Source organism: Vidua macroura, chromosome 24, assembly GCF_024509145.1.
Source record: "Vidua macroura isolate BioBank_ID:100142 chromosome 24, ASM2450914v1, whole genome shotgun sequence".
In the NCBI taxonomy this organism is placed as follows: Eukaryota; Metazoa; Chordata; class Aves; order Passeriformes; family Viduidae; genus Vidua; species Vidua macroura.
Genome location: NC_071594.1, coordinates 7922412 through 8066192, shown reverse-complemented (window position 1 = coordinate 8066192; position 143781 = coordinate 7922412). Strand labels below are relative to the sequence as shown.

General features: G+C 48.9%; 1 protein-coding gene and 1 long non-coding RNA gene across 3 annotated transcripts; both read right to left on the bottom strand.

Moving 5' to 3' along the window:
* Positions 1 to 73599: 73599 nt before the first annotated feature.
* Positions 73600 to 133607, bottom strand: MAGI3 (membrane associated guanylate kinase, WW and PDZ domain containing 3). Of its 2 annotated transcripts, XM_053998240.1 has the most exons (22): positions 133284 to 133607; positions 104682 to 104798; positions 103131 to 103250; positions 101477 to 101686; positions 100017 to 100191; positions 99139 to 99218; positions 97716 to 97773; positions 96576 to 96670; positions 95783 to 95971; positions 93822 to 94421; positions 92332 to 92363; positions 90453 to 90606; positions 89865 to 89956; positions 87995 to 88187; positions 87102 to 87287; positions 85174 to 85359; positions 81651 to 81744; positions 81441 to 81561; positions 80759 to 80902; positions 78476 to 78614; positions 77056 to 77145; positions 76553 to 76640 (listed from the first exon to the last, which is right to left on the bottom strand). In XM_053998240.1, exons 1-21 carry the CDS (start codon positions 133603 to 133605, stop codon positions 77096 to 77098), a joined length of 3357 nt encoding a protein of 1118 aa, XP_053854215.1. In that variant the 5' UTR covers positions 133606 to 133607; the 3' UTR covers positions 76553 to 76640; positions 77056 to 77095. The 2 variants fall into 2 exon arrangements, with proteins under 2 accessions (XP_053854214.1, XP_053854215.1); XM_053998239.1 differs by lacking the exon at positions 77056 to 77145 and having other exon boundaries at positions 73600 to 76640.
* On the bottom strand, positions 118711 to 122834 carry LOC128818691 (uncharacterized). Its single transcript, XR_008440534.1, has 3 exons — positions 122704 to 122834; positions 122374 to 122461; positions 118711 to 118890 (listed from the first exon to the last, which is right to left on the bottom strand). It is a non-coding gene; the product is annotated as an uncharacterized LOC128818691 (long non-coding RNA).
* Positions 133608 to 143781: the final 10174 nt, after the last annotated feature.

The following is a 143781-nucleotide window of genomic DNA, read 5'->3' as shown; positions in this document are numbered from 1 at the left end:
GGTTGCTGTGTGGTGCTGCTGCTGGCAGGGCTGAAAAGGGAAAAGGCTCTTGTTAGGGGGGCTGCTTAGGCTGAGGTTAGGGCTGGGGGGAGAGGTGGTGCTCCTGTACCCTAACTTGCCTCCTAAGCTGTACCCTGTAGCCCTGATCTCCACTGCACTGTCCAGCCCTCAAGCCCTCGCCCTTTACCCCTCAACCTCTCCCTCTGCCCCCCAGCCCTCAGGCTCTGTGTGTCACCCTCGAGCCCCCCCTTTGCCCCTCAAGCCCCCTCTCAGCTGCCCCTCAGCTCCTGTGCGTCACCCTTAATCCCTCTCCTTTGCCCCTCAGCCCCCAGCTTCTCTGTGTCATGCTCCAGCTGCCCCTGCCCCCCTCAGCATCTCTCTGTCACCCACTGTCCCCTTTCCCCGTGCCTCCCTCAGCTCCCAGCCTCTGTCACCCTCAAGCCCCCACAGTGCCCCTCAGCCTCTATGTGCTGTGCCATGAAAAAACATAAAAGTTCCCTAAAAACCCCTCATCTTCAAAATGTTCTAAAAGCCCCACAAAAACATAAAAATAGCCTCAGAATACCCTTAAAATACAAGAAAAATACCCTACTTTTAAAAAAACCCTAAAACACACCTAAATATCCCTAAAAAACCTTTAAGAAATCCCTCAATATTCCTAAAAGAGCTCTAAAAATACCCCAAAATACTTAAAATGCCCTGATAAGACCCTAAAAAAACCTAAAAGTTCCCTCAAAAGACCTAAAAATACCCTAGTCCTAAGAGTCCTCCACATACCCTCAATAGACCTAAAAAAGCCCCAAGAACACCCCAAAAAAACCCCATAAACATTCTAATTAGTAGTAAGAAAGCCATGAAAATACCCTAAAAAAAATCTTTTAAAAGCCCTAAAAAAGCCCTAAAAGTATCCTAAATAGTCACAGAAAATTCCTAAAAAGCTCCTGTGAAAGAAACCCTAAAATATCTTTTTAAAGCCCTAAAAAACCCCTAAAAAAGTGCTCAGTCCCCAACCTCTACCAGTCACTCTCTAGCCAGCAAACATCATCCCTACCTTTTCATTAGGGTCACTGCCTGCAGCTGCTGGGAGGGTTCTGGGGCTGTCCCAGCAGTAGGGTTGCTGCCTGCAGCTGCTGTTGAGGAACACTGGTGTTCTAGGGGTGTGTTTAGGGTGAGCTTAGGGTTGGGGTGAGGGCTGCTGCTGTACCCTAACCCTTCCTGGTACCCCGTGCCCTGTCCTTTGTACCCCTAACCCTCAGGGTCAGCTCTCCACCTGTCAAGTCCCCCCCTTTTTGCCCCTCAGCCCGCAATGTCTGTGTGTCACCCCAAGCCCCCCGACACTGTCCTGTGGCCCCCTAACCTCCACCGTGCACTTTCCACCCTTGTAGGGGTGGTTTTAAGGGTGAGGTTAAGGGTGCTGTGAGAGCTGGTTCACCTGTCACCCTCAGGCACCCCCCCACTTTGTCCCTCAGGACAGCCCCTGCCTCTCAGCCTCCTTGTGTCACCCTCAGGTTCCCACCGCAGCCTCTCAGCGTCTCTCTGCCACCCTGGAGCCCCCCTTTTTGACTCCTAAAGACCCCTTCTGCCTCTCAGCTGCCCCCATGTTCTGTGTCACCCTCCAGCCCCCTCCCCTCAGCCCCAGCTGCCTTTGTGACACCGCGCGGCCCACAGATGCCATCCCTGCCTGTTTTCTTTGGGTGTTGTCCTGCTGTGAGGGCCGCACTATCCCCACGAGTCCGGGCTCCCATGTCCTGCTGCAGGGAGTCACACCTGGGGCATGGGAGGAGTGAGGGATGGGGCAGGGGCGGGATGGGGAGGGGTGAAGGGTGGAGAGAGACTGGGGAAGGGGTGGGCTGGAAGGACAAGTAGGGGTGAGGGGTGGAGACGGGGACAGAGCAGAACAGGGCAGAGGGAAGAGGGACATTTGGAGGGGGCACTCCACATATCCCAGACCAAAGCTGCAGCAAAATACAATTTTAGTGGACAGGGCAAAGCCAAAAACCACCTGCAAACTGACACCAGGAACCAGGGCTGGCCACATTTCTTTCCCAGGAAAAAGGGCATGTCAGGGCCACAGACCCCTGGAGGCAAAGATCAGCCTTTTTCCTTGAGAAAGAAAAGTGGCCAGCCCAGGTTCCTGATGTCAGTTTGTAGGGTTCCCTTGGGACTGTCAGGGCAGCACAGGTTTGAGGTGGGGGCAGCTTGGGTCTGCGACACATCTTCGATCGTTTGGATTTTTGGAGGTGTCCGGCCACTCAGGGCCACAGGACCCTGGAGACAAAGATCAGCTTTTTTCCTTTGGAAAGAAAAGTGGTCAGCCCAGGTTCTTAATGTCAGTTTGTAGGGTTCCCTTGGGACTGTCAGGGCAGCACAGGTTTGAGGTGGGGGCAGCTTGGGTCTGCGACACATCCTCGATCGTTAGGATTTTTGGAGGTGTCCAGCCACTCAGGGCCACAGGACCCTGGAGACAAAGACCGGCCCTTTTCCCTGGGAAAGAAAAGTGGCCAGCCCAGGTTCTTAATGTCAGTTTGTAGGGTTCCCTTGGGACTGTCAGGGCAGCACAGGTGTGAGGTGGGGGCAGCTTGGGTCTGTGACACATCCTCGATCGTTTGGATTTTTGGACGTAGCCGGCCACTGAGGACCACAGGCCCATGGAAACCAAGTTCAGCCTTTTTCCTTGGAAAGAAAAGTGGTCAGCCCTGGTTCCTGATGTCAGTTTGTAGGGGTCCCTTGGGACTGTCAGGGCAGCACAGGTTTGAGGTGGGAGCAGCTTGGGTCTGCAACACATGCTCGATCGTTCGGAATTTTTGGACGTAGCCCGCCACTGAGAGCCACAGGCCCCTGGAGACAAAGATCAGCTTTTTTCCTTTGGAAAGAAAAGTGGTCAGCCCAGGTTCTTAATGTCAGTTTGTAGGGTTCCCTTGGGACTGTCAGGGCAGCACAGGTTTGAGGTGAGGGCAGCTTGGGTCTGCGACACATCCTCGATCGTTTGGATTTTTGGAGGTGTCCAGCCACTCAGGGCCACAGGCCCCTGGAGACAAAGACCGGCCCTTTTCCCTGGGAAAGAAAAGTGGCCAGCCCAGGTTCCTGATGTCAGTTTGTAGGGTTCCCTTGGGACTGTCAGGGCAGCACAGGGTTGAGGTGGGGGCAGCTTAGGTCTGCGACACATCCTCGATCGTTCGGATTTTTGGACGCAGCCGGCCACTGAGGGCCTAACCCTAAACCCTAAACCCAAACCCTAACCCCTAACCCTACAAGATGGTGGCACCCCTGTGGTCACATGATGGGGAGTAAAATGGCAGCACCTGTGTGGTCATGTGACAGGGAGCAAGATGGTGGCGCCCATAGGGTCACGTGATGGGGAGCAAGGTGGCGGTGTCTACATGGTGGGGGTGATGTGGGTAGTGGGTATTGTAATGTGCCAGGTGGAGCACTAATTAGGGGTTGTATAGGTATATATAAAAAAGAAGAAAAACTATATGTCCGGTGCAGCAGTAGAAAGTTTCAGGCTCCCGGGGCGTAAATTCTTTTTTTTTTTTAATAATTATTTAAAGTTTGTTTTTTATTTTACTCCCAGGGAGCCTGAAACTTTCTACTGCTGCTTTTTGAAAGCTAGAAAGGGAAACAAAGTTAGAAATGAAAAGATGGAAAGAAAGAAAAAGACAGACTTAAGAGAGCACTTAAGAGAGGACTTAAGAGAGGACTTAAGAGAGCACTTAAGAGAGGACTTAAGAGAGGACTTAAGAGAGCACTTAAGAGAGGACTTAAGAGAGGACTTAAGAGAGGACTTAAGAGACCACTTAAGAGATGACTTAAGAGAGGACTTAAGAGAGCACTTAAGAGAGGACTTAAGAGAGCACTTAAGAGAGGACTTAAGAGAGCACTTAAGAGAGCACTTAAGAGAGGACTTAAGAGAGGACTTAAGAGAGCACTTAAGAGAGGACTTAAGAGAGGACTTAAGAGAGGACTTAAGAGAGCACTTAAGAGAGGACTTAAGAGAGCACTTAAGAGAGCACTTAAGAGAGGACTTAAGCGAGCACTTAAGAGAGGACTTAAGAGACGACTTAAGAGACTACTTAAGAGACGAAAAGAAATAGGAAGAGAATGGCAAAGAGTAAAAAAATGAGAAGGGTTACAGTGAAAAAGAAAGAGGGTGAGAGTGAAAAAGAGGACAAAAGAATAGAGAAAAAAAAGAAGCTGGAGAGAAAAAGAAATAAAGAGTAAAAGCATCAACTAGAGAGACAAATAAATAGTTAGAAATAGTGAAACAGAGAAACAAAAGAAAAGACATACAGGGAAATAGAGAAGCAGAGAGAGAGAGAGTTAGAAACAGTGAGAAACAGAAACAAAGTTAGGGACGGACAGAAATGACATGACAGAAAGAAAACTAAGAGAAGAAGCAAAGGAAGAAATACAGTGGGGAAAAAAAAAATGACTAAACCACACCAAAAAAACACAGGAGCCAAAGGGGGAAGGGGAGGGAGCGGGGGGCATCATTATTAGGGTTGATTCAAATTTATTGAATATTTTTTTTTATTTACACTCCAGCAAAACACATGGAAATGATGTATAAAAATGGGAACCCTACAAACTGACATCAGGAACCTGGGCTAGCCACTTTTCTTTCCCAGGGAAAAAGGACAAGTCTTTGTCTCCAGGGGCCTGTGGCATTGAGTGGCCCGACACCTCCAAAAATCCAAACGATCGAAGATGTGTCGCAGACCCAAGCTACCCCCAGCTCAAACCTGTGCTGCCCTGACAGTCCCAAGGCAACCCTACAAACTGACATCAGAAACCTGGGCTGGCCACTTTTCTTTCCCAAGGAAAAAGTCTGATCTTTGCCTCCAGGGGCCTGTGGCCCTGAAGTGGCCGGACACCTCTAAAAATCCAAACAATCGAAGATGTGTCGCAGACCCAAGCTGCCCCCACCTCAAACCTGTGCTGCCCTGACAGTCCCAAAGGAACCCTACAAACTGACATCAGGAACCTGGGCTGGCCACTTTTCTTTCCCAGGAAAAAAGGCTGATCTTTGCCTCGAGGGGCCTGTGGCCCTGAAGTGGCCGGACACCTCCAAAAATCCAAACGATCGAGGATGTGTCGCAGACCCAAGCTGCCCCCACCTCAAACCTGTGCTGCCCTGACAGTCCCAAGGGAACCCTACAAACTGACATCAGGAACCTGGGCTGGCCACTTTTCTTTCCCAGGGAAAAGGACCAGTCTTTGTCTCCAGGGGCCTGTGGCCCTGAAGTGGCCGGACACCTCCAAAAATCCAAACGATCGAAGATGTGTCGCAGACCCAAGCTGCCCCCACCTCAAACCTGTGCTGCCCTGACAGTCCCAAGGGAACCCTACAAACTGACATCAGGAACCTGGGCTGGCCACTTTTCTTTCCCAAGGAAAAAGGACCGGTCTTTGTCTCCCGGGGCCTGTGACATTGAGTGGCCCGACACCTCCAAAAACCCAAACGATCGAAGATGTGTCGCAGACCCAAGCTGCCCCCACCTCAAACCTGTGCTGCCCTGACAGTCCCAAGGGAACCCTACAAACTGACATCAGGAACCTGGGCTGGCCACTTTTCTTTCCCAAGGAAAAAGGCTGATCTTTGTCTCCAGGGGCCTGTGGCCCTGAGTGGCCGGACACCTCCAAAAATCCAAACGATCGAAGATGTGTCACAGACCCAAGCTGCCCCCACCTCAAACCTGTGCTGCCCTGACAGTCCCAAGGGAACCCTACAAACTGACATCAGGAACCTGGGCTGGCCACTTTTCTTTCTCAAGGAAAAAGGCTGAACTTTGCGTCCAGGGGCCTGTGGCCCTGAGTGGCCGGACACCTCCAAAAATCCAAACGATCGAAGATGTGTCGCAGACCCAAGCTGCCCCCACCTCAAACCAGTGCTGCCCTGACAGTCCCAAGGGAACCCTAGAAACTGACATCAGGAACCTGGGCTGGCCACTTTTCTTTCCCAAGGAAAAAGGATGATCTTTGCCTCCAGGGGCCTGTGGCCCTGAAGTGGCCGGACACCTCCAAAAACCCAAACAATCGAAGATGTGTCGCAGACCCAAGCTGCCCCCACCTCAAACCTGTGCTGCCCTGACAGTCCCAAAGGAACCCTACAAACTGACATCAGGAACCTGGGCTGGCCACTTTTCTTTCCCAGGGAAAAAGGCTGATCTTTGCTTCCAGGGGCCTGTGGCCCTGAAGTGGCCGGACACCTCCAAAAATCCAAACGATCGAAGATGTGTCGCAGACCCAAGCTGCCCCACCTCAAACCTGTGCTGCCCTGACAGTCCCAAGGGACCCCTACAAACTGACATCAGGAACCTGGGCTGGCCACTTTTCTTTCCCAGGGAAAAGGACCAGTCTTTGTCTCCAGGGGCCTGTGGCCCTGAAGTGGCCGGAGACCTCCAAAAATCCAAACGATCGAAGATGTGTCGCAGACCCAAGCTGCCCCCAGCTCAAACCTGTGCTGCCCTGACAGTCCCAAGGGAACCCTACAAACTGACATCAGGAACCTGGGCTGGCCACTTTTCTTTCCCAGGGAAAAGGACCAGTCTTTGTTTCCAGGGGCCTGTGGCCCTGAGTGGCCAGACACCTCCAAAAATCCAAACGATCGAGGATGTGTCGCAGACCCAAGCTGCCCCCAGCTCAAACCTGTGCTGCCCTGACAGTCCCAAGGGAACCCTACAAACTGACATCAGGAACCTGGGCTGGCCACTTTTCTTTCCCAAGGAAAAAGGCTGATCTTTGCCTCCAGGGGCCTGTGGCCCTGAAGTGGCCGGACACCTCCAAAAATCCAAACGATCGAAGATGTGTCGCAGACCCAAGCTGCCCCCACCTCAAACCTGTGCTGCCCTGACAGTCCCAAGGGAACCCTACAAACTGACATCAGGAACCTGGGCTGGCCACTTTTCTTTCTCAAGGAAAAAGGCTGATCTTTGCCTCCAGGGGCCTGTGGCCCTGAGTGGCCGGACACCTCCAAAAATCCAAACGATCGAAGATGTGTCGCAGACCCAAGCTGCCCCCACCTCAAACCAGTGCTGCCCTGACAGTCCCAAGGGAACCCTAGAAACTGACATCAGGAACCTGGGCTACCCACTTTTCTTTCCCAAGGAAAAAGGATGATCTTTGCCTCCAGGGGCCTGTGGCCCTGAAGTGGCCGGACACCTCCAAAAACCCAAACAATCGAAGATGTGTCGCAGACCCAAGCTGCCCCCACCTCAAACCTGTGCTGCCCTGACAGTCCCAAAGGAACCCTACAAACTGACATCAGGAACCTGGGCTGGCCACTTTTCTTTCCCAGGGAAAAAGGCTGATCTTTGCTTCCAGGGGCCTGTGGCCCTGAAGTGGCCGGACACCTCCAAAAATCCAAACGATCGAAGATGTGTCGCAGACCCAAGCTGCCCCACCTCAAACCTGTGCTGCCCTGACAGTCCCAAGGGACCCCTACAAACTGACATCAGGAACCTGGGCTGGCCACTTTTCTTTCCCAGGGAAAAGGACCAGTCTTTGTCTCCAGGGGCCTGTGGCCCTGAAGTGGCCGGAGACCTCCAAAAATCCAAACGATCGAAGATGTGTCGCAGACCCAAGCTGCCCCCAGCTCAAACCTGTGCTGCCCTGACAGTCCCAAGGGAACCCTACAAACTGACATCAGGAACCTGGGCTGGCCACTTTTCTTTCCCAGGGAAAAGGACCAGTCTTTGTTTCCAGGGGCCTGTGGCCCTGAGTGGCCAGACACCTCCAAAAATCCAAACGATCGAGGATGTGTCGCAGACCCAAGCTGCCCCCAGCTCAAACCTGTGCTGCCCTGACAGTCCCAAGGGAACCCTACAAACTGACATCAGGAACCTGGGCTGGCCACTTTTCTTTCCCAAGGAAAAAGGCTGATCTTTGCCTCCAGGGGCCTGTGGCCCTGAAGTGGCCGGACACCTCCAAAAATCCAAACGATCGAAGATGTGTCGCAGACCCAAGCTGCCCCCACCTCAAACCTGTGCTGCCCTGACAGTCCCAAAGGAACCCTACAAACTGACATCAGGAACCTGGGCTGGCCACTTTTCTTTCCCAGGGAAAAAGGCTGATCTTTGCCTCCAGGGGCCTGTGGCCCTGAAGTGGCCGGACACCTCCAAAAATCCAAACGATCGAAGATGTGTCGCAGACCCAAGCTGCCCCCACCTCAAACCTGTGCTGCCCTGACAGTCCCAAGGGAACCCTACAAACTGACATCAGGAACCTGGGCTGGCCACTTTTCTTTCCCAGGGAAAAGCACTAGTGTTTGTCTCCAGGGGCCTGTGGCCCTGAAGTGGCCAGACACCTCAAAAAATCCAAACGATCGAAGATGTGTCACAGACCCAAGCTGCCCCCAGCTCAAACCTGTGCTGCCCTGACAGTCCCAAGGGAACCCTACAAACTGACATCAGGAACCTGGGCTGGCCACTTTTCTTTCCCAAGGAAAAAGGACCGGTCTTTGTCTCCAGGGGCCTGTGGCCCTGAAGTGGCCGGACACCTCCAAAAATCCAAACGATCGAAGATGTGTTGCAGACCCAAGCTGCCCCCACCTTAAACCTGTGCTGCCCTGACAGTCCCAAGGGAACCCTACAAACTGACATCAGGAACCTGGGCTGGCCACTTTTCTTTCCCAGGGAAAAGGACCAGTCTTTGTCTCCAGGGGCCTGTGGCCCTGAAGTGGCCAGACACCTCCAAAAATCCAAACGATCGAAGATGTGTCGCAGACCCAAGCTGCCCCCACCTCAAACCTGTGCTGCCCTGACAGTCCCAAGGGAACCCTACAAACTGACATCAGGAACCTGGGCTGGCCACTTTTCTTTCCCAGGGAAAAGGACCAGTCTTTGTCTCCAGGGGCCTGTGGCCCTGAAGTGGCCGGACACCTCCAAAAATCCAAACGATCGAAGATGTGTCGCAGACCCAAGCTGCCCCCAGCTCAAACCTGTGCTGCCCTGACAGTCCCAAGGGAACCCTACAAACTGACATCAGGAACCTGGGCTGACCACTTTTCTTTCCCAGGGAAAACGACCAGTCTTTGTCTCCAGGGGCCTGTGGCCCTGACTGGCCGGACACCTCCAAAAATCCAAACGATCGAAGATATGTCGCAGACCCAAGCTGCCCCCACCTCAAACCTGTGCTGCCCTGACAGTCCCAAAGGAACCCTACAAACTGACATCAGGAACCTGGGCTGGCCACTTTTCTTTCCCAAGGAAAAAGGCTGATCTTTGCCTCCAGGGGCCTGTGGCCCTGAAGTGGCCGGACACCTCTAAAAATCCAAACGATCGAAGATGTGTCGCAGACCCAAGCTGCCCCCACCTCAAACCTGTGCTGCCCTGACAGTCCCAAGGGAACCCTACAAACTGACATCAGGAACCTGGGCTGGCCACTTTTCTTTCCCAGGGAAAAGGACCGGTCTTTGTCTCCAGGGGGCTGTGGCCCTGACTGGCCGGACACCTCCAAAAATCCAAACGATCGAGGATGTGTCGCACACCCAAGCTGCCCCCACCTCAAACCTGTGCTGCCCTGACAGTCCCAAGGGAACCCTACAAACTGACATCAGGAACCTGGGCTGGCCACTTTTCTTTCCCAGGGAAAAGGACCAGTCTTTGTCTCCAGGGGCCTGTGGCCCTGAAGTGGCCGGACACCTCCAAAAATCCAAACGGTCGAAGATGTGTCGCAGATCCAAGCTGCCCCCACCTCAAACCTGTGCTGCCCTGACAGTCCCAAGGGAACCCTACAAACTGACATCAGGAACCTGGGCTGGCCACTTTTCTTTCCCAGGGAAAAGGACCAGTCTTTGTCTCCAGGGGCCTGTGGCCCTGAGTGGCCAGACACCTCCAAAAATCCAAACGATCGAAGATGTGTCGCAGACCCAAGCTGCCCCCACCTCAAACCTGTGCTGCCCTGACAGTCCCAAGGGAACCCTACAAACTGACATCAGGAACCTGGGCTGACCTCTTTTCTTTCCAAAGGAAAAAGGTTGATCTTTGCCTCCAGGGGCCTGTGGCCCTGAAGTGGCCGGACACCTCCAAAAATCCAAACGATCGAAGATGTGTCGCAGACCCAAGCTGCCCCCACCTCAAACCTGTGCTGCCCTGACAGTCCCAAGGGAACCCTACAAACTGACATCAGGAACCTGGGCTGGCCACTTTTCTTTCCCAGGGAAAAGAACTGGTGTTTGTCTCCAGGGGCCTGTGGCCCTGAAGTGGCCAGACACCTCAAAAAATCCAAACGATCGAAGATGTGTCGCAGACCCAAGCTGCCCCCAGCTCAAACCTGAGCGGCCCTGACAGTCCTAAGGGAACCCTACAAACTGACATCAGGAACCTGGGCTGGCCACTTTTCTTTCCTAGGGAAAAGGACCAGTCTTTGTCTCCAGGGGCCTGTGGCCCTGAAGTGGCCAGACACCTCCAAAAATCCAAACGATCGAAGATGTGTCGCAGACCCAAGCTGCCCCCACCTCAAACCTGTGCTGCCCTGACAGTCCCAAAGGAACCCTACAAACTGACATCAGGAACCTGGGCTGGCCACTTTTCTTTCCCAGGGAAAAAGGCTGATCCTTACCTCCAGGGGCCTGTGGCCCTGAAGTGGCCGGACACCTCCAAAAATCCAAACGATCAAGGATGTCTCACAGACCCACGCTGGCCCAGCTCAAACCTGTGCTGCCCTGACAGTCCCAAGGGAACCCTACAAACTGACATCAGGAACCTGGGCTGGCCACTTTTCTTTCCCAAGGAAAAAGGCTGATCTTTGCCTCCAGGGGCCTGTGGCCCTGAAGTGGCCGGACACCTCCAAAAATCCAAACGATCGAAGATGTGTCGCAGACCCAAGCTGCCCCCACCTCAAACCTGTGCTGCCCTGACAGTCCCAAGGGAACCCTACAAACTGACATCAGGAACCTGGGCTGGCCACTTTTCTCTCCCAAGGAAAAAGGCTGATCTTTGCCTCCAGGGGCCTGTGGCCCTGAAGTGGCCGGACACCTCCAAAAATCCAAACGATCGAAGATGTGTCGCAGACCCAAGCTGCCCCCACCTCAAACCTGTGCTGCCCTGACAGTCCCAAAGGAACCCTACAAACTGACATCAGGAACCTGGGCTGGCCACTTTTCTTTCCCAAGGAAAAAGGCTGATCTTTGCCTCCAGGGGCCTGTGGCCCTGAAGTGGCCGGACACCTCCAAAAATCGAAACGATCGAAGATGTGTCGCAGACCCAAGCTGCCCCCACCTCAAACCTGTGCTGCCCTGACAGTCCCAAGGGAACCCTACAAACTGACATCAGGAACCTGGGCTGGCCACTTTTCTTTCCCAGGGAAAAGGACCAGTCTTTGTCTCCAGGGGCCTGTGGCCCTGAAGTGGCCAGACACCTCCAAAAATCCAAACGATCGAGGATGTGTCGCAGACCCAAGCTGCCCCCAGCTCAAACCTGTGCTGCCCTGACAGTCCCAAGGGAACCCTACAAACTGACATCAGGAACCTGGGCTGGCCACTTTTCTTTCCCAAGGAAAAAGGCTGATCTTTGCCTCCAGGGGCCTGTGGCCCTGAAGTGGCCGGACACCTCCAAAAATCCAAACGATCGAAGATGTGTCGCAGACCCAAGCTGCCCCCAGCTCAAACCTGTGCTGCCCTGACAGTCCCAAGGGAACCCTACAAACTGACATCAGGAACCTGGGCTGGCCACTTTTCTTTCCCAAGTAAAAAGGCTGATCTTTGCCTCCAGGGGCCTGTGGCCCTGAGTGGCTGGACACCTCCAAAAATCCAAACGATCGAAGATGTGTCGCAGACCCAAGCTGCCCCCACCTCAAACCTGTGCTGCCCTGACAGTCCCAAGGGAACCCTACAAACTGACATCAGGAACCTGGGCTGGCCACTTTTCTTTCCCAGGGAAAAGGACCAGTCATTGTCTCCAGGGGCCTGTGGCCCTGAAGTGGCCGGACACCTCCAAAAATCCAAATGATCGAAGATGTGTCGCAGACCCAAGCTGCCCCCACCTCAAACCTGTGCTGCCCTGACAGTCCCAAGGGAACCCTACAAACTGACATCAGGAACCTGGGCTGGCCACTTTTCTTTCCCAAGGAAAAAGGCTGATCTTTGCCTCCAGGGGCCTGTGGCCCTGACTGGCCGGACACCTCCAAAAATCCAAACGATCGAAGATGTGTCGCAGACCCAAGCTGCCCCCACCTCAAACCTGTGCTGCCCTGACAGTCCCAAAGGAACCCTACAAACTGACATCAGGAACCTGGGCTGGCCACTTTTCTTTCCCAGGGAAAAGGATCGGTCTTTGTCTCCAGGGGCCTGTGGCCCTGAGTGGTCGGACACCTCCAAAAATCCAAACGATCGAGGATGTGTCGCAGACCCAAGCTGCCCCCACCTCAAACCTGTGCTGCCCTGACAGTCCCAAGGGAACCCTACAAACTGACATCAGGAACCTGGGCTGGCCACTTTTCTTTCCCAGGGAAAAGGACCAGTCTTTGTCTCCAGGGGCCTGTGGCCCTGAAGTGGCCAGACACATCCAAAAATCCAAACGATCGAAGATGTGTCGCAGACCCAAGCTGCCCCCACCTCAAACCTGTGCTGCCCTGACAGTCCCAAGGGAACCCTACAAACTGACATCAGGAACCTGGGCTGACGTCTTTTCTTTCCAAAGGAAAAATCTGATCTTTGCCTCCAGGGGCCTGTGGCCCTGAGTGGCCGGACACCTCCAAAAATCCAAACGATCGAAGATGTGTCGCAGACCCAAGCTGCCCCCAGCTCAAACCTGTGCTGCCCTGACAGTCCCAAGGGAACCCTACAAACTGACATCAGGAACCTGGGCTGGCCACTTTTCTTTCCCAGGGAAAAAGGCTAATCTTTGCCTCCAGGGGCCTGTGGCCCTGAAGTGGCCGGACACCTCCAAAAATCCAAACGATCGAAGATGTGTCGCAGACCCAAGCTGCCCCCACCTCAAACCTGTGCTGCCCTGACAGTCCCAAGGGAACCCTACAAACTGACATCAGGAACCTGGGCTGGCCACTTTTCTTTCCCAGGTAAAAGAACTGGTCTTTGTCTCCAGGGACCTGTGGCCCTGAAGTGGCCAGACACCTCCAAAAATCCAAACGATCGAAGATGTGTCGCAGACCCAAGCTGCCCCCAGCTCAAACCTGAGCTGCCCTGACAGTCCTAAGGGAACCCTACAAACTGACATCAGGAACCTGGGCTGGCCACTTTTCTTTCCCAGGGAAAAGAACTGGTCTTTGTCTCCAGAGGCCTGTGGCCCTGGAGCGGCCAGACACCTCCAAAAATCCAAACGATCGAAGATGTGTCGCAGACCTAAGCTGCCCCCAGCTCAAACCTGAGCTGCCCTGACAGTCCTAAGGGAACCCTACAAACTGACATCAGGAACCTGGGCTGGCCACTTTTCTTTCCCAGGGAAAAGGACCAGTGTTTGTTTCCAGGGGCCTTTGGCCCTGAGTGGCCGGACACCTCCAAAAATCCAAACGATCGAAGATGTGTCGCAGACCCAAGCTGCCCCCACCTCAAACCTGTGCTGCCCTGACAGTCCCAAAGGAACCCTACAAACTGACATCAGGAACCTGGGCTGGCCACTTTTCTTTCCCAGGGAAAAGGACCGGTCTTTGTCTCCAGGGGCCTGTGGCCCTGAGTGGTCGGACACCTCCAAAAATCCAAACGATCGAGGATGTGTCACAGACCCAAGCTGCCCCCAGCTCAAACCTGTGCTGCCCTGACAGTCCCAAGGGAACCCTACAAACTGACATCAGGAACCTGGGCTGGCCACTTTTCTTTCCCAGGGAAAAGGACCAGTCTTTGTCTCCAGGGGCCTGTGGCCCTGAAGTGGCCAGACACATCCAAAAATCCAAACGATCGAAGATGTGTCGCAGACCCAAGCTGCCCCCACCTCAAACCTGTGCTGCCCTGACAGTCCCAAGGGAACCCTACAAACTGACATCAGGAACCTGGGCTGACGTCTTTTCTTTCCAAAGGAAAAATCTGATCTTTGCCTCCAGGGGCCTGTGGCCCTGAGTGGCCGGACACCTCCAAAAATCCAAACGATCGAAGATGTGTCGCAGACCCAAGCTGCCCCCAGCTCAAACCTGTGCTGCCCTGACAGTCCCAAGGGAACCCTACAAACTGACATCAGGAACCTGGGCTGGCCACTTTTCTTTCCCAGGGAAAAAGGCTAATCTTTGCCTCCAGGGGCCTGTGGCCCTGAAGTGGCCGGACACCTCCAAAAATCCAAATGATCGAAGATGTGTCGCAGACCCAAGCTGCCCCCACCTCAAACCTGTGCTGCCCTGACAGTCCCAAGGGAACCCTACAAACTGACATCAGGAACCTGGGCTGGCCACTTTTCTTTCCCAGGTAAAAGAACTGGTCTTTGTCTCCAGGGACCTGTGGCCCTGAAGTGGCCAGACACCTCCAAAAATCCAAACGATCGAAGATGTGTCGCAGACCCAAGCTGCCCCCAGCTCAAACCTGAGCTGCCCTGACAGTCCTAAGGGAACCCTACAAACTGACATCAGGAACCTGGGCTGGCCACTTTTCTTTCCCAGGGAAAAGAACTGGTCTTTGTCTCCAGAGGCCTGTGGCCCTGGAGCGGCCAGACACCTCCAAAAATCCAAACGATCGAAGATGTGTCGCAGACCTAAGCTGCCCCCAGCTCAAACCTGAGCTGCCCTGACAGTCCTAAGGGAACCCTACAAACTGACATCAGGAACCTGGGCTGGCCACTTTTCTTTCCCAGGGAAAAGCACCAGTCTTTGTCTCCAGGGGCCTGTGGCCCTGAAGTGGCCAGACACATCCAAAAATCCAAACGATCGAAGATGTGTCGCAGACCCAAGCTGCCCCCACCTCAAACCTGTGCTGCCCTGACAGTCCCAAGGGAACCCTACAAACTGACATCAGGAACCTGGGCTGGCCACTTTTCTTTCCCAGGGAAAAAGGCTGATCCTTACCTCCAGGGGCCTGTGGCCCTGAAGTGGCCGGACACCTCCAAAAATCCAAACGATCGAGGATGTGTCACAGACCCAAGCTGCCCCCACCTCAAACCTGTGCTGCCCTGACAGTCCCAAGGGAACCCTACAAACTGACATCAGGAACCTGGGCTGGCCACTTTTCTTTCCCAGGGAAAAAGGCTGATCTTTGCCTCCAGGGGCCTGTGGCCCTGAGTGGCCGGACACCTCCAAAAATCCAAACGATCGAAGATGTGTCGCAGACCCAAGCTGCCCCCAGCTCAAACCTGTGCTGCCCTGACAGTCCCAAGGGAACCCTACAAACTGACATCAGGAACCTGGGCTGGCCACTTTTCTTTCCCAGGGAAAAAGGCTGATCCTTACCTCCAGGGGCCTGTGGCCCTGAAGTGGCCGGACACCTCCAAAAATCCAAACGATCGAGGATGTGTCACAGACCCACGCTGGCCCAGCTCAAACCTGTGCTGCCCTGACAGTCCCAAGGGAACCCTACAAACTGACATCAGGAACCTGGGCTGGCCACTTTTCTTTCCCAAGGAAAAAGGATGATCTTTGCCTCCAGGGGCCTGCGGCCCTGAGTGGCCGGACACCTCCAAAAATCCAAACGATCGAAGATGTGTCGCAGACCCAAGCTGCCCCCAGCTCAAACCTGTGCTGCCCTGACAGTCCCAAGGGAACCCTACAAACTGACATCAGGAACCTGGGCTGGCCACTTTTCTTTCCCAAGGAAAAAGGACCGGTCTTTGTCTCCAGGGGTCTGTGACATTGAGTGGCCCGACACCTCCAAAAATCCAAACGATCGAAGATGTGTCGCAGACCCAAGCTGCCCCCACCTCAAACCTGTGCTGCCCTGACAGTCCCAAGGGAACCCTACAAACTGACATCAAGAACCTGGGCTGGCCACTTTTCTTTCCCAAGGAAAAAGGCTGATCTTTGCCTCCAGGGGCCTGTGGCCCTGAAGTGGCCGGACACCTCCAAAAATCCAAACGATCGAAGATGTGTCGCAGACCCAAGCTGCCCCCACCTCAAACCTGTGCTGCCCTGACAGTCCCAAGGGAACCCTAGAAACTGACATCAGGAACCTGGGCTGGCCACTTTTCTTTCCCAAGGAAAAAGGCTGATCTTTGCCTCCAGGGGCCTGTGGCCCTGAGTGGCCGGACACCTCCAAAAATCCAAACGATCGAAGATGTGTCGCAGACCCAAGCTGCCCCCACCTCAAACCTGTGCTGCCCTGACAGTCCCAAAGGAACCCTACAAACTGACATCAGGAACCTGGGCTGGCCACTTTTCTTTCCCAAGGAAAAAGGCTGATCTTTGCCTCCAGGGGCCTGTGGCCCTGAAGTGGCCGGACACCTCCAAAAATCCAAACGATCGAAGATGTGTCGCAGACCCAAGCTGCCCCCAGCTCAAACCTGTGCTGCCCTGACAGTCCCAAGGGAACCCTACAAACTGACATCAGGAACCTGGGCTGGCCACTTTTCTTTCCCAGGGAAAAGGACCAGTCTTTGTCTCCAGGGGCCTGTGGCCCTGAAGTGGCCAGACACCTCCAAAAATCCAAACGATCGAGGATGTGTCGCAGACCCAAGCTGCCCCCAGCTCAAACCTGTGCTGCCCTGACAGTCCCAAGGGAACCCTACAAACTGACATCAGGAACCTGGGCTGGCCACTTTTCTTTCCCAAGGAAAAAGGCTGATCTTTGCCTCCAGGGGCCTGCGGCCCTGAAGTGGCTGGACACCTCCAAAAATCCAAACGATCGAAGATGTGTCGCAGGCCCAAGCTGCCCCCACCTCAAACCTGTGCTGCCCTGACAGTCCCAAGGGAACCCTACAAACTGACATCAGGAACCTGGGCTGGCCACTTTTCTTTCCCAGGGAAAAAGGCTGATCTTTGCCTCCAGGGGCCTGTGGCCCTGAAGTGGCCGGACACCTCCAAAAATCCAAACGATCGAAGATGTGTTGCAGACCCAAGCTGCCCCCACCTCAAACCTGTGCTGCCCTGACAGTCCCAAGGGAACCCTAGAAACTGACATCAGGAACCTGGGCTGGCCACTTTTCTCTCCCAAGGAAAAAGGCTGATCTTTGCCTCCAGGGGCCTGTGGCCCTGAGTGGCCGGACACCTCCAAAAATCAAAACGATCGAAGATGTGTCGCAGACCCAAGCTGCCCCCACCTCAAACCTGTGCTGCCCTGACAGTCCCAAAGGAACCCCACAAACTGACATCAGGAACCTGGGCTGGCCACTTTTCTTTCCCAAGGAAAAAGGCTGATCTTTGCCTCCAGGGGCCTGTGGCCCTGAGTGGCCGGACACCTCCAAAAATCCAAACGATCGAAGATGTGTCGCAGACCCAAGCTGCCCCCACCTCAAACCTGTGCTGCCCTGACAGTCCCAAGGGAACCCTACAAACTGACATCAGGAACCTGGGCTGGCCACTTTTCTTTCCCAAGGAAAAAGGCTGATCTTTGCCTCCAGGGGCCTGTGGCCCTGAAGTGGCCGGACACCTCCAAAAATCCAAACGATCGAAGATGTGTCGCAGACCCAAGCTGCCCCCACCTCAAAACTGTGCTGCCCTGACAGTCCCAAGGGAACCCTACAAACTGACATCAGGAACCTGGGCTGGCCACTTTTCTCTCCCAAGGAAAAAGGCTGATCTTTGCCTCCAGGGGCCTGTGGCCCTGACTGGCCGGACACCTCCAAAAATCCAAACGATCGAGGATGTGTCGCAGACCCAAGCTGCCCCCACCTCAAACCTGTGCTGCCCTGACAGTCCCAAAGGAACCCTACAAACTGACATCAGGAACCTGGGCTGGCCACTTTTCTTTCCCAAGGAAAAAGGCTGATCTTTGCCTCCAGGGGCCTGTGGCCCTGAAGTGGCCGGACACCTCCAAAAATCCAAACGATCGAGGATGTGTCGCAGACCCAAGCTGCCCCCAGCTCAAACCTGTGCTGCCCTGACAGTCCCAAGGGAACCCTACAAACTGACATCAGGAACCTGGGCTGGCCACTTTTCTTTCCCAGGGAAAAGGACCAGTCTTTGTTTCCAGGGGCCTGTGGCCCTGAGTGGCCGGACACCTCCAAAAATCCAAACGATCGAAGATGTGTCGCAGACCCAAGCTGCCCCCACCTCAAACCTGTGCTGCCCTGACAGTCCCAAGGGAACCCTACAAACTGACATCAGGAACCTGGGCTGGCCACTTTTCTTTCCCAGGGAAAAAGGCTGATCTTTGCCTCCAGGGGCCTGTGGCGCTGAGTGGCTGGACACCTCCAAAAATCCAAACGATCGAAGATGTGTCGCAGACCCAAGCTGCCCCCACCTCAAACCTGTGCTGCCCTGACAGTCCCAAGGGAACCCTACAAACTGACATCAGGAACCTGGGCTGGCCACTTTTCTTTCCCAGGGAAAAGGACCAGTCTTTGTCTCCAGGGGCCTGTGGCCCTGAAGTGGCCGGACACCTCCAAAAATCCAAATGATCGAAGATGTGTCGCAGACCCAAGCTGCCCCCACCTCAAACCTGTGCTGCCCTGAGAGTCCCAAGGGAACCCTACAAACTGACATCAGGAACCTGGGCTGGCCACTTTTCTTTCCCAAGGAAAAAGGCTGATCTTTGCCTCCAGGGGCCTGTGGCCCTGACTGGCCGGACACCTCCAAAAATCCAAACGATCGAAGATGTGTCGCAGACCCAAGCTGCCCCCACCTCAAACCTGTGCTGCCCTGACAGTCCCAAGGGAACCCTACAAACTGACATCAGGAACCTGGGCTGGCCACTTTTCTTTCCCAGGGAAAAAGGCTGATCCTTACCTCCAGGGGCCTGTGGCCCTGAAGTGGCCGGACACCTCCAAAAATCCAAACGATCGAGGATGTGTCACAGACCCACCGTGGCCCAGCTCAAACCTGTGCTGCCCTGACAGTCCCAAGGGAACCCTACAAACTGACATCAGGAACCTGGGCTGGCCACTTTTCTTTCCCAAGGAAAAAGGCTGATCTTTGCCTCCAGGGGCCTGCGGCCCTGAGTGGCCGGACACCTCCAAAAATCCAAACGATCGAAGATGTGTCGCAGACCCAAGCTGCCCCCACCTCAAACCTGTGCTGCCCTGACAGTCCCAAGGGAACCCTACAAACTGACATCAGGAACCTGGGCTGGCCACTTTTCTTTCCCAAGGAAAAAGGCTGATCTTTGCCTCCAGGGGCCTGTGGCCCTGAAGTGGCCGGACACCTCCAAAAATCCAAACGATCGAAGATGTGTCGCAGACCCAAGCTGCCCCCACCTCAAACCTGTGCTGCCCTGACAGTCCCAAGGGAACCCTAGAAACTGACATCAGGAACCTGGGCTGGCCACTTTTCTCTCCCAAGGAAAAAGGCTGATCTTTGCCTCCAGGGGCCTGTGGCCCTGAGTGGCCGGACACCTCCAAAAATCCAAACGATCGAAGATGTGTCGCAGACCCAAGCTGCCCCCACCTCAAACCTCTGCTGCCCTGACAGTCCCAAAGGAACCCTACAAACTGACATCAGGAACCTGGGCTGGCCACTTTTCTTTCCCAAGGAAAAAGGCTGATCTTTGCCTCCAGGGGCCTGTGGCCCTGAAGTGGCCGGACACCTCCAAAAATCCAAACGATCGAAGATGTGTCGCAGACCCAAGCTGCCCCCACCTCAAACCTGTGCTGCCCTGACAGTCCCAAGGGAACCCTAGAAACTGACATCAGGAACCTGGGCTGGCCACTTTTCTTTCCCAAGGAAAAAGGCTGATCTTTGCCTCCAGGGGCCTGTGGCCCTGAGTGGCCGGACACCTCCAAAAATCCAAACGATCGAAGATGTGTCGCAGACCCAAGCTGCCCCCACCTCAAACCTGTGCTGCCCTGACAGTCCCAAAGGAACCCTACAAACTGACATCAGGAACCTGGGCTGGCCACTTTTCTTTCCCAAGGAAAAAGGCTGATCTTTGCCTCCAGGGGCCTGTGGCCCTGAAGTGGCCGGACACCTCCAAAAATCCAAACGATCAAAGATGTGTCGCAGACCCAAGCTGCCCCCACCTCAAACCTGTGCTGCCCTGACAGTCCCAAGGGAACCCTACAAACTGACATCAGGAACCTGGGCTGGCCACTTTTCTTTCCCAGGGAAAAGGACCAGTCTTTGTCTCCAGGGGCCTGTGGCCCTGAAGTGGCCAGACACCTCCAAAAATCCAAACGATCGAGGATATGTCGCAGACCCAAGCTGCCCCCAGCTCAAACCTGTGCTGCCCTGACAGTCCCAAGGGAACCCTACAAACTGACATCAGGAACCTGGGCTGGCCACTTTTCTTTCCCAAGGATAAAGGCTGATCTTTGCCTCCAGGGGCCTGTGGCCCTGAAGTGGCCGGACACCTCCAAAAATCCAAACGATCGAAGATGTGTCGCAGACCCAAGCTGCCCCCACCTCAAACCTGTGCTGCCCTGACAGTCCCAAGGGAACCCTACAAACTGACATCAGGAACCTGGGCTGGCCACTTTTCTCTCCCAAGGAAAAAGGCTGATCTTTGCCTCCAGGGGCCTGTGGCCCTGAGTGGCCGGACACCTCCAAAAATCCAAACGATCGAGGATGTGTCGCAGACCCAAGCTGCCCCCAGCTCAAACCTGTGCTGCCCTGACAGTCCCAAGGGAACCCTACAAACTGACATCAGGAACCTGGGCTGGCCACTTTTCTTTCCCAAGTAAAAAGGCTGATCTTTGCCTCCAGGGGCCTGTGGCCCTGAGTGGCTGGACACCTCCAAAAATCCAAACGATCGAAGATGTGTCGCAGACCCAAGCTGCCCCCACCTCAAACCTGTGCTGCCCTGATAGTCCCAAAGGAACCCTACAAACTGACATCAGGAACCTGGGCTGGCCACTTTTCTTTCCCAGGGAAAAGGACCGGTCTTTGTCTCCAGGGGCCTGTGGCCCTGACTGGCCGGACACCTCCAAAAATCCAAACGATCGAGGATGTGTCGCAGACCCAAGCTGCCCCAGCTCAAACCTGTGCTGCCCTGACAGTCCCAAGGGAACCCTACAAACTGACATCAGGAACCTGGGCTGGCCACTTTTCTTTCCCAGGGAAAAGGACCAGTCTTTGTCTCCAGGGGCCTGTGGCCCTGAAGTGGCTGGACACCTCCAAAAATCCAAACGATCGAAGATGTGTCGCAGACCCAAGCTGCCCCCACCTCAAACCTGTGCTGCCCTGACAGTCCCAAGGGAACCCTACAAACTGACATCAGGAACCTGGGCTGACGTCTTTTCTTTCCAAAGGAAAAATCTGATCTTTGCCTCCAGGGGCCTGTGGCCCTGAGTGGCCGGACACCTCCAAAAATCCAAACGATCGAAGATGTGTCGCAGACCCAAGCTGCCCCCAGCTCAAACCTGTGCTGCCCTGACAGTCCCAAGGGAACCCTACAAACTGACATCAGGAACCTGGGCTGGCCACTTTTCTTTCCCAGGGAAAAAGGCTAATCTTTGCCTCCAGGGGCCTGTGGCCCTGAAGTGGCCGGACACCTCCAAAAATCCAAACGATCGAAGATGTGTCGCAGACCCAAGCTGCCCCCACCTCAAACCTGTGCTGCCCTGACAGTCCCAAGGGAACCCTACAAACTGACATCAGGAACCTGGGCTGGCCACTTTTCTTTCCCAGGGAAAAGAACTGGTCTTTGTCTCCAGGGGCCTGTGGCCCTGAAGTGGCCGGACACCTCCAAAAATCCAAACGATCGAAGATGTGTCGCAGACCCAAGCTGCCCCCACCTCAAACCTGTGCTGCCCTGACAGTCCCAAGGGAACCCTACAAACTGACATCAGGAACCTGGGCTGGCCACTTTTCTTTCCCAGGGAAAAGGACCAGTGTTTGTTTCCAGGGGCCTTTGGCCCTGACTGGCCGGACACCTCCAAAAATCCAAACGATCGAAGATGTGTCGCAGACCCAAGCTGCCCCCAGCTCAAACCTGTGCTGCCCTGACAGTCCCAAAGGAACCCTACAAACTGACATCAGGAACCTGGGCTGGCCACTTTTCTTTCCCAGGGAAAAAGGCTGATCCTTACCTCCAGGGGCCTGTGGCCCTGAAGTGGCCGGACACCTCCAAAAATCCAAACGATCGAGGATGTGTCACAGACCCAAGCTGCCCCCACCTCAAACCTGTGCTGCCCTGACAGTCCCAAGGGAACCCTACAAACTGACATCAGGAACCTGGGCTGGCCACTTTTCTTTCCCAAGGAAAAAGGCTGATCTTTGCCTCCAGGGGCCTGTGGCCCTGAGTGGCCGGACACCTCCAAAAATCCAAACGATCGAAGATGTGTCGCAGACCCAAGCTGCCCCCACCTCAAACCTGTGCTGCCCTGACAGTCCCAAGGGAACCCTACAAACTGACATCAGGAACCTGGGCTGGCCACTTTTCTTTCCCAAGGAAAAAGGACCGGTCTTTGTCTCCAGGGGCCTGTGACATTGAGTGGCCCGACACCTCCAAAAATCCAAACGATCGAAGATGTGTCGCAGACCCAAGCTGCCCCCACCTCAAACCTGTGCTGCCCTGACAGTCCCAAGGGAACCCTACAAACTGACATCAGGAACCTGGGCTGGCCACTTTTCTTTCCCAAGGAAAAAGGCTGATCTTTGCCTCCAGGGGCCTGTGGCCCTGAAGTGGCCGGACACCTCCAAAAATCCAAACGATCGAAGATGTGTCGCAGACCCAAGCTGCCCCCACCTCAAACCTGTGCTGCCCTGACAGTCCCAAGGGAACCCTAGAAACTGACATCAGGAACCTGGGCTGGCCACTTTTCTCTCCCAAGGAAAAAGGCTGATCTTTGCCTCCAGGGGCCTGTGGCCCTGAGTGGCCGGACACCTCCAAAAATCCAAACGATCGAAGATGTGTCGCAGACCCAAGCTGCCCCCACCTCAAACCTGTGCTGCCCTGACAGTCCCAAAGGAACCCTACAAACTGACATCAGGAACCTGGGCTGGCCACTTTTCTTTCCCAAGGAAAAAGGCTGATCTTTGCCTCCAGGGGCCTGTGGCCCTGAAGTGGCCGGACACCTCCAAAAATCCAAACGATCGAAGATGTGTCGCAGACCCAAGCTGCCCCCACCTCAAACCTGTGCTGCCCTGACAGTCCCAAGGGAACCCTACAAACTGATATCAGGAACCTGGGCTGGCCACTTTTCTTTCCCAGGGAAAAGGACCAGTCTTTGTCTCCAGGGGCCTGTGGCCCTGAAGTGGCCAGACACCTCCAAAAATCCAAACGATCGAGGATGTGTCGCAGACCCAAGCTGCCCCCAGCTCAAACCTGTGCTGCCCTGACAGTCCCAAGGGAACCCTACAAACTGACATCAGGAACCTGGGCTGGCCACTTTTCTTTCCCAAGGAAAAAGGCTGATCTTTGCCTCCAGGGGCCTGTGGCCCTGAAGTGGCCGGACACCTCCAAAAATCCAAACGATCGAAGATGTGTCGCAGACCCAAGCTGCCCCCACCTCAAACCTGTGCTGCCCTGACAGTCCCAAGGGAACCCTACAAACTGACATCAGGAACCTGGGCTGGCCACTTTTCTCTCCCAAGGAAAAAGGCTGATCTTTGCCTCCAGGGGCCTGTGGCCCTGAGTGGCCGGACACCTCCAAAAATCCAAACGATCGAAGATGTGTCGCAGACCCAAGCTGCCCCCACCTCAAACCTGTGCTGCCCTGACAGTCCCAAAGGAACCCTACAAACTGACATCAGGAACCTGGGCTGGCCACTTTTCTTTCCCAAGGAAAAAGGCTGATCTTTGCCTCCAGGGGCCTGTGGCCCTGAAGTGGCCGGACACATCCAAAAATCCAAACGATCGAAGATGTGTCGCAGACCCAAGCTGCCCCCTGCTCAAACCTGTGCTGCCCTGACAGTCCCAAGGGAACCCTACAAACTGACATCAGGAACCTGGGCTGGCCACTTTTCTTTCCCAGGGAAAAGGACTGGTCTTTGTCTCCAGGGGCCTGTGGCCCTGAAGTGGCCGGACACCTCCAAAAATCCAAATGATCGAAGATGTGTCGCAGACCCAAGCTGCCCCCAGCTCAAACCTGTGCTGCCCTGACAGTCCCAAGGGAACCCTACAAACTGACATCAGGAACCTGGGCTGGCCACTTTTCTTTCCCAAGGAAAAAGGCTGATCTTTGCCTCCAGGGGCCTGTGGCCCTGACTGGCCGGACACCTCCAAAAATCCAAACGATCGAAGATGTGTCGCAGACCCAAGCTGCCCCCACCTCAAACCTGTGCTGCCCTGACAGTCCCAAGGGAACCCTACAAACTGACATCAGGAACCTGGGCTGGCCACTTTTCTTTCCCAGGGAAAAGGACCGGTCTTTGTCTCCAGGGGCCTGTGGCCCTGAAGTGGCCGGACACCTCCAAAAATCCAAACGATCGAGGATGTGTCGCAGACCCAAGCTGCCCCCACCTCAAACCTGTGCTGCCCTGACAGTCCCAAGGGAACCCTACAAACTGACATCAGGAACCTGGGCTGGCCACTTTTCTTTCCCAGGGAAAAGGACCAGTCTTTGTCTCCAGGGGCCTGTGGCCCTGAAGTGGCCGGACACCTCCAAAAATCCAAACGATCGAAGATGTGTCGCAGACCCAAGCTGCCCCCACCTCAAACCTGTGCTGCCCTGACAGTCCCAAGGGAACCCTACAAACTGACATCAGGAACCTGGGCTCGCCACTTTTCTTTCCCAGGGAAAAGGACCGGTCTTTGTCTCCAGGGGCCTGTGGCCCTGACTGGCCGGACACCTCCAAAAATCCAAACGATCGAAGATGTGTCGCAGACCCAAGCTGCCCCCACCTCAAACCTGTGCTGCCCTGACAGTCCCAAGGGAACCCTACAAACTGACATCAGGAACCTGGGCTGGCCACTTTTCTTTCCCAAGGAAAAAGGACCGGTCTTTGTCTCCAGGGGCCTGTGACATTGAGTGGCCCGACACCTCCAAAAATCCAAAAGATCGAAGATGTGTCGCAGACCCAAGCTGTCCCCACCTCAAACCTGTGCTGCCCTGACAGTCCCAAGGGAACCCTACAAACTGACATCAGGAACCTGGGCTGGCCACTTTTCTTTCCCAAGGAAAAAGGCTGATCTTTGCCTCCAGGGGCCTGTGGCCCTGAGTGGCCGGACACCTCCAAAAAATCCCAACAATTCAGGATGTGCCCTCCACTGGCACCTTTCCAAAGCATTGCGCTAGAATCCAGTAATACTCTGCATTTCCAGTGGTTCAGCCTGTCTGACCCTCATCCTGACCCTTAAAATGCACTAAGGAATTCTAAAACAGCCCTTAGGAAGGTGTAACAATGCCCTCAAAGACACCAGACGAGTCCTAAGAAGCCTTCCAAAAGCCCCTAAATATTCCTAATAGTCCTGCAAAAACACTCAAGGAAACCTGCTCAGCCTCCAAAGCCTTCCTGGTGCTCTCTAGCCCACAGATGTCATCCCTACTTTTCTCCAGGGGGTCCTGTTGTCCTCTGAGGGTTCTGTCGTTGTCCTGGTGTGAGGGTCACTGCCTTGTCCTAGCGGGAGCGTTCCGGTGTGCTCTCGCTGTTAGGGTTGCTGTGTGGTGCTGCTGCTGGCAGGGCTGAAAAGGGAAAAGGCTCTTGTTAGGGGGGCTGCTTAGGCTGAGGTTAGGGCTGGGGGGAGAGGTGGTGCTCCTGTACCCTAACTTGCCTCCTAAGCTGTACCCTGTAGCCCTGATCTCCACTGCACTGTCCAGCCCTCAAGCCCTCGCCCTTTACCCCTCAACCTCTCCCTCTGCCCCCCAGCCCTCAGGCTCTGTGTGTCACCCTCGAGCCCCCCCTTTGCCCCTCAAGCCCCCTCTCAGCTGCCCCTCAGCTCCTGTGCGTCACCCTTAATCCCTCTCCTTTGCCCCTCAGCCCCCAGCTTCTCTGTGTCATGCTCCAGCTGCCCCTGCCCCCCTCAGCATCTCTCTGTCACCCACTGTCCCCTTTCCCCGTGCCTCCCTCAGCTCCCAGCCTCTGTCACCCTCAAGCCCCCACAGTGCCCCTCAGCCTCTATGTGCTGTGCCATGAAAAAACATAAAAGTTCCCTAAAAACCCCTCATCTTCAAAATGTTCTAAAAGCCCCACAAAAACATAAAAATAGCCTCAGAATACCCTTAAAATACAAGAAAAATACCCTACTTTTAAAAAAACCCTAAAACACACCTAAATATCCCTAAAAAACCTTTAAGAAATCCCTCAATATTCCTAAAAGAGCTCTAAAAATACCCCAAAATACTTAAAATGCCCTGATAAGACCCTAAAAAAACCTAAAAGTTCCCTCAAAAGACCTAAAAATACCCTAGTCCTAAGAGTCCTCCACATACCCTCAATAGACCTAAAAAAGCCCCAAGAACACCCCAAAAAAACCCCATAAACATTCTAATTAGTAGTAAGAAAGCCATGAAAATACCCTAAAAAAAATCTTTTAAAAGCCCTAAAAAAGCCCTAAAAGTATCCTAAATAGTCACAGAAAATTCCTAAAAAGCTCCTGTGAAAGAAACCCTAAAATATCTTTTTAAAGCCCTAAAAAACCCCTAAAAAAGTGCTCAGTCCCCAACCTCTACCAGTCACTCTCTAGCCAGCAAACATCATCCCTACCTTTTCATTAGGGTCACTGCCTGCAGCTGCTGGGAGGGTTCTGGGGCTGTCCCAGCAGTAGGGTTGCTGCCTGCAGCTGCTGTTGAGGAACACTGGTGTTCTAGGGGTGTGTTTAGGGTGAGCTTAGGGTTGGGGTGAGGGCTGCTGCTGTACCCTAACCCTTCCTGGTACCCCGTGCCCTGTCCTTTGTACCCCTAACCCTCAGGGTCAGCTCTCCACCTGTCAAGTCCCCCCCTTTTTGCCCCTCAGCCCGCAATGTCTGTGTGTCACCCCAAGCCCCCCGACACTGTCCTGTGGCCCCCTAACCTCCACCGTGCACTTTCCACCCTTGTAGGGGTGGTTTTAAGGGTGAGGTTAAGGGTGCTGTGAGAGCTGGTTCACCTGTCACCCTCAGGCACCCCCCCACTTTGTCCCTCAGGACAGCCCCTGCCTCTCAGCCTCCTTGTGTCACCCTCAGGTTCCCACCGCAGCCTCTCAGCGTCTCTCTGCCACCCTGGAGCCCCCCTTTTTGACTCCTAAAGACCCCTTCTGCCTCTCAGCTGCCCCCATGTTCTGTGTCACCCTCCAGCCCCCTCCCCTCAGCCCCAGCTGCCTTTGTGACACCGCGCGGCCCACAGATGCCATCCCTGCCTGTTTTCTTTGGGTGTTGTCCTGCTGTGAGGGCCGCACTATCCCCACGAGTCCGGGCTCCCATGTCCTGCTGCAGGGAGTCACACCTGGGGCATGGGAGGAGTGAGGGATGGGGCAGGGGCGGGATGGGGAGGGGTGAAGGGTGGAGAGAGACTGGGGAAGGGGTGGGCTGGAAGGACAAGTAGGGGTGAGGGGTGGAGACGGGGACAGAGCAGAACAGGGCAGAGGGAAGAGGGACATTTGGAGGGGGCACTCCACATATCCCAGACCAAAGCTGCAGCAAAATACAATTTTAGTGGACAGGGCAAAGCCAAAAACCACCTGCAAACTGACACCAGGAACCAGGGCTGGCCACATTTCTTTCCCAGGAAAAAGGGCATGTCAGGGCCACAGACCCCTGGAGGCAAAGATCAGCCTTTTTCCTTGAGAAAGAAAAGTGGCCAGCCCAGGTTCCTGATGTCAGTTTGTAGGGTTCCCTTGGGACTGTCAGGGCAGCACAGGTTTGAGGTGGGGGCAGCTTGGGTCTGCGACACATCTTCGATCGTTTGGATTTTTGGAGGTGTCCGGCCACTCAGGGCCACAGGACCCTGGAGACAAAGATCAGCTTTTTTCCTTTGGAAAGAAAAGTGGTCAGCCCAGGTTCTTAATGTCAGTTTGTAGGGTTCCCTTGGGACTGTCAGGGCAGCACAGGTTTGAGGTGGGGGCAGCTTGGGTCTGCGACACATCCTCGATCGTTAGGATTTTTGGAGGTGTCCAGCCACTCAGGGCCACAGGACCCTGGAGACAAAGACCGGCCCTTTTCCCTGGGAAAGAAAAGTGGCCAGCCCAGGTTCTTAATGTCAGTTTGTAGGGTTCCCTTGGGACTGTCAGGGCAGCACAGGTGTGAGGTGGGGGCAGCTTGGGTCTGTGACACATCCTCGATCGTTTGGATTTTTGGACGTAGCCGGCCACTGAGGACCACAGGCCCATGGAAACCAAGTTCAGCCTTTTTCCTTGGAAAGAAAAGTGGTCAGCCCTGGTTCCTGATGTCAGTTTGTAGGGGTCCCTTGGGACTGTCAGGGCAGCACAGGTTTGAGGTGGGAGCAGCTTGGGTCTGCAACACATGCTCGATCGTTCGGAATTTTTGGACGTAGCCCGCCACTGAGAGCCACAGGCCCCTGGAGACAAAGATCAGCTTTTTTCCTTTGGAAAGAAAAGTGGTCAGCCCAGGTTCTTAATGTCAGTTTGTAGGGTTCCCTTGGGACTGTCAGGGCAGCACAGGTTTGAGGTGAGGGCAGCTTGGGTCTGCGACACATCCTCGATCGTTTGGATTTTTGGAGGTGTCCAGCCACTCAGGGCCACAGGCCCCTGGAGACAAAGACCGGCCCTTTTCCCTGGGAAAGAAAAGTGGCCAGCCCAGGTTCCTGATGTCAGTTTGTAGGGTTCCCTTGGGACTGTCAGGGCAGCACAGGGTTGAGGTGGGGGCAGCTTAGGTCTGCGACACATCCTCGATCGTTCGGATTTTTGGACGCAGCCGGCCACTGAGGGCCTAACCCTAAACCCTAAACCCAAACCCTAACCCCTAACCCTACAAGATGGTGGCACCCCTGTGGTCACATGATGGGGAGTAAAATGGCAGCACCTGTGTGGTCATGTGACAGGGAGCAAGATGGTGGCGCCCATAGGGTCACGTGATGGGGAGCAAGGTGGCGGTGTCTACATGGTGGGGGTGATGTGGGTAGTGGGTATTGTAATGTGCCAGGTGGAGCACTAATTAGGGGTTGTATAGGTATATATAAAAAAGAAGAAAAACTATATGTCCGGTGCAGCAGTAGAAAGTTTCAGGCTCCCGGGGCGTAAATTCTTTTTTTTTTTTAATAATTATTTAAAGTTTGTTTTTTATTTTACTCCCAGGGAGCCTGAAACTTTCTACTGCTGCTTTTTGAAAGCTAGAAAGGGAAACAAAGTTAGAAATGAAAAGATGGAAAGAAAGAAAAAGACAGACTTAAGAGAGGACTTAAGAGAGGACTTAAGAGAGGACTTAAGAGAGGACTTAAGAGAGGACTTAAGAGAGCACTTAAGAGAGGACTTAAGAGAGGACTTAAGAGAGGACTTAAGAGAGCACTTAAGAGATGACTTAAGAGAGGACTTAAGAGAGCACTTAAGAGAGGACTTAAGAGAGGACTTAAGAGAGGACTTAAGAGAAGACTTAAGAGAGCACTTAAGAGAGGACTTAAGAGAGCACTTAAGAGAGGACTTAAGAGAGGACTTAAGAGAGCACTTAAGAGAGCACTTAAGAGAGGACTTAAGAGAGCACTTAAGAGAGCACTTAAGAGAGGACTTAAGAGAGCACTTAAGAGAGGACTTAAGAGAGGACTTAAGAGAGGACTTAAGAGAGCACTTAAGAGAGGACTTAAGAGAGGACTTAAGAGAGCACTTAAGAGAGGACTTAAGAGACGACTTAAGAGACTACTTAAGAGACGAAAAGAAATAGGAAGAGAATGGCAAAGAGTAAAAAAATGAGAAGGGTTACAGTGAAAAAGAAAGAGGGTGAGAGTGAAAAAGAGGACAAAAGAATAGAGAAAAAAAAGAAGCTGGAGAGAAAAAGAAATAAAGAGTAAAAGCATCAACTAGAGAGACAAATAAATAGTTAGAAATAGTGAAACAGAGAAACAAAAGAAAAGACATACAGGGAAATAGAGAAGCAGAGAGAGAGAGAGTTAGAAACAGTGAGAAACAGAAACAAAGTTACGGACGGACAGAAATGACATGACAGAAAGAAAACTAAGAGAAGAAGCAAAGGAAGAAATACAGTGGGGAAAAAAAAAATGACTAAACCACACCAAAAAAACACAGGAGCCAAAGGGGGAAGGGGAGGGAGCGGGGGGCATCATTATTAGGGTTGATTCAAATTTATTGAATATTTTTTTTTATTTACACTCCAGCAAAACACATGGAAATGATGTATAAAAATGGGAACCCTACAAACTGACATCAGGAACCTGGGCTAGCCACTTTTCTTTCCCAGGGAAAAAGGACAAGTCTTTGTCTCCAGGGGCCTGTGGCATTGAGTGGCCCGACACCTCCAAAAATCCAAACGATCGAAGATGTGTCGCAGACCCAAGCTACCCCCAGCTCAAACCTGTGCTGCCCTGACAGTCCCAAGGCAACCCTACAAACTGACATCAGAAACCTGGGCTGGCCACTTTTCTTTCCCAAGGAAAAAGTCTGATCTTTGCCTCCAGGGGCCTGTGGCCCTGAAGTGGCCGGACACCTCTAAAAATCCAAACAATCGAAGATGTGTCGCAGACCCAAGCTGCCCCCACCTCAAACCTGTGCTGCCCTGACAGTCCCAAAGGAACCCTACAAACTGACATCAGGAACCTGGGCTGGCCACTTTTCTTTCCCAGGGAAAAAGGCTGATCTTTGCCTCGAGGGGCCTGTGGCCCTGAAGTGGCCGGACACCTCCAAAAATCCAAACGATCGAGGATGTGTCGCAGACCCAAGCTGCCCCCACCTCAAACCTGTGCTGCCCTGACAGTCCCAAGGGAACCCTACAAACTGACATCAGGAACCTGGGCTGGCCACTTTTCTTTCCCAGGGAAAAGGACCAGTCTTTGTCTCCAGGGGCCTGTGGCCCTGAAGTGGCCGGACACCTCCAAAAATCCAAACGATCGAAGATGTGTCGCAGACCCAAGCTGCCCCCACCTCAAACCTGTGCTGCCCTGACAGTCCCAAGGGAACCCTACAAACTGACATCAGGAACCTGGGCTGGCCACTTTTCTTTCCCAAGGAAAAAGACCGGTCTTTGTCTCCAGGGGCCTGTGGCCCTGAGTGGCCGGACACCTCCAAAAATCCAAACGATCGAAGATGCGTCGCAGACCCAAGCTGCCCCCACCTCAAACCTGTGCTGCCCTGACAGTCCCAAGGGAACCCTACAAACTGACATCAGGAACCTGGGCTGGCCACTTTTCTTTCTCAAGGAAAAAGCCTGATATTTGCCTCCAGGGGCCTGTGGCCCTGAAGTGGCCGGACACCTCCAAAAATCCAAACGATCGAAGATGTGTCGCAGACCCAAGCTGCCCCCACCTCAAACCTGTGCTGCCCTGACAGTCCCAAAGGAACCCTACAAACTGACATCAGGAACCTGGGCTGGCCACTTTTCTTTCTCAAGGAAAAAGCCTGATATTTGCCTCCAGGGGCCTGTGGCCCTGAGTGGCCGGACACCTCCAAAAATCCAAACGATCGAAGATGTGTCGCAGACCCAAGCTGCCCCCACCTCAAACCTGTGCTGCCCTGACAGTCCCAAGGGAACCCTACAAACTGACATCAGGAACCTGGGCTGGCCACTTTTCTTTCCCAAGGAAAAAGGACCGGTCTTTGTGTCCAGGGGCCTGTGACATTGAGTGGCCCGACACCTCCAAAAATCCAAACGATCGAAGATGTGTCGCAGACCCAAGCTGCCCCCACCTCAAACCTGTGCTGCCCTGACAGTCCCAAGGGAACCCTACAAACTGACATCAGGAACCTGGGCTGGCCACTTTTCTGTCCCAGGGAAAAGGACCAGTCTTTGTCTCCAGGGGCCTGTGGCCCTGAAGTGGCCGGACACCTCCAAAAATCCAAACGATCGAAGATGTGTCGCAGACCCAAGCTGCCCCCACCTCAAACCTGTGCTGCCCTGACAGTCCCAAGGGACCCCTACAAACTGACATCAGGAACCTGGGCTGGCCACTTTTCTTTCCCAGGGAAAAGGACTGGTCTTTGTCTCCAGGGGCCTGTGGCCCTGAAGTGGCCAGACACCTCCAAAAATCCAAACGATCGAAGATGTGTCGCAGACCCAAGCTGCCCCCACCTCAAACCTGTGCTGCCCTGACAGTCCCAAAGGAACCCTACAAACTGACATCAGGAACCTGGGCTGGCCACTTTTCTTTCCCAGGGAAAAGGACCGGTCTTTGTCTCCAGGGGCCTGTGGCCCTGAAGTGGCCGGACACCTCCAAAAATCCAAACGATCGAAGATGTGTCGCAGACCCAAGCTGCCCCCACCTCAAACCTGTGCTGCCCTGACAGTCCCAAGGGAACCCTACAAACTGACATCAGGAACCTGGGCTGGCCACTTTTCTTTCCCAAGGAAAAAGGCTGATCTTTGCCTCCAGGGGCCTGTGGCCCTGAAGTGGCCGGACACCTCCAAAAATCCAATCGAAGATGTGTCGCAGACCCAAGCTGCCCCCACCTCAAACCTGTGCTGCCCTGACAGTCCCAAGGGAACCCTACAAACTGACATCAGGAACCTGGGCTGGCCACTTTTCTTTCCCAAGGAAAAAGGCTGATCTTTGCCTCCAGGGGCCTGTGGCCCTGACTGGCCGGACACCTCCAAAAATCCAAACGATCGAAGATGTGTCGCAGACCCAAGCTGCCCCCACCTCAAACCTGTGCTGCCCTGACAGTCCCAAAGGAACCCTACAAACTGACATCAGGAACCTGGGCTGGCCACTTTTCTTTCCCAGGGAAAAAGGCTGATCTTTGCCTCGAGGGGCCTGTGGCCCTGAAGTGGCCGGACACCTCCAAAAATCCAAACGATCGAAGATGTGTCGCAGACCCAAGCTGCCCCCAGCTCAAACCTGTGCTGCCCTGACAGTCCCAAGGGAACCCTACAAACTGACATCAGGAACCTGGGCTGGCCACTTTTCTTTCCCAGGGAAAAGGACTGGTCTTTGTCTCCAGGGGCCTGTGGCCCTGAAGTGGCCAGACACCTCCAAAAATCCAAACGATCGAAGATGTGTCGCAGACCCAAGCTGCCCCCACCTCAAACCTGTGCTGCCCTGACAGTCCCAAGGGAACCCTACAAACTGACATCAGGAACCTGGGCTGGCCACTTTTCTTTCCCAAGGAAAAAGACCGGTCTTTGTCTCCAGGGGCCTGTGGCCCTGAGTGGCCGGACACCTCCAAAAATCCAAACGATCGAGGATGTGTCGCAGACCCAAGCTGCCCCCACCTCAAACCTGTGCTGCCCTGACAGTCCCAAGGGAACCCTACAAACTGACATCAGGAACCTGGGCTGGCCACTTTTCTTTCCCAAGGAAAAAGGCTGATCTTTGCCTCCAGGGGCCTGTGGCCCTGAAGTGGCCAGACACCTCCAAAAATCCAAACGATCGAAGATGTGTCGCAGACCCAAGCTGCCCCCAGCTCAAACCTGTGCTGCCCTGACAGTCCCAAGGGAACCCTACAAACTGACATCAGGAACCTGGGCTGGCCACTTTTCTTTCCCAAGGAAAAAGGCTGATCTTTGCCTCCAGGGGCCTGTGGCCCTGAGTGGCCGGACACCTACAAAAATCCAAACGATCGAAGATGTGTCGCAGACCCAAGCTGCCCCCACCTCAAACCTGTGCTGCCCTGACAGTCCCAAGGGAACCCTACAAACTGACATCAGGAACCTGGGCTGGCCACTTTTCTTTGCCAAGGAAAAAGGCTGATCTTTGCCTCCAGGGGCCTGTGGCCCTGACTGGCCGGACACCTCCAAAAATCCAAACGATCGAAGATGTGTCGCAGACCCAAGCTGCCCCCACCTCAAACCTGTGCTGCCCTGACAGTCCCAAAGGAACCCTACAAACTGACATCAGGAACCTGGGCTGGCCACTTTTCTTTCCCAGGGAAAAAGGCTGATCTTTGCCTCCAGGGGCCTGTGGCCCTGAAGTGGCCGGACACCTCCAAAAATCCAAACGATCGAAGATGTGTCGCAGACCCAAGCTGCCCCCACCTCAAACCTGTGCTGCCCTGACAGTCCCAAGGGAACCCTACAAACTGACATCAGGAACCGGGGCTGGCCACTTTTCTTTCCCAGGGAAAAGGACCGGTCTTTGTCTCCAGGGGCCTGTGGCCCTGAGTGGCCAGACACCTCCAAAAATCCAAACGATCGAAGATGTGTCGCAGACCCAAGCTGCCCCCACCTCAAACCTGTGCTGCCCTGACAGTCCCAAGGGAACCCTACAAACTGACATCAGGAACCTGGGCTGGCCACTTTTCTTTCCCAGGGAAAAGGACCGGTCTTTGTCTCCAGGGTCCTGTGGCCCTGAAGTGGCCGGACACCTCCAAAAACCCAAACGATCGAAGGTGTGTCGCAGACCCAAGCTGCCCCCACCTCAAACCTGTGCTGACCTGACAGTCCCAAGGGACCCCTACAAACTGACATCAGGAACCTGGGCTGGCCACTTTTCTTTCCCAGGGAAAAAGGCTGATCTTTGCCTCCAGGGGCCTGTGGCCCTGAAGTGGCCGGACACCTCCAAAAATCCAAACGATCGAGGATGTGTCGCAGACCCAAGCTGCCCCCACCTCAAACCTGTGCTGCCCTGACAGTCCCAAGGGAACCCTACAAACTGACATCAGGAACCTGGGCTGGCCACTTTTCTTTCCCAGGGAAAAGGACCAGTCTTTGTCTCCAGGGGCCTGTGGCCCTGAAGTGGCCGGACACCTCCAAAAATCCAAACGATCGAAGATGTGTCGCAGACCCAAGCTGCCCCCACCTCAAACCTGTGCTGCCCTGACAGTCCCAAGGGAACCCTACAAACTGACATCAGGAACCTGGGCTGGCCACTTTTCTTTCCCAAGGAAAAAGGACCGCTCTTTGTCTCCAGGGGCCTGTGACATTGAGTGGCCCGACACCTCCAAAAATCCAAACGATCGAAGATGTGTCGCAGACCCAAGCTGCCCCCACCTCAAACCTGTGCTGCCCTGACAGTCCCAAGGGACCCCTACAAACTGACATCAGGAACCTGGGCTGGCCACTTTTCTTTCCCAGGGAAAAGGACTGGTCTTTGTCTCCAGGGGCCTGTGGCCCTGAAGTGGCCAGACACCTCCAAAAATCCAAACGATTGAAGATGTGTCGCAGACCCAAGCTGCCCCCACCTCAAACCTGTGCTGCCCTGACAGTCCCAAGGGAACCCTACAAACTGACATCAGGAACCTGGGCTGGCCACTTTTCTTTCCCAAGGAAAAAGGCTGATCTTTGCCTCCAGGGGCCTGTGGCCCTGAAGTGGCCAGACACCTCCAAAAATCCAAACGATCGAAGATGTGTCGCAGACCCAAGCTGCCCCCAGCTCAAACCTGTTCTGCCCTGACAGTCCCAAGGGAACCCTACAAACTGACATCAGGAACCTGGGCTGGCCACTTTTCTTTCCCAAGGAAAAAGGCTGATCTTTGCCTCCAGGGGCCTGTGGCCCTGAGTGGCCGGACACCTACAAAAATCCAAACGATCGAAGATGTGTCGCAGACCCAAGCTGCCCCCACCTCAAACCTGTGCTGCCCTGACAGTCCCAAGGGAACCCTACAAACTGACATCAGGAACCTGGGCTGGCCACTTTTCTTTCCCAAGGAAAAAGGACCGGTCTTTGTCTCCAGGGGCCTGTGACATTGAGTGGCCCGACACCTCCAAAAATCCAAACGATCGAAGATGTGTCGCAGACCCAAGCTGCCCCCACCTCAAACCTGTGCTGCCCTGACAGTCCCAAGGGAACCCTACAAACTGACATCAGGAACCTGGGCTGGCCACTTTTCTTTCCCAGGGAAAAGGACCGGTCTTTTTCTCCAGGGGCCTGTGGCCCTGAGTGGCCGGACACCTCCAAAAATCCAAACGATCGAGGATGTGTCGCAGACCCAAGCTGCCCCCACCTCAAACCTGTGCTGCCCTGACAGTCCCAAGGGAACCCTACAAACTGACATCAGGAACCTGGGCTGGCCACTTTTTTTTCCCAAGGAAAAAGGACCGGTCTTTGTCTCCAGGGGCCTGTGACATTGAGTGGCCCGACACCTCCAAAAATCCAAACGATCGAAGATGTGTCGCAGACCCAAGCTGCCCCCAGCTCAAACCTGTGCTGCCCTGACAGTCCCAAGTGAACCCTACAAACTCACATCAGGAACCTGGGCTGGCCACTTTTCTTTGCCAAGGAAAAAGGCTGATCTTTGCCTCCAGGGGCCTGTGGCCCTGACTGGCCGGACACCTCCAAAAATCCAAACGATCGAAGATGTGTCGCAGACCCAAGCTGCCCCCACCTCAAACCTGTGCTGCCCTGACAGTCCCAAAGGAACCCTACAAACTGACATCAGGAACCTGGGCTGGCCACTTTTCTTTCCCAGGGAAAAAGGCTGATCTTTGCCTCCAGGGGCCTGTGGCCCTGAAGTGGCCGGACACCTCCAAAAATCCAAACGATCGAAGATGTGTCGCAGACCCAAGCTGCCCCCACCTCAAACCTGTGCTGCCCTGACAGTCCCAAGGGAACCCTACAAACTGACATCAGGAACCGGGGCTGGCCACTTTTCTTTCCCAGGGAAAAGGACCGGTCTTTGTCTCCAGGGGCCTGTGGCCCTGAGTGGCCAGACCCCTCCAAAAATCCAAACGATCGAGGATGTGTCGCAGACCCAAGCTGCCCCCACCTCAAACCTGTGCTGCCCTGACAGTCACAAGGGAACCCTACAAACTGACATCAGGAACCTGGGCTGGCCACTTTTCTTTCCCAGGGAAAAGGACCGGTCTTTGTCTCCAGGGTCCTGTGGCCCTGAAGTGGCCGGACACCTCCAAAAACCCAAACGATCGAAGATGTGTCGCAGACCCAAGCTGCCCCCAGCTCAAACCTGTGCTGCCCTGACAGTCCCAAGGGAACCCTACAAACTGACATCAGGAACCTGGGCTGGCCACTTTTCTTTATCAAGGAAAAAACCTGATATTTGCCTCCAGGGGCCTGTGGCCCTGAGTGGCCGGACACCTCCAAAAATCCAAACGATTGAAGATGTGTCGCAGACCCAAGCTGCCCCCACCTCAAACCTGTGCTGCCCTGACAGTCCCAAGGGAACCCTACAAACTGACATCAGGAACCTGGGCTGGCCACTTTTCTTTCCCAAGGAAAAAGGACCGGTCTTTGTCTCCAGGGGCCTGTGACATTGAGTGGCCTGACACCTCTAAAAATCCAAACGATCGAAGATGTGTCGCAGACCCAAGCTGCCCCCACCTCAAACCTGTGCTGCCCTGACAGTCCCAAGGGAACCCTACAAACTGACATCAGGAACCTGGGCTGGCCACTTTTCTTTCCCAAGGAAAAAGGCTGATCTTTGCCTCCAGGGGCTTGTGGCCCTGATTGGCCAGACACCTCCAAAAATCCAAACGATCGAAGATGTGTCGCAGACCCAAGCTGCCCCCACCTCAAACCTGTGCTGCCCTGACAGTCCCAAGGGAACCCTACAAACTGACATCAGGAACCTGGGCTGCCCACTTTTCTTTCCCAGGGAAAAGGACCGGTCTTTGTCTCCAGGGGCCTGTGGCCCTGAAGTGGCCGGACACCTCCAAAAATCCAAACGATCGAGGATGTGTCGCAGACCCAAGCTGCCCCCACCTCAAACCTGTGCTGCCCTGACAGTCCCAAGGGAACCCTACAAACTGACATCAGGAACCTGGGCTGGCCACTTTTCTTTCCCAAGGAAAAAGGCTGATCTTTGCCTCCAGGGGCCTGTGGCCCTGAGTGGCCAGACACCTCCAAAAATCCAAACGATCGAAGATGTGTCGCAGACCCAAGCTGCCCCCACCTCAAACCTGTGCTGCCCTGACAGTCCCAAGGGAACCCTACAAACTGACATCAGGAACCTGGGCTGGCCACTTTTCTTTCCCAATGAAAAAGGCTGATCTTTGTCTCCAGGGGCCTGTGGCCCTGAGTGGCCGGACACCTCCAAAAATCCAAACGATCGAAGATGTGTCGCAGACCCAAGCTGCCCCCACCTCAAACCTGTGCTGCCCTGACAGTCCCAAGGGAACCCTACAAACTGACATCAGGAACCTGGGCTGGCCACTTTTCTTTCTCAAGGAAAAAGGCTGATCTTTGCCTCCAGGGGCCCGTGGCCCTGAGTGGCCGGACACCTCCAAAAATCCAAACGATCGAAGATGTGTCGCAGACCCAAGCTGCCCCCACCTCAAACCAGTGCTGCCCTGACAGTCCCAAGGGAACCCTACAAACTGACATCAGGAACCTGGGCTGGCCACTTTTCTTTCCCAAGGAAAAAGGATGATCTTTGCCTCCAGGGGCCTGTGGCCCTGAAGTGGCCGGACACCTCCAAAAACCCAAACAATCGAAGATGTGTCGCAGACCCAAGCTGCCCCCACCTCAAACCTGTGCTGCCCTGACAGTCCCAAAGGAACCCTACAAACTGACATCAGGAACCTGGGCTGGCCACTTTTCTTTCCCAGGAAAAAGGCTGATCTTTGCTTCCAGGGGCCTGTGGCCCTGAAGTGGCCGGACACCTCCAAAAATCCAAACGATCGAAGATGTGTCGCAGACCCAAGCTGCCCCACCTCAAACCTGTGCTGCCCTGACAGTCCCAAGGGACCCCTACAAACTGACATCAGGAACCTGGGCTGGCCACTTTTCTTTCCCAGGGAAAAGGACTGGTCTTTGTCTCCAGGGGCCTGTGGCCCTGAAGTGGCCGGACACCTCCACAAATCCAAACGATCGAAGACGTGTCGCAGACCCAACCTGCCCCCACCTCAAACCTGTGCTGCCATGACAGTCCCAAGGGAACCCTACAAACTGACATCAGGAACCTGGGCTGGCCACTTTTCTTTCCCAGGGAAAAGGACTGGTCTTTGTCTCCAGGGGCCTGTGGCCCTGAAGTGGCCAGACACCTCCAAAAATCCAAACGATCGAAGATGTGTCGCAGACCCAAGCTGCCCCCACCTCAAACCTGTGCTGCCCTGACAGTCCCAAGGGAACCCTACAAACTGACATCAGGAACCTGGGCTGGCCACTTTTCTTTCCCAGGGAAAAGGACCAGTCTTTGTCTCCAGGGGCCTGTGACATTGAGTGGCCGGACACCTCCAAAAATCCAAACGATCGAAGATGTGTCGCAGACCCAAGCTGCCCCCACCTCAAACCTGTGCTGCCCTGACAGTCCCAAAGGAACCCTACAAACTGACATCAGGAACCTGGGCTGGCCACTTTTCTTTCCCAGGGAAAAAGGCTGATCTTTGCCTCCAGGGGCCTGTGGCCCTGAAGTGGCCGGACACCTCTAAAAATCCAAACGATCGAAGATGTGTCGCAGACCCAAGCTGCCCCCACCTCAAACCTGTGCTGCCCTGAGAGTCCCAAGGGAACCCTACAAACTGACATCAGGAACCTGGGCTGGCCACTTTTCTTTCCCAAGGAAAAAGACCGGTCTTTGTCTCCAGGGGCCTGTGGCCCTGAGTGGCCGGACACCTCCAAAAATCCAAACGATCGAAGATGCGTCGCAGACCCAAGCTGCCCCCACCTCAAACCTGTGCTGCCCTGACAGTCCCAAGGGAACCCTACAAACTGACATCAGGAACCTGGGCTGGCCACTTTTCTTTCCCAAGGAAAAAGGCTGATCTTTGCCTCCAGGGGCCTGTGGCCCTGAAGTGGCCGGACACCTCCAAAAATCCAAACGATCGAAGATGTGTCGCAGACCCATGCTGCCCCCACCTCAAACCTGTGCTGCCCTGACAGTCCCAAAGGAACCCTACAAACTGACATCAGGAACCTGGGCTGGCCACTTTTCTTTCTCAAGGAAAAAGCCTGCTATTTGCCTCCAGGGGCCTGTGGCCCTGAGTGGCCGGACACCTCCAAAAATCCAAACGATCGAAGATGTGTCGCAGACCCAAGCTGCCCCCACCTCAAACCTGTGCTGCCCTGACAGTCCCAAGGGAACCCTACAAACTGACATCAGGAACCTGGGCTGGCCACTTTTCTTTCCCAAGGAAAAAGGACCGGTCTTTGTGTCCAGGGGCCTGTGACATTGAGTGGCCCGACACCTCCAAAAATCCAAACGATCGAAGATGTGTCGCAGACCCAAGCTGCCCCCACCTCAAACCTGTGCTGCCCTGACAGTCCCAAAGGAACCCTACAAACTGACATCAGGAACCTGGGCTGGCCACTTTTCTTCCCAGGGAAAAAGGCTGATCTTTGCCTCCAGGGGCCTGTGGCCCTGAAGTGGCCGGACACCTCCAAAAATCCAAACGATCGAAGATGTGTCGCAGACCCAAGCTGCCCCCACCTCAAACCTGTGCTGCCCTGACAGTCCCAAGGGAACCCTAGAAACTGACATCAGGAACCTGGGCTGGCCACTTTTCTTTCCCAGGGAAAAAGGCTGATCTTTGCCTCCAGGGGCCTGTGGCCATGAAGTGGCCGGACACCTCCAAAAATCCAAACGATCGAGGATGCGTCGCAGACCCAAGCTGCCCCGTCCTACAACCTGTGCTGCCCTGACAGTCCCAAGGGAACCCTACAAACTGACATCAGGAACCTGGGCTGGCCACTTTTCTTTCCCAGGGAAAAGGACCAGTCTTTGTCTCCAGGGGCCTGTGGCCCTGAAGTGACCGGACACCTCCAAAAATCCAAACGATCGAAGATGTGTCGCAGACCCAAGCTGCCCCCAGCTCAAACCTGTGCTGCCCTGACAGTCCCAAGGGAACCCTACAAACTGACATCAGGAACCTGGGCTGGCCACTTTTCTTTCTCAAGGAAAAAACCTGATATTTGCCTCCAGGGGCCTGTGGCCCTGAGTGGCCGGACACCTCCAAAAATCCAAACGATCGAAGATGTGTCGCAGACCCAAGCTGCCCCCACCTCAAACCTGTGCTGCCCTGACAGTCCCAAGGGAACCCTACAAACTGACATCAGGAACCTGGGCTGGCCACTTTTCTTTCCCAGGGAAAAAGGACCGGTCTTTGTCTCCAGGGGCCTGTGACATTGAGTAGCCCGACACCTCCAAAAATCCAAACGATCGAAGATGTGTCGCAGACCCAAGCTGCCCCCACCTCAAACCTGTGCTGCCCTGACAGTCCCAAAGGAACCCTACAAACTGACATCAGGAACCTGGGCTGCCCACTTTTCTTCCCAGGGAAAAAGGCTGATCTTTGCCTCCAGGGGCCTGTGGCCCTGAAGTGGCCGGACACCTCCAAAAATCCAAACGATCGAAGATGTGTCGCAGACCCAAGCTGCCCCCACCTCAAACCTGTGCTGCCCTGACAGTCCCAAGGGAACCCTAGAAACTGACATCAGGAACCTGGGCTGGCCACTTTTCTTTCCCAGGGAAAAAGGCTGATCTTTGCCTCCAGGGGCCTGTGGCCCTGAAGAGGCCAGACACCTCCAAAAATCCAAACGATCGAGGATGTGTCGCAGACCCAAGCTGCCCCGTCCTCAAACCTGTGCTGCCCTGACAGTCCCAAGGGAACCCTACAAACTGACATCAGGAACCTGGGCTGGCCACTTTTCTTTTCCAGGGAAAAGGACCAGTCTTTGTCTCCAGGGGCCTGTGGCCCTGAAGTGACCGGACACCTCCAAAAATCCAAACGATCGAAGATGTGTCGCAGACCCAAGCTGCCCCCAGCTCAAACCTGTGCTGCCCTGACAGTCCCAAGGGAACCCTACAAACTGACATCAGGAACCTGGGCTGGCCACTTTTCTTTCTCAAGGAAAAAACCTGATATTTGCCTCCAGGGGCCTGTGGCCCTGACTGGCCGGACACCTCCAAAAATCCAAACGATCGAAGATGTGTCGCAGACCCAAGCTGCCCCCACCTCAAACCTGTGCTGCCCTGACAGTCCCAAGGGAACCCTACAAACTGACATCAGGAACCTGGGCTGGCCACTTTTCTTTCTCAAGGAAAAAGTACCGGTCTTTGTCTCCAGGGGCGTGTGACATTGAGTGGCCTGACACCTCCAAAAATCCAAACGATCGAAGATGTGTCGCAGACCCAAGCTGCCCCCAGCTCAAACCTGTGCTGCCCTGACAGTCCCAAGGGAACCCTACAAACTGACATCAGGAACCTGGGCTGGCCACTTTTCTTTGCCAAGGAAAAAGGCTGATCTTTGCCTCCAGGGGCTTGTGGCCCTGAGTGGCCAGACACCTCCAAAAATCCAAATGATCGAAGATGTGTCGCAGAACCAAGCTGCCCCCACCTCAAACCTGTGCTGCCCTGACAGTCCCAAGGGAACCCTACAAACTGACATCAGGAACCTGGGCTGGCCACTTTTCTTTCCCAGGGAAAAAGACTGATCTTTGCCTCCAGGGGCCTGTGGCCCTGAAGTGGCCGGACACCTCCAAAAATCCAAACGATCGAGGATGTGTCGCAGACCCAAGCTGCCCCCACCTCAAACCTGTGCTGCCCTGACAGTCCCAAGGGAACCCTACAAACTGACATCAGGAACCTGGGCTGGCCACTTTTCTTTCCCAAGGAAAAAGGACCGGTCTTTGTCTCCAGGGGCCTGTGACATTGAGTGGCCCGACACCTCCAAAAATCCAAACGATCGAAGATGTGTCGCAGACCCAAGCTGCCCCCACCTCAAACCTGTGCTGCCCTGACAGTCCCAAGGGAACCCTACAAACTGACATCAGGAACCTGGGCTGGCCACTTTTCTTTCCCAAGGAAAAAGGACCGGTCTTTGTTTCCAGGGGCCTGTGACATTGAGTGGCCTGACACCTCCAAAAATCCAAACGATCGAAGATGTGTCGCAGACCCAAGCTGCCCCCAGCTCAAACCTGTGCTGCCCTGACAGTCCCAAGGGAACCCTACAAACTGACATCAGGAACCTGGGCTGGCCTCTTTTCTTTCCCAGGGAAAAGGACCGGTCTGTGTCTCCAGGGGCCTGTGGCCCTGAAGTGGCCGGACACCTCTAAAAATCCAAACGATCGAAGATGTGTCGCAGACCCAAGCTGCCCCCACCTCAAACCTGTGCTGCCCTGACAGTCCCAAGGGACCCCTACAAACTGACATCAGGAACCTGGGCTGGCCACTTTTCTTTCCCAAGGAAAAAGGCTGATCTTTGCCTCCAGGGGCCTGTGGACCTGAGTGGCCGGACACCTCCAAAAATCCAAACGATCGAAGATGTGTCGCAGACCCAAGCTGCCCCTTCCTCAAACCTGTGCTGCCCTGACAGTCCCAAGGGAACCCTACAAACTGACATCAGGAACCTGGGCTGGCCACTTTTCTTTCCCAGGGAAAAGGACCGGTCTGTGTCTCCAGGGGCCTGTAGCACTGAAGTGGCCAGACACCTCCAAAAATCCAAACGATCGAAGATGTGTCGCAGACCCAAGCTGCCCCCACCTCAAACCTGTGCTGCCCTGACAGTCCCAAGGGAACCCTACAAACTGACATCAGGAACCTGGGCTGGCCACTTTTCTTTCCCAAGGAAAAAGGCTGATCTTTGCCTCCAGGGGCTTGTGGCCCTGAGTGGCCGGACACCTCCAAAAATCCAAACGATCGAAGATGTGTCGCAGACCCAAGCTGCCCCCAGCTCAAACCTGTGCTGCCCGGACAGTCCCAAGGGAACCCTACAAACTGACATCAGGAACCTGGGCTGGCCACTTTTCTTTCCCAAGGAAAAAGGCTGATCTTTGCCTCCAGGGGCTTGTGGCCCTGAGTGGCCGGACACCTCCAAAAATCCAAACGATCGAAGATGTGTCGCAGACCCAAGCTGCCCCCAGCTCAAACCTGTGCTGCCCTGACAGTCCCAAGGGAACCCTAGAAACTGACATCAGGAACCTGGGCTGGCCACTTTTCTCTCCCAAGGAAAAAGGCTGATCTTTGCCTCCAGGGGCCTGTGGCCCTGAAGTGGCCGGACACCTCCAAAAATCCAAACGATCGAAGATGTGTCGCAGACCCAAGCTGCCCCCAGCTCAAACCTGTGCTGCCCTGACAGTCCCAAGGGAACCCTACAAACTGACATCAGGAACCTGGGCTGGCCTCTTTTCTTTCCCAGGGAAAAGGACCGGTCTGTGTCTCCAGGGGCCTGTGGCCCTGAAGTGGCCGGACACCTCTAAAAATCCAAACGACCGAAGGTGTGTCGCAGACCCAAGCTGCCCCCACCTCAAACCTGTGCTGCCCTGACAGTCCCAAGGGAACCCTACAAACTGACATCAGGAACCTGGGCTGGCCACTTTTCTTTCCCAAGGAAAAAGGCTGATCTTTGCCTCCAGGGGCCTGTGGCCCTGAAGTGGCCGGACACCTCTAAAAATCCAAACGATCGAAGATGTGTCGCAGACCCAAGCTGCCCCCACCTCAAACCTGTGCTGCCCTGACAGTCCCAAGGGAACCCTACAAACTGACATCAGGAACCTGGGCTGGCCACTTTTCTTTCCCAGGGAAAAGGACCGGTCTTTGTCTCCAGGGGCCTGTGGCCCTGAAGTGGCCGGACACCTCCAAAAATCCAAACGATCGAAGATGTGTCGCAGACCCAAGCTGCCCCCACCTCAAACCTGTGCTGCCCTGACAGTCCCAAGGGAACCCTACAAACTGACATCAGGAACCTGGGCTGGCCACTTTTCTTTCCCAGGGAAAAAGGCTGATCTTTGCCTCCAGGGGCCTGTGGCCCTGAAGTGGCCGGACACCTCCAAAAATCCAAACGATCGAAGATGTGTGGCAGACCCAAGCTGCCCCCAGCTCAAACCTGTGCTGCCCTGACAGTCCCAAGGGAACCCTACAAATTGACATCAGGAACCTGGGCTGGCCTCTTTTCTTTCCCAGGGAAAAGGACCGGTCTGTGTCTCCAGGGGCCTGTGGCCCTGAAGTGGCCGGACACCTCTAAAAATCCAAACGACCGAAGGTGTGTCGCAGACCCAAGCTGCCCCCACCTCAAACCTGTGCTGCCCTGACAGTCCCAAGGGAACCCTACAAACTGACATCAGGAACCTGGGCTGGCCACTTTTCTTTCCCAAGGAAAAAGGCTGATCTTTGCCTCCAGGGGCCTGTGGCCCTGAAGTGGCCGGACACCTCTAAAAATCCAAACGATCGAAGATGTGTCGCAGACCCAAGCTGCCCCCACCTCAAACCTGTGCTGCCCTGACAGTCCCAAGGGAACCCTACAAACTGACATCAGGAACCTGGGCTGGCCACTTTTCTTTCCCAGGGAAAAGGACCGGTCTTTGTCTCCAGGGGCCTGTGGCCCTGAAGTGGCCGGACACCTCCAAAAATCCAAACGATCGAAGATGTGTCGCAGACCCAAGCTGCCCCCACCTCAAACCTGTGCTGACCTGACAGTCCCAAGGGAACCCTACAAACTGACATCAGGAACCTGGGCTGGCCACTTTTCTTGCCCAGGGAAAAAGGCTGATCTTTGCCTCCAGGGGCCTGTGGACCTGAGTGGCCGGACACCTCCAAAAATCCATAAGATCGAAGATGTGTCGCAGACCCAAGCTGCCCCTTCCTCAAACCTGTGCTGCCCTGACAGTCCCAAGGGAACCCTACAAACTGACATCAGGAACCTGGGCTGGCCACTTTTCTTTCCCAGGGAAAAGGACCGGTCTGTGTCTCCAGGGGCCTGTAGCACTGAAGTGGCCAGACACCTCCAAAAATCCAAACGATCGAAGATGTGTCGCAGACCCAAGCTGCCCCCACCTCAAACCTGTGCTGCCCTGACAGTCCCAAGGGAACCCTACAAACTGATATCAGGAACCTGGGCTGGCCACTTTTCTTTCCCAAGGAAAAAGGATGATCTTTGCCTCCAGGGGCTTGTGGCCCTGAGTGGCCGGACACCTCCAAAAATCCAAACGATCGAAGATGTGTCGCAGACCCAAGCTGCCCCCACCTCAAACCTGTGCTGCCCTGACAGTCCCAAGGGAACCCTACAAACTGACATCAGGAACCTGGGCTGGCCACTTTTCTTTCCCAAGGAAAAAGGCTGATCTTTGCCTCCAGGGGCCTGTGGCCATGAAGTGGCCGAACACCTCTAAAAATCCAAACGATCGAAGATGTGTCGCAGACCCAAGCTGCCCCCACCTCAAACCTGTGCTGCCCTGACAGTCCCAAGGGAACCCTACAAACTGACATCAGGAACCTGGGCTGGCCACTTTTCTTTCCCAGGGAAAAGGACCGGTCTTTGTCTCCAGGGGCCTGTGGCCCTGAAGTGGCCGGACACCTCCAAAAATCCAAACGATCGAAGATGTGTCGCAGACTCAAGCTGCCCCCACCTCAAACCTGTGCTGCCCTGACAGTCCCAAGGGAACCCTACAAACTGACATCAGGAACCTGGGCTGGCCACTTTGCTTTCCCAAGGAAAAAGGCTGATCTTTGCCTCCAGGGGCCTGTGGCCCTGCGTGGCCAGACACCTCCAAAACTCCAAACGATCGACGATGTGTCGCAGACCCAAGCTGCCCCCACCTCAAACCTGTGCTGCCCTGACAGTCCCAAGGGAACCCTACAAACTGACATCAGGAACCTGGGCTGGCCACTTTTCTTTCAAAGGGAAAAGGACCGGTCTGTGTCTCCAGGGACCTGTGGCCCTGAAGTGGCCGGACACCTCCAAAAATCGAAACGATCGAAGATGTGTGGCAGACCCAAGCTGCCCCCACCTCAAACCTGTGCTGCCCTGACAGTCCCAAGGGAACCCTACAAACTGACATCAGGAGCCTGGGCTGGCCACTTTTCTTTCCAAAGGAAAAAGGCTGATCTTTGCCTCCAGGGGCCTGTGGCCCTGAGTGGCCGGACACCTCCAAAAATCCAAACGATCGAAGATGTGTCGCAGACCCAAGCTGCCCCGTCCTCAAACCTGTGCTGCCCAGACAGTCCCAAGGGAACCCTACAAACTGACATCAGGAACCTGGGCTGGCCACTTTTCTTTCCCAAGGAAAAAGGCTGATCTTTGCCTCCAGGGGACTGTGGCCCTGAGTGGCCAGACACCTCCAAAAATCCAAACGATCGACGATGTGTCGCAGACCCAAGCTGCCCCCACCTCAAACCTGTGCTGCCCTGACAGTCCCAAGGGAACCCTACAAACTGACATCAGGAACCTGGGCTGGCCACTTTTCTTTCAAAGGGAAAAGGACCGGTCTGTGTCTCCAGGGGCCTGTGGCCCTGAAGTGGCCGGACACCTCCAAAAATCCAAACGATCGAAGATGTGTTGCAGACCCAAGCTGCCCCCACCTCAAACCTGTGCTGCCCTGACAGTCCCAAAGGAACCCTACAAACTGACATCAGGAGCCTGGGCTGGCCACTTTTCTTTCCCAAGGAAAAAGGCTGATCTTTGCCTCCAGGGGCCTGTGGCCCTGAGTGGCCAGACACCTCCAAAAATCGAAACGATCGAAGATATGTCGCAGACCCAAGCTGCCCCCACCTCAAACCTGTGCTGCCCTGACAGTCCCAAGGGAACCCTACAAACTGACATCAGGAACCTGGGCTGGCCACTTTTCTTTCAAAGGGAAAAGGACCGGTCTGTGTCTCCAGGGACCTGTGGCCCTGAAGTGGCCGGACACCTCCAAAAATCCAAACGATCGAAGATGTGTGGCAGACCCAAGCTGCCCCCACCTCAAACCTGTGCTGCCCTGACAGTCCCAAGGGAACCCTACAAACTGACATCAGGAGCCTGGGCTGGCCACTTTTCTTTCCCAAGGAAAAAGGCTGATCTTTGCCTCCAGGGGCCTGTGGACCTGAGTGGCCGGACACCTCCAAAAATCCAAACGATCGAAGATATGTTGCAGACCCAAGCTGCCCCCACCTCAAACCTGTGCTGCCCTGACAGTCCCAAGGGAACCCTACAAACTGACATCAGGAACCTGGGCTGGCCACTTTTCTTTCCCAGGGAAAAGGACCGATCTGTGTCTCCAGGGGTCTGTGGCCCTGAAGTGGCCGGACACCTCCAAAAATCCAAATGATCGAAGATGTGTCGCAGACCCAAGCTGCCCCCACCTCAAACCTGTGCTGCCCTGACAGTCCCAAGGGAACCCTACAAACTGACATCAGGAACCTGGGCTGGCCACTTTGCTTTCCCAAGGAAAAAGGCTGATCTTTGCCTCCAGGGGCCTGTGGCCCTGAGTAGCTGGACACCTCCAAAAATCCAAACGATCGAAGATGTGTCGCAGACCCAAGCTGCCCCCACCTCAAACCTGTGCTGCCCTGACAGTCCCAAGGGAACCCTACAAACTGACATCAGGAACCTGGGCTGGCCACTTTTCTTTCCCAGGGAAAAGGACCGGTCTTTGTCTCCAGGGGCCTGTGGCCCTGAAGTGGCCGGACACCTCCAAAAATCCAAACGATCGAAGATGTGTCGCAGACCCAAGCTGCCCCCAGCTCAAACCTGTGCTGCCCTGACAGTCCCAAGGGAACCCTACAAACTGACATCAGGAACCTGGGCTGGCCACTTTTCTTTCCCAAGGAAAAAGGCTGATCTTTGCCTCCAGGGGACTGTGGCCCTGAGTGGCCGGACACCTCCAAAAATCCAAACGATCGACGATGTGTCGCAGACCCAAGCTGCCCCCACCTCAAACCTGTGCTGCCCTGACAGTCCCAAGGGAACCCTACAAACTGACATCAGGAACCTGGGCTGGCCACTTTTCTTTCCCAGGGAAAAGGACCGGTCTGTGTCTCCAGGGGCCTGTGGCCCTGAAGTGGCCGGACACCTCCAAAAATCCAAACGATCGAAGATGTGTCGCAGACCCAAGCTGCCCCCACCTCAAACCTGTGCTGCCCTGACAGTCCCAAGGGAACCCTACAAACTGACATCAGGAGCCTGGGCTGGCCACTTTTCTTTCCCAAGGAAAAAGGCTGATCTTTGCCTCCAGGGGCCTGTGGCCCTGAGTGGCCGGACACCTCCAAAAATCCAAACGATCGAAGATATGTCGCAGACCCAAGCTGCCCCCACCTCAAACCTGTGCTGCCCTGACAGTCCCAAGGGAACCCTACAAACTGACATCAGGAACCTGGGCTGGCCACTTTTCTTTCAAAGGGAAAAGGACCGGTCTGTGTCTCCAGGGACCTGTGGCCCTGAAGTGGCCGGACACCTCCAAAAATCCAAACGATCGAAGATGTGTGGCAGACCCAAGCTGCCCCCACCTCAAACCTGTGCTGCCCTGACAGTCCCAAGGGAACCCTACAAACTGACATCAGGAGCCTGGGCTGGCCACTTTTCTTTACCAAGGAAAAAGGCTGATCTTTGCCTCCAGGGGCCTGTGGACCTGAGTGGCCGGACACCTCCAAAAATCCAAACGATCGAAGATATGTTGCAGACCCAAGCTGCCCCCACCTCAAACCTGTGCTGCCCTGACAGTCCCAAGGGAACCCTACAAACTGACATCAGGAACCTGGGCTGGCCACTTTTCTTTCCCAAGGAAAAAGGCTGATCTTTGCCTCCAGGGGCCTGTGGCCCTGAGTGGCCGGACACCTCCAAAAATCCAAACGATCGAAGATGTGTCGCAGACCCAAGCTGCCCCGTCCTCAAACCTGTGCTGCCCTGACAGTCCCAAGGGAACCCTACAAACTGACATCAGGAACCTGGGCTGGCCACTTTTCTTTCCCAGGAAAAAGGACCGGTCTGTGTCTCCAGGGGTCTGTGGCCCTGAAGTGGACGGACACCTCCAAAAATCCAAACGATCGAAGATGTGTCGCAGACCCAAGCTGCCCCCACCTCAAACCTGTGCTGCCCTGACAGTCCCAAGGGAACCCTACAAACTGACATCAGGAACCTGGGCTGGCCACTTTTCTTTCCCAAGGAAAAAGGCTGATCTTTGCCTCCAGGGGCCTCTGGCCCTGAAGTGGCCGGACACCTCTAAAAATCCAAACGATCGAAGATGTGTTGCAGACCCAAGCTGCCCCCACCTCAAACCTGTGCTGCCCTGACAGTCCCAAGGGAACCCTACAAACTGACATCAGGAACCTGGGCTGGCCACTTTTCTTTCCCAGGGAAAAAGGCTGATCTTTGCCTCCAGGGGCCTGTGGCCCTGAGTGGCCGGACACCTCCAAAAATCCAAACGATCGAAGATGTGTCGCAGACCCAAGCTGCCCCCACCTCAAACCTGTGCTGCCCTGACAGTCCCAAGGGAACCCTAGAAACTGACATCAGGAACCTGGGCTGGCCACTTTTCTTTCCCAGGGAAAAGGACCGGTCTTTGTCTCCAGGGGCCTGTAGCACTGAAGTGGCCAGACACCTCCAAAAATCCAAACGATCGAAGATGTGTCGCAGACCCAAGCTGCCCCCACCTCAAACCTGTGCTGCCCTGACAGTCCCAAGGGAACCCTACAAACTGACATCAGGAGCCTGGGCTGGCCACTTTTCTTTCCCAAGGAAAAAGGCTGATCTTTGCCTCCAGGGGCCTGTGGACCTGAGTGGCCGGACACCTCCAAAAATCCAAACGATCGAAGATATGTTGCAGACCCAAGCTGCCCCCACCTCAAACCTGTGCTGCCCTGACAGTCCCAAGGGAACCCTACAAACTGACATCAGGAACCTGGGCTGGCCACTTTTCTTTCCCAAGGAAAAAGGCTGATCTTTGCCTCCAGGGGCCTCTGGCCCTGAGTGGCCGGACACCTCCAAAAATCCAAACGATCGAAGATGTGTCGCAGACCCAAGCTGCCCCGTCCTCAAACCTGTGCTGCCCTGACAGTCCCAAGGGAACCCTACAAACTGACATCAGGAACCTGGGCTGGCCACTTTTCTTTCCCAAGGAAAAAGGCTGATCTTTGCCTCCAGGGGACTGTGGCCCTGAGTGGCCAGACACCTCCAAAAATCCAAACGATCGACGATGTGTCGCAGACCCAAGCTGCCCCCAGCTCAAACCTGTGCTGCCCTGACAGTCCCAAGGGAACCCTACAAACTGACATCAGGAACCTGGGCTGGCCACTTTTCTTTCAAAGGGAAAAGGACCGGTCTGTGTCTCCAGGGGCCTGTGGCCCTGAAGTGGCCAGACACCTCCAAAAATCCAAACGATCGAAGATATGTTGCAGACCCAAGCTGCCCCCACCTCAAACCTGTGCTGCCCTGACAGTCCCAAGGGAACCCTACAAACTGACATCAGGAACCTGGGCTGGCCACTTTTCTTTCCCAAGGAAAAAGGCTGATCTTTGCCTCCAGGGGCCTCTGGCCCTGAAGTGGCCGGACACCTCTAAAAATCCAAACGATCGAAGATGTGTTGCAGACCCAAGCTGCCCCCACCTCAAACCTGTGCTGCCCTGACAGTCCCAAGGGAACCCTACAAACTGACATCAGGAACCTGGGCTGGCCACTTTTCTTTCCCAGGGAAAAAGGCTGATCTTTGCCTCCAGGGGCCTGTGGCCCTGAGTGGCCGGACACCTCCAAAAATCCAAACGATCGAAGATGTGTCGCAGACCCAAGCTGCCCCTTCCTCAAACCTGTGCTGCCCTGACAGTCCCAAGAGAACCCTACAAACTGACATCAGGAACCTGGGATGGCCACTTTTCTTTCCCAGGGAAAAGGACCGGTCTGTGTCTCCAGGGGCCTGTAGCACTGAAGTGGCCAGACACCTCCAAAAATCCAAACGATCGAAGATGTGTCGCAGACCCAAGCTGCCCCCACCTCAAACCTGTGCTGCCCTGACAGTCCCAAGGGAACCCTACAAACTGACATCAGGAACCTGGGCTGGCCACTTTTCTTTCCCAAGGAAAAAGGCTGATCTTTGCCTCCAGGGGCCTCTGGCCCTGAGTGGCCGGACACCTCCAAAAATCCAAACGATCGAAGATGTGTCGCAGACCCAAGCTGCCCCCACCTCAAACCTGTGCTGCCCTGACAGTCCCAAGGGAACCCTACAAACTGACATCAGGAACCTGGGCTGGCCACTTTTCTTTCCCAAGGAAAAAGGCTGATCTTTGCCTCCAGGGGACTGTGGCCCTGAGTGGCCAGACACCTCCAAAAATCCAAACGATCGACGATGTGTCGCAGACCCAAGCTGCCCCCACCTCAAACCTGTGCTGCCCTGACAGTCCCAAGGGAACCCTACAAACTGACATCAGGAATCTGGGCTGGCCACTTTTCTTTCCCAGGGAAATGGGCCGCTCTTTATCTCCAGGGGCCTGTGGCCCTGAGTGGCCGGCCGCCTCCAAAAATCCAAACGATCGAGGATGTGTCGCAGACCCAAGCTGCCCCCACCTCAAACCTGTGCTGCCCTGACAGTCCCAAGGGAGCCCTGCAAACTGACAGCAGGAACCTGGGCTGCTGAATGTTCTTTCACAAGGTTTATATCTCTCGTTTGTGACCAGGGTCCGGCACTTTCCCTGGGGCGTCAGGCCCTGGGCGTCCTTTTCCCTCCTCCATTTCGAAACCGTGCATGATTTTTCCGAGACCCCATCTGCCACCCCCAAATACTCAGGGGATTTTTTTTTCCTGAATGCCTCTTGGGAACTGACTGTAGAAAACTTGGTGCTTGATTTTTTCTCTGCTGGATTTCTCCTTGAGAAAGCTGCCAGCATGTAGCCCTTACCACCACCACTTCGATGGGCCCAGAAATCACAACCTTCAGACCATCAGCATGGGACCCTGCCCACTGCCCCTCCAGTGGCACGTTTCCAAAGCATTGCACTACATTCCAGTAATACTCTGCATTTCCAGCGGGCAGCCTGTCTGACCCTCATCCTGACCCTAAAAATGCACTAAGGAATTCTAAAACAGCCTTTAGGAAGGTGTAACAATACCCTAAAAGACACCAGACAAGTCCTAAAAAGCCTTCCAAAATCCCCTAAATATTCCTAACAGTCCTGCAAAAACACTCAAGGAAACCTGCTCAGCCTCCAAACCCTTCCTGTTGCTCTCTAGCCCACAGATGTCATCCCTACCTTTCTCCAGGGGGTCCTGTTGTCCTCTGAGGGTTCTGTCGTTGTCCTGGTGTGACGGTCACTGCCTTGTCCTAGAGGGAGCGTTCCGGTGTGCTCTCGCTGTTAGGGTTGCTGTGTGGTGCTGCTGCTGGCAGGGCTGAAAAGGGAAAAGGCTCTTGTTAGGGGGGCTGCTTAGGCTGAGGTTAGGGCTGGGGGGAGAGGTGGTGCTCCTGTACCCTAACTTGCCTCCTAAGCTGTACCCTGTAGCCCTGATCTCCACTGCACTGTCCAGCCCTCAAGCCCTCGCCCTTTACCCCTCAACCTCTCCCTCTGCCCCCCAGCCCTCAGGCTCTGTGTGTCACCCTCGAGACCCCCTTTGCCCCTCAAGCCCCCTCTCAGCTGCCCCTCAGCTCCTGTGCGTCACCCTTAACCCCTCTCCTTTGCCCCTCAGCCCCCAGCTTCTCCGCGTCACGCTCCAGCTGCCCCTGCCCCCCTCAGCATCTCTCTGTCACCCACTGTCCCCTCTCCCTGTGCCTCCCTCAGCTCCCAGCCTCTGTCACCCTCAAGCCCCCACAGTGCCCCTCAGCCTCTATGTGCTGTGCCATGAAAAAACATAAAATTTCCCTAAAAACCCCTCATCTTCAAAATGTTCTAAAAGCCCCACAAAAACATAAAAATAGCCTCAGAATACCCTTAAAATACAAGAAAAATACCCTACTTTTAAAAAAACCCTAAAACACACCTAAATATCCCTAAAAAACCTTTAAGAAATCCCTCAATATTCCTAAAAGAGCTCTAAAAATACCCCAAAAATACTTAAAATGCCCTGATAAGACCCTAAGAAAACCTAAAAGTTCCCTCAAAAGACCTAAAAATACCCTAGTCCTAAGAGTCCTCCACATACCCTCAATAGTCCTAAAAAAGCCCTAAAATTTTTAAATAGTCCTAAAAAAGCCCCAAGAACACCCAACCCCCCCCCCAAATATTCTAATTAGCAGTGAGAAAGCCCTTAAAATACCCTAAAAAAATCTTTTAAAAGCCCTGAAAAAGGTCTAAAAGTATCCTAAATAGTCACAGAAAATTCCTAAAACGCTCCTGTGAAAAAAAACCCTAAAATATCTTTTAAAAGCCCTAAAAAAACCCTAAAGAAGTGCTCAGTCCCCAACCTTCACCAGTCACTCTCTAGCCAGCAAACATCATCCCTACCTTTTCATTAGGGTCACTGCCTGCAGCTGCTGGGAGGGTTCTGGGGCTGTCCCAGCATTAGGGTCACTGCCTGCAGCTGCTGTTGAGGAACACTGGTGTTCTAGGGGTGTGTTTAGGGTGAGCTTAGGGTTGGGGTGAGGGCTGCTGCTGTACCCTAACCCTTCCTGGTACCCCGTGCCCTGTCCTTTGTACCCCTAACCCTCAGGGTCAGCTCTCCACCTGTCAAGTCCCCCCCTTTTTGCCCCTCAGCCCGCAATGTCTGTGTGTCACCCCAAGCCCCCCGACACTGTCCTGTGGCCCCCTAACCTCCACCGTGCACTTTCCACCCTTGTAGGGGTGGTTTTAAGGGTGAGATTAAGGGTGCTGTGAGGGCTGGTTCACCTGTCACCCTCAGGCACCCCCCCACTTTGTCCCTCAGGACAGCCCCTGCCTCTCAGCCTCCTTGTGTCACCCTCAGGTTCCCACCGCAGCCTCTCAGCGTCTCTGTGCCACCCTGGAGCCCCCCTTTTTAACTCCTAAAGACCCCTTCTGCCTCTCAGCTGCCCCCATGTTCTGTGTCACCCTCCAGCCCCCTCCCCTCAGCCCCAGCTGCCTTTGTGACACCGCGCGGCCCACAGACGTCGTCCCTGCCTGTTTTCTTTGGGTGTTGTCCTGCTGCGAGGGCCGCACTATCCCCACGAGTCCGGGCTCCCATGTCCTGCTGCAGGGAGTCACAACTGGGCGGTGGAAGGAGGGAGGGATGGGGCAGGGGCGGAATGGGGAGGGGTGAAGGGTGGAGAGAGACTGGGGAAGGGGTGGGCTGGAAGTACATGTAGGGTGAGGGGTGGAGACGGGGACAGAGCAGAACAGGGCAGGGGGGAAGAGGGACATTTGGAGGGGGCAGTCCACATATCCCAGACCAAAGCTGCAGCAAAATACAATTTTAGTGGACAGGGCAAAGCCAAACACCACCTGCAAACTGACATCAGGAACCAGGGCTGGCCACTTTTCTTTCCCAAGGAAAAGGGCATGTCAGGGCCACAGACCCCTGGAAGCAAAGATCAGCCTTTTTCCCTGGGAAAGAAAAGTGGCCAGCCCAGGTTCCTGATGTCAGTTTGTAGGGTTCCCTTGGGACTGTCAGGGCAGCACAGGTTTGAGGTGGGGGCAGCTTGGGTCTGCGACACATCTTCGATCGTTTGGATTTTTGGAGGTGTCCGGCCACTCAGGGCCACAGGCCCCTGGAGGCAAAGATCAGCCTTTTTCCTTGGGAAAGAAAAGTGGCCAGCCCAGGTTCTTAATGTCAGTTTGTAGGGTTCCCTTGGGACTGTCAGGGCAGCACAGGTTTGAGGTGGGGGCAGCTTGGGTCTGCGACACATCCTCAATCGTTCGGAATTTTTGGACGTAGCCAGCCACTGAGAGCTACAGGCCCAAGGAAAAAAAGATCAGCTTTTTTCCTTTGGAAAGAAAAGTGGCCACCCCAGCTTCTTAATATCAGTTTGTAGGGTTCCCTTGGGACTGTCAGGGCAGCACAGGTTTGCGGTGGGGGCAGCTTGGGTCTGCGACACATCTTCGATCGTCTGGATTTTTGGAGGTGTCTGGCCACTCAGGGCCACAGGCCCCTGGAGACAAAGACCGGTCCTTTTCCCTGGGAAAGAAAAGTGGCCAGCCCAGGTTCTTAATGTCAGTTTATAGGGTTCCCTTGGGACTGTCAGGGCAGCACAGGTTTGAGGTGGGGGCAGCTTGGGTCTGCGACACATCCTCGATCGTTCGGATTTTGGGACGCAGCCCGCCACTGAGGGCCTAAGCCTAAACCCTAAACCCAAACCCTCACCCCTAACCCTACAAGATGGTGGCACCCATGTGGTCACATGATGGGGAGTAAAATGGCAGCACCTGTGTGGTCATGTGGCAGGGAGCAAGATGGTTGCGCCCATAGGGTCACGTGATGGGGAGCAAGGTGGCGGTGTCTACATGGTGGGGGTGATGTGGGTAGTGGGTATTGTAATGTGCCAGGTGGAGCACTAATTAGGGGTTGTATAGGTATATATAAAAAAGAAGAAAAACTATATGTCCGGTGCAGCAGTAGAAAGTTTCAGGCTCCCGGGGAGTAAATTCTTTTTTTTTTTAATAATTATTTAAAGTTTGTTTTTTATTTTACTCCCAGGGAGCCTGAAAGTTTCTACTGCTGCTTTTTGAAAGCTAGAAAGGGAAACAAAGTTAGAAATGAAAAGATGGAAAGAAAGAAAAAGACAGACTTAAGAGAGCACTTAAGAGAGGACTTAAGAGAGCACTTAAGAGAGCACTTAAGAGAGCACTTAAGAGAGCACTTAAGAGAGGACTTAAGAGAGGACTTAAGAGAGCACTTAAGAGAGGACTTAAGAGAGGACTTAAGAGAGCACTTAAGAGAGGACTTAAGAGAGCACTTAAGAGAGCACTTAAGAGAGGACTTAAGAGAGGACTTAAGAGAGGACTTAAGAGATGACTTAAGAGAGGACTTAAGAGAGCACTTAAGAGAGGACTTAAGAGAGGACTTAAGAGAGCACTTAAGAGAGCACTTAAGAGAGGACTTAAGAGATGACTTAAGAGAGGACTTAAGAGAGCACTTAAGAGAGGACTTAAGAGAGGACTTAAGAGAGGACTTAAGAGAGCACTTAAGAGAGCACTTAAGAGAGGACTTAAGAGAGGACTTAAGAGAGCACTTAAGAGAGGACTTAAGAGAGCACTTAAGAGAGGACTTAAGAGAGCACTTAAGAGAGCACTTAAGAGAGGACTTAAGAGAGGACTTAAGAGACGAAAAGAAATAGGAAAAGAATTGCAAAGAGTAAAAAAATGAGAAGGGTTACAGTGAAAAAGAAAGAGGGTGAGAGTGAAAAAGAGGACAAAAGAATAGAGAAAAAAAAAAGAGAAGCTGGAGAGAAAAAGAAATAAAGAGTAAAAGCATCAACTACAGAGAAAAATAAATAGTTAGAAATAGTGAAACAGAGAAACAGAAGAAAAGACATACAGGGAAATAGAGAAGCAGAGAGAGAGAGAGTTAGAAACAGTGAGAAACAGAAACAAAGTTAGGGACAGACAGAAATGACGTGTCAGAAAGAAAACTAAGAGAAGAAGCAAAGGAAGAAATGCAGTGGGGAAGAAAAAAATGACTAAACCACACAAAAAAAACACAGGAGCCAAAGGGGGAGGGGGAGGGAGCGGGGGGCATCATTATTAGGGTTGATTCAACTTCATTGAATATTTTTTTTTATTTACACGACAGCAAAACACATGGAAATGATGTATACAAATGGGAACCCTACAAACTGACATCAGGAGCCTGGGCTGGCCACTTTTCTTTCCCAAGGAAAATGGCTGATCTTTGCCTCCAGGGGCCTGTGGCCCTGAGTGGCCGGACACCTCCAAAAATCCAAACGATCGAAGATGTGTCGCAGACCCAAGCTGCCCCCACCTCAAACCTGTGCTGCCCTGACAGTCCCAAGGGAACCCTACAAACTGACATCAGGAACCTGGGCTGGCCACTTTTCTTTCCCAGGGAAAAGGACCGGTCTTTGTCTCCAGGGGCCTGTGGCCCTGAGTGGCCGGACACCTCCAAAAATCCAAACGATCGAAGATGTGTCGCAGAACCAAGCTGCCCCCACCTCAAACCTGTGCTGCCCTGACAGTCCCAAGGCAACCCTACAAACTGACATCAGGAACCTGGGCTAGCCACTTTTCTTTCAAAGGGAAAAGGACCGGTCTGTGTCTCCAGGGGCCTGTGGCCCTGAAGTGGCCGGACACCTCCAAAAATCCAAACGATCGAAGATGTGTCGCAGAACCAAGCTGCCCCCACCTCAAACCTGTGCTGCCCTGACAGTCCCAAGGGAACCCTACAAACTGACATCAGGAACCTGGGTTGGCCACTTTTCTTTCCCAAGGAAAAAGGCTGATTTTTGCCTCCAGGGGAATGTGGCCCTGAGTGGCCAGACACCTCCAAAAATCCAAACGATCGAAGATGTGTCGCAGACTCGAGCTGCCCCCACCTCAAACCTGTGCTGCCCTGACAGTCCCAAGGGAACCCTACAAACTGACATCAGGAGCCTGGGCTGGCCACTTTTCTTTCCCAGGGAAAAGGACCGGTCTGTGTCTCCAGGGGCCTGTGGCCCTGAAGTGGACAGACACCTCCAAAAATCCAAACGATCGAAGATGTGTCGCAGACCCAAGCTGCCCCCACCTCAAACCTGTGCTGCCCTGACAGTCCCAAGGGAACCCTACAAACTGACATCAGGAACCTGGGCTGGCCACTTTTCTTTCCCAAGGAAAAAGGCTGATCTTTGCCTCCAGAGGGCCGTGGCCCTGAAGTGGCCGGACACCTCCAAAAATCTTTTCTTTCCCAAGGAAAAAGGCTGATCTTTGCCTCCAGAGGGCCGTGGCCCTGAAGTGGACAGACACCTCCAAAAATCCAAACGATCGAAGATGTGTCGCAGACCCAAGCTGCCCCCACCTCAAACCTGTGCTGCCCTGACAGTCCCAAGGGAACCCTACAAACTGACATCAGGAACCTGGGCTGGCCATTTTTCTTTCCCAAGGAAAAAGGACTGGTCTGTGTCTCCAGGGGCCTGTGGCCCTGAAGTGGCCGGACGCCTCCAAAAATCCAAACTATCGAAGATGTCTCGCAGACCCAAGCTGCCCCCACCTCAAACCCGTGCTGCCCTGACAGTCCCAAGGGAACCCTACAAACTGACATCAGGAACCCGGGCTGGCCACATTTCTTTCCCAGGAAAAAGGACCGGTCTGTGTCTCCAGGGGTCTGTCGCCCTGAAGTGGCCGGACACCTCCAAAAATCCAAACGATCGAAGATGTGTCGCAGACCCAAGCTGCCCCCACCTCAAACCTGTGCTGCCCTGACAGTCCCAAGGGAACCCTACAAACTGACATCAGGAACCTGGGCTGGCCACTTTTCTTTCCCAAGGAAAAAGGCTGATCTTTGCCTCCAGGGGACTGTGGCCCTGAGTGGCCAGACACCTCCAAAAATCCAAACGATCGAAGATGTGTCGCAGACCCAAGCTGCCCCCACCTCAAACCTGTGCTGCCCTGACAGCCCCAAGGGAACCCTACAAACTGACATCAGGAACCTGGGCTGGCCACTTTTCTTTCCCAGGGAAAAGCACCGGTCTGTGTCTCCAGGGGCCTGTGGCCCTGAAGTGGCCGGACACCTCCAAAAATCCAAACGATCGAAGATGTGTCGCAGACCCAAGCTGCCCCCACCTCAAACCTGTGCTGCCCTGACAGTCCCAAGGGAACCCTACAAACTGATATCAGGAACCTGGGCTGGCCATTTTTCTTTCCCAAGGAAAAAGGACCGGTCTGTGTCTCCAGGGGCCTGTGGCCCTGAAGTGGCCGGACACCTCCAAAAATCCAAACGATCGAAGATGTGTCGCAGACCCAAGCTGCCCCCACCTCAAACCTGTGCTGCCCTGACAGTCCCAAGGGAACCCTACAAACTGACATCAGGAACCTGGGCTGGCCACTTTTCTTTCCCAGGGAAAATGGCTGATCTTTGCCTCCAGGGGCCTGTGGACCTGAATGGCCGGACACTTCCAAAAATCCAAACGATCGAAGATGTGTCGCAGACCCAAGATGCCCCTTCCTCAAACCTGTGCTGCCCTGACAGTCCCAAGGGAACCCTACAAACTGACATCAGGAACCTGGGCTGGCCACTTTTCTTTCCCAGGGAAAAGGACCGGTCTGTGTCTCCAGGGGCCTGTAGCACTGAAGTGGACAGACACCTCCAAAAATCCAAACGATCGAAGATGTGTCGCAGACCCAAGCTGCCCCCACCTCAAACCTGTGCTGCCCTGACAGTCCCAAGGGAACCCTACAAACTGACATCAGGAACCTGGGCTGGCCACTTTTCTTTCCCAGGGAAAAGGACCGGTCTGTGTCTCCAGGGGCCTGTGGCCCTGAAGTGGCCGGACACCTCCAAAAATCCAAACGATCGAAGATGTGTCGCAGACCCAAGCTGCCCCCACCTCAAACCTGTGCTGCCCTGACAGTCCCAAGGGAACCCTACAAACTGATATCAGGAACCTGGGCTGGCCATTTTTCTTTCCCAAGGACAAAGGACCGGTCTGTGTCTCCAGGGGCCTGTGGCCCTGAAGTGGCCGGACACCTCCAAAAATCCAAACGATCGAAGATGTGTCGCAGACCCAAGCTGCCCCCACCTCAAACCTGTGCTGCCCTGACAGTCCCAAGGGAACCCTACAAACTGACATCAGGAACCTGGGCTGGCCACTTTTCTTTCCCAAGGAAAAAGGACCGGTCTGTGTCTCCAGGGGCCTTTGGCCCTGAAGTGGCCGGACACCTCCAAAAATCCAAACGATCGAAGATGTGTCGCAGACCCAAGCTGCCCCCACCTCAAACCCGTGCTGCCCTGACAGTCCCAAGGGAACCCTACAAACTGACATCAGGAACCTGGGCTGGCCACTTTTCTTTCCCAAGGAAAAAGGCTGATCTTTGCCTCCAGGGGACTGTGGCCCTGAAGTGGCCGGACACCTCCAAAAATCCAAACGATCGAAGATGTGTCGCAGACTCAAGCTGCCTCCAGCTCAAACCTGTGCTGCCCTGACAGTCCCAAGGGAACCCTACAAACTGACATCAGGAACCTGGGCTGGCCACTTTTCTTTCCCAGGGAAAAAGGCTGATCTTTGCCTCCAGGGGCCTGTGGCCCTGAGTGGCCGGACACCTCCAAAAATCCAAACGATCGAAGATGTGTCGCAGAACCAAGCTGCCCCCACCTCAAACCTGTGCTGCCCTGACAGTCCCAAGGGAACCCTACAAACTGACATCAGGAACCTGGGCTAGCCACTTTTCTTTCAAAGGGAAAAGGACCGGTCTGTGTCTCCAGGGGCCTGTGGCCCTGAAGTGGCCGGACACCTCCAAAAATCCAAACGATCGAAGATGTGTCGCAGAACCAAGCTGCCCCCACCTCAAACCTGTGCTGCCCTGACAGTCCCAAGGGAACCCTACAAACTGACATCAGGAACCTGGGTTGGCCACTTTTCTTTCCCAAGGAAAAAGGCTGATTTTTGCCTCCAGGGGAATGTGGCCCTGAGTGGCCAGACACCTCCAAAAATCCAAACGATCGAAGATGTGTCGCAGACTCGAGCTGCCCCCACCTCAAACCTGTGCTGCCCTGACAGTCCCAAGGGAACCCTACAAACTGACATCAGGAGCCTGGGCTGGCCACTTTTCTTTCCCAGGGAAAAGGACCGGTCTGTGTCTCCAGGGGCCTGTGGCCCTGAGTGGCCGGACACCTCCAAAAATCCAAACGATCGAAGATGTGTCGCAGAACCAAGCTGCCCCCACCTCAAACCTGTGCTGCCCTGACAGTCCCAAGGGAACCCTACAAACTGACATCAGGAACCTGGGCTAGCCACTTTTCTTTCAAAGGGAAAAGGACCGGTCTGTGTCTCCAGGGGCCTGTGGCCCTGAAGTGGCCGGACACCTCCAAAAATCCAAACGATCGAAGATGTGTCGCAGAACCAAGCTGCCCCCACCTCAAACCTGTGCTGCCCTGACAGTCCCAAGGGAACCCTACAAACTGACATCAGGAACCTGGGTTGGCCACTTTTCTTTCCCAAGGAAAAAGGCTGATTTTTGCCTCCAGGGGAATGTGGCCCTGAGTGGCCAGACACCTCCAAAAATCCAAACGATCGAAGATGTGTCGCAGACTCGAGCTGCCCCCACCTCAAACCTGTGCTGCCCTGACAGTCCCAAGGGAACCCTACAAACTGACATCAGGAGCCTGGGCTGGCCACTTTTCTTTCCCAGGGAAAAGGACCGGTCTGTGTCTCCAGGGGCCTGTGGCCCTGAAGTGGACAGACACCTCCAAAAATCCAAACGATCGAAGATGTGTCGCAGACCCAAGCTGCCCCCACCTCAAACCTGTGCTGCCCTGACAGTCCCAAGGGAACCCTACAAACTGACATCAGGAACCTGGGCTGGCCACTTTTCTTTCCCAGGAAAAAGGACCGGTCTGTGTCTCCAGGGCCCTGTGGCCCTGAAGTGGCCGGAGACCTACAAAAATCCAAACGATCGAAGATGTGTCGCAGACCCAAGCTGCCCCCACCTCAAACCTGTGCTGCCCTGACAGTCCCAAGGGAACCCTACAAACTGACATCAGGAACCTGGGCTGGCCACATTTCTTTCCCAGGAAAAAGGACCGGTCTGTGTCTCCAGGGGTCTGTGGCCCTGAAGTGGCCGGACACCTCCAAAAATCCAAACGATCGAAGATGTGTCGCAGACCCAAGCTGCCCCCACCTCAAACCTGTGCTGCCCTGACAGTCCCAAGGGAACCCTACAAACTGACATCAGGAACCTGGGCTGGCCACTTTTCTTTCCCAAGGAAAAAGGCTGATCTTTGCCTCCAGGGGACTGTGGCCCTGAGTGGCCAGACACCTCCAAAAATCCAAACGATCGAAGATGTGTCGCAGACCCAAGCTGCCCCCACCTCAAACCTGTGCTGCCCTGACAGCCCCAAGGGAACCCTACAAACTGACATCAGGAACGTGGGCTGGCCACTTTTCTTTCCCAGTGAAAAGCACCGGTCTGTGTCTCCAGGGGCCTGTGGCCCTGAAGTGGCCGGACACCTCCAAAAATCCAAACGATCGAAGATGTGTCGCAGACCCAAGCTGCCCCCACCTCAAACCTGTGCTGCCCTGACAGTCCCAAGGGAACCCTACAAACTGATATCAGGAACCTGGGCTGGCCATTTTTCTTTCCCAAGGAAAAAGGACCGGTCTGTGTCTCCAGGGGCCTGTGGCCCTGAAGTGGCCGGACACCTCCAAAAATCCAAACGATCGAAGATGTGTCGCAGACCCAAGCTGCCCCCACCTCAAACCCGTGCTGCCCTGACAGTCCCAAGGGAACCCTACAAACTGACATCAGGAACCTGGGCTGGCCACTTTTCTTTCCCAAGGAAAAAGGCTGATCTTTGCCTCCAGGGGACTGTGGCCCTGAAGTGGCCGGACACCTCCAAAAATCCAAACGATCGAAGATGTGTCGCAGACCCAAGCTGCCTCCAGCTCAAACCTGTGCTGCCCTGACAGTCCCAAGGGAACCCTACAAACTGACATCAGGAACCTGGGCTGGCCACTTTTCTTTCCCAGGGAAAAAGGCTGATATTTGCCTCCAGGGGCCTGTGGACCTGAGTGGCCGAACACCTCCAAAAATCCAAACGATCGAAGATGTTTCGCAGACCCAAGCTGCCCCTTCCTCAAACCTGTGCTGCCCTGACAGTCCCAAGGGAGCCCTACAAACTGACATCAGGAACCGGGGCTGGCCACTTTTCTTTCCCAGGGAAAAGGACCGGTCTGTGTCTCCAGGGGCCTGTGGCCCTGAAGTGGCCAGACACCTCCAAAAATCCAAACGATCGAAGATGTGTCGCAGACTCAAGCTGCCCCCACCTCAAACCTGTGCTGCCCTGACAGTCCCAAGGGAACCCTACAAACTGACATCAGGAACCTGGGCTGGCCACTTTTCTTTCCCAAGGAAAAAGGCTGATCTTTGCCTCCAGGGGACAGTGGCCCTGAGTGGCCGGACACCTCCAAAAATCCAAACGATCGAAGATGTGTCGCAGACCCAAGCTGCCCCCACCTCAAACCCGTGCTGCCCTGACAGTCCCAAGGGAACCCTACAAACTGACATCAGGAACCTGGGCTGGCCACTTTTCTTTCCCAGGAAAAAGGACCGGTCTGTGTCTCCAGGGGCCTGTGGCCCTGAAGTGGCCGGAGACCTACAAAAATCCAAACGATCGAAGATGTGTCGCAGACCCAAGCTGCCCCCACCTCAAACCTGTGCTGCCCTGACAGTCCCAAGGGAACCCTACAAACTGACATCAGGAACCTGGGCTGGCCACATTTCTTTCCCAGGAAAAAGGACCGGTCTGTGTCTCCAGGGGTCTGTGGCCCTGAAGTGGCCGGACACCTCCAAAAATCCAGACGATCGAAGATGTGTCGCAGACCCAAGCTGCCCCCACCTCAAACCTGTGCTGCCCTGACAGTCCCAAGGGAACCCTACAAACTGACATCAGGAACCTGGGCTGGCCACTTTTCTTTCCCAAGGAAAAAGGCTGATCTTTGCCTCCAGGGGACTGTGACCCTGAGTGGCCAGACACCTCCAAAAATCCAAACGATCGAAGATGTGTCGCAGACCCAAGCTGCCCCCACCTCAAACCTGTGCTGCCCTGACAGTCCCAAGGGAACCCTACAAACTGACATCAGGAACCTGGGCTGGCCACTTTTCTTTCCCAGGGAAAATGGCTGACCTTTGCCTCCAGGGGCCTGTGGACCTGAGTGGCCGGACACTTCCAAAAATCCAAACGATCGAAGATGTGTCGCAGACCCAAGATGCCCCTTCCTCAAACCTGTGCTGCCCTGACAGTCCCAAGGGAACCCTACAAACTGACATCAGGAACCTGGGCTGGCCACTTTTCTTTCCCAGGGAAAAGGACCGGTCTGTGTCTCCAGGGGTCTGTGGCCCTGAAGTGGCCGGACACCTCCAAAAATCCAAACGATCGAAGATGTGTCGCAGACCCAAGCTGCCCCCACCTCAAACCTGTGCTGCCCTGACAGTCCCAAGGGAACCCTACAAACTGACATCAGGAACCTGGGTTGGCCACTTTTCTTTCCCAAGGAAAAAGGCTGATTTTTGCCTCCAGGGGAATGTGGCCCTGAGTGGCCAGACACCTCCAAAAATCCAAACGATCGAAGATGTGTCGCAGACCCAAGCTGCCCCCACCTCAAACCCGTGCTGCCCTGACAGTCCCAAGGGAACCCTACAAACTGACATCAGGAACCTGGGCTGGCCACTTTTCTTTCCCAGGAAAAAGGACCGGTCTGTGTCTCCAGGGGTCTGTGGCCCTGAAGTGGCCGGACACCTCCAAAAATCCAAACGATCGAAGATGTGTCGCAGACCCAAGCTGCCCCCACCTCAAACCTGTGCTGCCCTGACAGTCCCAAGGGAACCCTACAAACTGACATCAGGAACCTGGGCTGGCCACTTTTCTTTCCCAGGGAAAATGGCTGATCTTTGCCTCCAGGGGCCTGTGGACCTGAGTGGCCGGAGACCTACAAAAATCCAAACGATCGAAGATGTGTCGCAGACCCAAGATGCCCCTTCCTCAAACCTGTGCTGCCCTGACAGTCCCAAGGGAACCCTACAAACTGACATCAGGAACGTGGGCTGGCCACTTTTCTTTCCCAGGGAAAAGCACCGGTCTGTGTCTCCAGGGGCCTGTGGCCCTGAAGTGGCCGGACACCTCCAAAAATCCAAACGATCGAAGATGTGTCGCAGACCCAAGCTGCCCCCACCTCAAACCTGTGCTGCCCTGACAGCCCCAAGGGAACCCTACAAACTGACATCAGGAACGTGGGCTGGCCACTTTTCTTTCCCAGGGAAAAGCACCGGTCTGTGTCTCCAGGGGCCTGTGGCCCTGAAGTGGCCGGACACCTCCAAAAATCCAAACGATCGAAGATGTGTCGCAGACCCAAGCTGCCCCCACCTCAAACCTGTGCTGCCCTGACAGTCCCAAGGGAACCCTACAAACTGACATCAGGAACCTGGGCTGGCCACTTTTCTTTCCCAAGGAAAAAGGACCGGTCTGTATCTCCAGGGGCCTGTGGCCCTGAGTGGCCGGACACCTCCAAAAATCCAAACGATCGAAGATGTGTCGCAGACCCAAGCTGCCCCCACCTCAAACCCGTGCTGCCCTGACAGTCCCAAGGGAACCCTACAAACTGACATCAGGAACCTGGGCTGGCCACTTTTCTTTCCCAGGGAAAATGGCTGACCTTTGCCTCCAGGGGCCTGTGGACCTGAGTGGCCGGACACTTCCAAAAATCCAAACGATCGAAGATGTGTCGCAGACCCAAGCTGCCCCTTCCTCAAACCTGTGCTGCCCTGACAGTCCCAAGGGAACCCTACAAACTGACATCAGGAACCTGGGCTGGCCACTTTTCTTTCCCAGGGAAAAGGACCGGTCTGTGTCTCCAGGGGCCTGTAGCACTGAAGTGGCCAGACACCTCCAAAAATCCAAACGATCGAAGATGTGTCGCAGACCCAAGCTGCCCCCACCTCAAACCTGTGCTGCCCTGACAGTCCCAAGGGAACCCTACAAACTGACATCAGGAACCTGGGCTGGCCACTTTTCTTTCCCAGGGAAAAGGACCGGTCTGTGTCTCCAGGGGCCTGTGGCCCTGAAGTTGTCGGACACCTCCAAAAATCCAAACGGTCGAAGATGTGTTGCAGACCAAAGCTGCCCCCACCTCAAACCTGTGCTGCCCTGACAGTCCCAAGGGAACCCTACAAACTGACATCAGGAACCTGGGCTGGCCACTTTTCTTTCCCAAGGAAAAAGGCTGATCTTTGCCTCCAGGGGACTGTGGCCCTGAGTGGCCGGACACCTCCAAAAATCCAAACGATCGAAGATGTGTCGCAGACCCAACCTGCCCCCACCTCAAACCTGTGCTGCCCTGACAGTCCCAAGGGAACCCTACAAACTGACATCAGGAACCTGGGCTGGCCACTTTTCTTTCCCAGGGAAAAGGACCGGTCTGTGTCTCCAGGGGCCTGTGGCCCTGAAGTGGCCGGACACCTCTAAAAATCCAAACGATCGACGATGTGTCGCAGACCCAAGCTGCCCCCACCTCAAACCTGTGCTGCCCTGACAGTCCCAAGGGAACCCTACAAACTGACATCAGGAACCTGGGCTGGCCACTTTTCTTTCCCAGGGAAAAGCACCGGTCTGTGTCTCCAGGGGCCTGTGGCCCTGAAGTGGCCGGACACCTCCAAAAATCCAAACGATCGAAGATGTGTCGCAGACTCGAGCTGCCCCCACCTCAAACCTGTGCTGCCCTGACAGTCCCAAGGGAACCCTACAAACTGACATCAGGAACCTGGGCTGGCCACTTTTCTTTCCCAGGGAAAATGGCTGATCTTTGCCTCCAGGGGCCTGTGGACCTGAGTGGCCGGACACCTCCAAAAATCCAAACGATCGAAGATGTGTCGCAGACCCAAGCTGCCCCTTCCTCAAACCTGTGCTGCCCTGACAGTCCCAAGGGAGCCCTACAAACTGACATCAGGAACCTGGGCTGGCCACTTTTCTTTCCCAGGGAAAAGGACCGGTCTGTGTCTCCAGGGGCCTGTGGCCCTGAAGTGGCCAGACACCTCCAAAAATCCAAACGATAGAAGATGTGTCGCAGACTCAAGCTGCCCCCACCTCAAACCTGTGCTGCCCTGACAGTCCCAAGGGAACCCTACAAACTGACATCAGGAACCTGGGCTGGCCACTTTTCTTTCCCAAGGAAAAAGGCTGATCTTTGCCTCCAGGGGACTGTGGCCCTGAGTGGCCGGACACCTCCAAAAATCCAAACGATCGAAGATGTGTTGCAGACCCAAGCTGCCCCCACCTCAAACCTGTGCTGCCCTGACAGCCCCAAGGGAACCCTACAACCTGACATCAGGAACCTGGGCTGGCCACTTTTCTTTCCCAGGAAAAAGGACCGGTCTGTGTCTCCAGGGGCCTGTGGCCCTGAAGTGGCCGGACACCTCCAAAAATCCAAACGATCGAAGATGTGTCGCAGACCCAAGCTGCCCCCACCTCAAACCTGTGCTGCCCTGACAGTCCCAAGGGAACCTTACAAATTGACATCAGGAACCTGGGCTGGCCACTTTTCTTTCCCAAGGAAAAAGGCTGATCTTTGCCTACAGGGGCCTGTGGCCCTGAAGTGGCCGGACACCTCCAAAAATCCAAACGATCGAAGATGTGTCGCAGACCCAAGCTGCCCCCACCTCAAACCTGTGCTGCCCTGACAGTCCCAAGGGAACCCTACAAACTGACATCAGGAACCTGGGCTGGCCACTTTTCTTTCCCAAGGAAAAAAGGCCGATCTTTGCCTCCAGGGGACTGTGACCCTGAGTGGACGGACACCTCCAAAAATCCAAACGATCGAAGATGTGTCGCAGACTCAAGCTGCCCCCACCTCAAACCTGTGCTGTCCTGACAGTCCCAAGGGAACCCTACAAACTGACATGAGGAGCCTGGGCTGGCCACTTTTCTTTCCCAGGGAAAAGGACCGGTCTGTGTCTCCAGGGGCCTGTGGCCCTGAAGTGGCCAGACACCTCCAAAAATCCAAACCATCGAAGATGTGTCGCAGACCCAAGCTGCCCCCACCTCAAACCTGTGCTGCCCTGACAGTCCCAAGGGAACCCTACAAACTGGCATCAGGAACCTGGGCTGGTCACTTTTCTTTCCCAAGGGAAAAGGCTGATCTTTGCCTCCAGGGGCCTGTGGCCCTGAGTGGCTGGACACCTCCAAAAATCCAGACGATCGAAGATGTGTCGCAGACCCAAGCTGCCCCCACCGCAAACCTGTGCTGCCCTGACAGTCCCAAGGGAACCCTACAAACTGACATCAGGAACCTGGGCTGGCCACTTTTCTTTCCCAGGGAAAAGGACTGGTCTTTGTCTCCAGGGGCCTGTGGCCCTGAAGTGGCCGGACACCTCCAAAAATCCAAACGATCGAAGATGTGTGGCAGACCCAAGCTGCCCCCACCTCAAACCTGTGCTGTCCTGACAGTCCCAAGGGAACCCTACAAACTGATATCAGGAACCTGGGCTGGCCACTTTTCTTTCCCAGGGAAAAGGACCGGTCTGTGTCTCCAGGGGCCTGTGGCCCTGAGTGGCCGGACACCTCCAAAAATCCAAACGATCGAAGATGTGTGGCAGACCCAAGCTGCCCCCACCTCAAACCTGTGCTGCCCTGACAGTCCCAAGGGAACCCTACAAACTGACATCAGGAACCTGGGCTAGCCACTTTTCTTTCAAAGGGAAAAGGACCGGTCTGTGTCTCCAGGGGCCGGTGGCCCTGAAGTGGCCGGACACCTCCAAAAATCCAAACGATCGAAGATGTGTTGCAGACTCAAGCTGCCCCCACCTCAAACCTGTGCTGTCCTGACAGTCCCAAGGGAACCCTACAAACTGACATCAGGAACCTGGGCTGGCCACTTTTCTTTCCCAAGGAAAAAGGCTGATCTTTGCCTCCAGGGGCCTGTGGCCCTGAAGTGGCCGGACACCTCCAAAAATCCAAACGATCGAAGATGTGTCGCAGACCCAAGCTGCCCCCAGCTCAAACCTGTGCTGCCCTGACAGTCCCAAGGGAACCCTACAAACTGACATCAGGAACCTGGGCTGGCCACTTTTCTTTCCCAGGGAAAAGGACCGGTCTGTGTCTCCAGGGGCCTGTGGCCCTGAAGTGGCCGGACACCTCCAAAAATCCAAACGATCGAAGATGTGTCGCAGACCCAAGCTGCCCCCACCTCAAACCTGTGCTGCCCTGACAGTCCCAAGGGAACCCTACAAAGTGACATCAGGAACCTGGGCTGGCCACTTTTCTTTCCCAAGGAAAAAGGCTGATCTTTGCCTCCAGGGGCCTGTGGCCCTGAAGTGGCCGGACACCTCCAAAAATCCAAACGATCGAAGATGTGTCGCAGACCCAAGCTGCCCCCACCGCAAACCTGTGCTGCCCTGACAGTCCCAAGGGAACCCTACAAACTGACATGAGGAGCCTGGGCTGGCCACTTTTCTTTCCCAAGGAAAAAAGGCTGATCTTTGTCTCCAGGGGACTGTGACCCTGAGTGGACGGACACCTCCAAAAATCCAAACGATCGAAGATGTGTCGCAGACTCAAGCTGCCCCCACCTCAAACCTGTGCTGCCCTGACAGTCCCAAGGGAACCCTACAAACTGACATCAGGAACCTGGGCTGGCCACTTTTCTTTCCCAACGAAAAAGGCTGATCTTTGCCTCCAGGGGCCTGTGGCCCTGAGTGGCCAGACACCTCCAAAAATCCAAACGATCGAAGATGTGTCGCAGACCCAAGCTGCCCCCACCTCAAACCTGTGCTGCCCTGACAGTCCCAAGGGAACCCTACAAACTGACATCAGGAACCTGGGCTGGCCACTTTTCTTTCCTAGGGAAAAGGACCGGTCTGTGTCTCCAGGGGCCTGTGGCCCTGAAGTGGCCGGACACCTCTAAAAATCCAAACGATCGAAGATGTGTCGCAGACCCAAGCTGCCCCCACCTCAAACCTGTGCTGCCCTGACAGTCCCAAGGGAACCCTACAAACTGACATCAGGAACCTGGGCTGGCCACTTTTCTTTCCCAGGGAAAAGCACCGGTCTGTGTCTCCAGGGGCCTGTGGCCCTGAAGTGGCCGGACACCTCCAAAAATCCAAACGATCGAAGATGTGTCGCAGACCCAAGCTGCCCCCACCTCAAACCTGTGCTGCCCTGACAGTCCCAAGGGAACCCTACAAACTGGCATCAGGAACCTGGGCTGGTCACTTTTCTTTCCCAAGGGAAAAGGCTGATCTTTGCCTCCAGGGGCCTGTGGCCCTGAGTGGCTGGACACCTCCAAAAATCCAGACGATCGAAGATGTGTCGCAGACCCAAGCTGCCCCCACCTCAAACCTGTGCTGCCCTGACAGTCCCAAGGGAACCCTACAAACTGATATTAAGAAGCTGGGTTGGCCACTTTTCTTTCCAAAGGAAAAAAGCTGATCTTTGTTTCCATGGGCCTGTAGCTCTCATTGGCTGGCTAGGTCCAAAAATTCCAAACGATCGAAGATGTGTCGCAGACCCAAGCTGCCCCCACCTCAAACCTGTGCTGCCCTGACAGTCCCAAGGGAACCCTACAAACTGACATCAGGAACCTGGGCTGGCCTCTTTTCTTTCCCAGGGAAAAGGACCGGTCTGTGTCTCCAGGGGCCTGTGGCCCTGAAGTGGCCAGACACCTCTAAAAATCCAAACGACCGAAGATGTGTCGCAGACCCAAGCTGCCCCCACCTCAAACCTGTGCTGCCCTGACAGTCCCAAGGGAACCCTACAAACTGACATCAGGAACCTGGGCTAGCCACTTTTCTTTCAAAGGGAAAAGGACCGGTCTGTGTCTCCAGGGGCCGGTGGCCCTGAAGTGGCCGGACACCTCCAAAAATCCAAACGATCGAAGATGTGTTGCAGACTCAAGCTGCCCCCACCTCAAACCTGTGCTGTCCTGACAGTCCCAAGGGAACCCTACAAACTGACATCAGGAACCTGGGCTGGCCACTTTTCTTTCCCAAGGAAAAAGGCTGATCTTTGCCTCCAGGGGCCTGTGGCCCTGAAGTGGCCGGACACCTCCAAAAATCCAAACGATCGAAGATGTGTCGCAGACCCAAGCTGCCCCCAGCTCAAACCTGTGCTGCCCTGACAGTCCCAAGGGAACCCTACAAACTGACATCAGGAACCTGGGCTGGCCACTTTTCTTTCCCAGGGAAAAGGACCGGTCTGTGTCTCCAGGGGCCTGTGGCCCTGAAGTGGCCGGACACCTCCAAAAATCCAAACGATCGAAGATGTGTCGCAGACCCAAGCTGCCCCCACCTCAAACCTGTGCTGCCCTGACAGTCCCAAGGGAACCCTACAAAGTGACATCAGGAACCTGGGCTGGCCACTTTTCTTTCCCAAGGAAAAAGGCTGATCTTTGCCTCCAGGGGCCTGTGGCCCTGAAGTGGCCGGACACCTCCAAAAATCCAAACGATCGAAGATGTGTCGCAGACCCAAGCTGCCCCCACCGCAAACCTGTGCTGCCCTGACAGTCCCAAGGGAACCCTACAAACTGACATGAGGAGCCTGGGCTGGCCACTTTTCTTTCCCAAGGAAAAAAGGCTGATCTTTGTCTCCAGGGGACTGTGACCCTGAGTGGACGGACACCTCCAAAAATCCAAACGATCGAAGATGTGTCGCAGACTCAAGCTGCCCCCACCTCAAACCTGTGCTGTCCTGACAGTCCCAAGGGAACCCTACAAATTGACATCAGGAGCCTGGGCTGGCCACTTTTCTTTCCCAGGGAAAAGGACCGGTCTCTGTCTCCAGGGGCCTGTGGCCCTGAAGTGGCCAGACACCTCCAAAAATCCAAACGATCGAAGATGTGTCGCAGACCCAAGCTGCCCCCACCTCAAACCTGTGCTGCCCTGACAGTCCCAAGGGAACCCTACAAACTGATATCAGGAACCTGGGCTGGCCATTTTTCTTTCCCAGGAAAAAGGACCGGTCTGTGTCTCCAGGGGACTGTGGCCCTGAAGTGGCCAGACACCTCCAAAAATCCAAACGATCGAAGATGTGTTGCAGACCCAAGCTGCCCCCACCTCAAACCTGTGCTGCCCTGACAGTCCCAAGGGAACCCTACAAACTGACATCAGGAACCTGGGTTGGCCACTTTTCTTTCCCAGGGAAAAAGGCTGATCTTTGCCTCCAGGGGCCTGTGGCCCTGAGTGGCCGGACACCTCCAAAAATCCAAACGATCGAAGATGTGTCGCAGACCCAAGCTGCCCCCACCTCAAACCTGTGCTGTCCTGACAGTCCCAAGGGAACCCTACAAACTGACATCAGGAACCTGGGCTGGCCACTTTTCTTTCCCAGGGAAAAGGACCGGTCTGTGTCTCCAGGGGCCTGTGGCCCTGAGTGGCCGGACACCTCCAAAAATCCAAACGATCGAAGATGTGTCACAGACCCAAGCTGCCCCCACCTCAAACCTGTGCTGCCCTGACAGTCCCAAGGGAACCCTACAAACTGACATCAGGAACCTGGGCTGGCCACTTTTCTTTCCCAAGGAAAAAGGCTGATCTTTGCCTCCAGGGGCCTGTGGCCCTGAGTGGCCGGACACCTCCAAAAATCCAAACGATCGAAGATGTGTCCCAGACCCAGGCTGCCCCTTCCTCAAACCTGTGCTGCCCTGACAGTCCCAAGGGAACCCTACAAACTGACATCAGGAACCTGGGCTGGCCACTTTTCTTTCCCAGGAAAAAGGCTGATCTTTTTCTCCAGGTGCCTGTGTCCCTTAGTAGGCGGACATCTCCAAAAATCCAAACGATCGAAGATGTGTCGCAGACCCAAGCTGCCCCCAGCTCAAACCTGTGCTGCCCTGACAGTCCCAAGGGAACCCTACAAACTGACATCAGGAACCTGGGCTGGCCACTTTTCCTTTCCCAGGGAAAAGGGCCTTTCTTTTTTTCCAGGGGCCTGAGACCCTGATTGGCCGGACACGTCCAAAATTCTGAACGATCAAGGATGTGGCCCACACCCAAGCTGCCCCCACCTCAAAACTCTGCTGCCGTGAAACTCCAAAGGGAACCCTACAAACTGACATCAGGAACCTGGGCTGGCCACTTTTCTTTCCCAAGGAAAAAGGCTGATCTTTGTCTCCAGGGGCCTGTGGCCCTGAGTGGCCGGACACCTCCAAAAAATCGGAGCGATCAAGGATGTCTGCCAGACCCAAGCTGCCCCCACCTCAAACCTGTGCTTGCCTGACAGTCCCAAGGGAACCCTACAAACTGACATCAGGAACCTGGGGTGGTGAGTTTTGTTTCCCAGGGAAAAGGGCCGCTCTTTGTCTTCAGGGGCCTATGGCCCTGAGTGGGTGGCCGCCTCCAAAAAATCCGAGCAGCGAAGGATGTGTCCCAGACGCAACCTGCCCCCACCTCAAACTTGTGCTGCCCTGAGAGTCTCAAGTGCATCCTGCAAACTGACATCAGGAAACGGGGGATCACGAACTTCCAATAATAAACTGCATTCATTTTCCAGAAGCGTAGCATGTTTGTGGGTCAAACCTGCATCACACCCCTGAAAGCCAAGCAAGAACCTGGTTTAGACAGTGCAGAACCAATAGGCCATGAACTGGAATTTGTTTTTAATGTCTATATAAAAAATAATGAGCGATTTATAGGTCTCTCTCTAGTCAGAACCTCAGAAGTCTGTATAAAGGTGCTGTACAATATATAAACATTTACACCCAGTACATCCATACATTGCGTAGCATTCCAAGGCCACATGGCTAAGTCTGATACAGGAAGTACAAATACAAGGTCTATGGAAGGAGGAATCACACACAGACATTATCAGACATTATCAGGTCACATGAACATATAGAAAAATAGAGAGGATTTGATGGCAGGGAAATCATTTCAGTGGGGCGAATTCATCTGGAATTAAAGGACTGGATTCGTCACTGTACTCAGTGGTCAGGGCAAGTGCACACAGCTCAACATCAACCAACCTCTGGGGAAGAACACAGGGCAATATCTACACAGGCTACTTTAGAGTATTAAATATTTCACAGTCATATTCCACCCAAGGAGTATTTGTACGTGTTATGCTACACAGCAACCCTGATGTCATTGGCTCACGTGGTGTCGAGCAGGTGAGCACAGTTCAGAGCTGCTTTAAAGCCTTCTGAATTCCCAAAGTCTTTGTTTAAAAACTGTTTGAGCAGTCAGCTGTACTTGTGAAGAATTCCACTCAGAACTGCCTCACTGTGCTTTGTTAGCCTTCAAAAACATTTAACGTTTCAAAGCCAAAGTGAGATATTCACTTGCAAAGAGCATATCATGTTTGAATTTTAAGTAAGTAAAGCTCAATGATTTACTCTTCTTTCTCCAGCAAACTGGACCAAGGGCCTCCTTTCACCACTTTTCTGCAGTCATTAAAAATCTCAGATGTCAGGAAATAATCACTAAAACTGTGAATAAAATAAACGCCTTCCATTTCTATTGTTCTTACAGCCGTAGGACTCATGTGTCAGAAGGTTCTGGTGGCAACATCCCTCTTTAAAACATCTCTGGCAGCCCAAACCATAGATGGTGTGTCTCCTGTATCCTTTTTGTCATCAACACTCCTTGATCACACATCCACAGTAAATAGGGGGAGAGTTCTAAAATATACAGGCAAGAATTTAACGGAAAAAGCTGCTCTGGTAGCTGAGTCTGTCCTAAGGTCAGTTCTTACCTCTACAGAGGGGAAAAAACCCCAATTCCTAACTAGCATTAAATAATTAAAGATGGGACTTCAGTATGACCTCCACACTGAGGCTGAGGGTGTCATGGTGCCATGAGTAAAACCAAAGGAATTGTGTTATTTAACAGAACCCAGAGTTTTCTTTCCTCTCATGGATGTTTGCAACCCAAATCCCTGTGAATCAAGGAATTAAAGTGATTCTGCTGTGTCAGAAAAAGCAAAATTACAAAATTATGTCAAATACCATATTTAGTTACAGGGTTTTGTATTAGGTATAAAAATTCCAGGAAACGTATGAACTGAGCAGCATCAGCAGCTCATTTGCTGCCCTGGCACTGATAGAACCAATTCACCCGTGTTCTCCCTGACCCAGCAAGAACACGTGGGTTTCCTGATGTAAACATACAACATGCTCTAGAGAAAACACCCACTTCAGCCCAAATCTGCCTTGTCTCTGACTGGAATCCATGTGGGAAGGGTTAGATTGACTGGATACAGTAGATAGCTTGGCACAAGAACAGGAGGTGAGTCAGGATCACATTGGCAATACAGGCATTAAATAACTTTGTTCAGAGTTCACAATACTCGGGGAAGCTGCAGCAGTGCAACACTGGGAGCAGGAGACATGGCCTGCAAAGGGACATGGGGACAGCAGCTCATGGAAGGGTTTCACTGAAGCAATCTGAAAGTCCTTCATGAAGCTTAGATAATTTAAGAACAAATCAAATACTTTCCCCCCTCTAACCAGTTTCTGAAAAAAAAAAAAAAAAAAAAAAGACAACTGCGTGAGAAAAACCAATGCTTTAAATTATCCTTTCTGGAAAATTGATCAAAACATGTTCTAAAAAACAGTGTCTCTCAGTCAGTCACACCCGTTTTCCAGGCACTGGGGTGCCCTTACAGCCACTGGGGACCCTCCATGGCCCAGGAGTTATCAGTGTTTTCCTTACTGGAGAATTCCTCTCAAGTTGGGAAGTTCCATCTTTGGTTTCGTTGGGCAGCTCCATGTGTCTCTCTCCATGGTGTCTGTTCAGCATAAGAGCTTCCTGTGTTTCTGCCCTCCTTTGTTTCTCCATGGAAAGCAGTGGGATATTGGAAAGGCTGGAGGTTTTGAATCTGCTGGAACCTGTGTCTCCAGAGTTGGACTTTGTTAATAAATCATCCTCAGAGGCATTTCTCCTGGAGTCCCTGAAGGGAAAGTTATTCCCACCAAACACTGGGTAATGTTGGTCTGCAGAACACCCTTCTGTCTCTCCCAGGGTCTTCTGCTTCATCTCTTTCCTGGTGACTTCTGGTTTATCATTCCCACCTTTCAACTGCTCAACAGAACGGGATGTTTGGATCCTTCCCACTGTTTCTGTGCTTCCTGGCTTGCCAAGATACCTTTGGGGATTTGCTGACCTTCCTCGATTTCCATGGGAAGACTCCTTTTTGTCACTATTCTTCATCCTTTTTCCTGTGGTTTTACTCTCACTCCTGGAACTGTCAGATTTACATGAGAGATTGCTTTTCTCAGGATCCCCTTTCCTGGGGCTGTGGAATCCCATGTGAGGGTATCCTTCAGCAGCCCTTGACTTTGCTGGACTGGCAGATCTGCCCCTTCTGGTCCCTGCTTCTGAACTACCTTTAGTGATTCCAAACCCAGGACTTAAGGGGCATTCCCATCTGTTCTTTGTTCTCTGGGGAGAAGACTGAGGCTTCCTCTCACACAGGTTTTCAGTTAAAGTGCTTATCTTGTCAGGCACAGTGTTCTCTGCTTGTTCCATTTCCTCAGACAGCTGAATTCTGGTTAAAGCTTCTCCTGGTACTGCTAAATAACACTCTTCAGATGGGGAAGCAGAATGGGAAGGTGAAAATAATAATGGTGACTGTTCTTCATATATTACATTTGATGAAGCAGGATTGTAACTATCCCAATCACCTGGAAGCAAAGGGCAAGAGATTTGATTAAATACACAAAAAGTAATAATCAGCAGACTACTGAGTTCAATTCAAAAAACATTATGGAGTGGCATATTTTCAAAGCTTTATTTAGCCAGATTTCTGTATTGTGTTGTTCTACAACAACCCTGAGAATGTGATTTTTAAAAAAAAAAAAAAATCTAGTGCTCAGAATGCTGGATCCCTGCAGGACTGACATGGTCTTGAATCAAAACAATTTTAGAGCCTACACAGCAAAATTTCAAATTAAAAAGTCCCTGACCTACATTGTTTAATAAAGCCTAATGAACTAGAACTGTTATGCCTGAAGGAATCTGAAACAGTGAAAAGTTGGGGTTATTCATAGCTTTGCACTTTAAAAATAGGAAGAGATGAAACAAGATATGCAGATTTACCAAGTCTTTAAGGAAAAACCAAGAAAAGCACTGAAAGCCCTTAATGTTGCTCAGGTTTCACGTAGGGACACAGACTGGAAGGAGCCAAACCTGAAGGAGGAAGAGAAAAAGCCCAGAAGTACATACCAAAAAAAAAAAAAATCACAGAGTACAGCAAGCAAGATTTCAATCAGAAATGTGGGATTAACAGCAAGGCAAGAGGCCATAAACCCTTCCCCACTCCACCACTTCCTTCACCTCATCCCAGGCCCCACTCTATCCAAGAGGGCTGGCCTGGACATGCTCCAGAGGTTCCCTTTTGTCTGATTCTGTTTCTCCCTCAAAGCTCAGGGAATTTCTGTGACTGGCAGGGCCAGTAGTGATACTCAGGACTCTTTTCTAGCTTTTGTGAGGAAAGAAATTGAGAGTTCTGAGCAGATTTTACCCTTTGAGTGAATGCCAGTAAGTGACTGAACACACAAAGTATTTGGTAGCTCAAACTGTGTGTTTGGGATTTCGAAAGGATAAGCTTGGGGTTGTTCACTGTGACTGAAAAGCTCCTTATCAAAAAAAGTGACCCTACAATTTAGGAAGTTTAACTATCAGCACCTTTGTGTCAGCGTCAGGGCTTACAAAGACTAAAATGCATATTTAGGAAATTTTATGTTCTTTGCTTTAAAATGCTGCCACTGCCACAAGTCTCTGCTTTGCAGTCTTGGGACTGAGTCAGACGCAAAGTCATCAGTTCTGAACTCTGTGGCTCCTGCAAACATTTGCTCTGCTGTCCTTCCTGTTTTTTTTTTTTTGTTTGTTTTTTTTTTTTTTTTTTTTTTTTTGGTTTGTTTTTTTTTTTTTTTGTTTTGTTTTGTTTTGGTTTGGTTTTTGTTTTTGGCCTACAAAGTTGTGGTTTCCTTTTGTAGATGCAGAAATCACCTTGAATCAAACTGAATGCCTTTGGAGAGTAAAGTTGTCCCTTTCCTAAAGAAGTTTTGGCTTTGAAAAAAAAAAGCATTTCATAATTTAGAAGGCTAAAACCAGAAGTAAATATGTACAGAAATAAACTTTTAACAATACTGTAGCACAGAAAATTTTCATTTAAATTAAAAGGCAATCAGGGTTAATCAGCATATTTTTATAGAAAAACTTGATTAGCTTGGATAGAGCTGAGAAACTAATAAGAAATATGGAATAATTTCAGGTTGTGCAATACCCTATGTATTGTCATGTGTTAATTTTACCCCAAATATTCCTTATATTTGAAAATAGGTATTTTATTTTTCAATTTTTATATTTTAATTTTTAATTTAATTCAATAATAAATGCACAGCTATCACAAAGGCAACTGCCAACTACTGCAGTGAACAAGCAGCAGAATCTCCTTATCCCACTTTACTTCCCTGCCTTGATGCTTCAACACCAAACAGCCCTTGAGACAACATACTGTGATCTGGTATCAATCCAGTCCCTGGTCTCAGCAGCAGCAAAACTTTATTTCCTCCAGCCTGAATCAGCTCAATGGCTCGTGTGTGAGTGATTCCTTGGGTAGGTTCTCCATTAATTTCCACAATTTGGTCACCAACCTGAGGAAAAAAGAGCAGCAGATTAGTCTTTGGGAATCTCTGACACTGTGAACTGGTTTTTAATTTAGAAAGAAAAAATAACAAAGGCAGATGCTTCTGTTTTCCTTCTCTTGCTAAAATCCAGTGGGCACTAGTGACACCATTCCATGCATGACAAGCAGGATGTGACCCCAGGGTCTGGGGGTTCAGAGGTGCACAGAGGTTTTCTGCTCAGCAACAGATTCCAGAGATCTTAACCACATCTTCTTCTATTTATTTACAAGTGATAGGGCAGATACAGGATTTGCTTGAATATATTTTCATTGATTCTGGATCATGCTGTAGAGGGAGCACATGGATCACCCGCATCACACCTGTCTGAGGTCACCTTATCCAGGGAAGGACACAGCACCTTCCCTACACCCACTGCCGAGCTGAGCACCGCACAAATGGGTTTGACACAGGGAAAGGAATTGTTATTTCAGGTTGGACAGCCAGTAAACAACTCTCACAGGTACTGGGCAGGTAATTTCAGCCAGTGCTAACTTCCCTGGCTGCTGGAAAGGGGCTGGAATAGCATACCCCAAAAATAGTTCTCTCTTAGGCAAAATTGGGAACGGAAATGGGGAAAAAAAGGGAGCGGGAGCCTATCTGGCGCTGCACACAGCAGCCAACAGATGTCACTGGTGTGTAACATTAGCAGCTTAAAGAGCCTTCCCGGGCTTAGTTGAAGTCACTCTGCCAAAGGAGGTCACTGCTGGCTCCTCATGGACAGGCTGGGACTGAGACACACCGGGACAGCTCAGCTGGCTGGATGAGAAGTTCCTCCTCACACTGTTAAAGTACAACCAGAAAGAGACACCACATCCAGATGACAGGAAATGAAAAGTGTGAATAACCTCAGGCTGGGCGAGCTCAGCCCATCCATGCTCTGGGCTGGGCTGGGGACTTGGCACATGCCAGCACTGGAAGGGGCTTAGTGTCAAGGACGGGAAGATCAAAGATGTGGCTCTGCACACGACACCCAAACAATCCCATCCTGTGCCTGAAAGCATTGTCCAAACACTCTTTGAGCTCTGGCAGCCTTGGGGTTGTGACCATTTCCTGGGTAGCCTGTCCCACTGCCTGACCACCCTCAGAGGGAAGAACCTTTTCCCAATATCCAACATAACCCTCCCCTGACACAGCTCCAGCCGTTCCCCCAGGGCCTGCCATTGGTTCTGCCCCTCGGGAGGAAGCTGCAGACCCTGGTGAGGTCTGACTTCCAGCTCCTCTTCTCTGGGCTGAACAATTTTTTTTGGTTGCTTTGCCCCAAAAACAAAGCCCTGGAGCTCAGTGTGACACCACTTGAAGGAGGACTATGAGAAAAACTATTAGCACTGAATGCTACACTCATGTTGTCTCTCAAGCATGTGGGGGAAAAATGCTAATTACTGTGAAGAACAGGATAAGAGAAGTTAAGAATACTAAGAATTCCACATCCAATTAAGCCTCACAGCAAGTATCTGTGCCAGCCCCATTCTGCAAATACAGGACAAAGAGAGGCAGAGCCACATGCCAGCAACAGGGAAGCACAAGGACTGCAAGGGATGGCATCTCATGGGCACCTGGCTCACCTCGATGTTCCAGCCTCTGAAAATCCAACCCTGGTAAGCAGTCTCGCTTACCATCGCTCCTTCTGTTGTACCCATGTACTGTGCTTTTACTACAATATTTGAGAGTGAATTCCTTACAGAAAAGGCAAGAATTAACATAATATTTGGGAAAAAATCAGGATTGTATCTCCACAAATGGTATAGAACAGCAGCAGCACAATGTACACACTAACATTCCCTAAAATTTAACTGACTCGGACAGTGATTCTCCTCACAGCTCTCTGGTGTGCTGTGCAATCTCTTGTTGGGGCTCCTAAAATACTCACGAGTACCTGCTGCTCATACGAGGGATGCTACTGTAACCCAGCAAAGCAGACAATCCCTTTGGGACGGCCAGAGCTGTTCATGGACTTTTCATCCAAAAGTCCATGGCCACAGGGACAGCTGGAAGGGCAAAGGCCCAGATGTTGTTCTGGGACCCTGTGCTTGTGAAAATCCAGGTTTGTTGCCACTCCGGGTAAACGAATGTATCAACTGCATCAACAAATTGATTAGAGAAGCCAAACCTACATGGACTCTCCCATCCTTGACTGCCGGCCCATCCTCAGCCAGACGGAGAATGAATAAGCCCATGTTGTATTCCTTTCCTCCTCGGAGGCTGAATCCAAACCCTCGAGGGCCCCTTTCCAACTCCACTGGGAGACAGCCAGCATTCTGTGCAGAAAGTCAGAGGGGGTGGGAAAAAAAAAAAAAAAAAAAAAAAAAAAAAAAAGATGAGGACCTATAGGCAGATTTAACCTTCTGTTTTTCTAGAAAAACATTACAATATTTCTTTATTTTGAGCATTTAAGCAGCATTCATCCCAACTCTGGGGTGACTCAGGGTAATGGTTTTAATCAAAGCACAAACATTCAGAAAATCTTTCCTTCTAAGTCTGAGATAGGCACAAAATTCTTGAAGAAACTTTGCCAAAGGGTCTGTAGTCACTCCATAACAAGCATTTTGTGTTTCTTTCATAACTATAATGAGTGTTCAACTTCCCTGAGGAGATAATCACATTTAACACATGAGCAAAAACATTCTGTGAGACACTTCAGTACCTTTTTATACACAACGTTCTACTGTTCTACCTGTATCTGACAGGGAAATGTTTTAACATTCTGCTTTTGAGAACTCTGTGGCAATGCCAGTAGAATGCCTTGATGGATGAGTATTCCCTGTGTCTCCACACACTTTGGATGGATTTTTGTACCTGGGAATGACGGCTGCCAACACCTGAAGCAGCATCCAACTGTGCCATGTGCCTGTGCTCGGGCCAGGACAGCCGGTAACTATTAGAAACTTCTTTTCCAGCTTCACCTTCTGTAGCTCCCCTATGGAAAGGTGAAAGGACATGGATGTTGCCTTCACATTAATCCCTCTAGCTAAGCTTTTCCCACCATTCCCAGCCCCTTTTCCCAACCTGTCAGGGTTGATTGGTGCCAATCCCAGTGGCCGGTGCTGTGGGGCCGGGCTCTGCCTGGCTGAGTTTGTTCCTGATGGAGGACCACGTTGCTCTAGAATCCAAACAAAATCAACAGTCACAACTTCACAAATCTGCAGCCAGGACAATGGTCACCACCAGTGCTGGGGCCACTGCTCCCAAGGAACTGCAGCTGTGACACCTTGAGCCGAGCTCAAGTGGGCACAACAGAGAGAGGATTTTCCAAGCCAGGGACACAAGTATAGCTCGTCAGTTCCATGGAATAAATTCTTAGGAATTCTAGTCTTTACTTTTATTCTTTTACTCTGCTTTCCCTCTGGAAATACCAACACAATTGTATGGACCCTGACATGAACAGAAGGGTTTTAGCCTGTTTGCAACTTGATAAACGCCAAAGGGGATCAGGGCTGATCAGATCCATGAAATTGGTTCAGATATTCATTATCGTAAGATTTTTTAAGAGATGAAGAACAATGTCCATTTGAGAAATAGCCCTCTGTAAAGGTAAGGGAATGAGGATCTGCAGAAGAAATGGGGATTTAGAGGCGAAGGCCCCATCAAATAAAGGGAAATTGCCAACTCATTTAAGGCCCAACAGAATTTTCCACTGCCCAGCTCCAGGCGAGGTGAGGAACTGGTCTCTTGGGAGAAGGAGTTCACTGGCAGGCAATCAAGAGGAATGTTGAAGTCTTTTGCCTTCTCCCAAAAGCCAAGTAAAAAATAAGGTTTTAATAAAACCATTTAAAATAACTTCCTATAATTTTCCCCTCCAGGGAAAATACTGTTAGTGTGCACTTTACAATAAATCAGTGCATTTCTGGAAAAAGCCCCATGTTTCAGGATACAAAAATGACACTCTCACTTAAGAGTAAAGAACCACAGTCTATGCAAAAAGCTGCCTCTTAGCTGGAACCCGAATGGCAAGCAGTGGCCCAAGATGGACTTTTGTGCTGAAATATAAACTATTAATTCCTTTGCCCTGAAAGAGTTAAAAAACAATCATTCCCAGCACTAAAACTAGAGATGTTCCAGCCTCATTAGGTGCAGCACATCACTGCATTTCTTAATTAAGAACAAACAAATTCCACTAAAACACAAAAAAGCACTCAAGAATGTTAAGGGAAGAGAAATTTAAAGCGTATTACACTGAATTTCTCAGGTATGTGAGACCTCCTGAGCCCTCCACACTTCTGCTTGGTGCTGTTCTCATGACATGCCTTAAAGATGTTTTTCTCTAGAGAGAAAATGTCAACTTTTACTCTTGGTTTATCCTCAGATTTTTAATTTAGAAGCATAGGCAAGAAAAACGCCATCTGTTTCTACAAATCCTGCAGCCCTCTCTGCAGCCTCCTCTCGTGTGTTCCCAGCTAATACATGACAAAAGCTGACAGGCTCCTGCTTTTGTGAAAAATGTTAAAGAATCTCTTCTGGCGCATGAAAGGAATTAATTTATTCCCTTGAAAAGCAAAGATCACAGGCCTGTGAAAGCCTGGGGGGAGGGAAGGGGACCAGGCAGAGGTTTTGTTGCCACTCTCAGAAGACAAAGCTGGGGAACAGCAAACTCTATCAGGGTTTCTGCCTTGTGAGGCTCAACAGCTTCCAGCAAAAAGGGCATTTTGTGTTTTTGGAGCTATATCCTGGATTTTCCTGGGTGTGAACCAGCCCTGTGAGGCTCAGCTCCCTCCCTGAGTGTCTGAAGCCCTGACTCGCTCACATCCATGCTGGATTTCCCCACTACACAGGGCTCTACTGTGAGCTAAACTCTATTTCTTCACCTACATCAAGGGGAATTTTAAAGTGGAGATATATTCCCACTCCAGTGGAACCGGTTCTGCTTCTTTCTCCTTCATTGTCACAAAATCTTTACATCTGAAACACGACAACTCCAGCTCCTCTGAGCTACAGATTTTTACTGACTGATCTTTTCTCTGGTTTTACCACATGCTACTGAGGGGTTCTTTCCTCTCTTTGCTGAGTCTTCCCAGGTTCTGTTTTTCTCTCTGTGTTTTTGCTCCAAATCTGTAACTGAGGCAGTGGGAAAGGTTTTTACACAAAGTCCATGTAAGGTCATACACAAATAAAGGGTAGAAATATGATATTCAGAAAACTTATTTTGAAAACAAGTGGATGGTGTTCCTGTCCATGGCAGCCCAATGGACTTTCGGGTCCTTCCAACCCAAACTGGTCTGGATTTGATGACTAAAAGCTGCAGAGAAAACAGATCTAATTCAACCAACTCAAACTTCAGTTGCTTTATAAACATCACCCATGGCAACTCCTTTGAAGTGTGTCCCTTCAAACTGGAATGCACCAGATTTGATAAAAATAAAAATCTTAATAGAGAAATAACAACTTATAGAGGTCTCTCTACTTCAAGCATTAACAAAAAGGAACATTAAGTCTTTGAAATTCTGTGTTACAGGCTGAGATGGCATGTTAAGTATTTGCAACGAACGTGAAATTAGAGAATCATCTGCTGGCTTTATTCAAAGCCTGGCTCTAGGTATTTCTTATTTCAAAGGTGAAGAAAGCCAACTTTCTGACAAAATAATGACAGGGAGTTTAATTAAACCTGTAAGCAGCATTCAAGAAAAATGCAGGGCGGGAAAACAGCTTTTCTCTCCAAATTACTGGATTTTATATATTTGCGTTTTTGTTTAGAAACAATACCACAGTGCATGCAGTGTTACATGGGAGCTGTCATTAAGTCACAGTCTCCGAAGATGGGACTTTGCAGTCCCTAGGACTCACTTTGCTGCTCAGGTGACACAGCAGGTTTTGCAGGTGCAAGATTGGCAGGAAAACCCTGTCAAGGATTCTTTCCCGTGTGGTGGAATGTGACCCTTTTCCAAAGGGGAGCTTTGGCAGATAGAACTGCAGCATGTTTCTGCTGCAGGGATGCAGTATTAGGGAATTTGTGTGTTTTAACATGGGAGAAAGCAAAAACTCATGGTTTAAGTGGAGAGATTTGGAAAGCAGGGGTCCCTGTGGCCTTAGAGCAGGGAGAGAGCATCCTGGCAGCACCGGCCTCATTGGGAACAGAGTTCTGGCAGCACCTGCAGCAGCAGGAGCTGGGCCCCTGACTAAGCATGATCCTGTGGCTGCTGCAGCCCCCTGAGGGGTCATTTCTCTTTGGCTGGAGAATACAAGATCCGGACAGGATGTTTCTATGTGAGCAGCACTTTCTCTCTCACACACATGAGAATTTCTCTCTCTCTTCATTGCATTGTTAATAATTTTAGCTCCTTTTTGGGTACAACCACCTTGTTGAGGCAGCTCCTCTCTCTGTCCCACCTGCCTTCAGCTCTACCAGAGTAAACACATGAGCTTCCAACTTATTCAACTTGCAGGAGTTGATGATCCCCATGGGTCCCACTCAACTCAGGATATTCTAAGATTTACTCTCCTTAATTTCCAAACATCTTCAAAAGGTCCATTTAAGCCAATAAACTTCAGCAGTGATAAATGCCCAACTTTGATAATGTGGTGGCACCTTCCTTACCTTCCTCAGCCACCACTGTGAGGGTGACCACATTGCCCGCATCCTTGATGAGCTGCACAATGCTGTCATGGGAGAGTTCCACAATGGACTGGCTGTTTACCGCTGAGATTCTATCACCCACCTTCAGCTTCCCACACTGGTCAGCCGGGCTTCCCTCGATAACCCGCCCGATCTTGTGAGGAATCACTAGGAAACAAGAATAGGTACAGTAACACTGTAAGTATGCACAGAACTATGGAATATCCTGAGCGGGAAGGGATCCACAAGGATCAAAGTCCAACTCCTGGCCGTGCACAGGGCAGCCTCAAGAAGCCTACCATTTGCAAATCAGATAAGCATCACATAGACCCAGAAGTGCCAGTCACAGAATCACGAAATATGCTGAGTTGGAGGGACCCACAAGGATCATCAACTCCTGGCACTGCAAAGGACATCCCAAAATCCAAACAAATCCCACCCTGAAGAGTGTTGTCCAAACACTGCTTCAGCTCTGACAGCCTTGGGCCTGTGACCACTTCCTTGAGGAGCCTGTTCAGTGGTCCACACCCTCTAGGGGAAGAAGCTTTTCCTAATATTCAACCTAACTCTCCTCTGGCACAGCTCCAGCCATTCCCTTGGTCCTGTCACTGGTCACCACAGAGCAGAGATCAGTGTTTGTCCCTCCTCTCCTGCTCCAAAGGGTAAAACTGCTTGTAGAGGACAAACCTGCAAATAATGAGGAATGCTTCATTGTGAGTGAATGGAGATGCCAACCCAACAGCATGGCCTTGTCACGTACAGGGTGCTGTGCCTGAAGGAAAACATGGGAAGGAAATGGATCACATCTGCAAAGGGATGAGTGAGAATGTGTGGCCCTGGAGTGCACCGGAACAGATGGTTTTACCATATATAATGTAGTTTTCCATTTCATGCATCGACCCTGACAGACACTGTGGGCTCAGAGAGAGTTATGGCCATCCACTGTAACACAGAGACTCAGATGCATGGGCAAACTCTTCTGACTTGCAAACAAAAATTAACCCTTAAACACACTTCAAAAATATATCAAACTTCTCCTGCCGGGGACTGATTCAGTCAGGTGAGGACCTGAGCAGGGAGCCTGTGCAAGGCCAGCAAGGTGCTACATCAGCTCTGCACAAACTTGACCGCTTTTCCTGGTTTCTGAGATGAATAGGCACTTGTAATAATTGCCTCAAATTTCCTCCAGCTTTCCTGGCTCAGTTTCCTCAGTTCACCCCAGAGTGACACCGTGCCCTGCACAGACTCCTCCAGAAGCCAAATCTATGGGGCCAGAACGGACAGACTGGAGAATAGAAGAAATGTTATGAGAAGTAGAAGGGAAAAAGATCAATTTCAGTTCCTTTCCCAGAGACGAGCACAGATGCAGAACTAGAGACAATTATGCCTGAGCCACGTCTGTATCTCACAACCGCAATACCAGACCAGACTACTTTTTCATTTTGATGATTTTTCTAGACAAACACACTGAAAGACGGTATCAAGTTCATTGTTTTCCACCAAATACTGTACACTCTACTTCTTCAGATCCCCAAAATAAGACCTTTTACCTGATTAGGGAATATAAAGCCAAGGTTGAAACTATGCTTCCATTAAAATGCCAATGAATTAATGCAACATCACTACAGCCGGACAAATATCTACATCCCAAATGCTGCCCTGTGACAAGTGCACACTCTTGGGTATGGGTTATGTGAGATATAAATTCCCTTTTCCCCATTCATGTCACAGCTGGGTGAACAAAAGCATAAATACGAAGAAAGACAGACCAAGACTCACCTGGCTGGGCTGTGCCAGTGTGAGTGAAAGCTGACTATGAAGGAAATACCAGCACTGCACAGGAAGAGATATCTGTGGAGAAGCCCCAGCGAGGTCAGGCAGGGGCAGAGCCACCAGGACATGGCACTTACCTCCAGGGGGAGGTTTGTTCTTGGAGGTGAGGATGACGAAGCCAAATCCTTCATTCTCCTTTCGCTGCAGACGGACATCGTAGACCTCCGGGCACGGTTGGTTGGCAAAGTCGACACGGTTCAGCCGAGGAGAGCCATTCTGTGTAAGGACAGGCTGTGGCTCCTCCTCCTCTGCCTGCTTTTCCCCTTGCAGGGAATAGACAAACAACAAATAAGGAACAAATCACACAAAGCAACTTCAGCACAACCGTGAAGCTCAGTTGTCAGTGCCAGCATGAAGTGGCAACAGCAGTTGCTAATCAGAGCAGGAAGTCCTTGTCAGCTGTAAATCCCACCCCAGCTTTGTCATTCATGGAGTCGCGGACTAATCTTATCTAAAGTGTTTGATCTGGACACTGATCTAAAACTGCAGCATCTCAACATCTTGCTCTGAAACAGTTCTCATTTGCATACAGTTAATCTTCCTACACGCTAATGCCAAAAGACTTGAGAATACAGCATAAGGAAGGTGCCCCTGCCCGTGGCAGGGCGTGGGACAAAATGAGCTTTAAGGTCCCTTCCAACCCAAACCATTCTGGGATGTCGAGAAAACAGACTGCATTATTATGCAATTTCCATAGCACTAATGGCTGTTCTAACTACTACCTGCAAAAAGGTTTGAAGAAACCACCCCTGCATCATAATTTTCAGAGCCCTTACCTGTGTGAGCAGTGCAAGCTAGAGAGCAACAGAGTCCAAGCCTATTAAATTCTGCTTTTCTCCATTTAAGAGTTATAGCTGACCCTCCTCAATCTCAGGCTGCTCAGCCCCAGTGCAGTAATTAAGTTCCAGAGCAGCTTCAGTAGATTTGATTACAAGCCCTAAGTGCTCTTGCTAAGCAAGCAGACACCTACCACTGAAGAAGATCTTCCTCCGGACAGTGAGCAGCACCTGCCCGTTCCGTGCGGCACTGGTCATTAAATCCAGAACTTGCTTGTGTGACTTCCCTTTCACAGGGACTCCATCAATGCACATCAGCTCATCTGCTGCACGCAGCCTCCCGTCCTTTTCCGCTGCTCCCAGTGGGATTATGGCTCCGATATAAATCTGTGAGCAGAGTCCAGGGGTTTGAAAGGGAATATGAGTTCATCAGAACACACAGTGGTTGGAATCCAGGTGAATCTGTGCAGATGAGGTCTTTTGGAGAAGACTCTTAAAGATTACCTCACTGTCCAGCTCTAGCAGAAATGCAGCCAGCAAGCTGATCTAGTGGAGACAATCTGGAGTCTCAAAGCATTCACTAAATACTTCAAAAATCTTTAATCCATATTTTTGTCAGTTCTTCTCTCTTGAGCATGTTTGCCAGTTTATTAAAAAGCTCAGTTTTAAAATGAGCACACACCATGTACTTATTATACATATTATTTCCTAGACATTTATGATACAAAAGACTCTGACATTCATGCTAATCTATTTTTTTTTTTTTTTTTACCAAGACTGAGGAAGAATGACTGGGGAAGAAATAAAAGCTTTTGAACAAACTCAAGTTTATTTCTGAAAAGCTTATAGACAGTTCCACATTTCAAGTTGCTTCAGTTCTCAGCTTTTGGTAATTAGATAATGAATTCAAACATCAACAGTTCTGCCTACTCCCCACCTCAAAAAGTGCTACTAAATATAATACAGAGAAGAACACCACACTCAATTTCATACGCTACAATAATTTTCAATTAAATGGAAGATTAAGGGTAACAACAGCTACTACTGCTGGAGGTTAAGAATGGTGGGCAGTTCATCAGTACACAGCACTCAAGACATCAGCTCCACACTTCCTAACAGCTATGGGTGTTGTGGAAACCAAACACCACAAATGCTATAAAGTGCAACAGAAGTAACATTCTCTGAGTTTGCTCTTTACTTTCAATACATGTTAGTGAGGGAGGAAGAAAAAAAAAAAGGCTAGCACTGGATCACAGCTGGGAATGGAAAAACTGAATTTCTTCACTGTAATCAGAAAACAATCTATGCAGATCTATCCCAAAAGCTTTTTCTCTTCACTTAAACAGCTTACAGAAAGATCCCTGATATATAGTACAAGTCTTAGAGCTTCTTCCCAGAGAGAAATTTATGCATGTTTGAAAATAGAGGGGAGTCTCCTAAAAGCTGCCCTTGGAGAGCAGACCATCCAGGGATGTCTGCTCTGGCATTTGCCCAGCTGCCTCCAACACAATGCATGCTTAAAAATCCAGCGGGAGAAGCAGGGAATAAAAGGGGTGTGTCACCATCTCACACCTCGTTTCACTGGGCTGCAAGGAAAGGAATAGCCTAATGAAATTTTGACAGAAGGAGCAACTGTTTCCTTCTTCCTTCCGCTCAGCTGCTTCCCAGGATGCGCTGCTGTGCACAGCTCACCAATGACTGAATTGCCGCCACTGGGATCAGCTGACAATGAGCAAAGGCTGGGGACCAGCACGGCCCTTCCGAGGGCTCCAAGACACAGCAACAGCTGTAGAAACACCACCAGTGTCCTCGGCCTGACAAAAAATTTTGGCCAAGGATGGGGTCAGTAGTGGGAAGGGCACGGAACCTTGGAGACTGGAGTACACAAAGAGGGGAAAAAATAAAGGTAATCAGGACCAATTCCTGACCTCTGAAAGGCGGGTAGTGAATCGATCAATTTTACCATCACTGAACTGCCTGGATGGGATGATTAAAAATGAGGATGATAGATTAGGATCATTCCAACAGCAATACTATGAGATAACTGTGAGCAGTTTCACTTACAGGTTGATCTGGTCCATCCCCACCAAGCACTCGGAAGCCAAAGCCTGACTCTTGTTTTCTCAGGAAAACATCTAAATCTCTTGTGTTTGGAGCTAAGAAAAAAAAACAGTATTTCAAAACATGTAAGGAGCTATCTTGGATTATTGAAGGATTCTTGAAGGATCATGCTTTGGTGGTACACTCTGAGTCTTCTAGTAACAAAACACAGTAACCAGGAATAGAGTGATATCCTCTTTTCAAAATGGTATAATTAATTTTCAAAGCAGAAATCTCAATTACATTTGTGCAGCACACCAGGATAAAAGCCACTCTGTGACATAGCTCAGAGCTACTTTTATAAGCAGGTCTGCTGCAGTTTACTTCAGAACCATCCTTGAAATTATTTCTGCAATTAACTGTTTTACTGAAAATACGGTTGAAACATACTTTATCTTTTTTGTTTTTCTGATTGCTGTATGAATTATACATTACTTGAAATGTTTTATTCACAAACTTAGCAACAAAGTCTCAGTAGTTTTACTGCACATGCAACAAAAGAAAAAATTCCTTCATAATTGAGTATTTTCAAGTTGAAGGTGATGTACTTACGTTTGTCCTCATAAATTGTCTTAGACTTCAGGTAGACTTCGGACGGGTCCAGTTTAGGAGAGCCCGGTCGCACAGCAGAGGGCGGGAAGGGCATTGGCTGCGGAATAGTATCGCTGACAGCTTCCAAACTCCCGGAACTGTCCTGCTTGTCCTTCTGAAACAGCCCACAGATGCAAAATCCACATTAAATAAAGGCATGACTACACTTGTCGGTGCAAAGACAATGAACACCACGCAGAAGAAAAACACAGGAAGAAAGGAACAAAATTACAGCTTTTCCAGTGGATATGTCTGACCAGAGTACTGAAGTCTTCCTCACTGGTACATGAATTTCTGCTGGAGACTAGGCTTGGAAAGAGTTTGAAGTGACTGATGCTCAGAGAGGAGTGTAGATGGGCTGATGCTGGTAGTTACCAACAGATGGGATGAAGTGGGGCATAAAGGACCGATCATGTTTGGAGAAGACACTGAATCCTTGTCGGGCACCTGCCAGGCTCTGGACCACAATCCAGAACCATAGGCACATGCTGCTCCACAGGCACTGCCTCCCGTCCCCTGCCAAGCTCCTCCCCACAAGCACCAGAGGTGCTCCCAGCATGAGCTGCTTGCTGGAACAATACACATAAGGGACAGGAGGACACACTTGGATAGTGTGAGGTATTAACATCATGATCTGACAGCTGCAACACTCCTGTTCATGAGGCAAGGACATCCTTGTGGGTCCCTCATCTAAATCCCCAATCAATTATGCAACAAAATAACTCTAAATATTTCTTCTGGGCTGAAACCCAGCCTGGAAAACTAGCACGTGGCAGTGCATGCTAAACCACAGCAGGAGCAGAACAGACGTAAATCTGACCTTCCACCAAGAGCAGAAGAAACTGCCCAGAGCCATTCAGCAGTTTGACACTTCTTGTATGTTTATAAATGCAAGAACTTGCCCTTTTTAAGTGAACTATTTTGCCACGCTGCTTAATGCCGCTGAGCATCGAGCAGTCTGTGGGCTGTTGCTGCTGTATGTGTGCTGTAATAGAATGCCAGTCCCCAAGTCCAAATGACTTTTAGCACATTGCCACGGGATCCATGCTGACAGGGCCAGGGACCTCCAACTGCAGGGATTTCTGCTCTGATTTATTCAGTGCGGGCAGGTGGATGCTTGCAAGAAACTGAATCTGAAGATCTTATTGAGCACAGTCATCTTTGAACATGCTGAACATGTGTGCTTGTGTCATTCCACTGCTGGGATACAACTAAGGTTGCACTCAAACAGCAGAATAAAGATAGAAAGAGAAGTTACAGCTATGTTCTTGTAATGGGGTTTTCATAAATTGCCCCAATTTGTTCTGTACAAGAAGCATTTTTAAAGAAGTATCTGTGTTCGACCAGCCTAATTTATAACAGAAACCTTCATAATAAACATAAGCATTAATATCAGCATTATTAAATCAGAGGTTGTTCTATTAAGACCAAGGATTCTTTACTGAGCTAATATATATTAAAGATGCCCTGACAGACCAAACTTCCAAGAGCAATGAGTATCGAGCTAGGAATGTACAGCTCCATAGAGACTTGCTGAAAATATGGATCCAAAGATAAACATTTCCAGAAGGGAGCACTAACCAGTCTATTAATTCTATGCAAGGATTGAGAAGAATCAAAGGATCATAAACTTCCTTTAGGAATGAAAAAAATAGATACTGTATTTTGTTTCCCTTTTAATGGGTACTCTAACAGCAGGTACTTAGACAAAGAATTTATGCCTACCAATCAGGTGTGGTTTTGCTAAACCATCTTGCAGGTTATCACAGGGACTAAAATCCAGAGGAAATGAGATTACAAAGCATGCCAGAAACAAGTTAAATACATCATCAATACTCACTCCTTTGGCAGCTTTAGTAGGAGAGGGTGGACCTGAAGAAAATATAAAATAACTTTAATAGAAGGTTACAAAAAGTTTCAACAACATTTCAGCAATATAATCTGTGGCAAGCACATTTCTCTCTCAGGATTTTTTATTGAGGTGCACAGAGAGAAATGAAAGAGAAAACAATTTCTATTTCTGCTCCTTGTTTTTCTCTTGTGGAATGTGTTTGGAGAATTGTTTACCCAGAGTGAGCGCTTGGTTGGACCATGGTGGATTGTTTGGGCCTGACGGCCAATTGGATCCACCTGTGTCTGGGCTCTGGAGAACAGGGTCACGAGTTGTGGGTTAGTGAGATATGATAGTTAGAGAAAGTAGCATCTAGTATTTAGTATCCTCTTTTATATAGCATATTAATGTATTATAACATAATTATAATAAAGAAATCATTCAGCCTCCTGAAATGGAGTTAGACATCATCATTCTTCCCACTAAGTTCGCCGACATCTACAACAATAATCAGCTGCTCCTGGGGTGAAAATAATAGCGGCTGATTCACTGTGCTTTTAAATGGCAAAGTGATCAAAACCATCACTTTAGAGAAGTCTCAATTAGAACTGAAAGCTGTACAACAATGAAAAATATCTATTTCTCTTTCTGCTAGAAGCTGGTAAACCAAGTCACCCCTCAGTTCACGGGATAAGGAGACTTATGAATTTGTCTGAATGAATTTCACTTGCCACAAAGAAATCTAATTATCTCCTTAGCTGACTAAGGAATAGTAGTATTTATACAGAAAAAGATCTGGAGATTTTTGCAAATGCCAGTAGCTGAAGTCAGGGTTACAATAAAGCCTGAAGGGACACTGAGCAGCCACGAGCTGCCTCATAATCCATTCAGATTCAGCTTCCTTTGAAAGACACACACTATCTACTACAGTTTTTGGGGAGAAGATGCTTTCTGGTCTGTGACTGACAATCAAGGAAGAGGTATGAATATGCAAAGGAAAAATCTGAATTTTTTCTGCTATTCCCAGTGATCAGCCCCACCTCTTTGCTAATGCTTCTTCCCATCTCCTGCAATCCCCTGTTCATTACAGACACAGTTACTGGAATATTTGGAATATATTTGGAGAACCTCACAAAACTCAGTCCATCACATGCTTTGCATTATACTGGAGACCACGTGTTTGCTTTAGCACTCCCCAGAGACTTGGAAGAGACAGTGCGTAAATATATCACCATATAATTGCTGAGGAAAAAAAAAAAAAAAACGCAAAGAAAAACCTAACTAAAACTTTGAACAAAACCATGTTTTGTTCAACATGCTCTCACCCTAAATCAAACTTGTAACATATAAGGGGGTATTAATCAAACTTAGAACATAATGGCTCAGAGATATAATTAACTGCTGCTTAGCTGTCAAGAATGGAAACGATTTAGATATCACACTAAAATTGGACTTTTAAAAGCTTATAACCAATATGACAACTGCAATTTTGTCTGTACCTCCTCTTAAGATAAGCAGGGGCACCTCTGCTCCTACTGGAAACTGCTTGAGCACCTCCACCACCTGCAAGTGGGTCAAGCTCTGCACATTCTGATGGCAAATCTCCTTGATGACATCCCCCTTCTGTAGGCCTTGGCACCACTGGCTGTCCAAAATCATCTTCACCTTCTGGCCTGTGGGACTGTCTGCAATGGCAAACCCAAAGCCTTTAGGCCCTTTGACCAGAGGGATGGTGACCAGCTCTGGCTGAGAGCTGCCTGAGGAGGCAAAGGAGACCCTCTGCTCGGCTGAATCCACGGAAGGGCCGTTCAGGCGACCGTTGACCAACACTTTCCCATTCTGGTCCAACCCAACTGTTGCTGCTACTAAATCTTGGCTGGACATGGAAGCATCTCCCTTGGCCACCGGCAGACCATTAATGACAGGTGTGGCTGTCACGATATCCACCACGGGGTCTTCATTGTCATCAGGAAGAGGGTATCCACGACACAAAGTCATGTTCACATACTGATTAATGGGAATGAGCTGAAACATCTGGACAACATCTGCATGGGTATGGCCAAGGACACAGCTTCCATTTATGTCCACAATGACGTCGCCTGTTACAAAAGAAATTTTGACGGTGTCAAAAACAGAAGTGAAACCTTCAATAAAAGCCTACCTTGAGGAAATCACAGTGCTGTCTTCAAATTAATAACTAGCATTGGGGATATTATCTCATGGCTAATATTGCCAAAAAGCATAAAGGATTTCCTCTTTGCATTTATTCTATTTCATCTCAGGACACAGTGCACTAAATATATAAAATTTAATCTGCAGCAGATTAAAAAAAATGATACTGTACAGCCACAGGAGATGAAGCAGAGCATGCACACTACAGCAAGCAGATATCTTCTACTTTAATTCATATTGCATAGTATCCTAAACCCAATGCAGAATAAATCTGATTTTTTGGCCCCATGTTTATTTTAGGACTGGCTGAACTTAAGCTATGACTGCACACACACATGCTCCATACTCTTACACTGCTGCCACACGTGGCTAAGAAACTTTCATTTTCAAAATGAAGTTACGTGGGCTTCAGATCCCAAAACCTTGTTTCATGTTTTCATAATTTTGATGTGAAACTTTGCATGTGTGGTACTATATGCCCTGCAAACTGTCCAATCCCTTTAATGTCAGGATCAGTAAAACAGAATTGCTCTTATTCCATGAACTACAGTCGGAATAGCTGCACATCTTTTCATTCCAACAGCTCTGCAGGATTGTTTTCATTTTTGCAGAGGTGGAAAATGAACCACATACAAACAAGTTCAAACAATACATCAGCAACAAAAGAGGAAATGTTTCCATTTCATAAGTAAATAGTATTTATCATTCAAAGTATGAATTCTTTTATTCATTTGAAGAGTAAGAGTTTATGTTACATGTAAAGAAGCATTTTGCCCTTTCTAATATGCAAACCAGAGGTTACGGTAAGGTTATAGGTAACTTAATGACACATATAATAACCACGAAAGAAAGCGCAAGTCCTCATGGATTGCTGATCCCTCATCTCTCCTCACTTGTCCAGCTCATACAACTTTGCCTCCTCACTCCTGCTGTGGGCTTCTTGCAGTTCTAATAATTGGTGTCATGGTTTTTGGCAACAACAAGGCAAAACAGATCAGGATTCAAATACACTATTTTTACTTCACTTACAGAGAGGGAAACCATTCTATGAATAAACATGAAGACAAGTGTCTTTGCTAAAGCAGAAGTTCTGAAACCTTCAGAAGTGCCCTTAAAGTAAATTTTTATCTAGAATGCTGCTTCTTTTCCTTTTCAGCCCCTGCTCCACACAGTTATGAAAATATTTAATTTAGTGAGGATGTGGATGGAGTCGTCCAACCTCCTGTGGCTCAAGCTGTGTTCTCCAAAGTACCCCGGGAAATGGAAGTTTACAGAAATAATACTTGACCTGGAGCAATTCTGCCATCTTGTGCAGCGGGTCCATCTTTTAACACATTCTTCACCTGGAGAAACTCGTCAGGCCTGTCCCCTCCGATGATTGTGAAGCCAAATCCCATGGTACTTTTTTTCAGGGATGTCCTTATAAGCGCTCCAGTAAGCTGGGATGGATCTCGAGTGAAGATAGACCTCCCTGGTCCTTTGGAATTATGGAATACAGAGACAGGAGGGCAGGAAACCAGGGTTAATTCCGGTAAGTTTTTTGTTTATTTTTAAGGTGTCACAAAGGTTAATGATTTGTTTATTGTTGGTCAGCTTCTGAAGCACTTTTAAAAGATAAACAAGCAGACAGGAAAGTGCTGCACTCATTTTCCAGCTGAATTCAGTGAATGGAAAAGAATTTTTCTGAACAGATTGCAACAGAGCTGTATGCGAACCTCCCACCTTGAATTCCAAATTTTTATCCTTGAATATCAAGCTTAAAGTAGATCGAAAGCATAAAAACTCCAGGTGTGGCTTTACCTGCACTTCCAGATGGCTCTTCTAACCCTCCCTACGTTCCAAAGTGGTTTATGACAACCAGCTTCAGAACAACCAAAATTATTTAAAAGCAGTCTTAGTGCTTCAATTAAATTTTAACATTAAAAAATCCTTCAAAAAACCCAAAATATCTTGGAAGGTAACACTGTAATGGCAAGCAAAAAGACAAGGCTGATGCCTTGATGAATTCCAGAATTGGGTTTTTATAAAGCATACTTGCAAATAACGATATATATGACAAAGAACACAATATTCAGTGATACCTGATTTGGAAGGGCCAGCATCAGTCTGTCCTAACTGTTTTTTCCTTTTGGCTTCCAATACTGGATTTTCAAACTGAGTTTTCTGGTTAATATGACTGCAGGCATACAAAAGGTGGGTCAGGATTTCAACAGAAAACATTCTGACTACTTCCCAAAAATGACAATCCCAAAAAAATACATCTACAAACACTATTTTTTATTATGTCAGATGAATGCTCTGTAGAAATGAACAAAAAACTCTCATAACCAATACTGAAAGTATGCTCATTCTTTCAGCACCTTACTTACTTTGAGGCAAATAAAATTTTACTCCCTTTAATCACCAGGTTGAGTTGTAATAGTTCAGATCTGAGCAAACCTGCTTTTTCTCTTGACCCATCTACCTATACTGTTTCCAAACTCAGGCACCACCTTTTCCCTAGTAGATGATAGAGAAGTACAGCATAGGAAGAGAAAACCAACAAATTTGAGCATAATTCAAATACCTTGGCTTTGCAAAGTGAAAAACGTTTGCTTGCTCTCTCAAGCTACATTTTCAATTCAACCATTTTTCTTCTCCATGGTTAAGGAGAGATTTAATTTCCTCTGGCCTGAAGGAGCTTCAAAAGAGCTCCTGCAGCAGTTTAGTGGTTATTGACTTGGCTCTTTGAAGACAGCAATGATCTACAAGTTATTTTTACTCTTTTAAAGTTATCAGATGCCACTCTTAAGTCAGGTGACTCTGTTTTTGTTAAGCTAAGAAAAATGACATCAGCTCATTTCCATCTATAAATTATTTTGGTTGCAACTTGCTTTCCTTCCCCAAATGAAAAACAGTCCTTAAGTCTTTAAGGTCACACTGTGGATTTTCCCACATGCCAGTGCTACCAGAAGTTTGTGCCATAAGTTTGTGACCCTAGAACTGTTTTTCTTGGATATATTTAATAGTTTCACAGAATCACAGAATGGTTGGGACTGGAAGGAACCTTAAAGCCCATCCAGTTCCACCCCCTGCCATGAGCATGGATACTAAACCAGGTTGCTCCAAGCCTTATCCAACCTGGCCTTTCACTGCATTACAATCTCTACTTACTGGGGATCAAGGACTTCAGAATTTCATGCTCAATTTTTATGTCTGCCAAATCAATAATTAGCACTTACTCAACGTAGTATGTCCCATATTGAGGGTCTTCTATTTTCTCCCATCCATAAGGAAGTTCTGCAATCAGAAAGACCAAATTCTCCATTACAGGGGAAAACGATCCACAAATATCAGAGTTTTCATTAAAGAACACCTAGGCTCATGAAAAATATGAGGAAAATACAGGTCCCATTTTCTTCCCTGATGAAAGGTACAAGCCTGTTCCAGGGAATCTGAAGCCCTGCAACTCTTCTTTCTTGCACTAAATGGTGAGCCTTGTATTCAATGAAATCACACCACTTTAAAAATATGATAAAGACCTGTTTATACTGAAAATTACATGCAAAAGGCTCCTTTTTATGGCAAATTCAGCATCTGGTAGAGAGGGTGCCAGCAGCTCATGACTGACTGAAAGTAATAAGCAGTTACCACAGAGGTCAGCTTATCAAGTTCATTGTTCTAGTTATCTTGACCATGGAAATTTAAATATTAGAATAATGAATATAGTCAGCCAGACACTTTAAGGATAAATTTGTCCAGCAATCTTGTTTGAATCTGCCCTAAGTTTGACAATAACAGGATTTTCCCTAGCATGTTACCAATTACTAATACCAGTATTGCTCCACAGGTTCTGACTAAAGACCCAATGGGTCTATTAATTTAAGTATTGTTCATTTGGATATCCTGCATCTCTGTTTAAAGAGCTGCATGTATGTTTACTAAGCAGCGGCATGCCATTGCTCCAGCTGGCTTCATTATGGATACATGGCTGTTAGGCTGGGCAATTTTGGAGAATGACAGGTCATTCCGAGCCTGCTTCAGCTTTTGGAACATGTCAGGCATTTGCTGAAGACAGACCTATCTGATGCTCTTTTCTAGCAGACTAAATTGCCCAACTGTGTAGGAAATGGTTGCAGAAATTGCCTGGAGGCTACTGACCTGGAAGTCTTGAAGAAATTTAGATCAGTCAGATTGTTCCCTTAGCTTCTGCATTCAAATACTGTATCATATGCAATAGTTATCATTAGCAATATGTATTTTGCTATACCTTCTTTGTTATCCCTATATTCTGTTACTTATGGACTTTCTTCTTCTGGCATATTCCACCTATATAACAGTTTCCAGTGAGATCATCACTCATGTGCAGCTTTCTCCTTAAGAATGACACTTACTGGAACGAAACATCTCATATTCTGCTCAGGAATGCAGATAAACCTAAGTTTGGCCTGATTCTACTACTCCAGGGAAAATACACCATGGACTTTCCCAGTATTATGTAAATTCCTACTGCCACCAAACAGGACACTCAGCACTACACTGCCAGCTCCAGAATCACATATACGAGAGAGAAGCTTCTACCACAGAAGTAATGGACTGTATCCAGCTGGGATAAACTCATACATTTATCAGTGACAGGTAACAAATGCATTCTGAACATCTCACCTCCATCTTCACAATCTTCAGGAGCTTTGGCCTTCTTACAGAGCCGGGGATCAAGCCATGTGGTTGTCTTGGTGTTGTGACTGTGGAGCAGAATGCATGCCAGTAAGAGAACTCCCTCACACTGAAGAAACTTTCCTTTTTTATTTATTTTTATTTACTATTGTAGGAAACTGTAGACTTCAGATAATACAACCTTTATTTGTGCCTCAGTCACATCATAAAATACTAAAAAGAAAAGGCACCAGCACACTGGAGATTCTCCAGGGCACACAGGAAGTGTTAGAGGCACAAATCCTCCCCCCAGCCCCTAAAAGCTCATATAGGAACAGCAGCTGTTTCTACCTGATAGGAAAAAAAATATTTTTAGTCTCCTCATATGCTAAACTGCCAGGAAGGTTTCTGTTTCATTTTGGCCTTAGAACTCATAAATGAGGCAGTTTTGCATGTGCACACATGAGCTACTTTCTTAACCTGGGCTTTCATCTGGGCTATTTGTATTTTGAAACATCCATTCCCAGCCAAGGAACACAAGCAGAGAAGAAAAAGCTAAACAAGGTCTCAAATTTCAAAGAAATTTGACATAGAGAAGGTTTCCATGTCACATTTCACTTAGCAATACCCAGCCAGCTTTGTATTTGTGAGATACAAAATTTAGAACTAACAAACTGACTTTGCAGGTGGAACCATAAGGTCTTCCTGCACAATGGCAATTATAGCGAGCGTGCAACATTGAGGACTATGAGTAAGGAATGTAACAGTAGGAAAATAGTAAATTTCATAAAGAAACAGAAGCAGTAAGAGAAGAAGAGAGGTGAAAGAGCAAGCTTTCCAGACTGCAACCACCAGCACTTCTCTCCTCCAAGGAGCAAGTTACTCACTCGATGAAGTAGATCATGCCAGTGTCCGTGTAGGCCATTTCCCAGTTCTTGGGTAGTGGTTCCAGGGTCTCATCCCTCAACAAATAATTTCTGAAGTCCATGTTGCTGCTTGTCTGGTTGTAGCTGGGAACAGGTTTCATCCAGTCAGGAGAATCTGAATGTTTTTCTTTGTTTTCTGCAGTTGTTCAGGGAAAGTGTTTGTCAGATGCTTATGTTGTTTCTCACAAAGAACCACCCTCTTAATCTGGCTACAAGTGGATGTCAAATATGTCCCTGTATGTGATGTGCATTTTTTCACTTTTTTTTTCAGCTGTGAACTTTGAAAAGCTGACATGAAAAGACTGAACTCTGCTCTTCCCCTGCCAAACAGAATTAACCTTGTATTATGTGTCTGAGCCTACTCTGAAAAATCAACATTGGCAGAAATCCAAGTTGACTATGCTCTGTTGCCATTTCTAAAGAGAGAACAGTGTTTGTAATGCCATAAAATAATCCCAAAAAATCCTACTAATATTCCTCAAAGAATCAGAAGGAAATGTAGAGAAGACCCAAACTGCTAGTAAAGTAAACAACACCTTCCTACAAGCCACAACTAGAAAAAAGATCCCAAAAATTTCTGCAGGAAACTTTAAATAGAAGCCTCTACCCTTCAGAACCGAGGTTATGCTTGATGTACCCTCCGTGACATGATGATGTCCGTGACCTTCACCCAACCACCAGCCAGACCATTGGCCCTTCTGTGGTGTTGCTAGCCCTGAAGATGACAAGATTAAGTCAGGTCTGGTCAGTATAGCTCTGTCCTAAACAGTCACACACAGGATCAGCTGCAAATGCAATGTGACAGTTCCTCTCCACCATCAATTCTCCCCCCTCCAGATGAGTAACCATGACAGCAAAAGGAAAAGGCCATCTTGCCAATCCCAGAAAGGTCCTGCTGGACACCACTCCAGCCTCAACATGCTTGGCTTTATTTCTCTCCACAAGCTCCCCCTTGGGTGGTTTCAGGTTGTGTGGTAGTTCCCCTATGCAAAATCATCTGAAAAATTTACAGTACGAGCCAACATTTCCCCTCTCACCAATAACTTCCTTAAAATCTCCTTTGTACAAATTCAGTAATTGCCTCAAAATTCAACAGTAACATTTGCAGGGTATGAATTCTACTCTGTGAAGGATTCTGTTATTTCAAGAATGGACAAATTTTTCCTTCCCGCTCGTGTAACTGGCCCATATCCAGCATCACATGTTCTTGACCAAGCAGTGCATTTTATGATGCAACTGCACATCTGGCTGGGACAACAGCTGGTTCTTTTTAAAAGGTCATCTCAAAATCAAGTAGAAGCACCAACCTGAACAGAAAGTGCCTTCATACTTCACCAAAACTAAGGAACCACGAATGTTATTTGTATAGTCCTTATCCATTCATACAATACTCTAGGGAATTTCTCCCCTTGTCAACCAACCTATCCCTCCACTGCCATTAACTGCTTCCTTTTCCTCCTCTTCCTCCTCTTCAGGGAGAGAACTTTCCATCCTTTGCATTTTGCTGACAGATGTGGTTCTTTTCCTCTGTGATTCAGTATCAAAATCATTGTCAAAAAGAACTTGATCCACTGGATCAGGCTGAAAGGGGCTGGGCTCTGCTGGAGGCTTTGGAGTACCATAAAAATTACCTGAAAATGAGACAGAAATCAAGATCACTGAAGTACTGGTACTGCTGAAGGCACTAGCAGTGGCTGTTACCAGTTTAGTGCCCACGCAAATGTATTTTGGTGAAATTTTAAAGCCTCAAAGAAGACATCAGCACTACCAAAACCCAACCAACAGTCAAAGCCTGTTTATTCATACACTGACTTCTTGCTAATGTAGCACTAGTTGTCAGAAAACAAGAGGTTACCTGTAAACTTTTATCCTGCTAGAAGTTTTCTAAAGAAAAATATTGATTTGGAGCAACAGAAATACTGAAGTCAAAAAACAAATTAATTTTATGCAGAAACGAGTTATTTATTTCCATAAAACCAGTTAACAACTAATTGATTTTTAACACTTCCAATTTTCTACTGACAATACACTTGCAAAATAAAGATGTTGATATGGCTTCATATCAACATCTTCATATCAATATGCTGTTATTTTCACTTCAGAAAAAGGAACAGATTTTTTCTTCAATATTTTAATCTAAAGCACCAAGGAATCATCTGCTGTTTTCTGGAAAAGAATTTCAGCCACTGACCTCTCTCCTGACTGCTCATATGATTTTTATTAGGGAATTGAGTACAAAGCAAGGAAGCTTCCCAGAATTCCTGCTGGGGTAACTTTTGGGGCATGGATATGACTTTGACCATGTAAATACATATAGAAAGAAAACCTTTCTACAAATATCAAACAAGAGCAAGGCTCAGAGAGGCAACAGCCAGATAAAGTGAAGTGCAGCTCAGGAAGAAAACAAACAAACAAACAAACAACCCTACTAGTTTAACCTAAATTTGGTTAGATTTCCAGAGATGGGACAATATTAACAGATAGTGTAGGATACGGAAAACAGGAGGCACAGAGTCTTTCACAGGATTGTTTACTTTTGACATCTTATTTTCTTTTTTCACCATCTTCATTACAATATTTTTCCTCACCACATTTACCAAACCCAACTTTCCTACAGATTTGGACAATCTGGTCTAGTGCTGTTCAACTTTTCATTGAAAAATGCTTTTGTTTCCCTGCTGGGTCAGAATTTCTCTTGCCTTCTGTCCTTTTGAGGCACACCTGAGAGGAGAACATGGCTCTGTTCTCTGAGGTGTACACAAAATTGACTAAATTCTCTTAAATTTGTACCGGGCACAGACAAACCTTTTCAGAATGCTTCCCAAAAATGCAATGGTGAAAATAATTTGGTAGGATTAAGAGTGGTTGAAAGGACAATCTGTGGACTATCAGAAAGCTTTAAAACAAGATCGCTCCTCCTCTTCACAAAAATAGACTAACTATTGTCTCTCTACTACTGTTATGACCATCAAGTGAGGCAGGAAAACCGGTACCACAAGGAGCAACACTTGGACTAAGATCCTGGACACAAGTACTGAGTCCTTATTCCCATTCTATTAAACATCACTGACATACCATCATATGTTCCACTTTCTAGTAAGGCTCCACTTTCTTCCAATGCTTTAAACTGCTCAACAGGAATGAAATTATAGTCTACCCCAGGGACCTCCCCATCTCTGGGAGCCCTTGTAGTGCCTGCAAAGACAAAGAAAATATTCTTGTAAGACACTTAAGTGCTGCTTGTTACCAAATGCTGCCTACAGTACAGTTCAGTAAAAACAATATCTTTTCAAATCTTTATACAATCATGATGTCACTCCAGTGAAACAACTGGTGAGCAAGTGAACAATAATGTATAAAAACTGAGCCAGTAAATTACATAGGAACAACAGTTCTGATACTGGGGGAGGAGGAGAGAAGCAGCTGGGTGAGGTGGCAATTAAGAGAGAATTCTTTCTTATGGTCAGTGAACCAAAAGCAACTTTTGTGGCAGCTGATGACACCTGGGCCATGCAATCGCAGTCTGGGATTCTTGGAACAGCTGCGATATTTTATTTTAACTCAGCTGTGAGGGTGCTGCATCTTTCCCTATTTCCACCAGCACCAATTCTCTAATTTGCAATGAGGTCATCATGACTAAGCACATTTGATTTTTGGGCCACCAAATCCATAACTCGGCACAGAATTTATTTTTTAACCTATAATTCAGAGTGTAATTCAGCCACACTCCAACCCCTGGCTGTAGGTTAGCTTTGTCAGTAAATTGCTGTGTTAATGCAGAGGTTCTCAAAGTGTTTTGTCTATGAAAACAGGCCTCCTATAGTTACAACACTTAATTAAAGCTCTCCTGAAAGGACTTCACTGATTCATTACTATTCATAACTGCCTACAGCCTAATAGTATTTCAAAAGCATGTATCATTTTTTCAGGCAGCAGCATGAACAAGAGCTGGTAAATAAAAGCTAGTAATAGTGAAATGGAGTTTAAGAAAGCCACAAACTCTCAGGTGTGCTCAGAGAGAAGAGAGCAGAATTCCTGTAGATACAAAAATGTTACTTGACAAAGTAAGTTTTTAGTGCAATGAATATTTAAATAGTCAACGATGAGCCTTTTTAATCAGTCTTCTCAGGATGAGCAAACAGTCTGCCTGTACATTCTGCCACTGCCACCTCTTCTGCACCCAACCCCTCCTCCCACCCTCCTTCCAGCTGCCCTGCTCTGCCGAATGCACTTGACACTCAAGGTCTCAGTTTGCTCTTTGTGAAGAAAAAAACCCCAGCACAGTGACAAAATTCAGGATGTTTTGGCACTGCTTGATCATGCTGAGAAAGATTTATTTCTTGTGGTGGCTGGGGTCATTCTAACAACTACTGACAAACTTGTGAAGAGCAACACACAGATATTACTGAAACAATCTGAACTTTGAATTCTCAAGTTTTTGCTGGTCTTCAGTCCATACTGCCTGCACCAATTCATGGCAACTTCAGATGTGAAACCACTGTAGCAAAGCCGGAAGTCTCTCCTACAAGGTAAAACTCTAAACCAGATTATGAGAGAAGGCATTTCAAGCTCACAAACTACGTGGGAGTTAGCAGGAACAGATGAGGCTGATCTTTACATACTTACAAGGGATGGTTCTCAAATAGAGATTGTCTCTGATCACTTGCTGGAGTTTGTGGTCTATTGAGCCCTTCTGGAACTGAAGGCTCAGGTAGTGGCGCAAGTCCTTGTTGATCACTTTTCCTTAGAAAGAAAAAAAAATAAATTAGAATAATTTGTAAAGCAGGATCTCACAACAAGAATTGTGTTTCACTGCTATAGAAGTTTCAGAAAAAGCATACAGTTGGAAGAGTTGGGTTGTTTTAAATACAACAACCTTGATGGAAAATACAATTTTGTGCTGTCAAATGACAGAATCCCAGAATGGTTTGTGTCAGAAAGGAACCCTAAAGCTCATCTTGTTTCACCCCTTGCCATGGGCAGGGACACCTTCCACTATCCCAGGTTGCTCCAAGCTTTATCCAGCCTGGCCTTGAATGTTGCCAGAGATGGGGCAGCCACAGCTTCTCTGGGCATCCTGTGCCAGGGCCTCACCACTGTCACAGGGAAGAATTTCTTCTGGCACAGTGGTTTGAAGCAGAGCTGACTAACAACCACTCCCCCTCATCTCCCGAACAAGACAGTGACAATATTCTGGAACTGTTTGAAAATCAATATAAAGTATTAAAATACAAAACCTATTACCAAAATTCAAAGTCTCTACAGACAAGAAACTATTTCACTGTATTTTGAAGTAGTTTCCATTCAATTTACACCTACTCACTAGTCACCTGAGTTCAATATTTTGTCACATGGGAACTTGCATTCTTCAAATTATAAAAAGAAAATACTTCCTTCTTAAAAAAATTGCGTAATAGAAGGGAGTTGGGTTTTTTTACGATTACTCCTTTGCAATACTTCTGTCAGGTATCATTAGTGAATCTGTCACATCACTGGAGAACCACAGCCCCTTCAGCAGACAAATAACTGAGTTCTTGTATTACTGCCTCATCCTTCAGACAGGAGGGTACAAAGCAATCTTTTGTACTCTGCCAGCCTCCCAGAAAACACAGTAAATAGGGTTCAGTGACCTTGGTAAATTTAAGTTACATACTGCAGCAGAACACTCAGGGCTTTAGGGAAAAAGCTCAGCCTCTGTCTCCAAACCTAGAACAGGAGATGGGCAGCAGCAGATGGATGCTGGTGTAGCACAACAGCAGAGAAAAAGGCTGAACAGACAACTGCTCCTGTTAAATTACATCACCAACAGGTTATGAAATGCATAAACCTGCCCCAGAAGTGTTTCTGACAGGAGCCTTTGAAGCCTGTGAGCTCAAAGTTGCTGAGGAGATCACCTCAAACAGATCACAGACCCCACAGCAGTCCTCATACAAGGCCCATTCATCTACATCTTCAACCAATTACTGTACTTACATATATGTCAAGTTTGGAAAAAATCCCAAACCATCAAAACCCTCCCACCACTAACCAAGTTTTCCCAACCATGTGTCACTTCTGCAAAGCTGGCTGCATGTTTTGGTTGTGGCAAGTTTATACTTTCCCTTACCTTTCAGCCAAGGTGAGGGCATTCCACACCTTGTTCTCAACTTTCAAACGTGACCTCAGCAACCACCACTCACCAACAGCAAACTGAATTTCAATCTGCACCCTCTTCCCTCCAAAAAAAAACATGCCAAGATGAGCACTTTGAAGTGGAACCAAGATTACCTATCAGTCCTTCAGAGAGGCCAGTGATGTCTACAGATTAAGCAAAACACACACAAAATCACCTTAAACCCTCAGGCAAGGAGAGAAGAAGCCCAGCACACCCTCTGAACAAGCAGCACATCCTGTGCCGAACACAAGTCCTGAGCTCCAAATGAAGTAAACTTCTCACCTCCTTTAACATTTATTTAAAAATTACTTCCAAACACACACAAAGCATTTTGCAGTATTAGGACAACACCTCAGCATTGTCCTCGTGGCTGTCCAGCAGTTACACAAGCAACAGCAATTCCCAGTAATGCAGTTCTCCATCCAACCCATTCCCAGGAATGCACAGCAACTCTGCAGCCCCCACCTCAATTCCCTATTTTACCAGCATGAACTGTTCCTCATAAAACTTTGGATTTGCTTCCTGCAGCATAACGAGCACAAGATGTCATGGAATATGGAAACAAATGGGGTAATCTCCAGCAAGAAAAATATTTTCCATTTGTTACTACAAATTACTTCATTCTTTGTAGACAAGATAGTTCCTCAACATTAAAGAAATGTTTTGCTGCTAAAATGGTGCATCCATCTCCTTGTCAAAGCCAGATATGCACTTCAGCAATCCCAGCATATTTCACTTAGGCAGATCAATACACGTATCTCATTGAGGCAGATGGATCTGTTCATCAGCTACTTTCAGAGTACTGCACATTGGAAAAACCAGGCAATATGTGAGAATTTATTCTGGATGTAGAATTACAGACTTTATTTACTCATTGATCTTTCCCTCTTCGTGTTTAAAATTTTAAAAGCTTAAAAACCTTTTTCAATAAATATCAACTCAGTTTAAAGACAAAATAAAGACAAAACTGCTACTAAGGATATGCCAATATTGAGGGGTAAGTCTTAATATTAAAAGCTTAGAGACTACAGTATACTGTGAAACCAAGATGACTGAATTGAAGATTGACAGGATTGCCTAGGGAAAACAGAGAAAAATCAAACAAAATAGTGGGCAGAGGAAAAATTGCAGAAATTCGCATAGAGAATGGTGTGCATTAGAAAGCAGAAAAATAAAGTAATAGTAAGGCTGCTTTAGACAACCTCTGGCAAAAATCAGATTATTTTCCCGCCAGGAGCTGAACATGCTTCTTTTACATTGTTTCACACAGGCTTTTAGGAAAACCTCATGTATTAGCCTCTCCAAGAGGACCTGCTAAATGCTGGGTTGGTGTATGCTGTGCTGCTGAGCCGCTTCTAAAGGATGACACTGGCAACACAGGGACCAGTCAAGAGGAATAATATTCTTTATAGCACTCGGGTTCTGCCAGATGAACAGGCACAGGCCTCTTGTTTTCAGTTCTAATTTAAATTAATCACAACGAACTGTTTAGATGTTTAGGTCAGGATATGCACACTGGAGTTGGGAGAGGAGAATTAAGTGACTGCAGGAAAAAAAAAAAAAAAAGCTCAAGTGCCACTGCAGTGAAACACAGCATTGTGAATTAGGGACACAAATTAAGGGGAGAAAGGGGATTGGGGGTAGGGTTGGTTTCTGGGTCCCAGTGCATGTAGCCAGGGCATGTCCAGCCTCTCATCTACCAAGAAACAGCCCCCACAATTTGAGGACTGGGCAGGGAGGAGCTCTCCCAGCCCAGCCCACAGTGATCTGCTGCCATCCCCTGCTGATCCCCTTAATTCCACCCCCCAAGTCTCCTCACTCCCCTCCCCAGTGGAGTTTGAACAGCACAGGGTGAAAATTGCAGATTACATACTGCAATGCAATTTTGTTTTCTCACTTAGAACATAGCAGAGGAGAAATGTAACCATTGTATCATCACATACATTCAGAATTCCACACATGTGAACAGAATCCCAGAGTATCCAATGGCTCTGCTCAGCTATATGTGTTACATAAGCTGTGGCTGCCATAGGCCACCGACTATGAAAATTCCAGTGAAACACACATTATGAGCTATAAAACAGCTCCATGACTTCACTCACAGTCTAACTAAAACAGGAATTTTCAGGGCTCATCAAGTGGATAACAGTTACTGTTCAATTAAACTGGGCTGTCAATACACCCACTGAGATTAAGTGATTTTTGATGTTGACTAAGCAAAAGCCGTTTAAAGAAACGTTCAGCTCCACAAATCAGGGATGCAGGGTTAGGAAACCCAAGCTAGAATTAGTGTGTAACACATTAGCTTTATTACATTCCCCAGCAACTATTAACATATAATGATTTCACATAAGTTCCAGATCTGAACACGTGCATTCACTGAGGACAATGAAGGATTTCCAAGCATGCAAGAGAATCACTGCATTCATGAAATGTGGAGAGGCTGGAAAGATCCAGTGGTGATGCAGCCGTCAGTACCTGCCAACCTTCACCTGAAAGTACTTCACTGTGACCTGGCAAATACACACCACCTATGCTCTCAGCACAAGGAGAAGATGGGAGGTTCAAATTATTACAACTAATACAGAAAAGAGACTAGATCATTTTGAGAATGTCCAACCCAGTCAGCAGGTGCTTCCTCATTTTGTGGGTTAGAAGCATAGGTGGATTCCTGTGCAGAAGCCTGCTTTTGCTTCAGGGAAGGGGGCCCACAGCCCTGGGATTTCTGAGGAGAAAGGCTGAGACTAGCAGCAATGCTTGGCAGCTTGTGTCCCAGGTCACCAAGGGCTCCATGGCATGCTCACACTCAACACCTCCCTGTCGTCCTTCCAGGTAACGATGGTAGGAATCCAAGTTGGGCCTCAGCCTGTGGAAGAGAGGAGCTCCCTAAGAAAATCCAGGCCACTTCAGGAGGTGAGGTGACAACCATGCCTGGACCAGTGACCCATGTGGGAAAAGCAATCCTGGCCCCATTATAGACTCAGGGTAACTTCTGCTCATTCCCTGAAAAACTGCAGCTTCTTCAAAATGCAGGCAAGCTCCCTGTCAGGTGAAGCATTGCATTTCAAGGCTCTTCACAGCCACAATAATCCATTAAACCAAACTCATTTACTACCTGAAAGCTGAGAAATAATAGACAGGGTTATGCCGAAAGGCTTGTTTAGCCATAGTTTGCTATATGCCATCCAATAAATTCTTGGCAATATAGTCTGACTTACAGAAATTATGGTAGAGATAAGCATTACAGTATTAATAAATCATTTACCAGACTGCTCAAAATACTGACAGGGTGTTTACAGTACTAGTGAAAGAAATGAAAACCTGTTTATCCAGATTCACAAAATAAGGTTACCACAAACTCCATTACAGAATGTACATCCCAGATGACTTTGGGGATTTTCTTACTTTTGTCAGTAACACAAAATCGACTCCAGAACACCAATAACTACAAATTTTGACTTTTTAAGCCTCCAGATTTAGATCACTCATTACTAAAAACTAAGAGGTGTTCAACACCAGCCTTCACAGGATAATGCCTTCAGATCCCTGGTCAAGGTGGTGACCGATTCAGAGAGACAAAGCTTCTCATTCCACATTTTTGAATATCCCAGCATTCTGTGCTGTTTCCTTGAAATCCTTCAGGGTTGGAAAGATTCTCTCAATAAACCTGGCCACTGTAAGTAAACCAGTGGAAAACTAGTATGACTGTTTTGCTCATGAAATTCCATCATTAAAGCATTTCAAGTTCTAAGATAACTACAATATCCCTTGAAAGGCACGTCACCAAAACATACTTGAGAAACACAAAAAGGAGTGGCAAATCATGCACTGTTGATTCCAAAATATACTTGGAGCTGAGAGGGACAATATGTGAAATGTAAACAGTGGAAGCTTGGATGCAATCCGCCTGAATTGTTGTTCTGTCTTGTATAGAAATGGAAAAGTCAAAGTCAACTGTACCAGAAAGCTCTAGTGTGAGTATCTATGGGTGGGCTCCTGATCTGCCATGGAAAAAAAAAAAAAAAAAAAAAAAAAAAAAAAAAAAAAAAAAAAAAACAACAACAAAAAAAAAAATCTAGCTAGAGCTGTCTGTGCTGTTTGGGCGGTGTATGAAAATAACACTTGGTACTCAGTCAACACTTGCCATTGTTCACAGATGTACCAGAACCACTGAAGCTCCGAAGTGAAGAATAAAGCTGGAGTGAAGGACAAGGGCAAATGGCTTCCCACTGCCAGAGGCAAGGAATTCCGCCCCGTGAGGGTGCTGAGGCCTTAGCACGGGTTCTCCAGAGAAGCTCTGGCTGCCCTGTCCCTGAAAGTGTTCAAGGCCAAGTTAGACTGGGCATGGAGCAACCTGGTCTAGTGGAAGGTGTCCCTGCCTATGTAATCAGACAATCCTTAAGGTCCCTTTCAACCTGAACCATTCTGGGATTCTGTGATCCAGCGAAAACAAGAGGTTCTTAACCTTTTGCCACCTACCCTGAGCTCATTTCCCTGCCTGCTCCAGCATATCCATGGACAGGGTGGGGGGACACTCTCCTGCACCCAGAGGGCAGCCCTGGTCTAAGCACAACCAGCAACAAACAGCTTTTTTTTAAAACCACCTAAACATACAAGCACTCAGCTCACATGCCAGAACACATTCTGAGCAGGGAGAGCATCAGCAGAGCTCTGGGCAGATGCCTGCCCCTTCCCTTCCATCTGCTCCTGGGACATGGCCATGCCTTCACAGGGCATCCCCAGCCAGCACATGGCAGGGCAGGGTCATGCACCACTTCAGAACTAAGGAAAAAGTAGGAAATTGAGATCAGCTGCATTGAGAATTGCTACCCGTATGTAGGGCAGCAATACTTCTCAGTTACATGGCTCTAACACAGGTCTCTACTTTTCTTCTCTGCATGATTTCCCCAGAAACACAGCATTTTAAGTTGGTTTTATGCCCTGCAGTGGCAGTAAAAAAAATTGCATAGCCTAATGAATTGCCTACAACCTTAAGGATTTTTAAAATTAAATTTTTTTTGAGTAAAGTAGTTCCAACTTTCAGACTCCAGCTTCACACACACCAGTATCAGATATGGTTACAGTAATACATTGTATGCACACAAAAATCCATTAACCATGGGAATACAGTCAGGAGAATTGCCAGTGACCAGGGTTTACCCTGATAATGTAAAGTATTTTAATACTCTGTTATTAAACAGGAGAACAGCAAGGTTCAAAGGTCTATACAGCTCTTTCTGATAGAAGATCAGACACTGAAGGAGATATATGCAGAACTCAAATAATTTAAAATAATGAAAGGGTTTCAAATAAAATGGAAACATAACCATTTCCTTCAACTCAACACTGGGGAATAAAAACGCAAAAGAACTTTACACAAGAGAAGTTTGACCTTTTTTATTACATATGGAGACTTTCTTCCCTTTAAAGTGATATCTTCTTGAGAAGTGAAAAAAACACTGAACAGATTAACAATGTTTTGCCTATTTATAAGGATTTGCTGTATTTTCAGAAATGAGGTAAACTGGCCCATGATTTCCATTTCAAATCAGATGCATTGACAGTGATGGTAAAGAACAAGAATCCAGATAAACTGCACCCTGTGAGTCTCTGCCACTGTCAGGTTTGAGACAGAGAAAAGGATTTACAGGGATGCATGGAAAAATCACTGAGCCCAGCCTGGGAGCTTGAAACACCTCACAAAAACCAAAGGTGATTCACAAGATCTAATTATGACTCTCAAAATGACAAAGGGACGTAAAGCACAAGAGGAAACAGGCTTTTGACATCACAACAGCAGATGAATCAAATACACTGATCAGAATAGAACATGGAATTGTTACGGTTGGAAAAGAACTCTAAGGTCATCAAGTCCAACCAGCACCGACTATGTTTACCACTAAACCATGTCCTCAAGTGCCACATCCACATGTCTCTTAGAATGCCTTCAGGGATAGTGACTCCACCACTTCTCTGGGTAGCCTGTTCCAAAGCTTTACAACCCTTCCCATGAAAAAAAATGTCCCAACACCTAAAGTAAACCCTGCCCTCAGTGTAACTTGAGGCCATTTCCTGACCATGATCTACTCAAACCACCATGCAAGTGATGGAGCTGGTACGGCAACACACCAATGGGTTCAAACATATTAAAAGGATGTCACAACACTCTAAAAGGTCAAAACAACAATCAGAACCTGTGTCGTGGTTTGACATGGAAGTGAATTTTTTTTTCCAGGAAGTTGGGTCAAACCAATCAGTGGTCAGGTTTGGATATTGGCACCTGGAGTGACCACTGAAAGTATGGACACGCCTCTGAGAACACAGGGGGTTAAAAGCAAGAACTCCCAGGGGAACTGTCTCTTTGGTTCCGGTCTTCAGGGACTGCAGACTCTCCCCTGCCCGGCCATGGGCTGGGTCGGGGAGGGGAAGCCACGCGGCCTTGTCCAGGTAGGCCGAGGGGCTGAGGGTCTGGAGCCGAGCCAGCTCCTGGAGGAAGGGTGGAGAGAAGTGGAGATGCCTTTGTTTCCCCCCCCCCCCCCCCCCGCCTCCAGAGGGAAAGTGACAGAGAGCCTGACGGCACCTGGAAATTTGCCAGCAGAGGAGAAGGAGAAAGGGGGGGGGATGATGCCCAGTGTGGGAGACGGGATGCTGGACAGAGATTTCAGCCGTCCAGGGAGTCTGAACTTTTAACCCTTTCCGGGAAATGAGGGCTTTGTAAAATATTACTCCTCCTTGATTTGTAGTGGAAGAGAGACAGTCCGGGACCCGAGATGTTAGAAGAAGAAATATTTAGGTGGGAGGAGATGATGAAGTAGCTTTTGGCTGGACTTTTCTTGTTAGCCATGGACTGAACCAAAATCTCCTGCAATGGAGACTGCATTTTAGGGGGATGCAGTGGTGACCCAAGGAGACCTGCTTCAGCTTCTAACAGCACAGGAATGGCAAGAACAGAAGAAAGCTGAGGAGGGAATGGTGATGCCCTCTGTCTTCGGGAAGAAGATGATCTCTGTTCTTGGACCCTTGGCCCCAGGGGAAAATGGGGGGGACTGTAGTACCAGGATGAGAAGCTGAACTGTTGTATCTTTGGGTCCGTGGCAAAGCATCCTTAAAGGAGCCCTATGAGCAGTCTGTCCATGCACGGTGGTGAGAGCACTGTGATGTGGAATGGAGAGTGTCACACTGGCAGATTTTCTCCGGGCGGTTGCCATGTGTGACAGGGAAACACAGGAGGTGGCAACTGTGTTTCCTGGGGGGGTCTATGGTGCAAGAGAGACTTCTCTCTCCCTTGATAGCTTGAGTATCGATTATCTGAAGGGTGGTAATTTGATCAGGAATCCCGGGTGGTGTTTCATGGTGGGTGTTTTAGGAATTGGGAGGAGGAGGGGTGTTTTAAAAGGTCTTCATCCTGGATTTAGTTCATGTGTTTTTTGTAGTAGTAGTAGTTTAATAAAGTTTTTTTCCCTTTGTTATTAAGCTTGGGCCTGCTCTGCTCTGTTCCTGATAACATCTCAAAGCATTTATTTGGGAAGGTGTATTTTCATGGGGGCGCTGGCATTGCGCCAGTGTCAAACCATGACAACCTGTAATACAGAGAGACATTAAAAAAAAATACAACATTTTTTTAACAATAGCACTTTATTAAAACTTTTTAATTATGCACTCAAGGCCTTGCTGAGTTTTAATCTCTGTGCAGTTCAATACACTGCAGAGGCTATTCTGGGTAAGTTGTATCTGTCGCTGCAACACTTGCACTGTGAAGTCGAATACAGACGCTTACAGCCATGAAATAAGAGTCCTCTGTAGCTGCCACAGGTTGCCAGACACGATTCCTGTGAGGGTTCAGCAGAGCCTCCCGTGTTCAGCCTCGGCTGCAAACTCAGCTGGGTCCATTAGGATCCTGTTTCTTCAGCCTAGGCTGCACCCAATTTAATACATAAATCATTTAGTCTGCTCTTAATTGAAAAATGGAGCACCAAAACAAAGACAAGTAACCTGAACAACGGAGATGATTTTCCTATGGCTTGTTTTGTCCAATTTATAAATAATCTTCCATTCATTCCCTTAAATTTACAATGTGAGGTTTTATTTTATTCACACTAGAGAAAATGCTTTACCGAGACAGCAAAAAAATCCATTTGGTCTGGAAAGCACAATTAACATATCCAGCTGAACAAAATGTTACTTGAATTCCCAGACTGTTCTAATATTAATGCTTCCCTTTGGAAATCTCCAGCTTATGTGCAAATTCAAACTTACTGACATTTAATATTACTCCATGTCACACTGCAACAAGGGACCGCACAGAGGGCACCTGTGCAGGTTAACCTGTCATAGCGTTTGGCAGAAACTGCCAATCCTTCTGTCTGTCCAGAGAGCGCGTGTTTCAGATGTGACATATGTCCAACATACCGTACCTCATTGCTTAAGCAGCATGCAGCTCTACAGAATGACACACTTCAATCACATCCCCAAAGAAAAATGTCCTTGCATCTGCTCTCGGTTACACAAGCCATTTAATCTACTTGGGACTTGGCACTGCTTTCCCAACAGAAGGGTACGTGTTCACATTCCAAGACCTTTTTTGAGTGTTCAGATCAGAATAGAACTTATGCAAATCACAGACAGGTTTATTTTGAGCCTGCTTTCCGTAGGAAGCAAGATATGCAATTACACTCTGCATAATTTCTAGGCCCACTAACCTATTTCAGTATGGAGTTTGGCAGGGCAAGAGTCTGAAAAAGATACTCTATTGACAAAGATACTGCATGCCTGTTCTCCTTTGAGCAGACAAACCTGTGGGGTGACCATCCACTATGGAAAACAGAAAATGTTCTCAGCAGAGGTGTCCTCTAGCTGTGTCAGCGAGCAACAGTGCGTCGACTGTCGCAGCTGGACCTATCAACTAATTTACACAACAGCAAATTGGGCTTTTAAATATCAGCCCCATCCTGAACATCGCTGCTTTGCACTGCCTGCAAGTATAGTACCTCTTAGATCATTCCCATATAGGAATGTCACCCAAGGGCATTTTAGTGGCTCCTCAATGCCACTTTCCCATGAGACCCCCCCAAGGTCCCACCACCAGAGAGGCCCCCTGAGCACAAGGGTAAAGGAGCAATTCCTGCTCCGACAAACACAAGTCATTATGCAACCTTTATAAAGGAATTAAGAGCTTCCTGAAACGGGCTTTCCAAGGAGCCTGGGAAATCCCAGCAGTGCTGCAGGGTGGGCTGCAGCATTCCCAAGGGACAGCTGATGCTTCAGGCTGCAGACTGCACTGCTGTGACTCACCACACTCTGAAGGACTCTCAGGAACCCGGAATCACCAAGATCTATGCGCCAGGTCAGCACTCCTCTGATCAAACCCATAGAAGTGCTGTGTCACAGCAGTATTGATTAGAGACATCTCACAGTTCAATTGGAAAAAAAACCCCCCACAGTGCTCACTGCACAACACGGGCAGTCAGTGAAATCACTGGAACTCCAGATGTGCACCAGCCATGACTAATGTCAGTGCCTGACTCACACAGTTCACACGGCAATTCTACACCAAGGGATGCTTTACTCAGCCTGCTGCAACAGCCAAGTGCCAGGGGCACACCAGAGTGCAGCACAGCATCCCACAAAGAGCAGAGACGTTGATCCACTATGATCTATCACACCCATGAATCCCTCTGGTGTCACTGCATGAACTCCAATTCTATTATAATCCAATTTTTCAGGGAAGCTTCTGTTTACAATCTTTATCACAGGCTGTTGTTGAAGTAAGAGAAGACCATTTCCCTACATGTTCAGTTAATCATCACATAATATTAAAAATGAAGGGAATTTCTCTTTCTGCTTGCACAAGATACCCTATTATTTCATCACTATTCATTTAATTAGACTTATTTTTAGTTATGGAGCCCAGGATTTTCAATTAACTATGAAAGAGTGCTTTCTCCAAGGAGTACACATGTGAGGAGCTGAATGCCAGCAACAGAGGCACTGCTCAGCCTCTGAGATCCAGCTGCTTTCTAGTGAAGTACTGTGGTAATCACATATCCTCTGAACAGAGAGAGAGATAGCTCTCCCAGGATTTTCCTGGGAAGCTGTGAGAAGCTGTGAGAAAGCTCAGAGAAAAGAATGAGAAACCATTTTTATCTTAATTTGCTGCATCTGTTGTTTGGTACATGTGGAATGTGTTATGGAGATTGTTTATCGAAGAAGGATTTCTTAATTGGACTCTGATGATGGTGTTTTGATTTTATTTGACCAACTGGAGCCACACTGTGTCGGGACTGTCTGTAAGGGTCACGGGTTTTTATATGGTATAGTAGTAGTATAGTTTTTAGTATAGTGTAATATAGTATAGTACAATAAAGCGATTGATCAGCCTTCTGCAATCATGGAGTCAATGCTAATTATTACCCAACGGGAACCCCTGCTATGATAAAGTACAAGCATGCTGGACTTACCCAGGCAGTGTTGGCACATCCCATCACAGCCCCTCCCTGCAGGAACCCAGGTCACAGCAGCCAACCTGGCACAAATGCACCAGAGGCGCTGACTGATGAGCTCCAAAGCATGTCTGGGAGTGGTGCAGGATCCTACGGACAGCCACAGCTCATTCACTACTCTGCCAGAGGTGCTCACCTCACTGTTTGGCACAGTCATTGGAATTCCTAACAAACCCAGCCAGCTGAAGCCGACAGACTCCTCCTCATTACTGATGCAGCATTTAAGTTGAAAATCCATGCACTTCCCCATCACCAGTTTGCAGAAAAACATGTCTAAAACCAGTTCTAAAATCAGCTCGACTGACCTTGGTGTGACTTACCACAATACAGTCACCTCTTCAGGAACACAGGTGGTTGAACTGATGCTGCCAGTGTTTAATGTTCAGAAATTTGGGGTTTTTTTCCCTAAATTAATATTATTATTTCCGCATGCTGTGTTTACTGTTTTACATATGCCTCTGCCAAGGAACTGTTAACTAATCACCATGAGATTCATTTTGCTAGCACACAGCTGGGTACTTGGTCTTGCAATATCTGTTTCTCAGCATTTCTTTTTCTTATCTATCTGTAGTTAGCAACAGAAGTGTCTCAACAGAGGATGCCAGTATGTGGAAAAAGAAGCTGGTAACCAATAGCTATTAAAACATAAACCTTCATATTAATAACCAACTCACAGAATCATAGATTGTCCTGAGCTGGAAAAGACCAACAAGGATCATGAAGTCCAGCTCCTGGCCATGCACACAACCACCCCAATATAACAGCAATATGATGATCTTCTTCCAAGAAATACTTCTGCAATCAAGTGTTCAGAACACCTGCATTCAAGAGATTGGCAGATTAAAAATGAGCAAATAGCCTATTCATTAAAGGGATAAATTTGATTTTCATAATTGGAATTTACTGAACATTAAAAGAAACCTTGCTCTTTCAGTAGTCAATTGTATAACGGATTCAGCTCTAGCTGGCATGTGTTAGTATTTCCTCACCTATGGAGAGGTCATTCCACATGGGGAACACCACAGCTGTATTTCCAATTATTTTTAACTTCAGAGCAAACTTCTTCCACTACTCTATACAATAAACTAGAACTACTCAAAGCAAAGAAAAAGAGCATGGGCAACAAATCCTCAGTAACCTCATTTTCACTCTATGATTTTCAGCATAAGCCATGTACAAACATACTTCAAAAACCTAAACCATCTGATTTTAGAAAATCTGGCAGGGCCATGGCTATGGTCAGGGTACAAATAGTACAATCACTCGTGGCCAGCTTCAAAGATAACTACTAGCCCTTCTCCAAGTACAATAAATGACAAAATAAACATTTCAGTAGTGAACAAGAATCAAAGTCTAGAGAACAGGGCAGCAAACAATTGCTCCCCAGCAGATGTCTGCGAACAACTGTCTGGTTGATATGCCATTAAATTCAGTGATTAATTTGCACCAGTTATGTTGTTTCAATTAAGACTGTCCAGGGAACTGCTGAACAGCCCTGGAGGTGTTTAAAAAACATGTTGATTTAGCACTTGAGGACATGGTTTTGTGGTGCTGGTTGATGGCTGCACTTGGTGACCTTAAAGGTCTTTTCCACCCTTAACAATTCCGCAATTCTATAACTTAATGTTTGCACAACCATGTTTGGCACAAGGTGAATGTTGTAAGCAAAATAATAATGTTGTCTAGGTCATGAGACAGAAGGAGTCCTCAGTTACAATAACAGAAGTTTCAATGCATTCAGACTCCAGTGCATTCCACTAGGGAAACTCACCAACCAGTGTCTGTATGGAGCTGTCTCCAAAGGCTGGAGTAATTTATATTTCCTTAAAGAGCTCACTAAATTCAAGACCGACACAGAAATGGAATCCTTGTAAGAAAGCACTTCAAATAAAGAGACAGCTTCGAAGGCAAAGCCAAATCCAATTTCTGTTCACAGTTTGCAATCAACCAGAAGGCAGCTATGGCTGTGCACCCCAAAAGGAACACCCAAACTAACAGCACAGACTTTGTTCCTATATTTATTGCATCATTCCTTTCCTATCATCCTTATCTGACCATGTAAGTTCTGCAGTAATCTCTCTCAAATGCTCCACGATCACTAGAGCACAGAGCTTGTTACCCACAGTAGATGGTTCTTTTCAAAACACTCCTTTTTCTCCTCACTTCCAGGACACACATGAACCTGAAGGCAAAGAGTTTTAAAAGGTTACATTTTTGTCTGAATACCAGTATATGTTATATATCAACTGACCAATGTAATAAAACATTCAGCTAGGTGATGAAAACCCATCCTGCACCTACAAGCGTAAGAATTACATTGGGCAAATCTGACAGCAGGCACCTGTCCTAACCACATGAATCACCTCACAAAACTGCGACTGGAACGTAGTCAAGATCCTTCCCAATTTTACTCTTCACATCGAGTCAGAATCAGTCAGCAATTACATAGCGAGCACTTGATTGTTACTAAATAAATCCATTTAAATTCCCAAATTCATTGTTCAGTCCCCATTGTCAGCTCTACGGCAACAGCAAAGAAAAGGAAACAGACATCTTGCTGTTCAAATAAATTATGGGATGAAACAGAGATTAGCTTGTCTTTACCTGCCAGTTTAAATTCTTATTAAGAGACTTAATGAGGCTTTCCCAGAGACACTGTCAGAGCAATCAGGTGAAGCCAAGGCTGTGCTGTGTGTGCAGCACATCCTCACCTGCCCAGCACAGGGCACCCGGGAGGTTTAGGGTGCCAGCTGGTTGTGACTGAAGAGGGCCAACTGCATCATTTGTTACTCTAAAAAATAACAGTGCAAGTCCCACATGCAGGTTAAGAATAGTCTTTGCACAGCAAAATTCCAAATATCCTCTGCTCCTCAACATAATTTGCCACAGCACTGAGGTCCAGCTAAGTTTGCAGGCATTGCTCAAATTTTCTTCTTTTGAACCAGATGTACATTGTTACATCAAAAAGCAGATTTTATTTTTATCTCCGCTTATTCATTAAATAAGAAAAGCCTTGCACTTTGCATTTAGAATTTGAGAAAAGCCTTGCATTCGGCATTTAAAACAGACTGCCAGGTAACAACGAATGCCGAATCTTTTCAGATCACTGCAGTCTGAAGTGAGCACTCAGTTCTTGTGTTCCAATTTCAAATTCTTTAGATAACACCAAGTTCTGCCAAAGAACTGGGTGGTTTTTTTGAAAACACTGTTTCTGTCTTTGCCGTTTCCTTAATATCCAGCATCTCTGCAGCCCCACACCAGGAAGAGCAGCAGACCTCTTAAGAACATAGTTCAAATAGAAAAAAATCTTACGTATTTGCCAAAAGGCAATAAATAAGTATTTCAAACAAATTTTCTCCCACACAAAGGTAATTCAATAAAGCAGAAAGTGACTCGAGTCCTTTTTCTTTTTGCTGCATTTCACTCACTGTAAGAAACAGCTCACAGAAAGAACTTCCTCATGTAAAAGCTTTTTTACTATTCCTACAGCATGACACTTCACATTAGAGATCGGGTTTGATGTCTGAATGGAAGACTATCCTATTTTTAGTATACTTTTCACTGAGAGAACAATTGGTAGTTCTGAATACTTTGCAACTTCCCTGTGGACACGCTACCTGCACTTGTGTACAAATACAGGCAGATGAAAAGGTTAATGAATACCCCGAAGATCCCATCCTCCACTGCCCCCGACCGGCTGCCAATGTCTGATAAAAATAACTCCATTTTAAGCAGTGTCTAACACCACAGTTTAAATAGGGGCTCATCTACACAACAGTTTTCATGCTCCCTCATTTCAGGTTCCCTCCCTCTGCAAAGGCCAGAGAAAGTAAATAACCTCCTGCTTTGTACCAGATACACCTGTCTCACCTGTATTTTGTTACATAATTTCTGCTAAAATCTGACTGTTGCAAAATCTATTACAGCTATGCATATCACAGCATGGTAACAGTTTTCCAGTATCCACAGAGTTCCAATTCTCAGTATTTCAGATAAGGAATTGCTGGAGCAACATGAATGCTTCCAATGCTTCTTTACGAGGCAGGTGCCACCTCCAGTGTCAGAGAGCTAACAGCTGGAAATGAAGAGCTGTGCAAATAACTTAAGTTTTAAAAAATGTGCTAAGAACATTGTTTCAGCAATAAAAATACCTCTGATTTACAAACAGTTGTAGCTTCAGGTTCAAACCACAACTTGAGTTTAAATAAACCCAGGGCAGACCCTGAACCCACCAGATCTGACCAACATCCACCAATGGGGAGACACCAAAGGCCAACCTGAGCTGTGGCCACAGGGCATCTCACCTGCTCTCTGGGCTGCTCTGGGAGGGAAGTTCAAGGTTATTTCCAACTCAAGACACCCAAATCTGCATGTCAGCTTACAGGTGATGTTATTTCTGCACTCCTGTTGGCACTACAGAGGGGCCCTGGAGCACAAAACAAGTTGTCACTACACTCTCAAACACCTTCTGCAAGCTATTTACTATGGCGGAAAGATAACATGAACTATTTAAATGAATAAGGTCATTCAGTCACCCAAATGAAGTCACAGTAAAGCATTCCCGGTGTGGTACCTTACGGCTGAGCCAACATATGTAACTTTTCTGCTAAATTCCTCAATTCCATACCAACAAAGTGACAGGAGATTTAAGAGATTTATGCTATAAACCCAAACTTCATTTTGAATCTGGACACTTTAAAGGGGTTAAAAGACATCCTTGGGTATGGAGGACCCACATATTCTGAAACATTTTGCAGAACAGAAAAATATACCACACAGTACAGTGTAAATAACATTCACTTCACTGCATTTATTTGCTATTCTGATGAACATTACGAGTCCCGCCCTAATGAATTCCTTTAGGTACTTCTCCTAATGAGCATTAATTAAACTTTTCCAGCATCTCTACCTTCACCACAGAAAAGTAATTACTCACTGCTGCCCTACAGAGAGGGAAATAAAATCCACAGGATTAGTTTTTTTTCCAGTGAGTAACTAGGGCAGAGAGGAAAGCCTGCAACTTGACTCTAAGTTGCGTAGTCCATAATTCCACAACACGACCAATACTTCAGGCCCTGGATTGAGTAAAACTGCTTTCCTGCTGCCTGTAAATAAACCACTAAATAGGGTTTAATAATAGTACCCAGGTGTGTCAGGGACATAACTATTTGCCTTTTTCAAAATGTATAAGAAGACACAGCACAAGCTATTACCTCAGCTGTTCTGCATGGTTTAAACCCCAGCTGCACACACCCATCCACAGTTCATACCTTATCTAGCAGGGAATACATTTAAAAAATACTTTAGTTGTATATATGGCATATTATTGCCATGTAAAACAAAAAGTACACGCATAAGTGGCATCTGAATATGTCAGATCTTAAGTCATAGAATCATAGAATCATCACAGCATAGTCTGGGTTAGAACAATTTTTTTTTTTTTTTTTTTAAACAGGGACCAACATTCGCTATGAAAGAAAAGCACAGCAATTTTGCTGTCAAACTTATGTAATGAGTATTTTTTTTAATATGCCAAATACAACTCATTGAAGTTCACGTTCCAAACATCATCTTCCAAGGAAGCATTTTCAACTAGAAGGAAAGCCATGGCACTACATCTCGCAATACATTCCTTAGCACTGGAATGCCACATTTGATTACTTACTGGTACTTTCCCTCGATGGCACCCACAGCACCAAGCAATTTTCACAAACAAGTCCTCCCTGCACCAAAGCATTTCCAATCTAATCTCACTGAAAAGAAGATTAGTGAAATTACTGGGAGATAATAGTTGCAGCAAACACAGGTAAAAATACTTCTCTGCTACTTTTGGTCAGATGATTTTTGAGGAATTCTTTAGAGCAATAAAGGATGAAACAAGCCATTAAACATAATTCCCAGGACTCTGCCTCTCTTTTACATAACAGGATTGTGAAATTCCTCCACTGCCCCCCACCCCAAGTACATGCATTAGGAGGAAATAATTTCTACAAACCTAAAACTTTAAGGCTTAGTTATTTCCTGGTGGTTCTGTGGTTTTAGAGGAAATAAACTGGATGTTAATCCTCTTGCATTTAATGACTAGTACCAGCACACTCTGCTGCTTTTTGCTGCAACAAGGTCATGGCAAACCTGGTGTATAAACAAAGCAAAGTTGCATCTCCAGGCAATGACATCTCAAAGAGGGGGATGGCTTAAGTGGTTTGGGTGTTATTGTTGTCAATTTGGGAAAAAAATGTGTCAAAATAATTTTTAAATCCATAGAATTAAAATCATAGAAACATTTCATAGATTTTTCATAGAAATCACTTAGAGGAGGGAAGTACTTAATCAGCATATCGACTTACACCAAGTTCAAATAATTTATCAATGGGTTTATGCTTTGGTTTTTAATAACGTCAGCAAAAGAAGAAGTAAGTTACATACATGCACCTCTATACTCAGCTGCAGGACAAAGCTAGTAGGCAAAACCAGCTGCACAAACACCAGAAACGTGCCAGACACAGCACATGGCCCTCACTTCTGCTTCAGTTACACTTTTGCTGTGATCTTCCAAAAACTCCTGCAGGGAAAAGGAAATCTTATATGAAAACAGGCACTTCTGCTTTGTGCTTCAATTAGTTTTTAAGAGAGTGATTTTCCTGCCCAGACTCACTAAGCTGTAATGCTGAACATCCCTCCCCAATAGATGTTGCATGTCCAGAACCCACAGCGCACACCCAAAACATGCATGCTTTTTCCTAAAGTTTGACTAACTACAGCAACTACTGAAGAGACACGATACTTTTACAGGGATTACTAAACTAGACAGCAAACCACCCGGTCATCTAAAGATCACATCATAGAATCCCAAAAGTGTTTGGGTCAGAAGGGACCTTAAAGCTTATCCAGCTCCACCCCCTGCCATGGGCAGGGACACCTTCCACTAGACCATGCTCAAATATATACTTCATCTTCTTATCTTTAAGTTAACTTTGTGAAAAACATCACACAAAGAAAAGCACAAAGTTGCCTATCTGCTGCTTTGTCTATTTCTTTATAACTTTTACTAACAGTCTTAAGCACCACAGGAATTTAATTCTCAGTGACTTACAAGACTATGTTCCTTATACTTAAAACCAAATCAGGTAATTTTTTTTCTTTGAATGCCAAGAATTAAAACTCATTTAATTATTTGGATTCACCCAGTTGCCTGATTTCATGAACTAAGATAGAGATATTTGCAAATAATCTAAGACCTACTTAAATACCTTAAACCCCATATTTTAAATTTCTTTCTGACCAATGTTTTTGGTCATTCCACTGAAGCCGCAAGCACTGTCAGACACCCTGCAGTGGTGGGTCCCAGCTTGAGGCCACTGAAGACTGAGATGCCCCAAGTGATGCCCACGGTGTTAATGAAGCAGACCGATTTCAAGCAGGCTTAGGTTTGCCACACAAAACTTGGTGACACTGGAAAATTCAGACAAACAAGTTGAAAGTTACTGCTCCAGAGGAAAAAACACTTTCTAGCCTAACAGTACTTCCACTAACAACTTAATTTAATAAACTACCTCACTGTATCCAACAGTAATTAAGCAGTTGCCTCAGAGAGAATTTTTTCTCTCATCTGTTCTTTCATCAACATGAAAGAGAAATTTTTTCAAGTTTCTTCCACCTAAACACAACACTGGTGTTTATGCCACTGTGCCCTGCTCCCACCTTGGCTGGAGGACTGCTGAGAGGGCCGTGATGGTTCCAGCTTCTCCCACCAGTGCCAGAGACAGTCCTGGATAGTCCCAGCCTTACCAAACCAACACAGTTTTGTACTACTACAACTGTGGCTGTAGTCAGATTTTGTTAGGCTCTCACATCAGAGCAAACTAGTCTGGATTTCATCTTCACTAGCTCCGATTGCACTGGATGTAAGAAGAGAAATACTAACTGACAATTCACACAATCACATTAACCTTGTTAATTGCCTCTACCATCTTTTCGAAAGAATACCTCATTACCATTTTGATGGAAAATGCATTTCCAGACTCCAAAATCCAGAATACTGCTGATATTTATACAGCACTCCCAATCCATATTCATCAGTCACTGGCTGCCAGGCTGACTGCATTTATTACCAAAGGTAATAATGAAACAGCACTTTAGTAGAACACAGTAAAAACCACCATTCAAGTGCACCATGATCTGACAGAACTACAATTCAAGCTTTACTTTTTTTTTTTTTTTTTACAAGTAACTGAAGAGACACAACAATCCAGAACTCAAATTATTTCACTTTTTAACGGTATCTCAAGAAAATAACTTACAATGGATCAAGTTATATGAACTACACTATTCAGCAAGCGAAGAATGATATAGGATGGATAGTAAACACACTAGGGATTTTCAATTTGAAGAAGTTGCATTCAACTGAGAACAATCATCAATTCATAAAAAATTACAGGCTTGAGAATCATACATATTAAAAAGTAGCTTTAAGCAAGCTTTTTTAAACGTAGCCCTGAGAACATACTTTAAAAGCTTCCTCTCAGAGTTACAACTGACAACCTGGCTGTGCTTTGCAAACAGAAACACATTTCCACACAAAACCATTACTTTAACAGATTGCGTAAGCACAGTGATATAAGCCTGAACAAAACCTTGCTGTGATTGAGTTTCATATTGAAAGCTGCACCTGGACTAATGGCAGAACATGGCTGTGTGTAACTATTTGTATCTGCACCTTAAACGACTGGGGACAGCTTTACACAGGTTTTACAACCCTCTTGTTACCATTAGCGCCTTTAGTGTCTCCTAGACAAACACTCTTCCTAAGACACTGCCCTTTCCACCTAAAGTACTTGCTCCTGCTTTTAAAGCTAATCAGACTGGAAGCCATGTTACCCAGCTTCTGCTGAAATAGCACCTGGGAGAAGATCCCATTTCCATTGTGACCCACAGAGGGCCTAAAAAAGATCAATTTAACACAAATTCAAACACCAATTAACGTCAGAGATGACAAATGACTAGTAATTCTTATTTTTGTGATGATGTAGCAGATCAACACAAGTCTGCAATCTTCCTATTGCATTTTTCCTCTCACCTGTTCAGCAGAACTACATAAGGAATTGACTCATAAATACAAAGAGCTCCTATTTTTTTGAATTCAAATCTAGTATTCTCAAGAATATGGTTGCTTTGAAGAAGAAAATTGTTCCCATTCAGGAAACAAGAAGCAATTTAACTAACAGCCCATGAACACAAGAAGATATTTCTTAAAAGGAAGCATTGTGAATTAAAAACAAGAACCAGAAGAATGAATTTAAAGATCTTCAAATACAGCAATAATGAAAACTAGAGTAATTTTTTTCACCTGTGAATTTGAATGTACAATCCTCGTCACATTTTAAGATTCTTTAAGTTTTGCAGCTGAAAAATAACTAAAAGCACATGCTTCAAGAATAAAAGAGCATAGTGCAGAGCAAGTTATATGAGCATCACTTGCTTACTTTAGGAAGTTTTCAAGAAGACAGTTTAGTTTCAAAGTGACTTTGTTTTATCAAAGCAAAATGAAACTTCCTTGAAAAAATTAAGGATATTGTATCTTCTGAGATAAACCACGGCCATTTTCTACAACTGAGTAGCACTTCATTAAATCCAGACAAGAACTGAAGAGTCATACCTAGACAAAAGTCATTGAGATGAAATCTGCTGTTGAAATCATGACTTCTAATAAAGGTTCATCTTTAGTTCATTCTTGACTTCATTCACAGATTAAAAAAAAAAAAACCTCCTGCCATTGCAGAGCAGCAGCAAAATTACTCTTGAGGGATTTTATGCAAGATCTCTGCTGGCATGAACACCTAAGGTTGGTGGGGGCTAGTAAAAACCCAACATAAACATATGTGGAAGAATTTCAATTGAAACTGTCTACCCACACAAGGAAAGTTCTTTCCAGGAATATCTGGAATACAAGTGCTTGACTGTACAGTCCCAGTGAAAATCTGATTCCCCTAAAACAGGGGACTGGAAGAGGTGGGTTTAGAGAACACAGACAGCACCCTGTGCCCCACCACCAGTTCCAGATAAATAAACTATCCTACAGGGTCTCTCCTAAGAGACATCAAGGATTGAAACAGAGAAGAAAACTGTTCTCCTGAAGGGAACAAAAAAGCATAAATTAGTTGCAAAAGCCACATGAGGCCTCCTTATCATCTGAAATGACCACACCAAGAAAGAGCAGAATCATTAGAGGGCATCGCTGGTGCAATCATTACCACAGCGCTCATCGCAGTAAAATTTAAACAAGGAAGTATGTGAAAGGGAAAGGCAATAAGGTCTTGGTCAAGAGTACATTTATATAAAGAGGAATATTAGAAGCAAGATTATAAATTACATGAACGTCCAAATACCCAGTGGTATTAGAGCTTAACAGTCCTCTGCATCCATACATTTAAGGTGCAAGCTTTTTGTGCAAGGCAGCGCCAAAACTGATACAGGACAGTTTTAGAGAGACAGCCTCCAGCAGAAAGCACTTCCCCTTCAGTTTTCTTTTTCAAGACAGCATCATTTGATGAAACTGGGATACCTCCATTCATTACAGCAGACCTATATGCTTTGGGCTTCTCGTAGCATGATCAAATGATTCAACCTTTCCTCTGCAGTCCAGAACGGGTCGGTTCCCCACTAACTCTCAAGCAGGGAGGGCAGTTTTCCACAGCAGCACTCAGTAGCCTCTACTCAACACCCACCAAGGGCTGTGGGACCTAAGCTGAATGCACAGCTCCTCAGGCTTCCTGAGTAACACATTCCTCTCTTCCATCGTAGAGCTAGACCACTGCCAGCTTCCACAGAAACACAGAATTAGGGTAATGCCTTTCCTCTGAGAGACAAAATTATCCTAGTCTATGTACTCTGATCTCTGTTTCAACATGGCACCTTTAGAATTCATCCAATTTTGTGAAAACCATCAGGGAGTGTGGCTCGCCCTCCTCTCTGCCTTAATTGCTACACATGCAAATGTTTACCACCACATGGAGGCTTTGTGCCTACCTCAAGCACAAGAGGAAATGTAAATGAACCTCAGATACTTGGCTTCAAATATTGTGTCTCAAGGGCTGAATCCTGCTCTAAGTCGCTGGATTTATCACCAATTTCATTCATTCCGCTTCAGCAAAAGGACCCCCCACCATGCACAAACCAAGTCATAACATTCCCATTAATTCCTGCTAGTAATAGAGGCATTAGGGATCCAGGCATTAGGGATTCATCATAGTCATGTGAAAAAATGGATCCAGCACTAAGTTGTCTTCTTGTAAGCATCAGGAAAGCTCTTTGGGAAGGTAAGGCCACAGACTTAAAAAAAAAATCAGTTTGGTATGAGTACATCCACCTCTCAATCCTTTCATCCTCTGCACTAATGTTCTGTAATTCAAATAAAGCAATAGATCTGAGGCACTTAGAGGTGTCACATCACAAAACTGCAGACAACGGTTGAGTGCACACAGAGCAGCAACACACATCTGCTTTGGACTGGGGTGTACTGAACCTATTGGAAACCGCATTAAGGACTGGAAAAAGATCACATCAGTTCTGTCAGTATGAGCTGGGATGTCCTCCACGTGTTCTACTGGGGGGGGAAAAAAAAAAAAAAATCAAAGCACAAACTGACACTCACCAGAGGCCAGGCAATCCTGACTGGAGACACAAAATAAATAAACCAGCTGGAGGAAGAGCTCCAGCCACAATTGAACAGAGACCCTGAAACAAATCTATAGGAAATCACAGTTTAACAGCTTCAGAAGCACTGAAAAAAAAGTCCGAAGAACACTTTTCATCCTTTTACATCTCGCTGCATTTTTTGATTAAAGATCAGTTTCGACACAATGGAGCCAACGTGCATTCACTCCAAAACCAAGGGACCAAACTATGTGCTCTGGAAATATTTCTCAAGTGGAAGAGCCGTAAGACTCTGTCCATTTCCTCCCACATCCTCTTAGCGTCCATGAAACGATAGTAATTGACACAGAGTAGCCGTATTCATCAAAGCTCCTTAATCTGGAAGGAGAACACATTCCTTCCTACATAGTATCTGGTAATTCAGCCTGCAGAAAGAGGAACTTGTAGATATCAGTAGTTTTTCTTACTTTAAGTCTCCAGTCTAGTTTTGGTGTATTTTGGTTACCATGCTGCTGTGAAGAAAGAAGGCACTCAGGGTTGTACTGATGAGTATTTTAGCAATCCCATTTGCACATACAAACATCTTTCTGCCCAATTCTGAATCATCACAGAATCACCATCCTAAAATGGTTTTAGGTTTTAAGGGACCTTAAAAACCATTCAGCTTCAATCCTGCCACCATGGCCAGCGATACCACCCCTGGATCAGGTTGCTCAGGGTCCTTGAATATGCACGCAACCATAGATTTTATGCAATCACAGAATCACAGGCTGGTTTGGGTTGGAAGGGACCTTAAAGACCATCAAAGTTCTATGCCTAAACCACATTTCTCCAAGCTCTGTCCAACCTGGCCTTAAACACTTCCAGGGATGGGACAGCCACAGTGTCTCTGGACAACTTGTTTCAATGCCTCACCAGCTTCACAGTAAAGAATTTTTTCCTGATATCTGATCTAAACCTATTCTCTTACAGTTTGAATCCATTCCCTTTTGTCTTAGCACGACTTGTGCTTCCAAAAACATCCATCTTTCTTGTAGGTTCCTTTCAGGTACTGGAAGGAAAGTAGTTTATCCTACAGAGGATGAACTTAGCACTCAAATACCATGGATATGACAAGAACATTCTATTTCTCTAATGGAAATAGAAGATCCTGCAGCAGCACTAGCCAGTTACAAGGCTAATGCCCTAATCCAAATAACGCCAGACAGGGAAGGTCCTTGAGCACACAACAGCCGTTGTTTGAATGCATGTAAGCAGGCAATTAGCTGAAAACCAGCACTACCCAAGCATGGCTAAAATACAAACGGACTCATTAGGATGAGCTGGCCCCTGGCAGCTTGTGTGCACATCCATACAGATATCCCACTGGACAAGCTGCCCTAGCTCTCTGTATGGCTGCCTTGCTCATCTAAACAAGATGATGATGATGAACTACACATAAACAGAGGTACGGTTATCATCTCAAAGTTCATCTAGAACTTAAGTTTTATTTAGACAGCTTAGATCCCAGCATCAGTCCCAAGTGCCACTGGCAGAATACGCAACACTGGCCTTCCACAGACTATGCTGAGTCAATCCCTATCGATAATGGACCTGTGGATTTTCTGGCTAGTCTGCACACACCTGAGACCATCCTCACGTGGAACACGATATTCAGCCCTGGCACAGTGGTCTTGTTCTTCTTCCTCAGCTAATCAGGTAGGACATTAGGAAGAACTTCACAGAACAGGTGATTGGGCACTGGAATGGGCTGCCCAAGGAGGTGGTGGAGTCACTGTCCCTGGAGGTGTATAAAGAAAGACTGGAAGTGGCACTTGGTGCCATGGCATTGGTTGACAAGATGCTGTTAGGTCATAGGTTGGACTTGACGATCTCAAAGGTCTTTTCCAACCTAGTTGATTTTGTAATTCTGTAATAAAGACAGGACAAGAATGGGAAGGACAAATTTCTTAATCAACAAAATGGTCCATCGTTTGTGATGTGCAGTTAACAGATGGCATTCAAATTAACATTCATATCCTTCAAGCGTCTTATTAAACAAGCCTAAACAGCATTTTGAAGTTTCCATTTTAAATTTTCTATGAGCTTGCAAGAAGTATCACAGATTTTACTGCTGTCAACTAAAGTTGTTACTGCCTTTAATCAGGGAGTGACTATATTATGACTTGAACTAAAGCAGTTCAGATCCTGCTGCTCAAGGTCACTAGACCACCTGCACAGACTTCACCTGGAAGATGGAGCACCAAACGCATCCTTTAAAATGCACAGACAGACTGTGAGCATCAAGACCTTAAAAACACCCTACAATTCAGATTCAAGGAGACAAATCCCTCACTGTCAGCCCCTGACACTGGATTCCCTCAGACTTCTGTCCCAGTAGCACCCAAGCCTGAAGAGCCATGGGGCACAGAAAAGGTCTGCTGGCAGAACACTCCATGCCTTTCAAATGATGGTTTCAATTTTGACTGTGGAAAATCATGAAACACAGGACCTTGAAATGCAGTAACACAATTACAGGTCTTTGAGAATTCAGACATATTATGTGCCTACCAGGGACTACCAGCTCCCTTCACTCCCTTCATCTCAACCACCCACATGGTCCCACGTACCTTCCCAGATGCCTTCCAAAACTTGGCAGGTTTGGATAGCTCTGGATCAAAAGGAAAGCCAAATTCAAAGTCATAGGTCTTCACAGAGAATGCCTTGTCAACAACTTTCCTAATTGCATATACCCTGACTGGAAAACTGCCACTGAGCAGCTGTGGCAGCCTTGCAAAAAACAACCAAAAACCAGCATGCTTTAAAATACTGTATTCAAGGACACTAAATCTAACAGAGAAAATAACTACAAAAATCATCTGATGTGGTACATCTGTTCCAGTATGGGAAAAATTGCTGGTTCTGAAGATTCGGTTTGATCTGTTCCAAAAGTTACATAAAATCAGCACAAAAATGCTACTTCTCTTTGTACAACTCACCAGCACTGGGTTTACAAGCTCTGGATGACTATGCTAAACAGCACAGGTCCTTACAAGACTCCAGCAGCAGTTTTCTTCTGTTGAGAAAAACATTCCTCTGTTTTAACCAGTTACTAAGCCACAGGAGAATTCCGCTCTTGTATTTTGGCAGCTATACTGCCACACCATGCTCACTCAGCAAGAGCCTCATCCAAGTCAGTGATACCTTACTGAAAGCCTACTTGAAAATCCACCTCACCAAAATACTCGGATTTGATTAAACCAGCCAGTGAAAGCAGCCCACTCTCCTCATTAAGTGGTATTGCTTCACATGCCCAATATTCTCCTTCTCTTCTAAAACTTAAATTTTAATCAACTTGCTGGAATCACCAACCAGCCTCCGTTGATCTTCTGGACCCTTTTCTTATCAGTACTCTATATTCCCCACTCCTATCCCTTCCACACCACCGAGAATTTAAGGAACAGATAACACACTACTGTTGATACCTGGAAGTCCTCATGAACATCATCTAGCTCTTGCCATTTTCTACTGCTAATTGCAACAGTTTCTTCTAAATATTTTCTGCCGGTTTTGACAGTTTAACATTGCTGTTATAGAAATTCCCAGCACAAGAATATTCCTATTTCCCTCCATAGGAAATACAAGAAATCCCTATGAACTATAGTTTCATCTTCCAAAAGCTTTCTCTTTTAAAAAGAGATTATCTTCTGTCCTAAACAATTTGTCCCTCTTTTTAAAATCCTCTTAGTTCACATCTAACTTGCAGCTGTTTGCTCTTTTCCATTTTCTCCCTTCAGAAAGGACTTCCAATTTTGTAAATTAAGATAAAACCTTTTTCAAAACCTACCAGGCTTCTGTAGGTGCTTTTAAGATGTGCGTCTGTTTCTTTTTTTTTGATTGTTGCTTTAATTTAGCAAGTTATATGAATCAGGACCAACAGCACAGTCTCTATATGGAAGACGACTTTCCATTAGTGGTCAAACAGGGTAAACCCGACTTAAAATACATATTACATGAAGTCAAATAGCCCCCAGCAGTTACCAAAGAAGAACAAGACAAGTGTTCAGCAAAGAAGCACTATGAGAAATATTATAGACCCTAATCATAGAATCTGATATCCATTGGGATTCAGAGAAAGATAGTTTTTCCCAAGACACCTTCTTATAAGGCAGCAGGTTCACATCTGGGTTGCCTGACCAAGAAAGCAATAGGTACCTCTAGAGCGCATGAATTAACTCATGCGGCTACAAGTGCCACTATTCAGCATTAATTTGACATTTAACAGGCACGTTGATAAATATGATTTTACCACAAGCATTAGTTAATTGAAATGTACTCAAAAAATAATACAAATCTGTGGAAAAAAGAATAGCCGGAGTTTGTGCTCAGGGTATTTATCTCTGCCAAGTGGGAAACCAAGAGGATGAAGCGATGGCACTCCGGCGCTCCATCCCGGCCATTCCCCACCCACCCTCGACCTCTGCAAGCAGCGGATTATATAAACACCACGGAAAGCACCTCCTGCGCCTCCGAGAGGAGGACGCAGGCACCAGACCCTCCGGGGGCCATTGAGTCACCCGGAGCCCCGCGAGGGTCACACCCGCACAAACACTGCATCGCGGCGGCGCGAAGCCGGGCATTCCGGGCGGGGAGAGGCCACCGGGACGGGACTGGGGAGAGAGCACCGTCCCGGGGCCGCCCCGACACTGCGAGACCGCCTCCCACCTTGCATCACCCCCCTCGGCAGTGGCGCCTTCCCGAACCCGCGGAAACTTTCCCAGCGGGGCACCCGCGCCCCGGATTCCGCCCGGTTGCCTCCGGGCGCCGCTTCCCGCCGCGGCCCTCCCGCCGCCCCGCAGGGCGCCGGCGCGTCCGGGCCTACGCGCGGCCGGCTGGGCGGCGGCGGGAGGGCCTCGGTCCAGCTCGGCGGCGGAGGGCGCTCACCTGGGCGCACGGTCTTGAGGCGCACGGGTTCTCTGAAGTGCCGCACCACGGCTAGCGTGTCGCGGTGCGTGAGGCCGCTCACCGGGGTACCGTTCACCTCCAGCAGCACGTCCCCCGGCGCCGGCGCCTTGCCCGAGAGCAGCGCGGGGCCCGGCGAGCCCTCGCCGCCCGCGGGCAGCCGGCCCGCCAGATACGGGAACTCGCCGCGCTCGGCGCCGCCGCGCAGCAGATCGGGGTCGGGGCCCGCTGGGCCGCCCCAGGACACCACGCACTCCTGCACCTTGCTCAGCCAGTGCCGCTTCTTCCGCAGCGTCTTGGACATGCCGCAACACGGGGCGACGCTACCCACCCCGCGCTGCCGCCGCTCCCGCCCCGGCCGTGGCTGCCGCCCGACTGCCGCCCCAGCCCCGCCTCGCAGGCCCACCCCTCCAGGCTCCGCTCTTCCCGTCTCCGCCGCGCCCTGCCTGCCTCACTGGCCGCGCCCCTCCCGGCCTGGCACGCCCCCGCCGCCCCTGGACACGGCCCTGGCGCGGCGCTGCCGGTCGCAGGCCGTGCGGGTGCTGGGCCAGGCTGAGCCGAGCCATGTAGGGGGCTTAGACCCGGCCCCGCCGGGACCCCCTAGGAGCTGTGGCACGTTCCGGATGTGGCCCCCTCGCCCGGAAAGAGCCCCTCAGGCAATGCCCGCCTAGGCCGGGGTATCCCCTCAGCCAGGAGTTCCCCAGCCAGCGCCGGTTGCAGCGGGGTCCCCTCTCAGCGAGGGTTTGCGTCGTGCAGGATCTCTCCTCAGCCAGAAGCTCCTCAGTCAGTGCCCATCCCAGGCAGGGTCTCCTGTCACCCAGCATCTGTGTCAGGATCTCTCCTCAGACAGGAGCTTCCCTCAGCCAGGGCCTTACTCAGCTAAGAGCCCCCAGTCAGCTCCCACCTAAGGAAGAGTTTACCTTCAGCCAGGGTCACCCCTTAGCCAGGAGACCCCCTTGGCAGCTGGGTTTGAGATAGGTGTGAGAGCTGAGGTGGGGTGTCCATAATCCGCTCTCATGTTTGCACTTAGTGCCTGCACAACCTGACAGGCGGAGACACCACTCCTCTGTATTCCCAGCATTCCCATGGCTACTGCCACTGGAACCAGTTGGTTCAAAGTAGCTTGACAACCTCAGGCCAAAGCAGAGCTCAGAACAATTTAAATATAAACATGCAGATACTTTTTCAACTGTAAAACACAAATCCAGTGGGTTTTCTCTTCACATGAGCCTGTTTATTTAGCTGTGAGTCAAGGATCTCAGCATAGCAATTAACTCATGCCAGGTGCAGATTACACGCCAGGTATGCGACATGTACATCCCAGAATTTGGGAACACAGCGCAGCTGCCGAACAAAGGAAACACTAAAAAGTATGAACCACAGGAAAGTTCATTCAAAATCAGTGTCACTGCTATAAAAGCTGGAATTTAATTATTTGAAAGCTTTCTGGTTCAAATTGCAAATTTCACTGCCCAGTCCTCACATTTTTTTTTTTCTCTTAATCAGAGGCTGAATTTTCACTGCAAATCTCTTGTGATGTCTACAATGTTTTAGGAGTGTCTTGAAGGCTCCAGCTGTGCCCAGTGAGCTGAATTCCATAAGGAGCAGCAGGGCTGCAAAAAAAACCCTGAGTCCTGAGAAAGTATAACCTTGCCATTGTTTGCAAATAAAGAGGTATGACTGAAGTACTGCTTTCCTTTCTGTAGGAGGAAGTGAAGAAGCTGGTGCCTGCAGAGCCTAAAGAATATTTGCTGAGTTGTAAAACAATGGATTTTTGTTCCCATTGCTGTGTCCCTGTGTTCACCTCAGCCTAGACAACATAGTGTGTTAGAAGTATCAGATTTCAATACTGAATTTTGCAACGATAAATAGCAGCAAGTGAAACCACTAAGAAACCTGTTCATAACAAAAACCAGTAACTTCTGCAACCAGAAATTTTCCAGTTCTTAGAGACTTGTTTACCATTAAGGCCTATTAGTCTATGGCTTTTACAAAAAAAAAAAAAAAAAAAAAAAGGCAAGAATGTTTGAATGTTTCCAAAGTCAGAAGAACACCAATCTTATAAATAAAACTATGCTTGCTGGGGTAAAACAATGTAATCCACACTTGTTTTGGGGGCATTAACCAAATGCTACAAGCACAGGTTCAGCTCATCGTGTTCGCTGCTGTTTGAGCACATTGGGCCGCCTGCCAACAGGCACGGAAAAAATCACCAGAGATAAATTTTATTTCACGCTTGCAGAATGGAAGCAAGAAGGGTGAAAGCTTTGTGGTGCTTGTGAACTGGACATTAAAAGGGACACTGTCACATTGTTTAAAGCCAGTCTTCAATTTTTCACATGGGAATTGTGACATCAGGCATGAGCTGTAATTTATGAGCTGCTGTCGGTAGCTTTTGCCAGATGTTCCAGAGAATACAGAGTCCTGTGTAGACAGTGTGAACATCTCAAGGAATAGATGAGTGTCCTATTGGCTCAAGGGTTGGAAGTTTGTCCCTCCCCCTAAGCAGAAGGTTTGTCCTACCCTCACCTTAAGAAATTGCAGCTCAGTCTTTTCACTGGCCAAGACTTCAAACCTTGGATTGAAATGTACACTGCATTTGCACACCTGAAATGGGGGGCAGCTCCAAAAATGCTGAGATATGCCAGTTAATAAAAATAGTAAAAAAGCCAATGAAACTGCTGTTCTGCAATGAAAGTACTGTTGTCTTTAAGAGTATGCTTCCATATAAACTTAAAAGCCAAAACAAGCTGGCTAATTGTTGCAAATTTTATGATGCCAGTAAGTTGGGCAGGTTCACTGTACATTACATGAACGATAATTCTCTTCTGGAGCTGCACGTCTACCTGCCAGTCTCACTGTGTTCTGAGAGAGAGAAAACAGTGTTGCCAAATGTATTTTCTCTGCACTACTTGTTGATCCCCCATCTCCTCTTCAGCACCTGGCATGTGGATGCTTTGGTGCCACAGACTGATCCAGATGTGTGGCACTGCTCTCAGATAATGACCACAGCCCGTCGGGATCTGTGATATTTAGATGATCTCGAGATTGTAAAGTCTCTGTCTTTCAGCCCCACTGCCAAAGAAGGAGTCATAATTCGTCTGTGCTGGTTTTCAAGGTTGTTTATTTCTTCTTATCTAAAATATTTTTTCTCTGACCTGCAGCAGGTCTGTCTTGCAGGACAACGTGTGGGGCTCTGCCCCTTAGTGGGATGTTACAAACATTATATACTAGAAACTACGTGTGCTATATTTACAATAACATGGCGATGTGTATCACCCATGTTGAACAGTGTGGCCCCAGCCTAAACCAATAGAAAATGCCAACACCACAGTGAAACATGGAGGGCATGAAGAAAAAGGACAAGGCACACCCAGTTTCCTCCATCTTGCCTCCTTTGAACCCCTTACCTAGAATCCTAAAATTCTACTTTTGCACCCGTGCCACACTAATTACTACTTATATCAAACACTCAGAGCTTGTAATTCATCCTGTAAGATTGAAAACTCTTTTCCATGGACAGAGATCAGAGACAGTGTCTCTCAGGGCTCTGTACAAGGGCGCTCCTGACCCCCTGCCAGGGTCCCAGACCTTCCAGGGCAGCCACAGATTGCCCTGGATTCCCACAACAGCCTGTAGGGCTTCTTGGAGCCCCGGCATCCCCACTGTCACCTCTGCTGGGCTGAACACTGCTGGAGGATGGGGCAACCCCCCTAGGGCACACAGCGGTTTTGGGATAGCCCACCCCACAAAGTACATCTCACCCCATGGGACCTGCTCTACTGCTCTCCATGAACAAACTTTGAAACATGTACAGGCTGCCTGGGAACTGGCTGACGGTTTCAGTCCATTTGTTCTGCTTTCATTCTTTGTTCCATATTACTCATCACAGATCCCAGACACATGAAGTGTCTGCACAGCCTTGGACAAGATCAGAAAGGAACGTGCCCTGCACCCCCACCAGTGGTGACCTGCTGAGGGCTGAGAAATCATTAATGTTTGGAGCTCTCAGTGAGCTAAAAGGGGCCATCAAAGAAACATCAGAGCTCCAGCATCCCTGGTTCATTACCCATCACACTGTGGTAGCTGTCAGTCCACTCTGCTGTTGGCATCAGCGCACATAGAATGCCACAAGAAGAGGATGCTAAGATATGCCACATCAGAATGAAGGACATAAACTGTTTCAAGGCAGCACAGCTTTTGGTAGGAAAGGAAGTAAAGCTTGTTTATCACACTGCCAAAGTTCAAAGGCAATCAAAACAGCAAAAACATGTCAAACTGCTGTTTAATTAGAGCATGAAGACACACTTTCTCAAAGTGGTTAGAAAAGGAATTGTGGTGTTGTGTTTGGACTCCTCTGAAGCCCTTTTCCTCATGCCCAGTGCTTGCCATGCAAATCTTGGTGTGACGTGTAGGTCAGCAATGCTGTGCCACAGAGGCAAAATACTCACACAACATGCACAAACACAAAATAAGAACATCTTCATCCTCAGCGAGGATGACATGAAAGCCAGTTGCACTGATACAGACCTGGCATTTGTTCATGCAGAAGGGTGTTATTTCCTATTTTCCTGGTGACTGGGCACACAGGAGCGCTGTCTGTCTCATAACACCACTACCCGACCACAATGTTGTTACAGCTTTTGGGAGAACCAACAAGTGATGGTTAACTCCACTGCATTAACTGAAAACAAAATCAGTTGTCAGGAAGCAGCAGTGGGCATAGTGGTCTTCCCTAACAGAGCCCTCATCTCAAACACAGGGTAACAAATTATTCAGGAACTCCCATGCCTCTGAGGAAGCACAAACAAATCGCAGTTGAGTAAGAGTGGTTCAAAGCCAGGCACTTGCTGTTCTGTTCTGTTGACAGACATATCCAGGACTGTCTATTTAAAAATTGTGTGACCCTAAGAGACAAGCTTTGAAACATGTCATAAATTAACTTGTACAGGAGCAGAAGCTGCCATGGAACCAGACCTTACCAGGGAATTTTGTAAAGCTTAGACAATAAACCCAAGCCTCAAGAGAAGTCTTTGTCACCCTGGGCAGACTAATCCCTGGTGTCTGTGCTCCTCACCTCGGAAAGGAGAATGTATCAGCCCAGCAGGTTGTAGATGGGGATCAATGCATGCTTCACCGATGCAAAGCTGCACCATAAATCTGCCTGTATTTCATAAACACATCAGCACAGCAGGTAAATGAGAGGCAGTACCAGCAGGAATAGCAGGAATACCTTCTTTGCTCCTCTTTCACAAATAAATAACCATTCTTGAGCAATGCAGAACTACTGATCATTGCATATGATAGAATCAGAGAGTCATAGAATATGATCATCAAGTCCAGCTCTTGACCCTGCACAGGACAACCCCAAAATCCTACCATGTGCCTGAGAATGTTGTCCAAACACTCCTTGAGCTCTGGCAGCCTTGGGGCATGACAACTGCCCTGCCCTGAGGAACCTTTTCAGTGCCCATCCACCCTCTGGGGAGAAGAACTGTTTCCCAATATCCAAATTAAACCTCCTCTGACACAGTTCCATGTTGTGCCTTCAGTACTACTATCACTGGTCACCAGAGAGCAGAGATCAGTGTTGAATGTTTCCTCAGTAATCCTGTAAACAGCAAGAGTGCTGGACTGGGAATTTTAGATGTTTCAACCAAGATTTTACAGTAAATCAGACAGTAAATACAGATCCTCTGTATGCCTCAATTTTCCAGCTGCCTATTCAACATCATTTTGCACCTGAAACGTCACAAATCCTTTTAAACTAACACTCATGAAATGAAAGACACCTCAGTTGAAGGAAGCTCTGTAACCCTGCAACAGAGAATATGGGAAAAACTGACAGAAAATGGTTGGCTTGTTTGCTTAACACAAACAACTGCCAACAGGTTAAAAGTTTGGGCAAGGGATGAGTCTGCCCCTGACCTGTGTTGTACCGCTTTGTACAATGACAGCAGTGTTCAGTTATCCTCAAGCTGGCCAAAAAAAAAAAAAAAAAAAATAGGAGGGGGGGAGGAGAACAACAAATAAGGCACTTCTGAAACAAGGGGAATAATTTCTGAGAGCAGGTGTCATGCAGGGATCTACAGGACATACAGTCATATACTCTCAAGCACTTTTCATCTTCTTTGCTGTTTCCTCTGTGCCTCACCCACAGGAATCAAAACTTCCAGAGTAAATTTAAAAAGTAACTACAGAGATTGCTCCACGTATGCCTGCTCCAGCTGTGGTTGGATGCTGCGGTAGAGTTAACAAGATGAACTAAAAGCACTTGTCAATGTGAATAAAGATGCAACCTACACAAATACCCCTCTGCTACTTGCTCTGGGACGCAGATGATATGATCAAGCACTGCTGATGCCAATGAATGCAAAGAGGGGATAAAGACCCAGTCAAACACTGGGAGAAGGAGGAGAAGGGAGAGTCACGCAGTCACGTTGTACAGAATTACAGCATGGGTTTGAAGTCTACATTTTGGATTTAGAACCTAAATGTGGTAATGGAGTGTTTAAGTCTAGATCTAGAACTTAATGCTTTGAAGAATAAGCAAGGCTGGAGAAATGCAGTAAAGTGCATGACTGAAAGAGGCAAGCAGGACTGAGTTATTTGGGAAGTGAGGACCAAATTTGACAGGACCAGGAGACCGTTGGCAGGGAGCTGCAGTGGCAGAGCCACTGCTACTGAATTACAGAATCAAAGATCACAGAATGGGTTAGGTTGAAAGGGACCACAGTGGGTCATCTGGTCCTACCTCTCTGCTTCCGGGGTCATACCAGATCACATGGCACTGGATTGTGTACAGACCATTCATCATCTCCAGTGAGAGAGACTCCACACCCTCTCTGGACAATCTGTTCCAGTGCTGCACCACTCACATATAAAGAACTTCTTCTTCATATTCAGGTGGAACTTCCTGTGCATCAGTTTCTGCCCATTGCCTCTTGTCCTCTTGTTGGGCACCACCAAGCAGAGCCTGGTCCATCTTCTTGGCAGCCCTCCTTTAAACATTTATAGACATGGATGAACTCCCCTCTTTGTTGCCCCTTCTTGAGGATGAACAGGCCTGGCTCTCTCAGCCTTTCCTCATAAGAGAGATGCTCCAGTCTCTTGATCAGCTTTGTAGCTCTAAATGTAATGACTGGGAATGGTCTGTGCTGGGATAAAGCCCTGGCTAAGGTGTCACAGGCCAGCTCTCCTCTGCATGTAGAACTGACTGGCAAAGTACGCTATTCCTCCATTTATTAGGAATGGCAGAAGCTGTTGGTTTGGTGATGTTCTACAGTTTTTACCATGCATTCAGCCATTTCTCCCCACTTGGGTGTGTTTCTGATCATCACCCACTAAAATCCTTTGTTTGACCTTCCCTTTGCTGTCAGCCTCCTTCACCAGCAGTGAGTTAGCATCTGTAAGCAGTTCATCTCTGTCAGTGGTTTTACATCTTTAATAGGATATGAAATATCTGCAGCAGCCTTGTCAAGTTTTATAACGCTGTTCACAGGGATTTGGGATAGCTGGCATGGTCCAAAAGCCTGTCCCAGTCTGTCTCATAAAAGTAATCCCCAGCTCCTCTCTGATTCCTGCTCCTTTTCAGCAGATACTTTGTCTCTCTTCACTGAATATCAGCTGCTTGAGCAGCCTGGGGAAACAAGGAGGACCAGTCAAAGCTTACAGAGCAGCACTACCAGCCCTCTGTGTCTGTGCACAAACTTTTCAGGAGAATGCAACAGGAAACTTAATTTTCTTGAGATTTGATGCCCACTCCTGTCAGCCATCGCCTCCCAGCCTGAGTCATGCACATGAGGTCTGGGCTTGTCTTTCATAGACACCTTGAAATATCTGAGTAGACTGGAACCAGTGACAGAGGATTGAGGTGTTGTCCTGCCCTCTCCGGTTCCACTAGCCCTACTGACAGAGGAGAGTGGGTCTGAGCTGCAACAGCACACTAACAATTCTCTTGACTTCTAGAAGAGAGGATGAAGGAGGAACAGTGGAGTGTTAGGAAGTGAAAAACAATTCTCCTTCCCCGCCCCTACACTTGGACAGAACACTAGGGTTACCTGTGTGTGTGTCAACCTTCTCCTGGGATTGCTCCCTGTTCTTTGAGGTGTGATTTCAGACTGACACAGCCAACCTTTCTTTGACTGCTGTTGACAGCACTGACTTCATCACTTTGTCAGTCTTCCAACTGCTTGAACCTTCCAGAAAGCCTCATTTGAGCAGATCAGCCTTGCCTAGCATAAGGACAACTGCCTTCGTTATTCTGAGCAACAGCTCATGCAGATCTGGTTACATTACTTGTACAAATCCATATGATGAATACATTCCTTGTCTTTCCATGATTATTATTTAAGCAGCAGCATGTGAGGGTTTACACAGAGTTATTTAGAAAAGACTGTCCCCATTCTTCTTTTTGAATGTTAATAATGTAGCTAGAGTCTCAGTAGATCTGTCATAAAAAATATTATCAAAGGAACCAAGATAAGTGCAGAATTATTTGCTGTTTGGAAAATCCAGACACATCACAGAAAGCAATAATAACACAAAATAACTTTGATAAAAGTTTTACAGAGAGCATTTTTTACAGCCCCAGCTGAAATTACAGCTCATATTGAATAAGCTGCTTACAAAGGCTTTAAATTAATTTACATTTTAGTACAGGAAGTAGAATAATGCACTTTGACAGAAAAAAAGTTCACCTCAAGGCAGAGGTTACCCAGCTGTGGCTACAATAGAGGCAGAACTTTGGAAAAAATATATACCTGGGGTTCAGAGTTCCCTTGGCTTGGGCCTGTACATGGCAACTCATCCAGAGCTCCCCATGCTTGAGATGTAAAAGTCTCCTTATTTTCTGTGACTTCCACAACACTCTTGCTGAGAGGTGCCACGGCTGAGCATCCACTGAAAAATAAATTGTCTTCCTACTGCACTGTGTCCAGTTCTAGATTGGGTTCCTCCCTTTCAGCATGGTTTTCAGCATATTGCAGAGGTAGTCTCAGAACCAGAGCTTATGTACCAATGTCACTGTTCCTCTGAGAACACTGGTGACACACCTTTCTCTATGTTATTTTTTTGTTATTTTTTCCTCCTGTATCAGCCAGAGAAAAATCCTCCCACTACATTATACATCCATAATTCTGGATCTCTTGTCCTATTATAATTCAGTTATTCAATTATTGCTCTAAATACAGGGAAAGAATTTTTCTAGATTCTTTTTTCTCCAGGCAGTGTTTGTACAGCAACACATGTCACTGCAGCCAAAACCTGATTATTATTCCTGGGTTTTGTTAATAAGTTATTTGCAAAGAACCGTTTGGGAGTAAATGGGATCTAATAGAAGCTTCATAGGTTTACCATTATACCCCACTGTTATCATTTAGAGGCAGCTTCTTTTGTAGTCATTAATGAATAATGACAATATGACAATCTTCAAAGCTCACCATTCCAGCACCAGCCTTTCCTCTGACTTATAACGAAGATGTTAATTTCTCTCTCACAAAGCACGGACTTTTCTTTCTTTGCTGATGCATCTGTTTTACAGATATCACTTCTCAACTCCCACTGCTGGGCTCAACCTCACTGAAGGATGAGGGGAGGGAGTACACAGTACTTCATCTTTCACTGTCAGCCCTCAAAACCAGTTTCAAAAAAAGGAAAATAGAGCGTGTCCTGTTGTTAAATGGCTCCTGTGGGTTGGGACGTTATCTGTTATTGACATAAGGGTCAGGAATCATAAAATCATGTAATCATTTAGGTCAGAAAAAACTTTATGACCGTCAAGTCCAACCATTAACCCAGGACTGCCAAGGCCACCACTAATCCTTGTCCTCAAGTGCCACATCTACATATCTTTTCAATTCCTCCAAGGATGGTTATTCCACCACTTCTCTGAGCAGCCTGTTCCAATGATGGACAACCCTTTTGATGAAGAAATTTTCCCAAGTAAACCTTGGGAAAAATGTTCTCAAGTAAACCTCCTCTGGTGCAACTTGAAGCCATTTCCTCTCATCCTGCTGCTTTACTTGGAAGAAGAGAGAATCATTTAAGTTGGAAAAGACTTTTGAGATCCTTGAGTCCAATGTCAGGATCTTTCACTGGTCTCCAGAGTATGGTGTGATGCTTTTCATTTTTAGGTGAATGAAATAAGATCCCTGAGGCAAAGCTGTGCTCCCTGCATGTTAGACATACTGGAATGCTTCCATACAGCAGCCTTTTGATATGTCTGACACCCAGACTCACACTGGGCCTGCTTAAGTGTCATCCTCAAGAATGTCCTCATCCCTTTAAACATTCATGTGCTCTTGCTTCTGCTCATGTGTTTTTATTACTAACATGTTTCCCAGCTGATAACACAGCAGTGAATACATTATTCAGTCTGGATTGCTGACTTTACTGCTGGCTGTCTCCATTACAGCAACATCCTCCAACGCTTATGAGTAGGGATCCCAAGATTCATCTGAGTGTCCTGGCAGAACGTGGC

What these genes read in the sequence shown, in the direction of transcription:
- MAGI3 (XM_053998239.1), bottom strand. Translation starts at nt 133,605, where the DNA reads ATGTCCAAGACGCTGCGGAAGAAGCGGCACTGGCTGAGCAAGGTGCAG. An exon ending in TAATGGCAGTGGAGGGATAG is followed by an intron (nt 100,192 to 101,476) that starts GTTGGTTGACAA and finishes GAACAACTGCAG; the next exon opens with AAAACAAAGAAAAACATTCA. An exon ending in TGAAGATTGTGAAGATGGAG is followed by an intron (nt 97,774 to 99,138) that starts GTGAGATGTTCA and finishes TTCTGATTGCAG; the next exon opens with AACTTCCTTATGGATGGGAG.